Raw genomic sequence first — 123,991 nt, 5'->3', positions numbered from 1 at the left:
AGAGGGAGATTTATTTATTTAGAATCAGGGAAGGGGGAAGAGGGAGAGAGAGAGTTCTAAGCAAATTCCTTACTCAGCATGGAGCCTGCTATGGGGCTCGATACCAGGACCCTGGGATCATGACCTGAACTTTAAATCAAGAGTCAGACACTCAACCAACTGAGCCACCCAGGTGCCCCAAGAATTTTTAAAATATATTTTAACTTGGGTTTCCAGAAAACGATAGTAGGCTGGGAATATATATTTGTTTCTACTTCCTGTGTAAAGCCTCATTGAAATGAGAGGACAAATATATATATAATTGACCCTTGAACATCATGATTGAACTACAAGGGTCCACTTATATGTGGATTTTTTTAGTAAATCCAGTTTAGTACTGTAAGTGTATTTTCTCTTCCTTCCTTTTCTCAATAGCATTCCTTTGTGAAATAGCATTATTTTCTCTAGCTTATTTTATTGTTAAGAATACAGTATTTAATACATATAACATACAAAAATACACATTAATTGACTGTTTAAGCTATTAGTAGTTAAGTTTGGGGAAGTCAAAAGTTATACATGGATTTTTGACTGACTAGGGTTCAGTGCCCCTAACCCCTGCATTGTACAGGGGTCAACTCTGTATTAAAATTGTTTTTCTTTAATGTTTATTTATTTTTGAGAGAGAGAGAGAGAGAGACAGAGGATGAGTGGGGAAGGGCAGAGAGAGAGGGAGACACAGAATCAGAAGCAGGCTCCAGGCTCTGAGCTGTCCACATAGGGCCTGATGTGGGGCTCAAACCCACAAACCATGAGATCGCGACCTGAGCCAAAATCGGATGCTTGACCGACTGAGCCATCCAGGGGCCCCTGTATTTTTAAAGAATCAAACTTCATTCTACTGGAAAACATCAAAGACTGAGATTGGTACACTAGAGTTTTTGAGAAATTCCTGGAATGCTGAAAGCAGATACAACTGCAAATACACACACGGACACAGACTCACACACACTCACAGACACGCACATACACACAGAGACACAGACACAATCAGAGACACAGCAACAACAGCAAAAACCATACACAAACTTGGGATCAAAAAGCTTGAAGGGACTTAAACAAGTCATTAAGGCAATTAAATCACATTGATTAATTAATCTCAATTTATTTAATTATTTTAGCACTTTTGTTGCCCTTTCCCCAAATCTAGAGCAGCTGATAGCAGGGATCTTTGCTCCTAGAATAAAGCTTTTCCAGTTAGTCCCTAGAGACAGTGTGTGGGTTTGCTCAAGAGCAGCTCAGAAAGGAGCACTGGAGCTTGAGCAAGCAGAGCAGAGCTTCAGATCCTGTGGTGCTCCTCCACGAACACAAAGACAGAAGCACAGTGTTAGAACATGGGAAGACACCTACACTCAGAAATGGAGTAACAACAACCAAAACAAAAGTGGTCTTCCTTACAATAAGGCTGTTCTTGTGCAATTGAGGAAGTTGGGCTAACACCCTCCTGTCCCCATATCTCCACTTTACAAAGTAGGCTGCAAACGACATATCAGATAAAGGGTTAGTATCCAAGATCTATAAAGAACTTATCAAACTCAGCACCCAAAAAACAAATAATCCAGTGAAGAAATGGGCAAAAGACATGAATAGACACTTCTCCAAAGAACACATCCAGATGGCCAACTGACACATGAAAAAATGCTCAACATCACTCATCATCAGGGAAATACAAATCAAAACCACAATGAGATACCACCTCACACCTGTCAGAATGGCAACATTAACAACTCAGGCAACAACAGATTTTTGCAAGGACGCGGAGAAACAGGATCTCTTTTGCATTGTTGGTGGGAATGCAAGCTGGTGCAGCCACTCTGGAAAACAGGATGGAGGTTCCTCAAAAAACTAAAAATAGAACTACCCTATCACCCAGCAATTGCACTACTAGGCATTTATCCAAGGGATACAGGTGTGCTGTTTCGAAGGGACACATGCACCCCATGTTTATAGCAGCACTATCAACAATAGCCAAAGTGTATGGAAAGAGCCCACATGTCCATCAATGGATAAATGGATAAAGAAGATGTGATATATATATATGTATATATATATATATATGTATATATATATATATATATACATATATATATACACACACACACACACACACACAGTATTACTCGGCAATCAAAAAGAATGAAATCTTGCCATTTGCAGCTGTGTGGATGGAACTGGAGGGTATTATGCTAAGCAAAATTAGTCAGAGAAAGACAAATATCATATGACTTCACTCATATGAGGACTTTAAGAGATCAAACAGATGAACATAAGGGAAGAGAAACAAAAATAATATCAAAACAGGGAGGGGGACAAAACATAAGAGACTCTTTTTATTTATTTATTTTTTTAGTTTTTAAAATTTACATCCAAATTAGTTAGCATATAGTGCTACAATGATTTCAGGAGTAGATTCCTTAGTTCCCCTTACCCATTTAGCCCATCCCCTGTCACACAGCTCCTCCAGTAACCCTCTGTTTGTTCTCCATATTTGTGAGTCTCTTCTGTTTTGTCCCCCTCCCTGTAAATTAAAAAACAAACAAACAAAACAAAACAAAGTAGGCTGTTGAGCCACCACCCCTGCCCTTTTGTCGCAGAGGATAGTGCACGTTTCATGGAAGAGAAGTAAGTATTGGGCTATCAGACCTCACAACTGCCCCGGGGAGCCCGCGCCAGCTGCATGTACCAGTCTAAACAGTGGTGCTGAAACTTTATCTTGTATGAGAATTACCAGGAGCTTGTAAAAATGTAGATTTCCAAGTGCCATCCCTGGAGATAGGGGTTCAGCAGATCTGAGGTAAAGCTCAAGAATGTGCATTTTTAACAAGCACGCCAGCTAATTCTGACACAGGTCAGTATGTGACATAGGGGACCTACAAAAGACAACAATGAACAACTGCAAAAACAAACAAAACAAAACTGCCAGAAGTCAGATCATTTCCTTGGGGCTATGATTTGCTTGGGATTGAATCCCTTAATGATCAAGACCCTGTTTTTCATTTGTGGGATGATGAGAGCTGTCACTTATCTTTCATTGATTTTAAGGCTTGACAAGATATAATTTGCAAAGAGATTTGTTGGGTAAGTCACTCCATCAACTCAACATAAAGGTTTTTTTTGTTTTTTGTTTTTTTGTATTTTTTAAGTTATTGGTTTACAACTGAGCTTAACTAATTGTTCCTAGTTTACCCACAATATCAGCAATTATATATTTTCCGGCAAGGGTCACAAATATCCTGATGATCTCATAGCAGTTTGTGTTATTATTTTTTATTTTACCTAACTTTTTCATTTAGCATGATTTAATATCTTCAAAATTTTGAATAAATTTAGTCTAGAGCCTGGGGATTTTTACCTGTTTGTATGAATGAACCATTTAAATAGCATAAGTTTTACACAAATTGATTGTAAGTTCCAATGTATAGGCCTGTTTTATTTTATTGAACATCTAGTTAATTAACAGCTGACAGTTTTGGGTACCCTTTTTACTGTAATGCAGGGTTTCTCAACCTTGTCACTATTGACGTTTGGGGACAGGGATTTGTCTGTGACGAGAAGCTGTCCTGTGGATTGTGGGATGTGGGCCAGCATCCCTGGCCTCTGCCCACTGCATGCTAGTACTGTGTAGTGTGCCACACGAAACATGTGTCCAGACACTGCCAGGTGTCCCCTGGGGGACAAAATTATCCTTGGCTCAGAACCACTGCTGTAATGTGCGGTAAATCATCTTCAAGTTTAGGGAGGGCAAACAAAGAAAAATAAAATCTGGCTGGAAAAGTGTTTCTGGTTTTGTGAGGTCTAAGGAATATGGAAAAAAATCTGTAATAATACTTTTGCACAAATAGAGGGGCACATGATTAGTAGTGACACAACAATAGAATATCTGGACCTTGGGGCACTGGGGTGGCTCAGTCGGTTAAGCATCTGGCTCTTGATTTCGGCTCAGATCATGATTTTACAGTTCCTGAGATTGAGCACTGCGTTGGGCTCTGTGCTGATAGTGTGGAGCCTGCTTGGGATTCTCTCTCCCTCTCTCTCTGCCCCTCCCCTGCTTGCACTCATGCTCTCTCTCTCCCTCTCTCAAAATAAATAAATACACTTAAGAAAATAAGAATATTTGGACCTTGGGCAAATGACTTACTGTCTGTTTCCTTATCTGTAAATATGGCTAACAATAATGCCTATCTCTCACAGTTAATGGAAAGATTAGTTTTATGTAAAGTCCTTAGAAGAATAATGGGAATGGAATAAATGACTTAATGCTATCTATCAGTATTATTGCTATTGCCATTATTTCTTGCTAGAGTAGGATAACAGGTAATAATTCTAAATAATTTAATCAAACTGAAGATGTTAGATAATAATCACCACCAGAGAGTGAATAAATCTTTGATAGAATAAATAGGAAGTGAACTGTACTTGGTAATTTTACAGGTGTGTGCCTGTGTGTATGTTGTATAATTTAGATTTTGCTGCTTCCGAAGAGCACATGAGATTTTTCACATGTACATAATATAAACAGTGCTATTAAAATAGATAGGAGTAAACATTTTTAGACATGTAGAAACAGACATAAAAGTTATCCCTTTCTAGTGTTTTACAGTGGTCAACCATTAATAATCTACAAATTTTAAAAGCAAACCCAGTTTTCACTTTGGCACTCCTGTGAAAGCCAATTGTGACAAATCTCAGATCTTCATTGTCAAGAGGCGAGGGAATTATTTTGTTTCCTCTATAAGAATCATTCTTTCCCAACTGGGTCAGATCCTGGGAGACTGAATATTCCCGAACTCAATGTCTGTAAAGCAAGGTCTTTGACATCTTTTATGCCTGTAAGAAAAATAAGGAACAGGTTTTGTCCCAAATGAAGATGTTTACACACACACACAAAACTGTAAACGAATGTCAGTTGCGTTTCTTTAATGTCTGGACCCAAAACTCAAAATGATGCAAAGAAATTTTGACCCAGAGATTTCTGCTGGAGTAGAATCTCTCCCACACCCTCCCCCTCTCTTCCTCCTTTCCCCCTTCCTTCTCTCTTTCTATCTCTTTCTTTCTCTCTCCTCCTCCCCCTCTCTCCCTCCCTCCCTCCCTCCCTCCCTCTCCTTCCCTCCCCCTCCCGCCCCCCACAATTATTATAAACAGTGGTTAGGAGAAAGGCAATCAGAGAACTTGAGAGGGTTGTGGGCAGTCCTTAGCACACAGGTGCTTAGCAGCACACCACGCTAGCCAGGGTCTGCCTTGGCTGTGGCTCTTCTGGACAGCAGGGAACTTTGAGACCACTCCCCGAGGACCCAGGGCGCCCCAAGAGACAGCGGGTTGGAAGCGGGTACAGAGTGGACAGAAGTAGAGACGGCGGGAGCTGCGGGTGGTGGCAGCAGCGCCCAGGGTCCGTGGCCCTCGAGTCCTCTGGGCTGCGGGACGCAGTGACTTTCAGGAGGAGCGCGAGCGTCCCCCCGCCCCTCCTGCCTCCACGCGGGGCGCGCCGGGATCGGAGTGGGGGGGGTGGTGGTGGTCCGAGAGCGCCCCCCTCTCCCACGCGGGCCTCGCGGGGCGGTGAGTCAAGGCCGGGAGCCGAGCCGCTCTCCCCGGCAGACCCGACTGAGGCGCGGGCGGCGGCGCGCAGGACGGGGATCCGAGACGCGCTCCCGCCGCCCCAGCTGCGCCGCGCTCCCGGCCACAAGTTTGCCCCGCGTTGGCCAAGTTGCGAGTGGGGAGCCTCTCCGGGCTCCGGGGTGAGCGTCCGTCTTCTCGCTCGGGCTGGTCCGGGCATGGCCGGGCCGGGAGCGTCGCCCCACGTCTGGGGGTGGCTGCTGCTCGGAGGTTGCCTTCTCGTCGGAGCCCAGGTAAGAGTCCGTGCCCCGCGGCACCTGCTTCCCGGAGCCTCGGGACGCGGCGTTAGGGAGACGGAGACCGAGGCGCGCTGGGCTCACGCCGACACATCCGGGCGCGCGCGCGCGCACACACACACACACACACACACACACACACACACGCACGCACCCAGCAGGGTTTGACAGGCATTTAGTGGAGCTGCAAAGAATTACTTTAGGTGAGGGTCCTGGGGTGGGTACTATTCAGACCACCGTCTTGGCATATGCAAGGTGAAGGGATATTCACGGGTTCTGGATCAGGAAGCGAGGCTGGGAGGTGAATGAACTTTTCTTGCCTTTACACTCCTTGGTTCTCATTTAATTAGTCCAAATTATTTTTGTCTGCTGGCAATTTACTGTCACTTTTGAGAACTTGAACCTCTAGGATTGATAGTAACTACTACTGAAAGCCGGGATAACCGGCTTTCCCTGATAGAGAATCACGTATCATTAATGCGAAGATGTTAGATAGAAGAGAAATACAGTGTTAAATAAGGCTCAGTTTGCTAATGTTAAGAATCAGTGATAGTTGTCATTTTGTACCGATAATACTGTTTAGAGATTTTCTGGGTGAATTTTTTGAATGGAACCTCTATAATGTGCAAATTACAATTCAACGTCACATTTTTTTGAGTCAAATAAAATGTAGGGTTTACACTCAGCTTTTCAGATGAACTGTAAGGAGATGCGTGTAGTTGTGGATGTAATGCAGAAGAGCCCTGTGAATTTAAGCTGTATCAACATTATTTCTCTCTTCTTTTCAGCAGGGGGCGCACCTTGACCATCAAATGGAGCCCCAAGTGTTTCTGTGTTGTGTTTTGGTTTTTTTTTTTTTTGTTAGTTTTTTTGTTTTACATTCTTTAACCATGAGAAAATCAAGGCATTGATTTATGTACTGATACTGTCCAAACTTACTACTATGTTTTTGGCTTTCAGATGACCAGTTTATATGTCAATTATCCTAACAGCGCTAAGGTAAAGGGAATAGTGTTCTGCTAAATACTGGGCTTTACCTAGCATGACCAGGATGTCTAATGCAAACTACTTATGTTAAAAAATCAATCGAACAATATGTGTGTTTTATCTTGACTAATACTATTAGCAATTGTAGGGTATGCTCAAACCTGAAAATTTTCACTAACATAACAGAAGGAATATGAGCAAATGGGAAAAAAAGACACCCTAAGAATTTGGTGACAGTTATGGAACTCTGATGATCTCTAATATATTTCCTGTGTTTCTGTCTCATAAAATACGAATAATGTGCTTAAAAACATTGCTTCCTTGTATAAGGGAAAAATGAACTCTAACCATTTGTTTTATTCAGTGTTCTAGATTGCTTTTTCCAAGGGAATGGAGGATATTGATTAGCACAACCCCCCACCCCCACCCCCAATCACTATGGGATTGTGGGAAGAATTTTTCCTTTAATTTTAGCTTTCAATAAAACAATAAGGATATTTGGATGCTTTTTCTGTAATTTTAAACTATTTACATCTTGGGCCATATAATTCCTTGTTGTGGGGAGTGTCTTGTACATGTAGGGTATTTAGCAGCACCCCTGTCCTTCCCACTAGATGCCTGTAAGCATCCCCTGACACCTGCCCAGTTTTGACAACTAAAAATGTCTCTAGATGTTGCCACATGTCCCTTGGGAGGCAAAGTTAGCTCTGGTTAAGACACATTGCTTTAAACTGACTTCAATTTATACTTATAAATTAAGAATTGTATGAAATGACAGTTTGTGATAATATGTTACATTTTTGGCCCCTTAAGCAAAATCTGAAGGTTAAGCGAAATCTGGAAGTGAAAAGAAAGTGATTTAGGTCAACACACTGACACCTTCTCTGACATTCAGTTTCTTCGTCTTCATTCCCAGCTAATATGTATATTGAATTTAGAGAATATATTGAAGGGAATGCATCAAAGCAGAAAAGCTTGTGTAGAACAAATGTTTAACATTCAGTAAACATTGGATCACATCCCAAAATAGATAATATAGACTAGTATCTGTCAATTGGTTTTAAATATCTCTGTGATTTTTGGTTGGTGAAATTGCCGCCTTGGCCTGAATGCACAGTTCAAAACCCATGCATTCACGCCTCAGGTGTTATTACAGTGCCCAGTAATGCCTTTCCTAAAGGCAGGTGATCATGTGGCAATGGGGAGCACTGTATAAATATGTGTAGTATTTTGTTTACTCTGTCACTGGGTCCTTCTGGACCCAGGCTCTGAGATGGAACTAGTGTTACAATTAGATTTGTTTGGTGGGGGGATAATGCCTCTGAAAGAGAAGGGAGTGAGAAAGTATGATCGGACAGGGAGAGTTTCACATCAGGATGCAAATCTGCCAGAGTCTTGGCCAACCTCACGCAGACCTCAGGGGTAAAGGTTGCCCATCGGAGGAGTCCCACATGGCGATAAAGTGGCCAACTCCTAGTACTCCCATTGTTGCTTATTTACTAGCTCAGGGTTGTTTGTGTAATTGTGCACTTGGCCCCAGATCTGAGACTGGCATTTGAAAGTCCGGCAGCTGGAGGCTATCAGGCAACCATACTCCTTACAGACAAATGGTTGGTTCTTTCTTGAATGACTATCTCAGTGTCTGCCTTCCTTACAAAATTATCAAGGAACAACATTGGTTTTGCTGGGCTCGAGAGTCAGCTGACTCCACATGATTCAGTCACCTACACCAGGCTCCATGGCTGCAGATCAGTGTGGCTCTGACAGTATATGGGCAGGGAAGTGAATGCAAATCCATCACCACAACTGGAGAAAATTCCCAGAAGATCATGACATAGTGGATGGAAGTATATATGTTCTATAGAGTACTAGGTTTGAGCAGATACCAACGGGCAGGTTTTATTTTTCAGTAATCACTTCAGGGACATTCTGGTGTGGGGGAAGGAGCAGTAGCCTCGGAACCCAAAAACCATTTTCAAATTCCTCCTCTGATAACATGAAACCTCCTTGGGCATGAAACTTGATCTCTCTACTCTTATTTTGTTCACTAAGAAGGATAAGCTATACTGACCTTCTAGTGTAAAGATTCAGAGTCTTCTGGGGAATCAAATCTCTTACTTGTGGGGAGGGGATGAAAATCAGTGACAATGTTTATTTACCTACCAAGTACTAAATACTGTGCTAAACATTTTAATCTATTGTTATCTCATTTAATTCTCATAGTAACTTTATGAGATAGGCACTGTAATTATCCATTTCATGAGAAAATGGAGCTAAAATATGTTAGGTAATATTCTCAAGTCACACAGTTAACAAGTAGAGTAGTTATGATTTAGACCCTAGCTTCTACTCTGAAATTCTCCCTCTCACTCCCCCCAGATTGGTGCTCTCATTGTGGAGATCAGTGTGGCACTGCTTAGCTAAGTTATGTCTATTCATACCTTCTGTCCCAACAGTATTCACCCCTGTGTATATATCCCAAGGAATTTCTCACACAAGTCCATAGTGGTTATTGCAATAATTCTGTGGTGTTGGGGTCAACTGGGTGTTCATAATGGGATACTGTGAAACTTAAAAAGCAGTAGATTCAAGGTACACAAAATAGCATATATGAGATCCTTTCAAAGAGGATAAGATATGGCATATAAACAATGAGATATATGACATAATTCCACTTACATACATTTAAATACAAGCACATGAAGCAGCAATATATATTGTATAAACATCGAGATAAAAGATATATGTGTATATGTCTATTCACACAAGTGGTTGCATTTGGGAAGGTAGAGAAGTAGGAGTGGGGTATAGAGGTAAAAGGGGATAGATCGATAAATAAATAAAATGAGTAAGCCTACAGCCTGTATGTCAATCTCTGTGTCAGTTGGAGATTGTGGTGATAACAGATGTAACTACCAACAAGCCATCATTGGTAGATTTAAGAAGGAGGACAGAATGAGGACATAGGCAGCTTCTCCAAGATGGTAAGCTAAGGGACTGTTCTTAGCAAAATCAAGCTGAAACTTGCCTGGATTATGTCTGCATTGTACTTATTTCCATAAGCACTACTGTAGTTAAAGATCCGGTGGTTGGTTGGTTCTCCTTCTGACCTGTTGACAGCCAGGATGGTTTCATTGTCTTCTAGTCATAGGGGAAGCCTTGTAGCCCTAAGGCGGTGGACTTCTCTGTGGCTGCACTGTGGGTAGAATCTTCAGCCCTGGCAGCCCAGAAGCTCCAAGATGGAAGGGAGCTAGATATGGCCTTTTCCTGCCAATGCACAGAGAGGTTTCATGTCTTTGGAACTTCCTCAATTCTTTGTGAATAAAAATACTATCTTTCACTGATGTTCACACATTCCATTTATTTTCCCGTCTTGAGCTTCAGTTGGTTTTGTCATGTGCTAGAATCCATGTTCTTTCTTTCTTCTGGGGTTTTTGCCTTCTTCCTGAGTTACTCTTTAAATCTTTTAACAGCAATGTGACTTTAGGCAGCCCTTTGTACCTTTTGAGTCTTCGTTTCCTCCATTCTAAAGTGATGGGCAATAATGGTGTTTATCTCATGGGATGTGAGAATATTGAATTGAAAAGTATGCAAACCGGGGCGCCTGGGTGGCTTAGTTGGTTAAGCAACTGACTCTTGATTTTGGCTCAGGGCATGATCTTACGGTGTGAGATCGAGCCCCACGTCGTAGAGCCTGCTTGGGATTCTCTCTCTCCCTGTCTCTCTCTCTCTCTGCCACTCACCTGCGCATGCTCTCTCTGTCTCTCTGTCTCTCTGTCTCAAAAAAATAAACTTTTTTTTTGAAAAAAGAAAAAAAAGAAAAATATGCAAACATGCAAAAGCCTTAAGGCGTCTAATAATGAAAATGCCAGATCTTTTCTGTAAGTAGATTGGCTAAGGGCTTTTTATTGGATGATTATTAGATTGAGATTTTTAAAATTTATTTTATTTATTTTTTATTTTTGAGAGAGCGCAGGAGCACAAGTCAGGGAGGTACAGAGAGAGAATTCTAAGCATGCTCCACCCTGTCAGAGTGGAGCCAGACGTGGGGCTCAGTCCTACGAACCACGGTATCATGACCTGAGCAACCTACTGAGACATCCAGGCACCAGATTGAGATTATTTCTAAACATGACTGGGAGCCACTAAAGGCTTTGTGTGTGTGTGTGTGTGTGTGTGTGTGTGTGTGTGTGTGTGAATTTTTCAAGGTTTTTTTCTGCCTCCAACACTGTTCCTTCTATTCCTTACAGTTTCTCCTTCAGAACCCAATTACATTCGGACAGCAATTGGACATTTTATTCATAGTGTTTATTAATTTATTAACAAATTATCTTCTGAGTATTTATTAATGTGAGTACTTGATTAATATCTGTGTTCCCCTTTCAAGAAACCATTCTGAAGACAGAGCAGGTAATCGGAAGGCAGTTGCAGCCATTCTGAGAACACTGGTGTGTCTTTGTAGAATTGGAGATGCAAGTAGGCAGAGGGAATCAAGAGGTAGTTAGAAGGTACATTCAGGTGAAGGAAGAGTGGGTCGGGGCAGATATGATGAGTGAAATTTTTAGATAAGCTGTGTGTGAGGTACCTGAGTTATTTAGTAGATGGTTGGATATTATAAAGCTTAAGAAAAGCTCTGGATTAACATCAGCACTTCATAGGGGGTCCCTGAAACCACGTGTGTGAATGATATTCTCAACGAGACTACAATGGAATTAAAAGGGCTGGCTAATTTGTTTAAAAGAGGGTATGCAGATAGGTTTTTTTGTAAGATTACCCCTGGATTGTAAACTCACAGGGGACAAGGGACTAATAAACAATTTGGAACACCTTGTGACAATTAGCATGGTGCCTTTGGGTAGCATACATGTTTGAATGAGATCATTTGTATTTCTTTCATTTTAAGAAAACTCATCCTCTTTGATCCCACTTGGAACTGAAGTCTCTAAGCATTTACTCCAGTTTTAATTTTAAAAATTAATCACTCTCTTCTAAGGGACAGAAGTAACTGCCCTGGGTACAAAGGATGTCACAGAACCTGCATCTTTCTAGTCATGGAGATGGAGAGAAAAGTGCTGTTGGTCTCTAAGAGAGTTCAATGTTTCCAGAGCTCTCTTGTCCTAATAAGTGATAAACAAGCAGGCTCAGTGTTGAGCCTGACTGTTATTCCATTGGCTGATGGAATTTTATAGATGCTCAAAGAAAGTAAATCATAGCTTTTTGGAGGAGGCAAAAGTATATAAAATGGTTAAGATGATGGACTTTGATATAAGAACTGAATTTGTAATCTAAGAACTGAATTTGGAATCTATGTTTCCTACTCTCTAGCTATCACTTAACATCTCAAAAACTCAGTGTCTCCATTTGAAAAATGGGGATGACCTAAGACCAAATTCATTGAGTTGGTGTGTGGGTTACACATCATGAAAACCTCAGGAGAAGCATTTAATGTAGTACATGTCACAGAGTTTGCTCATTCTCCCTGCCATCATTGTCATCATCATCATCATTTTGATTATATTTTCTAATTAGCTACTGTTGGTATAGAGAAACTGTTATTTTTAGTTATTGATTCATACCTACCGAGTTTATTCTGGAGCAGTAACAATTTTCTCCAATAACTATATCTGTTACTTCTTTTTATCTTTTGTCTTATTGCATTAGTTAGAACTCCCAATGTAATATTGAATGGTAGTGATTATTATAGGCATTCTATCTTGTTTATTATTATTACTTCAACTGGGACTTCTTCTAAAGATTTATCAAGTATGATATTCGCTCATGTTCATCAGTGCTAATTTTATTGGTTTGTTAAATGTAAGGCTCATGTAGAAAGTTCTGAATTACATCATGTATGATTTTTGTTTTAAAATCATAAATGATATGCTATTTCTTTAAAAATATGTCTAAAAATAGCTGTTTTGATGTTCTGCCACAGATAGTGGACTACATGAGGGCAAGAACTGATTATTAATAACTTTCTACAGAATATGGTACCTAGTAGATACTAATTGAATATTGGTAAGTGTTTGCATGATCGTAGATAGAAGAAGTATTATATATTGCTGCTTGAATTCGTAAATAAGTCAAATACTCTTGTTAATGATAACATACGTATTGGGTGCCCCTGTGTGGCTCAGTTGGTTCAGCGTTTGACTCTTGATTTTGGCTCGGGTTATGATCTTACAATTCATGTGTTTGAGTCCTGCGTTGGGCTCTGCACTGACGGTACAGAACCTGCTTGCGATTCTCTTCTCTCTCTCTCTCTCTCTCTCTCTCTCCTTCTCTTTCGTCCCTCCCCTGCTGGTGCTCGCTCTCTCTCTCTCACTCTGTCAAAATACATAAATAAATAAAAAAAATAAAAAAATAAGATACGTAGCTATAATATATTTAAACATCTAGCAAACAAACAAAAGTGTTGCTTAACACTCTGGCCAAATATTCGTGTGACTAGATTGGAATGGACTTCTATGTGTCATTAAGGCAAACTTCTGTCTTTCCTTTATGAAACCATTTACATCAAATTGCAAACTGGTTGCAAATTCTTGAATAAGAATAATTTATATTACTTGTCACTTTCCTTACTTATATAATGAGGCTAGTGCTGTTTTCTAGGAGAAAAAAAATTCAGTTATTTTTTTAAAATGCACTTTCTGAGAGCAAAGATTATGTTTAACAATGCAGTTAAACCAATTTTGTGGGCATGAGATATGTCTAAGCTTGCATATCCTTCTGCCCACACTACAAGAGAATCTACCTTCAGAAAGGCACTCATGCATATAATGAGCCCAAGGTGGAACTTCTCCTCTGAGCATATATTCTGGCATCTTATTTCCTAGATGAATAAAATCAGTAAGACATGACATCCGGAAGCTTTTGGGTAGTCATGTAAGTGAAAGTTAAGCACAGTTTTCATGTGGATTAATTGAAGTTAGAGATATCTAAAAATTAGAAGAAACCATAGGTGGACACATGGGGCTTTCCCGCAGTCTTAAAAATGCCTTTTAAAAATCAATCCGCAAAATGCAATATACTTCTGTTTCTCACCAGATTGGTCATATATAAGTAATGGCATTTTGTCTTTGGGTCTATCACATTTTTTTTTTTTTTTTTACCACTCATGCTAATTGTGTAGTAAGTGCCCAAGAGCCACACTTTAGCTCCTGACCTACCGGAGGGCCAGATCCATGGCTAGGGTTTCTTTTATTTCTATCTTCTGCCACAGTGTCTATAAGTAGTGTTTTTTCCATGAAAGGTCTTGGTAGATACTTGTAGAATAAATATACTCAACAATCCTCGCTGCAAAACCAGCACAATGAGTGGTGTCGATGAGTAGAAAACTGGCTGACATCTTTTCTGTGAATAGGAGGTACCCTGCAAATAAAATTCTTTTTCCCTAGGTCTTCTTGTTTTCAATTTAGCAAAATTACAGTGGGCTACTAGGTATTACCTTTATGGTGCAGGCTCTCAAAGGGATTAAGACATGGCCTCGTTCTCCAAGGAGCTTCCACTCTAGAGGAGACCGAATGCCAACAATGCAAAGAGGAGTTCTGTGCCTTCTGTCTCCCATCCTGTGGCATCTGTCCATTCTCCTTCTCTCGTGTATTTTGTCTTTTACTTCAGTTGTTTTTGCAGTGTAGACAGAAGGTCCTCAACTAGAGATGGGAAAGGCCTGCCGATCTCTGCCAAAGGTTCTCATGTTCAGCACTTTTTTTTCTTTTTTGCTTCATTAAGTTTATGTTGGTCAAATATATGTAGAAAGTGATAAAAATATAGACTTGGTGGGGCACCTGGCTGGCTCAGTTGGTGGAGCGTGTGACTCGATCTCAGGGTTGTGAGTTCGAGCTCCATATTGGGTGTAGTGATTACTTAAAAAATAAAATCTTTAAAAAAAGTATAGGCTTCATAATACTAGTTAATATTTATGCAGTGTTCACCATATAAAGGCCTTTAACTAGATGCTTTATGTGGATTACTTTCTTTAATCCTCACAACAACTTTAAGAGGAAGGCAAGAAGCATTTAACAAATTATTTTTATTAAAACATTTTTTAAACATTTATTCATTTTTGAGAGACAGAGAGAGACAGAGTGTGAGTGGGGGTGGGGCAGAGAGAGAGGGTGACACAGAATCTGAAGCAGGCTCTAGGCTCTGAGCTGTCAGTGCAGAGCCTGATGTGGGGCTCGAACTCATGGACCTCAAGATCATGACCTGACCTGAAGCTGGACACTTAACTGACTGAGCCACCGAGGTGCCCCAAGAAGCACTTTTTGAAAGTGTTTATGTTTGAGGGACTGCAAGTTGGGGAGGGACAGAAAAAGGGAGGACAGAGGATTGGAAGCAGGCTCTGAGCTGACAGCAGCAAGCCCATTGTGGGGCTTGAACTCACAAACCACAAGATCGTGACCTGAGACACAGGTGGACGCTCAACAGACTGAGCCACCCAGGCGCCCTGGCAAGGAGCATTATTATTACCTTTCCAACATCCATTTAATTCCTCAGCAACTTTGTGGCAAACAAAGACAAGTGGTAGAGGAAGGATGCACAGTGAAAAAAAAAAAATCCAAACCTGAAAATCCCTACCCTTGTGAACTTTACATTCTGTCATTCTTTTGAAGCCTGCTCTACCTGTGGTTTCAGATATATGTGCCAAGAAATTTCCCTAGGTTATCTAGTCAGATGTATATTGGCACAATTTTACATTGAAAGCAAGATAAGATTTGTGCTTTCATTATACAGATACAGGAAAACAAAGAATACCTTATCCATTGAACAACATCTTTCTATTTAAGTTTCAGCTATGTGAGGTGAACAAGTTCTAGAGGTCTGCAGGACAATACAGTGCTTATAGTCAGCAACATGGTATTGTGCACTTCAAAGTTTAAGAGGGTAGATCTCATGTTAACTCTTTGTACCACAAAAAACAAAAACCAGACAAGAATCACAAGGACACTTTGGAAGATGTTGGCTACGTCTATTACCTTGATTTGGGTGATGGTATCATAAATGTTTGCATATGTCCAAACCCATTGAATTCTACCCATTAAATATATGCAGTTCTTTGTATTTTAATAGTGCTATTAAAAAAAAAAAACACCAAAATACCTTACCCAACAAACAAACAAAAAACCCCAAACAGGGCAAAATGGGTGAAGGTTGTCAAAATAACAAGTTTTAAAAGTTTTAAAATAAGTTTTAAAATAAGTAAGTCATGGGTTCCTTGGTTGCTCAGTCTGTTGAGTGTCCAGTTCTTGATCTTGGCTCAGGTCTTGATCTCAGGGTTGTGAGTTCAAACCTTGCCTTGGCCTCTGTGCTGGGCATGAAGCCTACTTAAAAAAAAGTCTTTTAAATAAGTAAGTCATGAGGATGTAATGTACAGAATGGTGACTATAGTTATAGTACTGTCTTGAATATTTGAAAGTTGCTAAGAGGATAGATTTTAAAATTTCTTATCACAAGAAAAAGAATTTTGTAAATGTATGGTAATGGATGTTAACTGGATGATTTGATATTTGCATATATTGTGGAATGACAAATCATTATGCTATATATCTGGAACTAATACAACATGTTCCACATGAGTGAAGTCAGATGATATTTGTCTCTCTGACTAATTTTGCTTAGCATGATACATTTTATTTCCATCCACGTTGTTGCAAATGGCAAGATTTCATTCTTTTTGATTGCTGAGTAATATTCCATTGTGTGTGTGTGTGTGTGTGTGTGTGTGTGTGTGTGTGTGTATACCATATCTTCTTTATCCATTCATCCATCAATGGACATTTGGGCTCTTTCCATACTTTGGCTATTGTTGATAGTGTTGCTATAAACAGTGGGGTACATGTGCCCCTTTGAATCTGTACTTTTGTATACTTTAGATAAATACCTATTAGTGCAATTGCTGGGTTGCAGGGCAGTTCTGTTTTTAATTTTTTGAGGAATCTCCATACTGTTTTTCAGAGTGGCTGCACCAGTTTGCATTTCCACCAGCAGTGCAAAAGGGTTCCTCTTTCTCCACATCCTCACCAACATCTGTCATTTCCTGAGTTGTTAATTGCAGCCATTCTAACAGGTGTGAGGTGGTATCTCATTGTGGTTTTGATTTATATTTCCCTGATGATGAGTGATGTTGAGCATTTTTTCATGTGTCTGTTAGTCATCTGGTTGTCTTCTTTGGAATGGACATGTCTATTGATGTCTTTCGTCCATGTCTTTACTGCATTATTTGTTTTTTGGGCATTGAGTTTGGTAAGTTCTTTATAGATTTTGGATACTAACCCTTTATCTGATATGTCATTTGTAAATATCTTCTCCCATTCCATCAGTTGCATTTTATTTTGTTGATTATTTTCTTCACTTTGCAGAAGGTTTTTATCTTGATGAGGTCCCAATACTTCATTTTTGCTTTTGTTTCCCTTGCCTCCAGAGACATGTTGAGTAAGAAGTTGCTGTGGCCAAGGTCAAAGAGGTTTTTGTCTGCTTTCTTCTCTAGGATTTCGATGGCTTCCTGTCTTATTTTTAGGTCTTTCATGCATTTTGAGTTTATTTTTGTGTATGGTGTAAGAAAGCGGTCCAGGTTCATTCTTCTGCTTGTCACTGTCAAGTTTTCCCCTTGCTAGTTTTTGTTTGTCTGAGAAACTCTTTATCCCTCCTTGTACTTTGAATAACAGCCTTGCTTGATAAAGAATTGTTGGCTGCGTATCTTTTTGATTCATCACATTGAATATATCCTGCCACTCCTTTCTGGCCTGCCAAGTTTCTGTGGATAGGTCTGCTGTGAAACTGATCTGTCTTCTCTTGTAGGTTAAGGATGTTTTTCCCCTTGCTGCTTTTATAATTCTTTCCTTGTCTGTGTATTTTGTGAATTTGACTATGATATGCCTTATTGATGGCCAGTTTTTGTTGAATCTACTGGGAGTTCTCTGTGCTTCGTGGATTTTGATGTCTGTGTCTTTCTCCAGACTAGGAAAGTTTTCTGCTGTGATTTGCTCACAAAAACCTTCTACCCCCTTTTTCTCTCTCTTCATTTTCTGGGACTCCTATGACTTAGATGTTATTCCTTTTTAATAAGTCACTGAGTTCTCTAATTCTTAAATCATGCTCTTTTGCCTTAGTTTCCCTCTTTTTTTCTGCTTCATTATTCTCCATAGTTTTGTCTTCTATATCACTAATTCATTGCTCTGTTTCATCCATCCTTGCCACTGTGACATCTATTTGAGATTGTATCTCGGTTATAGCATTTTTAATTTAGTCATGGTTAGATTTTACCTCTTTTATCTCTGCAGAAAGGGATTCTATGCTTTTTTTCTACCCCATCTAGTATTCTTATTATCATGGTTCTAAATTCTAGAATACATCTTGCTTATATCTGTATTGATTAAGCCCTGGCTTTCATTTCTTCCTGTTCTTTTTTTGGGGTGAATTCCTTTGTTTTATCATTTTGGAGATGAAAAAGAATTAATAAAATAAAAATGAAAGTTAAAAAATTAAAAACAACACAAAAAATCAAATAAAGGAAACTAAATCCTAGGTGTGTTTTCGTCTGCTTGTTAAAAGAAACTTGATAGAATAGAGAAAAAAGGGAAAGAAAAGGAAAAAAGTAAGAAAAAGTTTAAAAATTAAAAAAGTACATACAATAAAATGGAATAAAATGAAATGAAGAAAGTGACATAGAATTAAAAAATTACAAAAAACAAAAAACACAGTAAGTAGAATTTAAAAAATTATTAAAAAAAATGAAAATAATAAATTTTTTCTCTTTCTTTATCCAAGAAAAAGAAAAGTGAGGAGAACAAAGAAAAAAAAATAGACCAGCAAACAGGATGAAACCTGAATGAAGTTACATCTAGTTTCCCCTAAAATTCAAGCTATGAATCACTTTATAGTCCATATACTCAGCAGGCACAGAGACTTGTGATGGTCCTCTAGGGCATTTGCTGTGAGGGTGCAGTTGGGCGGGGCTTGGTGTAATGGCTCTGTTCTCCACTAGGTGGCCCTTCTTAGTTTACTGGGGTGGATCAGTGAGGTGTGCGTATGCATCTATGTGCACACACAGGAGAGATGAAAATGGATTCACCCAGCTTCCTAGTCTCTGGCACAGGAACTCTGAGCTCTGAAATTTCTGACTCTGTGCACCCCTGTTTATAGAGTCCTAATGGTATTGAAACCCTCTTCTTTCTCCCTGTCAATGGTTTTGGGGAACAGATTTCTTGTTCAGTCCCTTGTAAGTGTTTCCACTCTTTCTCTTTCCACTCTTTTGGAGGGAAAGCTTTTCCTGCACTCTTCTTCCCTTTCTCTGTTCTCTCTCTGCAAAACCAGCTCCCTACTTGGGGTGCCTGGGTGGCTCAGTCGGTTAAGCGTCCAACTTCGGCTCGGGTCATGATCTCATGGTTCATGGGTTCAAGCCCTGCATCGGGCTCTGTGCTGACAGGTTGGAGCCTGGAGCCTGCTTTAGATTCTGTCTCTGTTTCTCTGCCCCTCCCCTACTCTCTCTCTCTCTCAAATATAAAAAATAAAACATTAAAAAAACCCCACATGAAACAGCTCCCTACCCTCCGTGGCTTCTCTCTCCCCCAGTTCACCTCTCCTCACGGCATACTTGCCAAGTTCTGTGGCTCAAGTTATGCAGATTGTTGTGTTAATCCTCAGATCAATTTCCTAGGTGTGCAAAATGGTTTGGTGATGATCTAACTGCATTTCAGGATGAGAGAAGCCGAGAACTTCCATGCTGCTCTGCTTTCTTGGCCCTTCCGCCTGTCTCTCCATTTATCTGTCCAAATGTTTGTGTCCCAAACTACACTGATCTCACACTGTCTTGTCAAATATAGCTCTCTCCCACTCCCCTATCCCCCCACCCCCACCCCACTGGGTTAAATTTTACTTTACCTCCAATAAGACCATGTGGATTCACACTTCTTCCTGATTTAGAAACCTTTTATTATTCCCATATCTGCTGAGTAAATTCCTCATTACTTGTTATCTCTTCCTCCTCCTCCTCCTCCCCGCTATTACTCATTCAACTAAGAACAGTCACACCTTGCCTCCTCTCTTTCATCCATAAAGCCAGCTATTATGTGATCGGTGGTTACATCCTTGTATCAGAAATCAAGGAAACCAGAGTTTAGTTCCAACATTCATCCCCCCTGTTTTTTGGGGGGTCATAGATGGTTTAATTTACAAGCTCTCATAGTAATTTTCCTTTATTCTCTTAATGTACATGCACAATTGTTATAGCTAATGAGTGCACAGAGTTTCTACTATGTGAAACTTACCTTATAGTTTGTGGGCCTTATTATTGATGGTGATTTTTACCTCATTGCTTTTGCTGGAAATTAGCCTTCTCATTCTCATTGGATATCAACCATGTTATTTTTCCCAGTCACTACTTCCCAGGAATCCACAGCTATGCTGCATGACAGATGTGTTGCCTCGGGTGGTGACACCATAGATGCAAATGGATGGAATGTTGACCAATGCAATTTGGCCTGCAGCCTGATTTTCTGTATCTCAAATTTTTGTTGCCAACTGCTTGAAGGAAACAGTCATCTTCTTGATGATTTGTTATGTCCCCAAATAGGGCAACACTGTTTTTTTGGGTGAAGGTAGCTTATTTATTTTGTATTGTACTGTTTTTTTTAGGTTGTACAATGTGATTCTTTCAAAGGTGTACAACATGATGATTTCATGTATGTCTACATTGTGACATGATTATCATTATCAAGGTCATTAGCACATCAATCACTCACTTTTTCGTTCATTCTTTTTTTTATTTTTATTTTTTATGGTGAAACACTTAAGATCGACAGACTTACCTTGGAGATATTATGGGTTTGGTTCCAGACCATTGCAATAAAGTGAATATTGCAATAAAGTGGGTCAAAAGAATTATTGGGTTTCCCAGTGAATATAAAAGTTATATTTACACTATACTGTAGTATATGAAGTATATAATAGCATTATGTCTGAAAAAAACAATGTACATATCTTAATTACAAATACTTTATTAATAAAAAAATGCTAACCATAATCTGAGCTTTCAGTGAGTCATAATCACTGATCACAGATAACCATAACTAATATAATAATAAATGAAAGAGTTTGAAATATTGCAAGTATTACCAGAATGACACAGAGACATGAAGTGAGCAAATGCTGTTGGAAAAATGGTGCTGAAAGACTCACTCGATGCAGGGTCACCCCAAACGTTTAATTTGTAAAAAAAAAAAAAAGTGTCTGAGAAGTGCAATAAAGTGAAGTATGCCTGTATTTGAAATTATGTGTTTACCCCTAATTGCAGAGACCTCATTCAAAGGAAATGTTCAGCTTTTCTATGTTCATAGAAAACTTCTCAAATTCTTAGTGTGGAAAGATTTTGAAAGCCATTTCAGATGTAACTAACTAATTAGGTTTTTAAATAACTAAAAATCTTGAGCCAACTTTGCTGAGATTTGAAAAGGGAGCCTTTGCCTTAAGGATTGAATGTTGCACAAACCTGCTTGATCTTATGTGCATAGTTTTTAACTTGGCTACCTCTGACTTTATGTTTTGATGGCAACTTTGTGTAAAATAAGTAAATTACTTTTGAGGAAGATACACATAGTTACTTCATTTGATTGTCAAGGGAGTTATTTTAAATTAGTTGATGAGTAATAGTTGACAATTAGTTTCTTGCTTAGGAGATCTGGTAATGGGTGGGAATTTAAAAATTCTCAGTTCTAATTGGGTTTCATTGAGAATAATAGGGAACCTTTCATATTTATAGAAGTCTGTAAATTATGGGGAGCTACCTAATGCGTGGTTTCTTTTGCATTCACATTCTTTGCCAAGTAGTCTTATTATATTTGAACTTAATTTCCTCAAATTAATAGATTCTATTATGTTTTATTTAACATTTAGTTGATCTGTCATGGTTATAATCATTGATAAACTAAATACAATTCACTAAAAAATATTATATGAATTAAAAAGCTATTTTGAGAAAATTGTAGATTCACATGCAGTGTAAGAAATAATACAGGGATACTATAAACCTTTCACCCAATTTCTCCCAGTGGTGACATCTTTCATAACTATAGTACAATAACCCAAGCAGGAAATTGATATTGATGGAATCTGCCTCTTTAATTCAGATGTCACTGGTTTTATATATATTCATTGGGCATGTGTGTGTGGGGGGCAGTTTTATGTAGTTTTATCACACGTAAGCAGATACACGAGACTTACCACCACAGTTAAAATACAGAACAGTTTCAATACAGGAATCCCTCCTGCTCTCCTTCTATGGCCACAACCTCTTCCTTCTCTTCCCTTGTCCCTCCCTCCCCCAATACCTAGCAATGGCTGATCTGTTCTTTACCTCTATCATCATTAAATTACTTAAGAAATTAACATTGCTTTTTCTAAGTAGTAATTGGACTCTACAAATACCTAATAAATTCATGTGGTTAAAATGAAAGAGAAAGGGTGAATGACAGGTGTGAAAAATGACAGTTCTGTGTGATCACATTTCTAGTGCTGCCTTCTTAACTGATTTTGAGCCATGTCACAGATAGATACATTATATTCTTTTTTAATATTTATTTATTTTGAGAGAGAGAGCATGAGAGAGTAGGGGAGGGACAGAGAGAGAGAGAGAGAGAGAGAGAGAGAGAGAGAGAGAATCCTAAGCAGGCTCCTTGCTGTCAGTGCAAAGCCTGATGTGGGGCTCCATCCTATGAACTGTGAGATCATGACCACAGCCAAGACCTGTGAGACACGCAACTGACTGAGCCCCCAGGTGTCCCTGGATACATTATATTCTTAAACTGCTTTCAGTTTGTTTCCTGCATGAACAGAGTCATGGGAAGTTTTATGGTTTATTGCCTAATGTGAAAAATGGACTGGACTTTGGATTAGCTCTGAGTTAGAGGTCAGTTTGTGAAAGGATTAAAAATCTTGAAGGGTGACTGGGTGGCTCAGTCAACAAAGCGTCTGACTCTTGATCTTGGCTCAGGTCATGATCTCATGGTGTGAGATCCAGCCCGGTGTTGGGCTCTGTGCTGATGGTGTGGAGACTGCTTGGGATTCTCTCTCTCTCCCTCTCTGTCTCTGACCCTCCCCCACTTATGCTCACTCTCATTCTCTCTCTCTTGAAATAAATAAACAAACAAAAATCTTGAGAAGTCTGGATGCTTATGTTGTGTGTGTGTGTGTGTGTGTGTGTGTGTGTGTGTGTATTCTGTGTATTTTATCCATATAACTTGTTTTACTTTGAATTAACAAAGGACAAATGGGGAAACACTTTCATAGTTGGAGTTTTAATTAAAGGTGGATGGTTCAAAGCTATCATTTATTATAACAGGTTCCTTTTCTTTGTTAGAACCCAATATTACAGACAATAAATTATAAATAATTAAAACCATGTTTCATTCTCCATCTGACTTCACAAAATAAAAACTTTGCCTGCTCTCAGGGACGCACACTCCTGAGAGTGAAATCAGTATTTAAGAAAGTAAAATAAAATATTAATAGGTCTATATGAACTCTTTTGAGGCCTGTGTGAAAACATGGAGTAGAAAGTTAATAAAACTGATTTATTATTTGGCCCAGGAAACTAGACTATATGACAAGTCCTGAATTCCAAACAAATTTTTTTATTATAGACAAGCTCACCTTCCTTTTGGAGTATGGAAAGTAGAATGTCTAAAGAAATTCATTCTCTTTAAACATTCTTTCAATCCTTTCTGACTTAGAGTCAGATTTGGTATATAAATATTACAATAACTTCCTAAGAAGGCATTATATACATTAAGGAAACTTCATTTTATAAAGGAGATATTTTTGCAAAATTATAAAATCATCATATTTTAACAGGTCTTACTTACCTTTGTTTTTTGCAACCACCTTGTGGCAAATCTTCATTTACTAGAATGAGGTAATATTTTAAAATATTATATTGTGTTTTTTCAAGTTAGGTGGATTCTATTTTAAAATATTAACTTATTGAGATAATTGTAGATTCATATGCATTTATAAGAAATAATACAGAGAGAACCCTGTACCCTCTACTCAATTTCTCCCAGTGGTAACATCTTACAAAACTATAGTACAATATCACAACCAGCATATTGACATTGATCCAGTCAAGATACAGATATATTCCATCTCCAAAAGAATTGCCTTTGTTGCCGTTCTATAGCCTCCCTCACATCTCCTTCTCCTCAGCCCTGGGGCAACCACTAATCTTTTCTCCATTTCTATAATTCACTTTGTGTCCTCTCTCTTTTTTTCTTTGTCCGCTTGCTAGAAGTTTGTCAATTTTATCATCTTTTCAAAGACATAGCTCTTTGTTTCATTGACATTCTCTACTGTGTTTTTTTTTGTTTGTTTTAATTTTATTGATTTATGTTTTTATCTGTATTATGTCTTTTTTTCTACTTGTTTTATTGTTAGTTTGCTCTCCTTTTTCCAGATTCTTGAGATGGAACATTGTGTTATTGATATGAGACTTTTCTTCTTTTGCAATGTAGGTATTTAGTGCTGTAAATTTCTCTCAGCGTTGCTTTAGCTATGCCTTATGCATTTGGATATTTTGTGTTTTCATTTTCATTTAGTTCAGTGTATTGTTTTGATTTCCCTTGAGGCTTACTTTTTGACCCATGGATTATTTAGAAGTGTGTTGTTTAGTTTCCAAGTGTTTGGAGATTTTCCTGTTATTTTCTGTTTTTGATTTCTAGTTTGATCCCATTGTGGTCTGAGAACATACTCTGTATGATTTCAGTTCTTCTAAACTTGTTGAGATCTGTTTTATGGCCAGGGATGTGGTCTGCCTTGATATATATTCTGTGAACACTTGGAAAGAATGTGTATTCTGCCTTGTTGAGTGAAGTGTTCTATAAATGTCTATTAGATCTCTTGGTTGGTGGTCTTGTTGAGTTCTTTTATCTCTTTGTTGCTTTTCTGTCTAGTTGTTCTATCAATGGAGAAAGGAGTATTGAAATTTTAAACTGTAATTGTGGATTTGTCTATTTCCTCTTTCAATTCTATCAATTTTTGCTTCACTTTTTTTTTTTTTTTTGATGCATCCACTTTTATGATAGCTGTGTTTTCTTGGTGGAATGACACTTTTGTCTTCATACAATGTCCCTCTTGGTCTCTGGTAAGTTTGTTTTCTCTGAAGTATACTTTATCTGGTATTAATATAGTTGGGGAAATAAGGGTGTTAATAGAAGTTCAGGTTCCCCAGCCAGCTGCTGTTGGCACCTAAGATGGGGCTCCTTGTTACTGATGGGTGGGGATGGGAGTTGTAGGCCCCATGTGGTCTCCACTGACACCACAATGGGGTGGCCTCGTTGCAGGCTGACTTACTTGCTACTCGCTACTCAGTCTTTCCTGACAGCACCCCAGAGGGCAGATGGAGGGATACCTTGTTACTGCCAGCAGGGGGTGGAAGTCCAGGCTCCCCAGTAACACTGGAAAGGCGAGGGCACTTGTCACAGAGCAGTGTGGGTGAATGTCCTGGCTCTCTACTTTGCTCTGAAACTATCTCTGGAGAGAGTGTAGGGTCACCTCCTTACAGCCCGCCAAGGGTAGAAGACTAGGCGCTCCACTTGGCCTTTGAGGTGTCAGGATAAAACTGCAGCTTTTCTCCTGTGGTGTTTGCTTAGATTGGGCTATTATTGTGTGAGAGTATTCTGTCTAGTCAGGCTCCTCCTTTCCTTCTTTGCTATAGAGAGCAAGGTTTTCTGGAGGCTTTTTTTTTTTTTTTTGGTCAGTGTCTCTTGGTGTTTCTGAGTTACCAGCTTCTCACCTCCAAGTCCCAAATACATGAGGCAAAAAGAAAACCCAGAGAATTCACCACTGTGTTGTTCTTTGGGATCTGAGGTCCCTAGCTGGTCTGCTTTCTGCTCTTCACATTTCAGAATTTTATCTTATGTTCATTTTATGTATAATGTCTAGGGTTTTTAGTTGTACTTACTGAAAGAAATAGAGAAAAGTATATCTACCCCATCATGCCAGAAGTAGAAGTTCCAGAATGCTTCTTTTCAAAAACATCTAATTTATGGGTGCATGTTTACTTAAAAATGGAATAAATGTGAATATTGAAATTATGAAGATTTGCATATTCTGACTTTAACCAGTCAGTATCTGTAACAAGAACGTTAAGTACTTTCAGTAAAATACATCGTTTTCTTTCAAATTTTAAATGATCACTTGCCCAGGAAAAATTAGTAACATCTTGTTTTTACTAAATGTGCCATTTTGTTTTGGATGCAATTGTTGCTTTTGGAGTAATAGGCATTGAACATGAAAACTCCTCTTCTGTTTTAAGTACACTATGATTTTACTGTCTATGGTGAAGAACACTTGTAACTGTAACTAAGGAGGGAGAGAAAGTCATATAAAAGATGTTAAACATTTCCTTATCCTCAGTTGGAATGACTAAAGAGCAATTTAAAAGTTCATGAATTAGCACATTCTAATCAAACTTGCTCCTGGTTAAATTGGCCACATGTGTAGAGTAAAATATCTGTAGAAGCTAAAGTTTATATGATGCTTATGTTCCTGAAAAGATGATCCCAATAAAAAGGCTAAGTCTGCACAAAAGAAAACAAAAACTGTATTTGTTCAAATAAAAATTTACAAGGGGTGATTTGCAATGTTCATGTTTGATAACTGAAATCAAATTTCTCTGCATCAAATTTTTAGTTCTGAATGTTGGGCACAGCTTACCCAGTGTTTTCTAGGATTGAGGTACAAGAAAATAACTATAGAATTGGAAAAAAACAAACAACCCAGCCAAAAAATAAAGCAAAACAAAATGTGGATGGTGCCTGGCTGTTTCTGGGGAATGAATGGGAAGAAGTTAATTTTCCTACCATGCTCACTTAGATGACTCATTGGCTTCCATTTCATTCTCCCTTTTGGGTACGTGAGATTTTTATGGCTCACTTTTAGAGTAGCTACTTTTAACTCAGAATCTGTATTGTGTTTGCTTGATAACTAAATTATGGTATGTATTCCAATCCAAAAAAATCAGTTTTTGTTTGTTCTCTCATTTCATAAGTATTATTAAAATAAATGTGAGAATTGAACTATGAATATTATCCAGAAGTCTCTAAAACTATATTCCAGAATATTCACTGAGCAACTCTGTATTGTAAATATGTTAGGAAATAATAAACTCATAGTTTTCAGAAATAAGACTTATTTTTGATGCTGATATGAGTTCTAATGATAGATATTTTCTGTATCCCCCATTTCAAGTTAACCTGCCAGTGTATCATTTTATATGTTATTTAAAATCATAATTATCAGTAATCTCTAGGCGTTTTTATGCCTAATACAAATATCCTTCTGTTCCTAATGTTCAGTCCCTAATGTCTTATTGCAAAACATAAAAAGGTTTGTTTTCCTTATTTCCTTAAAGGAATGATTCTAGAGAATAAGTATTTACAACCAAAAATTAAATATTCGAGATTTACAAAGGATTGTGTTATTGGGAGTTTGTAACCTAGGTAAATTGATAGGTTTTTCATCTCATTTGATTTAAGATGAATGGATAAAGGAGATGTGGTATATATATATATATATATATATATATATATATATATACACATACACACACACACACACACACACGCACACACACACACACATGCACACACACAATGGAGTACTACTTGGAGATCCAAAAGAATGAAATCTTGCCATTGGCAACAATGTGAATGGAACTAGAGTGTATTATGCTAAGCGAAGTAAGTCAGTCAGACAAAGACAAAAAGCATATGATTTCACTCATATGTGGAATTTAAGAAATAAAACAGATGAACACAGGGGAAGAGAAGGAAAAATAAGGTAAAAACAGAGAGGGAGGCAAACCATAACAGACTCTTAAAGACAGAGAACAATCTGAGGGTTGCTTGAGGGGGAAGGTCGAGGGCGGGGGGAGATGGGCTAAATAGGTGATGGGCATTAAGGAGGACACTTGTCGGGATGAGCCCTGGGTGTCATATGTAAATGATGAATCACTTCTGGGTTCTACTCTGGAAGCCAATACTACACTGCATGTTAATTAACTTGAAATAAATAAATAAATAAATAAATAAACAAAAAGAATCTCTAAGCCCCTAGGAGAAAACAGAAATGCAAAGTTCTGGACCCTATTATTGTTAATAAATCTACAAAAACCACAATACTCAGTATTCTCATTCTGGAAACTAGATGAGCACCTGCAGAAAATTGCGGTTGACTACAGATACATTTATAAATTTTTTGACACCTCCCTTTAAAAGGTACAGATTAATTCCTCTCCTCCTGAGTGAGACTTGGTGGCTTGCTTTTTAGCTAATGGAATATGATGGGAATAACCATGAGTGACATCTGAGAGTAGATCATAAAAGGCATGGTGGCTTTCTCCTTGCTTTCTCTCTGGACTCACTCATCTGGTGGGAGCCAATTGTCATGTTGTAAAGACACTTAAGCACCCATAGAGAACCGTAGGGTGAGGAACTAATGTTTCCTCTCAGCCGTTGAGAAACTTAAGCCCTCTGCCAATACCTGTGTGAGTGGACCACCTTGGCAGTGGATCCTCTAGTCCCAATCAAGTCTAGGTAACCACATCTGTAGCTGGAGTCTTGGCTGAAACCTCATAAGAGACTGAGTCCAAAACCACCTAGCTAAGTTTATCCCAAGCTGTGAGATAATTAATGCTTGTTGTAAGCCACAGAGTTTTGGGTCAATTTGTTATACAGCTAGAGATGACAAATACAGATTTTTTTGCTCCTTAAATTCTGTTCTTTTGGAATCACTCTCAGTACCAAACGAACTGTATCATGTTAGATGGAGTGTGACTTTGTTTTCTGGAAATTAATTGTGGTTTAAAGAGATATGTGTGGGTGCCAAGTTGACAGGGGTAGATTTTGGTGGCTTTGTAATGTGTCAGCTTAGCTGTTTAAACCGCATTTCCCAGAATCCCCATTCCCTTTATGTTTCTGGTTAGGGTGACACACAAGACATGCTTTCATGAGTGTTGGAAGGCAGAAGTGAGGCAGCAGCCATTTTGTTTTTTACACTCAGATGGTCAAGGCAGGTGCTTTCGTATCTCACACGCATTGTTGGCTCCCTATTGGCTCATCTCATTGTGGGGGATAGCAGCCAGGCCTGCAGCAGATTCATATTTTCCTGGGTTCTTCTTTAACTTCTCTGATTCCTGGGCTAAGTGTGTTTAGGTCCATGATAAAGAATGCCAGTTTCTGTGGGACACCTACAACATGAAGGCTGGAGGCCCCGAGAACTCACATGCATTCTACTGTGTCCTCATGGTTTTAGCTCATGCTCATGGTTCCAAGTTCTTCCTACTCTCTCCCTCTCTTTATATTCATCTCTTTTTAACTGCCTGACCTGCAGATTTCCAGCTCCAGCATCAGACCAAAAAAAAAAAAAAAAAAAAAAGGCCTTCTAGAAACTATTTAGTCACCTCCCACAACTGTTTAGTCAAATCCTTGTAACAAGTACTTAATTATTCTATTCTATTTTTACTTTTATTTCTCTGTATATCCTAATCTCTTATAGTTCTGCTTCTCTGATTGAAACTTGACTAATAGAATGATCTTCACCATTATCTTGTACTTTCAAGTATGTTGGTTGTCAAACCCATTAAAGTTAGTGCAAGAACCACAAAGCGTCCCTGGGAAACACAAGGATTACCAGTCCACCACCTCCAGAAATAAATTCTGACTCACTGAGTCTGATGTGCAGCATAAAGATCTACATTTTATATATGCATCAGATTCAGGTGGTCCAAGCAACAGAATCTGAACAATTATGAATATTTGGTCATATTTAAAATATATTTCATTGAAATAAGGTTTTCCAATAGTAGAATTTCCTCTCCATTACTGGTAGTGCTAAAGCCAAATCTAGGTGAACTCATCCAAGAAGAATTTATTATTCACTTGCTGTAGGTTAGAAGCATGTTTCAGGGTGGGAATCAGTATCAATGTATCTGATGAAAGATATCTCGTAGAAAGTTTGACTCAGATAAAAGACTATTTCAGATAGCTGGCTATCAAAACTTTAATTTTCAACTGTATCAGTATATAATGAAAGGTTATATCATGGCTTAAAAAATGTAATGGAAATATTGTTCTGTTTGTATTTTGTTCATTTCTACAGCTGGATTCTGGTGGGACCATTACCATGGAGGAGCAGATTGTCCTTGTCCTGAAAGCTAAAGTACAATGTGAGCTCAACATCACAGCTCAGCCCCAGGGAGGAGGTAAAGGTGCTGAAAACATCGTGTCTCCTTGTGTCCTCCCGAAGACTTCAAATTCCCCTTTGGAGTTGGTAGTAGGGAGTTCCTCATCAGTCGTTGCATGTTTCTATGTGGAAGGGCGTGGTAGCAGAATCGTGTCCTTCTCATCTCCTTCACTACAAGCTCTTCCCTTCCAATGGATGGAGTGACTTGCCTGGTTTCTGAATTTCAGAATAGCCTCTGAGCATGTGCACATCGGTTTCTTTCTCAGGCCTCTCTTTGGGATCTGTTTGCTTGCAGAGAGCGTGCATGCTGGTCTGCCCTTAACCAGCTAGTAAGCTTGGAGGGGCAGGCTCTGTTCCGGTGGGTATTGCTTGCAGTTTTAGGTAGTACGTATAAAGATCAGAAGAACAAACAAGCAGGCCCTTTTATATGTACCTAGGCCCTGTTCTCAAAAAATATTTTCTCCTTAATAAGGTGATTATTTAATTTCCATCTGCCTGACTCTTTATGCAATTTCTCAATTAGTTCCAAATTCAAGTGGGAAACTGAAAAAACAGAACTACAACACTACAGGTGAGCTTGCGGTGGCTTTGATGCTCTTGGATTGCTCTATTGTTGGAGCTGTACAGGAACTATGGCTCGTGGTGGTCCTCACAGCCTGTTGGTCACTCATAGTTTGCACTGGGGCCATTGAGAAAAGCTGTTTATTGGAATATTTGGAGGAGTGGGAAAACTATAATGTTTTATATGGGAAAATGCCTTGCCTTAATAGTTGAATATATTTAAAGAGTCTTTTTTTTTTTTTTTTAATAAAGGGAGCTGCAGTTTACTGAGCTTCCCTAAATTCCCAACATTCTGAATGCAGCAGGTAATATCTTTAAAGCTATGCCCTATAGTGAAATATCTGGTTTGATCTACTTCATTCTAGTCTCCAAATATTTAAGAAAGTTTAAAGTTTATCAATACCTTCTCCTGCTTGAATAATATAAGCAATTTGAAATACTTTAATTGCTTCCAGATTGTATGCTATTGTCATATAATTTTTAAAACTTTTTTTTATGTTTTTATTTTATTTTTGAGAGAGAGACAGAGTGTGAATGGGGGAGGGGCAGAGAAAGAGGGAGACACAGAATCTGAAGCAGGCTCCAGGCTCTGAGCTGTCGGCACAAATCCTGATGCGGGACTCAGACTCACAGACTGTGAGATCATGACCTGAGCTGAAGTCGGCTGCTTAACTGACTGAGCCACCCAGGCGCCCCGTATTGTCATATTATCTTATGTTAATAAAGTCATATGATTTTATATTAATTGTATATTATAATTTTTGTTCAAGCTGAGATGTGTCTTGCAAAATTTCTTTATGTTAGAACTTGCTTGCAGCAAATGCTCTCAGTTTTTGTTTGTCTGAAAAGGTGTTTATTTCAGTCTCAATCTTCAAAGATACACTTTTTCTGGACATGTGACTCTTGGTTGAGAATTATTTACTTTTAGCACCTGAATACTATTTCATTTTCCCCCTAGCTTCCACTGTTATTGGTGACAAATCAGTTTTTGGTCTTTGATGATGGTTAGTTTTTCCTCTCCGGCTCCTTTTAAGAGCTTCTATTTGACTTTGATGTTCTACAGTTTTATTCTGTATCTACCTGTGGATTAATTTGATTTCTAGCGTCCGAGGGTCTGTGTCTTTATTCAGTGGTGGGAATATTTTGCTATTTTGTCTTTGAAACTTTGTTCTCCCCCCTTCTCCTATTGTGTCCATCTGGAACTTTATTTAGACAAACATAAGACCTTCTTATGCTACTCTTTGTGTCTTCATGTCTTATGTATTTACCTTTTCTTTGTTTCTCTACTGCTATTTTGGGAATTTCTTCAGATATATTTTCCAGTGTGCTAACTCTTTGTTCAACTTTGTCTAATGGCTGTTTAATCCATCTACTAAGTTAATTTTGATTATCCATTTTTCGCATTCTAGAATCTTCATATTTAATTTTGATAGTCTTTTTATCTTCAATATCTTTTCAACTTATTCTTTTTTTCTTAAACATATTTTATATTCTGCATTTGATAATTCTAATATCCAAGACTTTGCTTGTCAATGCGTATTATCATACATGGTGGCTTTATTTCCTGTGTGTCCAATGATTTATGATAAAGAACTCATGAGGTCCTCATTTAAAGCACATTTTTCCAGAGACAATTTCTGTCGGCTTCTGTGAGGTGCCTATTGACCTACCTACGTCTATTTTAAAATAAATTTAGGCTACACATGAGTGTGAGCTTGTGGTTAGAAATTTTCAAAGATTTTTTTTCTATAGTTTTCTATTTTTTTTTTTATTATTATAATAGTTTTCTATTCGAATTCTAAATGGAGCCAGGAGTGAAACAAGCCAATCTCTTTCTGAAGGAAAGCTTTGTTTCTTGTTCCTTTACTAAAGGGGTCATTTTTTGGGGGGGGGGATCCTGTTATACAGGGGTTTTCTGTTCAATATTTTGAATACATCAGGCTTCAGGCTCATCTTTTGTTACCTGAACACAATCATAATCCAAGCTGTAAGCCAGCAAATCAGTAGAGGCCTCCAGGGTAAAGCCCCAAATGCATTGCCTGCTGAGCCTATGGAATAATTTCTAGCCTCAGTGTTATTCCATTCATTTATAAATTTTTTTGACATTTATTTATTTTTGAGAGACAGAGAGAGGCAGACTGCAAGTTGGGGAGGGGCAGAGAAAGAGGGAGACACAGAATCCAAAGCAGGCTCTGAGCTGACAGCACAGACCCGGACGCAGGGCTTGAACCCACAAACCGTGAGATCATGACCTGAGCCGAAATTGGATGCTTAACCGACTGAGCCACCTAGGTGCACCTTATTCCATTCATTTATAGCTAGCAAAACTGTGTTTTAAGAAAGCAAGTTTTCCAGGGGAGTTCTACCAGACATTTAAAGCAGAGATAATACCTATCCTTCTCAAGCTATTCCAAGAAATAGAAAGGGAAGGAAAACTTCCAGACTCATTCTATGAAGCCAGTATTACTTTGATTCCTAAACCAGACAGAGACCCAGTAAAAAAAGAGAACTACAGGCCAATATCCCTGATGAATATGGATGCAAAAATTCTTAATAAGATACTAGCAAATCGAATTCAACAGCATATAAAAAGAATTATTCACCATGATCAAGTGGGATTCATTCCTGGGATGCAGGGCTGGTTCAACATTCGCAAATCGATCAACGTGATACATCACATTAACAAAAAAAAAGAGAAGAACCATATGATCCTGTCAATCGATGCAGAAAAGGCCTTTGACAAAATCCAGCACCCTTTCTTAATAAAAACCCTTGAGAAAGTCGGGATAGAAGGAACATACTTAAAGATCATAAAGGCCATTTATGAAAAGCCCACAGCTAACATCATCCTCAACGGGGAAAAACTGAGAGCTTTTTCCCTGAGATCAGGAACACGACAGGGATGCCCACTGTCACCGCTGTTGTTTAATATAGTGCTGGAAGTTCTAGCATCAGCAATCAGACAACAAAAGGAAATCAAAGGCATCAAAATTGGCAAAGACGAAGTCAAGCTTTCGCTTTTTGCAGATGACATGATATTATACATGGAAAATCCGATAGACTCCACCAAAAGTCTGCTAGAACTGATACATGAATTCAGCAAAGTTGCAGGATACAAAATCAATGTGCAGAAATCAGTTGCATTCTTATACACTAACAATGAAGCAACAGAAAGACAAATGAAGAAACTGATCCCATTCACAATTGCACCAAGAAGCATAAAATACCTAGGAATAAATCTAACCAAAGATGTAAAAGATCTGTATGCTGAAAACTATAGAAAGCTTATGCAGGTAATTGAAGAAGATATAAAGAAATGGAAAGACATTCCCTGCTCATGGATTGGAAGAATAAATATTGTCAAAATGTCAATACTACCCAAAGCTATCTACACATTCAATGCAATCCCAATCAAAATTGCACCAGCATTCTTCTCGAAACTAGAACAAGCAATCCTAAAATTCATATGGAACCACAAAAGGCCCCGAATAGCCAAAGTAATTTTGAAGAAGAAGAGCAAAGCAGGAGGCATCACAATCCCAGACTTTAGCCTCTACTACAAAGCTGTCATCATCAAGACAGCATGGTATTGGCATAAAAACAGACACATAGACCAATGGAATAAAATAGAAACCCCAGAACTAGACCCACAAACGTATGGCCAACTCATCTTTGACAAAGCAGGAAAGAACATCCAATGGAAAAAAGACAGTCTCTTTAACAAATGGTGCTGGGAGAACTGGACAGCAACATGCAGAAGGTTGAAACTAGACCACTTTCTCACACCATTCACAAAAATAAACTCAAAATGGATAAAGGACCTGAATGTGAGACAGGAAACCATCAAAACCTTAGAGGAGAAAGCAGGAAAAGACCTCTCTGACCTCAGCCGTAGCAATCTCTTACTCGGCACATCCCCAAAGGCAAGGGAATTAAAAGCAAAAGTGAATTACTGGGACCTTATGAAGATAAAAAGCTTCTGCACAGCAAAGGAAACAACCAACAAAACTAAAAGGCAACCAACGGAATGGGAAAAGATATTTGCAAATGACACATCGGACAAAGGGCTAGTATCCAAAATCTATAAAGAGCTCATCAAACTCCACACCCGTAAAACAAATAACCCAGTGAAGAAATGGGCAGAAAACATGAATAGACACTTCTCTAAAGAAGACATCCGGATGGCCAACAGGCACATGAAAAGATGTTCAACGTCGCTCCTTATCAGGGAAATACAAATCAAAACCACACTCAGATACCACCTCACGCCAGTCAGAGTGGCCAAAATGAAGAAATCAGGAGACTATAGATGCTGGAGAGGATGTGGAGAAACAGGAACCCTCTTGCACTGTTGGTGGGAATGCAAATTGGTGCAGCCGCTCTGGAAAGCAGTGTGGAGGTTCCTCAGAAAATTAAAAATAGACCTACCCTATGACCCAGCAATAGCACTGCTAGGAATTTATCCAAGGGATACAGGAGTACTGATGCATAGGGGCACCTGTACCCCAATGTTTATAGCGGCACTCTCAACAATAGCCAAATTATGGAAAGAGCCTAAATGTCCATCAACTGATGAATGGATAAAGAAATTGTGGTTTATATACACAATGGAATACTACGTGGCAATGAGAAAAAATGAAATATGGCCTTTTGTAGCAACATGGATGGAACTGGAGAGTGTGATGCTAAGTGAAATAGGCCATACAGAGAAAGACAGATACCATATGGTTTCACTCTTATGTGGATCCTGAGAAACATAACAGAAACCCATGGGGGAGGGGAAGGAAAAAAAAAAAAGCAAGTTTTTGTATTAATCCAGTCTTTGTAGTTGCTTTGTACTAGAAAGGAGCTCTCTGACACTAAAAGTGTCAGAAAAGAGATTTATTCATGCCACCTGTGAAGAACACTGATTCTGATATCTCAAACATGCGGGGCTACTAACAAGAAGTGACATCACCATAAAGGGATTTATAAAGATTATTATCTATCGAGGCTAAATGAGCTATTTTCTATGAAGTCTCATGAAAGTTTGAGCTGGAAGATGGAGACTAGCTAGTCCAACATTGTTATCTTCAGTGTCCCTTTAAGAGTTTGAGAAATATATTATGTGCTTACCGTGTATTGCTTCTGTAGTAAGCACTGGAAACAATGAATTGTTTCTGTCCTTGCCCCATGATGATGTCCTAGCCCCATGATGATGTCCTTGCCCCATGAGATGATGACCTAGTAAGGGAGGTAGACATCTTTCAGTATGGTGTGTGAGTTTAACAACAGAAGCATCCCAACTACAGAACCAGTGAAAAAGTATCTTAATTGATTGGGGATGAATACAGTAGGCTTCCTGGAGGAATAATCATCTCATTTTAAGAGTAAAGGAGCAGGAATTAGATGTGTAGAGGAGGAGAGTAAAAGGACATTCCTGGCAGAGGGAATAGGATGGGCAAAGGCAAGCAAGTATGAATTGGTGACATATCACGTGAGTGACACATAAAAAGAATAAATGATCTGGATATAAACTTATGTAACATCTAAAATTTCTGAAGGTGTGAATCATGTGAAACATGTAGATGAATAAATATCAGAAGAGAAAAGATCCTTTCTTTGAGACCTTTTCCCATACAAATAGGATAGAATTAAATCTGGTCAAACTTTGATTTACTTTTCAGTGAAAAATTATGTGTAATTATATGTAAATTGACTCAAAATTTCTTCAATTTGTGTGTAAAAAACTAGAATGACATTTTGAATTCACTGGCTAATTTAAGAAATTTCCATTTTTAAATTCTCTTAAAGTTGAGAGATGCATATCAAAATATTTAGGAGTGAGGTGTTATGCTGTCTGCAATTTACTTTAAATTTTTTTTTTAACGTTTATTTATTTTTGAGACAGAGAGAGACAGAGCATGAACGGGGGAGGGGCAGAGAGAGAGGGAGACACAGAATCGGAAGCAGGCTCCAGGCTCTGAGCCATCAGCCCAGAACCCGACGCGGGGCTCGAACTCACGGACTGTGAGATCGTGACCGGAGCTGAAGTCGGACCCTTAACCGACTGCGCCACCCAGGCGCCCCTGCAATTTACTTTAAAAGCCCACAGCAAAAAATAAATTCGATGAAATAAATATGGTAAAATATTAGCAGGTCAGTTCTAGGTAATGTATACATATATGCAATATTCCCTGTTTTATTTATGAAAAAAATTTTGTAATAAAAGGAAACATTTTCCCATGTCTATGAAAGAAAAGGAAAAGTAAATGCAAATACCTAGTTATAAAATGATTCAAGTAGTTAAAAACAAAACTCAAAATATTAATGGTCCTGGTTCGATTTCACAAATGTGGGATTATATTGTGTTATGGGTAACTGTAAAACTGAAAAGAGACAAAGTTGGAGTCTCCAAATTTTAGATTGTTCTGTGTAAATATCACGGTTTGAGGAGCTTCACTAATAAGTAGTTTGTCCTGGCATACAGAAAAGATTACGAGGAATGTAATTAATGGTGTAATTTGTAAAGTGAGTCATCAGGCAATTAATTAGTTTCTTGCTAACTAATGAAAGTATTTACTCACATGAAATGTGAAATGATGATCAAAGAGGAGATGTTAATTAAGATTTCTCTGTATTATCTTTGTGAGGTCATGGCTTCCCCAATCCTTTCAACCTTTGTGAATATTTATTATTATCTTTGTCAAAGGGCCACCAGAGAGATGAACACAATCTACAGAAACATTATATTTGGGGAATGTTGGTTTTCTGAATTTTGGGGGGTATGTGTGTGTGTTGGGTAGTATCTTGCAGGGAACTAGAAAAGTGTCCCCTTTAGAGCATGAAGAAAATGTCAGCAGATTTGGCTCCATAGCAGTTTAAAAACTACATAATTATAGAATAAACTGGTCATTGGATTTTAAACTTATAGTAAGACCTTATTCCATCATGTGGCTAACTCTTGCCAGAAAATATCAAATGACATTGCAGCATACATTTTATAGGGACAACTTGTTACCAGAACACAGGAACGCACAAGAAATGTTTGTCCACGTCCAATTTATGTAGATTGCACAATAGATACCCAGTAAAGAATCGGACAGTCCAGATAAATAAGGATGCATGACTCGTTAAAGACAAAGTGAATGGATGGGAAGCCATGTGGAATGTTATCAAAATACAGAAGAGTGCTTAGGGTAAAGTTGATGAAACAGACTGATTCATTGCACTCTGCTTAAACAAGAAAGGAAAACAAAATGCAGGTAATGGTGGAAAGAAGCCGGTGAAGCTGTGCACCAGAAGCAGGAGCCAGTGTGATGGGTTCCTGGGTTGCTTGTGACATGTAAAGGCCAGGCTTTTATTGTGTGAGCAAAGTGAGGCTGTTTCCAAGAAAACGTTCTCTTTTATAGGAACAGTGTGGGCGAGGGAAGACATTTTCTTTTTCTTCTTGCTTCAGCGGTCCCCAAAGCAAATCAAGTCATTTGTTTCCATGTGATATGGAGGACACTAAGAAGATAATTTCAGGTTTATGCTGGATTCTTTTCTGTACAGATCAGTGTTTGCATGACTATTCAAAACTGAACAAACAAGTTGATATCATGAACATTAGCTAGAACAAAATTCCTCAGCTACAGTTAGTGCAACTGGTAACTGAAAAATTGAGAGAGTTATAATGGATAGTACCTGTAGTAGCAGAATAAGGGTGCCCAAAGATGTCCATACCCTAATATCTGGTGTTATGCCTGTGTGTGCTATATTACATGGCACAGGGGCATTGCAGGTGGGATTATGGTTACGGGCCTTAAAAATAGGGAGATTATCCTGGATTATCTGGATGGGCTCAATGTAATCTCATGACTTCTTCAAAGTGGCAGGAGAAGTTGGGCAAATAAGTAAGGGAAAAGGAGAGTGGAGGAGACACTTGAAATGTGAGAAGAGTTTGACCTGCCTCCTGACTTTGAAGATGGAGGAAGGGGTCATGACCAAGGAATGCAAGTGGCTGCTAGAAGCTGATAGCCAGCAAGGAAAGGGGGAGCTCAGTCCTAGTTGAACTCACTGGACTTCTGACTTCAAGAAATAGTGAGATAGTAAGTTTGGGTTATTTGAAGCCATTACGCTTGTGGTAATTTATTTTGGTAGCAATAGAAAAATGAATACAGCACTCATTAAAAGTACTCTTATTTTGAAATGGAGGATATGTTCTCTTCTTGGAAGTTCCCACACAGGTAATGGAGAGGAGCCCTGAAGAACACAGTGTTGGCACTGACTGACTTTATCAAGTCCATGTCAAGTGCTGGGTGGCTAATGCGTGGAATAAAACAGAATTCCCCACCTTCAGGGTCCCTGTGGTTTCAGAAACCAATACTAAAATAACACTTAATATTGGAAAGCAATGACAGCTCAGGTAAAAATATAGCAGGAAAGAGGATAAGGAATGTTTTGAATGTAATTCTAAATGGGGAAAGTTTATTCAGAAGTAACAATGTGAGTAAAAGTCTGTAGGATGGAGGGTGATAAGTGTTGAGGCCATGGGGGAATTGAACTGAGAGGAGAGCAGGAGGACTTTAGCTGAGATAAATAAATAGTGGGATCTTGAGGGGCTTTCAAACATTTATAATGTCTTTATAAGTCTTTAATGTCTTTATAAGACTTGGCTTCTGCTGGGAGTGAGATGGGAAGCCTTTTGGAAGATTTTGGCCTGTTTTGTGAATAACTGAAAGGAGAGGAAGAACGAATCTGGAAGCCAGATTTATGTTTCAATGAAAAATTTCTTCAATTTATGTGTAAAAAACTAGAATGGCATTTTGAATTCACTAGCTAATTTAAGAAATTTCAATTTTTAAATTCTCTTAAAGTTTGAGATGCATATTAAAATATTTAGTAGTCAGCTGTTATGCTGTCTGCAATTTACATTAAAATACCATAGCAAAAAATAAATTAGATGAAATAAATACGGTAAACTATTAGCAAGTGTCAATTCTAGGTGATGTATATATGTATGTGTATATATACACACACACACACACACACACACACTCACATATATACACTATTGTCTGCTTTACTTATGAAAAAAATTGTAATAGAAAGAGAACAAGTATTTTCCTCATGTGTATGAAAGAAAAGAAAATGGAAATGCAAAAACCTAGTTATAAAATGATTCAAATAGTTAAAAGCAAAACTCCAAATATTGATCCCAGTTTGACTTCACTAACGTGCGGTTATATTGTGTTGTGGGTAACTATAGAACTGAAAAGAGAAAGTTGGAGTCTCCAAATTTCATTTCATTTTTTTAAAGTTTATTTATTTATTTTGAGAGAGAGAGAAAGAGAGGCAGAGAAAGAGGGAGAGAGAGAATCCCAAGCAGGCTCCACACTGTTAGCACAAACTGACATAGGACTTGATCTCACCAACTGTAAGATCATGACGTGAACCAAAATCTGGAGTTGGACGCTTGACTGACTGAATCATGCAGATGCCCCAGGAGTTTCCAAGTTTTAGGTTGTTCTGTGTAAATATCATGGCTTGACAAGTTTAGACCATGGGTGTGACAATGGAGATTGTGAGAAGTGATTGGGTTCTGGATGCATTTTGTCCATTCAATCCCCCCCCCCCCCCCCCCCTCCCCAACCGCCCCACTCTGTATCTTTATACTTGATTCTTGAAGAAAGTAGATTTTGTGAGAATTTTGTTTAAGATGAGTGTTAGACTTAAACAAATGTCTAGAATTATTGGTAAAAAAAAAAAAAGGATCACTGGTAAAAAGGCAAATCCAAATCTTGGAGCTTATCTGTGAAGCTCAATCTGTTTCATATATCATATTTTTTAACATCAATTTTTTAAAATCTAGGGTAAAAAAATGTAGCTACAACTATAGAAGCTGTTCACAATGAATTCCAATGTTTCTTATATATAGTAATTGCTATAACTCATATATACTGGAATCACTAAAATATTTTTAATTTATGCAAACCAAATGTTCTTATTAGTGGACCTTTAAGGAGGCTGTGTGGATGAATCTTAGGACATTTGCACCTAGTTTCACAACTACTAATTTGTTTTACATTTTGCTGCAGGTATTTTGAGTGCATTTAGTGTCTGGTTCCAATTGCATTTTTGTTTATTTGCTTTTTAATTTTTTCCTTTATTAGAGGGAAATTGTTTCCCAGAATGGGATGGACTCATTTGTTGGCCCAGAGGAACAGTGGGGAAAATATTGGCTGTCCCATGCCCTCCTTATATTTATGACTTCAATCATAAAGGTATTGAATTTTTCTGCAATGATTAATTTGGAATAGAAATGTACTTTTCCCCCTAATGGATGCCAAGGGAACTGAGCAATCTCAATGTTTTTCTTTGTGTCTTTACAGGAGTTGCTTTCCGACACTGTAACCCCAATGGGACGTGGGATTTTATGTACAGTTTAAATAAAACATGGGCTAATTATTCAGAGTGCCTTCGCTTTCTGCAGCCAGATATCAGCATAGGAAAGGTAATGATATTGGGGTGCCTGGGTGGCTGGGTGCCTGGGTGCCTGGGTGGGTTAGGGATCTGATGATTTCGGCTCAGGTCATGATCTCACGGTTTTTAAGTTTGAGCCCTGTGTCTGGCTCCACACTGTCAGTGTGCTTGGGATCCTCTCTGTCTGTTCCTCCCCATACTATCAAAATAAATAAACTTAGAAAAAAAAGGGAAAGGTAATCATATTTTTGTATTTGCAAACCCCTAAGGGAAAACAGAATAATATTTTTATGCAGTTCTTGGTTGTCAACTACTATATGTAAAAACCTTTTTATTCTGGGACAAAAAGATTATAAAAGATAAAAATAAGTTTGGAATGTTTTTAGATATCTAGTTAAGGAAAGGTGTAGGACCTAAAACATTCTGTATTTTCTTTAGGCTAGAGTTATCTGGCTGAGATACAGGCATATATATTAATAAATATGTGTCGGTGTCTATTATGTTATAGCACATTATGTTTATATTATATTGTATTATGCTATATTACATTATATTATGTGTAAAAATTGAGATAGGTAGTCAGCAGCAGGATTCATGACTTGTTTTGTTACCTATGAATGGTTCCATCTCATTTCACTCTATATTCCTGAAGGAGATTTGTATTTTTAAGATGTTTTTTTCATTTCATAAGATTAGCCAGTAGGTGATTTCATTAGTATATGAAAGATTAGAGTTGTAGAATTACGGAGCAGCAAGGGCATCCTATAGGTCTGCCAGACGACACCTTAATTTTACACGTGAGTCAACTCAGAAGCAGAGACTTTGGGTGTTAGATTGACCCAGCTCGCTGATGACAGGATCTAAAGTGGAATCCTGTTCTCCAGATTTCTCATCAGTGCTGTTTACAGTATAGCAATCATATGTAAACTTTGGAAACTTCTAGATAATCAATTTTAAGTGATATATATGCTTTAAAATTCATGCTTAATTTCCTATCACTCAGCCCTCGTAAGTAAAATTCTTGATGTATATGCATATGATGTTAGGAGTGAATATGATAAATGGATGTATAAATTATTTCTATGGTGGACCTGAGAACAGTCTATAATACATAAACTGCCAGCATTAGACATTTTTCTTTATGCTTCATTTTTTTTTTTTTAGTCGGGGTGGTGAGTAGGGAGAGCAGTAAGGGAAGCGGTGAGTTGAAGATGTCTTTGATTTTGCACTACTAGGATTTCCTTTCTTAACTTTCTTCTTTTCTGACACATAGTGCTATCACCTTAATGAACTCTAGTAAGTTCCTGAAAGAACTTCAGCTTTATATTTCATTGTTGACAAGCTTCTTGCATAAAATTAGTCAATGTGAGGAGATGATGTATTCCACTATGGAGCTAAAACTAACAATGAGTTAATATTAAATGCTTCAAAATAATTTTAATTTCATTGACACAAGTAAACAGTGTTTACTGTGATGAATTTGTTTGTGCATTAAATGATGATGCAAATCTTCCACAGCTTTTAAATGGCCATTCAGTTAAATCATGGTTTTATTTACACTGAACTCTACTCTTACAACCACTCTTTGTGATTACTATATATTCCAACAATCAAAGTATCCAAAGATGGTAATACACCCAACTATGTACTAGTTCATGTGAAAATGATCTAAAAATTAACTGAGGAGCACTTGGGTGGCTCGGTCAGGTAAGCATCCAACTCTTGATTTTGGCTTAGGGAGTGATCTCCATGGTTTGTGAGTTCGAGCCTCATGTTGTGCTCTGCACTGACAGTGGGGAGCCTGCTTGGGATTCTGTCTCCCTGTCTCTCTGTTCCACCCTGATTGCTATCTCTCTCAAAATAAATAAAAAATAAGCTTAAAAATTAACTAAAAATTTTGATGAATTTTGTTAGCATAAATAATTTTATCTCAATTAAAAAGATAAAGAGTGTTTTCTATTGTTTACAACCTTTAAGCAATAATTTGAGAAAACTTAAGAAAACTAAATATCCCCTACTAAGAAAACTGGATATCTCCTGAAGTTTTGATATACTCTAGGGTAAAGTGATATTACTTATTTATGAGGTATTAATTCTTAATGGTTGTAAGGAGAGCTTTTGTATAAGGAATAAGAAGTAAAAACCAAAAGAGTGTGCATTAAGAATAAACATCTTTATTGGGGAAAATAAGATGAAGATATTTTACACATCTGTTGTTTTGTTCCTTAAATAATTTCCTTATTGTTGGCTTGACAAAATGAGACAGTTACTATTAGTAAAAAGATGGGAAGGAACTCTTATGATAAGCCATAAGGTTATTAAATTTTTGAGAGTATTATACTTAAAATAGTAGTATACTCTAAAAATTACCATATAATACATCTCATTTCTAAAGGCTAAATGAACTTCTGGAAAGCAATTTAGCAATATATATGAAAAACACTTCAAAGTGGTCATAACCTTTCATCTTATAATGTTATGTCTAAGGTTCGAGTATAAAGATTTGGACTGGGGGGAATTGAATGGACAAAATGTTCATTGAACCACTAATTATTATAGTGAATATTCTGAGGAATATAAGTTTTCAGTGAAGCACCTTCCAGAGAAGGTTAAATAAGCTTATATAAATGTTTTTTGTAAAGACTTTGTGGCCTTAGGAAGTGCCTTTGTTATACAGTTCACAGAAAAAAAAAAAACAGGTAATAAAGTTGTATGTATATTAAGAATGTAGATGTTCAAAACAATAGAAAATGCTTCATGGAGATAGAATGAAAAGAAATACACAAAATACAATGCTTCTTTTTGGTTGGTAGGAATTCAGGAGATTTTTCCTCCCCTCTCTTTTATATTTTACACATTATCCAAATATTTTCTATAGAAGGTTTTAATATTTTATTAATTGATAATAAAATGTAGTAAACATTTTTAAAAAGGAACAAGAGGCAAAATCTTTTGTTTCCAGTTAGGATGTAGGAAGCTGTAGGATGTAAGAATAGATTGAATAAGATGCAAAATTGTTAATTTGTAATAACTCATGATGAGCTACGGATGCCAAGAACTCTAAATGATCCTAATTCTGCAAGTGGGAAAGCCCTTCCTATAAGAGACCTGTGACTGCTGTTTATCGCTGGGTTTGTAGCAGAAGAGGAACAACCACACCATCGAAGGGAACAGAAAGAAAATAGCCAGGCTTTTAAACCAACTTTTAACAGACAAGGGTTGGCACGAGGGCTTAGATTTCCAAGAAGTGAGCCACATTCACAGTGAGCTTTCACCCACCAACCAGTTGTTTCCCATGGGGCTTCACTGAGTGTGTGGAGGCCGTGTGCCAAAGGCTGGGGGTAGCACAAGTGGGCTAAAAGAAATCCCCCAAGAGTGTATAGGGCTCTCAGAATGAGAGGCAGCAGTTAGCCAAAGGCATAGGACAGAACAGAGGCCCCGTGGGGCCTTCACTAGATGCATAATTGTACAGCCCATATGCCAGGGAAGGGCAGGAGAGCAAAGCAAGATCGCTAGCAACTCAAAATGCTGACGGATGGTTCAAATAGCTGCACAAGTTCTGTGGCTTGGAAAATGTCAAGTGTGCTAAAATCCATATAATGGCCACTAGAGGCTGCTGGTGCTAAGATCTCCAGGTCTGCTGAAGGAGTCTTGATTCTGCTCTCGAAACCTAAAACCAGGATAAAAGGAATCACAAAAAACATAAAACAAAAAACTACAACAGAGCTCAACTCAGCTTAGCAACAGAGTAACTCAGCCTCCCTAAAGAACCCTGACAGAGGAAGAGGCCTGCTTTTCAGGCTGTTACCATCATATACTTTAGTCCCTGTTATTCAGTTGCTTATGGGGCCTGGAATGTAACACAAATTATAAGGCAGGAACCCAAAATCTCTAGTAAAAATAACAGCTGAAAAAAACCCCAGATGATCCAGGTGTTGGAATTTGCAGATGAGTACTTAATAATAACTATTAGAAATATGTTAGATGATTTAGTGAAAAAGGTACATAACAATGGAAAAATCAGATAAATAAAAACTTAAAAAAATAACAAATTCTAAAATTGAAGTATTCAGTTCAAAAATGAATTCATTTGATATTCAACAACATACTGGATACAGCATGGTAAAGGATCAATGCACTTAGGGGCACCTGGGTGGCTCAATAGGTTAAGCGTCAGGCTCTTGATTTTGGCTCAGATCATGATCTCAGGGGATCATTACTTTGAGCTTCGAGTCGAGCTCTGTGCTGACAGTGTGGAGCCTGCTTGGGATTCTCTCTCTCTCCCTCTTTCTACTCCTCCTCCACTTGCACTCTCTCTCTCTCTCTCTCAAAATAAATAAGTAAACTTAAAAAAAAAAGAAAATCTTAAAAGCAGAAAAAGAAAAATGGCACATTATATCCAAGGGAATAGCAATAAAAAAGATGCCTGCCTTTTAGTCAGAAACAATGGAGGCCAGAATACAATGGGATAACATCTTTAAAGTGATCATATGCATTAAGATAAAAGTAAGAAAATGATACGTTGCAGACAAAAAATATGAGAGAATCTTTCTCATACCTTCAGTATAGGAAATAATCAAGAAAGTTCTCTAGGGTAAAGAGAACTTTACCAGATGGGAGCATAGATAGGTAGGAAGGAATGAGAGGTACTGGAATGGGTATAATGTGGATAAAAATGACAGACCAGGGGTACCTGGGTAGCTCAGTTGGTTAGGCGTCTGACTTTGGCTCAGGTCATGATCTCACAGCTCATGAGTTTGAGCCTCATGTCGGGCTCTGTGCTGACAGCTCAGAGCCTGGAGCCTGCTTCAGATTCTGTGTCTCCCTCTCTCTGCCCCTCCCCAACTTGCTCTCTCTCTCTCTCTCAAAAATAAATAAACATTAAAAATTTTTTTTTAAAAATCACAGACTAAATCAATAAACAAAACTATTCTTATCATTATTTATTGCTGTTTTATATCTAATCTTTATATCTGTATCTATAATTTAATTCATTTAAAAGTCTATTGACTGCTTAAGGCAAACATAATAGTCTCTTATTAGGGTTTATAAATTATGTAGACAAAATCTAAAAGGGACATAGTCTGGGAAGCAAAATTGAGTGTACAATTGGAAACTTTAGTTTGTGAGATAGTTCAATATTATGTAATGTAGGCTCTGATGAGTTCCGGATGCATAATTGCTAAAAAATAACACAAGTGCAGTTTTAAGAAATAATTGGACCCCCGCTCCCCAAATGGAAGGTAAGGAAGTAGGTATAGAGGAACGAAGAAAAGGTAAGACATCCAGAATGCAAATACCAATGTGTTATATTTAAACCCAACCTTAGCAATGATTGTATTCAATGTAAATGAAGTAAACAGTCACTTAAAAGGCAGAATGGGTAATAAAAGTATGGCTTAATTATATACAGTCTTAAAGAAATGTACTCTAAATAGAAAGATACAGATGAATGTGAAGATAATAGATTTGTTGATATCAAAAGGGGGGATAAGTTATATGCAGAGCATACCTTAAGCATAAGAGAGTTGGTGTGACTAACTAGACTTTTTTTTTTTTAACCAAACAAAATTTTATTTTATTTATTTATTTTTTTTAATGTTTATTTATTTTTGAGACAGAGAGAGACAGAGCATGAACGGGGGAGGGTCAGAGAGAGGGAGACACAGACTCTGAAACAGGCTCCAGGCTCTGAGCTGTCAGCACAGAGCCTGACGCGGGGCTCGAACTCACAGACCGCGAGATCATGACCTGAGCTGAAGTCGGCCGCTTAACCGACTGAGCCACCCAGGCGCCCCAAAATTTTATTTGTTTTTAAAGGTTCTTTTCTCCTCACTCTGCATTTGACCTTGTAGCCTCCCAAATGGTTGACACATATCTGTGGGTAAAGACCCAGCACAAATTCATGCTGAATGTGTTTATAGTCAGGGTTTTTTCAGGCACATTTTTTTTATTTATTTTATTTTATTTTTTAAATTTATATCCAAATTAGTTAGCATATAGTGCAACAAGGATTTCAGGGGTAGGTCCCTTAATGCCCCTTACCCATTTAGCCCATCCCCCCTCCCCAAATCCCTCCAGTAACCCTCTGTTTATTCTCCATATTTAAGAGTGTGTCTAAGTAGACTTTAAGACAGTATTATCTATGTGGAAGGACATATAAGAATGATAAAATAATCCATTTGCCAGGAGGAAATAACAATCCTAAATATGCATGCATCTAAGGGCTTCATAAAACAAAAATTGTCAAAGCTAAAGGGAGACATCATCAAATCCTATCATATTGGAATTTATAAAAATGCCATTCTGTCAGTAATTGGTAAAACAATTAGGTAAAAACTTCCATAGAATATCTTTCAAATAATTTGATTAAAATGACATTTATAGAATACAATAGCCAAACACTACAAAATTCACATTCTTTTAAATTATACACCAAAGGTTCAAGTGTCAATAAATCTCAAGATTAAAATCATACAGAGTCTATTTTCTCAACACAAAAGAACTAATTGAATTCAATTAAAATAAAATATGTAGACAGTTGACAATATGTGTTGGAAATATGTGACCCATGGCAAAAGTTTAAACTGAATAATTATCAAAGCTGAATATATAAAAAATTGGGGGAAACAGTAAAAACAGAGCTTTTTTATAGCTTTCAATGCTTAATTAGAAAAGAAGAAAGGTAACCATTCAATAATCAAAAGTTCCACATTAAACTGTACACAGTAATACCTACAACAAAAGGAGACATCAAAATGGAATTCTACAAAATTTTCAAGTAACCCCACAGCGTGGCAGGAAAAATAAAACAGAGAAATGAAAAATAGAACAACAGAAAACAAAAAAATAAAATAATGGACTTAGCCTTAACATATCAATATTATATTTGAAAAATGGTTTAAATATACCAATTAACAGAGATTGAAGAAATCTATTAAAAAACATGATCCAAATGTATGCTGTTTACAAAGTTTGGAACATTTCAAATATAATGCTATACACAGGTTACATACGTACCATAAAATACTATTTGGCATAAGAAAGAACAAACTTGATATATGCAACAGCTTGAATGGATCTTGAGGTCATTACTCTGAGTGAAAAAAACAATCTCAAAAGGTCTCACACTGTATGATTCTATTTCTATAACATTCGTGGAATTACAAAATTTTTTAAACTTAAAATTTTTTAAATATTTATTTTTGAGAGAGAGAGACAGAGCACGAGTTGGGGAGGGGCAGAGAGAGAGGGAGACACAGAATCTGAAGCAGGCTCTAGGCTCTAAGCTGTCAGCACAGAGCCTGAACTGGGGCTTGAACTCACAGACCGTGAGATCATGACCCGAGCCGAAGTCGGAGGCTTAACCGACTGAGCCACCCAGACGCCCCTGAAATGACAAAATTATAAAGGTAGAAAACAGATTAATGGTTGCTAGGTGTCAGGGATGCTAGGGAAGAGGGGGATAAATGTGACTTTAAGGGACCCCACTCTGTGGTGGTAGAATAGTTCTGTATCTTGATTGCATTGCTGGTTACAAAAATTTACATATGTGGTAAAATGATGTAGAATTATAAACCCACACATTGCACCATATCAAATTTCTGCCTTTGATATTTTAGTATAATTATGTTAAGATGTAACCACTGGGGGATACTGAGTGAAGGATACATTGGACGTTTTTTACTATCTTTTCCAGTTTTTGTGAATTTATAATCATTTAAAAAAATTAAAAAGGAATGGATCATTGATTCATGTAACAATATTGGTGAATATAAAAAACAGTATGTTGACAAAAACAGTATATACTATTTAATTCTTAGTCTAAGAATGGTCAAAAAATACATGAAGTACATGAACAGATGATGCCAATTTGCAATGACAGAAGTTGGAACAGTAGTTACAAGGGGATGAATGGTGGGTGGGTTTCTGGACTCTCAAGGGGCACAGCACAGCTGGTTTGTCAAACCCATCAAACAGTTCATTTGAGATCTGTATTTTATGTAAATGACAGCTCAATAAAAACTTAAAGAAAGCTAGAAATAGTATTCCAAAAATGACATCATTTTTACCAGTTTCCTCTTAAAATAGCCATGTAATATGTGTTTTGTTTACTTCAAATATCACATTAGATATACAGCTCCACTAATTAAAGTGGACAGCACAAAAATTCATGAAATATTGCAACATTTAATTTTGCCTCAATTAAGCAAGAAATGTCAAAGATTATTTTATCTTTAACTCTGACTTAAATTTAGGAAGTAAAAGAAAGACCAGATGAATAATCAATGTTCTGTAAATGGGATAACACATTGCCTGTCTGTAAACAGGGGAAGACATGATTCTTAAGTTTATGCACATCTACTTATTTGTTGAAGCCTGTTTTTCTAATTAAATCTCTTCCCCTTCAGCAAGAATTCTTCGAACGCCTCTATGTCATGTACACAATTGGATATTCTGTCTCCTTCAGTTCCTTGGCTGTGGCTATTCTCATCATTGGTTACTTCAGGTGAGTGATCCCTTACCCCTTTTTCCATGAAGGGACAGGTTCTGTTTCCTATGTATAGAAGATGTAAAGGTGTCAAAATTTCTGCCCCCAAATATTTTTCTCAGTGCAAGTTTTTGAATTCAGCCTAGTGTTATGATATCATTTGGCTTTGAAGATTTATTTTTATGAGGAAATTCAGGGTTTTCGTTTTTGTTATTGTTTAAAAACTAAAAAAATCTTTAAAAGCATCAAAGCAGTATGGAACCAGTAAGCCAATAGATCTGCAGGACAGTGTATTGTTTGCAAAGTGATGCATGCAAAGTGGAGCAGAATGAGTTACAAAAATTTTCATTCCTGGTGCAAAGACTTCATTTTTCCCAAATGATTTTGGTGCCATTGGACAGAAATTCATTTAAAATGATTTCCCAAATTATCTGATGAGATATATAAAATAATCATATTTATTGCTTCTGTTGTGGTTTATTTTTTATCCACTGAGACTTTTGCCTGATTCAATTAAACTTAATCTAAATCAATACAAAATTTTGAGCACCAGGATGGAGATTAAACAGTGCACAGCATGTATGAGAAAGGTATACTCATGATGTTTGCAGCTAGTTTGTGACTCAAGTAGCTGAGAAAACAACTAGTGTACAGTGTGAGAAGTGCTATGATTCAGGTGGTGGATGGTAATTTGGGAGGGCAGAGTAAGAAGAGGAGGAAAGACCTCCCAAATGAAGTGAAATCTCAAAAGACACAGGAGTATAAATAAGATTTAACCAAAAAGGACCATTGGGGAACAGAGTTTATATCAAGAAAAGATTATATCAAGAAAAGCATGGAATATTTGAGAATTCAGAGTTGTGGTGTAGGTAAGTGATGGGCAGTGAGTGAGACAGGAGAGGTAAGCATGGTTAAGGATGTTTTGAGTCCTGAAGGTTATATGAAGAAATTTGAACTTTATCCAAAGACCAATGAGGAGCCATTGAAGAATTTTAAGCCGAAGAGTGACATGAAAGGTCACGTGTAAGGTGGAGGGTGAGTTGGTGGGAAACAAGATAGGAAGCTCATTTGGAAGAGGCTGTCAGAATAACTCCGGACAAGAAGATTGTGGCCTGGCCAACAGCAGTGGCTTTGAGGATTGGCTAGAAATGGAAGGTTTTGAGGTACATTCATTAAGACAATACGATTTTAAGAATTTAGTGCTAAGTTGTGTGTGGGAAAAGAGATGAGGGTACATGACATATTTAAAAAACAAAATGTTTTACTTTTTGTTTCTGAACATCTTACAATCCCCCTTCCTTGAAACTTCTCATATGTATTTCCTGTTTTGTCTTTCTCTTTTGATTTATCATTATCTAATGTACTATCTGATGTTTTACTTATCTTTTTATTTATCTCTTCCTCTAGAATGTAAAGCTACATAAGAGCATTAATTTTTTTTTTTGTTTGCTCATTGTAGCATTCTTAGTAGCTGCAATGTACTTGATATGTAGTGGTGCTTAGTAAATATTTGTTGAATTAATAAATAAATGACTAGTTTAATATTCCAACTACTTCTAAAATGATTACTCCTATTATGGTAGTATAGTTTACATTTTCAAAACTTTTTCTTTATTGATTCACTAGTCCATCTACTCAACAAGCATTTTTCTCTACCATACGATAGACTCTTTTTATTACTGATGGAGGACAAGTTAAGATATGTTGCAGACTGGAAAAGGAGTATATACACCATTGAGAGAGACTGACTCATTAAATGATTATCAAATCAAATAATGTTACTACTATAATACAATACTCAACAAGCATTTTTCTGTACCATATGATAGACTCTTTTTAGTACTGATGGAGGACAAGTTAAGATATGTTGCAGACTGGAAAAGGAGTATATACACCATTGAGAGAGACTGACTCATTAAATGATTATCAAATCAAATAATGTTAATACTATAATACAAGTTTTTATAAAGGGTATTGGGAACACCAAGAAGCTAGTCCAAAACTGACTAGATGACAGAGAGAGACTTCCCAGAACAACTGACATGTGAACTGATATTGCAATGATGAGAAGGAATTCAGAACATTCCAGAAGATGGGAACAGAATGTGCAAAACTCAGAGACAGGAAGGAGCAGAGTAGATGCTGGGAACATAAAAGAGTCCAATGTGAAGGCAGCATTTGATTCATAGGGAGAAGTGGCCAGGTAGCAATGGCCAGGAAGAAACCAGATTTAGTGGCACTGGGTTTTGCAGGCCCTTGTCAAAGGCTTTGAGTTTTGTCTTGTAAGGGGAGAGAATAGGGAGCTAATGAAAATTTTAAAGTAGAAAGGGAACACAATCAGATCTGTAAAAGTATGAAGGGGTTCTCAAAACAGTCTTGTGAAATTGGCTTGGCGGTATTATCCCATTTTAGAGACCAAGTAACTGAAGCTCAGTGTCCAAGGTCACAAGGTCACAGGTGGTCCAGTTGGAAACAGAACCTTCATCTTCCAACTCCTATCCAGAGTCTATTCCATTATACTAAGTGTAGCTCTGGTTGTTTAGAATAATAGGTGAATATTTATGAGAAAAAAAAGCTACATAGAATTTCGGGAGGATACAAATCACTAAGTAGTAATTCTTCAATTTACATGGTAATTTATCACTCTATTTAACAAATTCTTTCTAGATAGTACTTTTTATACAGTTACTGTACTGTATAGCAGAATGGTATACAAAAATTTGAGAAACTCTGTCTCACAAAACAAAGTACTTTTTTATAGGATAGTAAATCATGTTGAGTCTTCTAAAAGTCAATACCTATTTATACACTCTGATGGCACTATTCTCAGTCAGTGGTTTCTACAGACACCTGAAAACCTATCTGGTCAAATCCCACTTGCTTGTGAACAAACTCCCCCAAAAGAATCAGTGAGGAGGACTATCTGGGCAGAATGGACATGCATACATGTCCCTAACATACTAATAAAACACTTCCAAAATGTCTAAATTTAGCTCATTCTTATTTGGCCTACCCCCTCCTATGTTATGAAATATAACAATATGTTATTGGATTAAAAATTTCTTGCTACCTTACCTTTGTGTACTTTGTCCTTTCTGTAAGAGAAGTAGGATTGTGTCCATTGTACAGGGAGATTATACTGTCTCACAGTCAAGCAACGGTAGAGCTGAGCCAGATTATACATCCCTTCCTAAGTGTTGGTTTTTTTTTTTCCATCAAACTTAAAATAAAAAGGTCTCTTTTGGAGTTAGTTAGCTTTTTGCAAAGGAAATTAGTAGTACTGTACCTACTTCTAAGTATGTTATGACTTGTGTCTAAGATTCTTTTATGAACTCAAAGCTTTTTCTATTAAAGTAAGCTTGTTTACTCTTTAACATTACTTGGAAATAAAGTTGTGTAATGCTAGCAAAATATTTTACTTTTTCTTACAGAGAATGTATTGAAAATGTGAAAGTTCCACTGTTAATATTTATCCCTTTTCAAAATGGTTCTTCATTAACCATTTATTACTTTAATATATAGTTTAGTATAAGGCTACAGTATAATATAGTATAATAATTAACTGCCAGATCAGAAGAAACATGGTAGCCGATCAGGATAAATTTGAAATTATTATCTCAAAAAGTTACATTTTAGTTTTTGATCCCAGTTGTTTCTATTGGGAATATATAGTAATGGGTTTCTGTCTTTGTTCACGCGTACTATATTTTATCCTTTTGTGGAGGAGTGTGGGCTCATTTATGTATTTTCTTTCCCCATTTCTAATTTCATCCAAATCGAAGTACTGAATATTTTTTTTTCCATAGACGATTACATTGCACTAGGAACTATATCCACATGCACCTGTTTGTGTCTTTCATGCTGAGAGCCGTAAGCATCTTTGTCAAGGACAAAGTGGTCCATACTCACATAGGAGTAAAGGAGCTGCAGTCTCTGGTAATGCAGGGTGACCTGCAGAGTTCCATGGAAGTGCCTTCTGTGGACAAGTCACAGTATGTAAGTGTTTTCACCATTTTCTCTCATTACTGATTCATGTAACGTTATAGATACGTTACATTTTACAGTCCACTAAATATTGACTTGTTTGGGCTTATCTCATCTCTGAGTTAACAAAAATAGATGACCAATTTGTATAATGTTTACTACCTCAGTTCTGTCCTCAAGCTTCACACCTAGTTACTCATCATCTTAGACTATTAAAAGTGTTTGGGCTCTTTCCTCCAGAACATTCTGGCATGGAAACGTCAAAAATCACATCACTGGAGTGCATTTGGTGTATGGCTTCTAGCCGCTGTCGTGGCTTTCAAAAGTAAAAAGCCCACTTGCAAAACCAGAAGTGTGGGATTTAAAAGCCCACAACATTTAGTTTCTTTATTGTAGACTCAAAGACTTGTTCAAATATAAGGCGACAGAGTACTTGATTCTGTTCTCAAATGTCCTGGGATTATTTAGTGACCAGAATCACACAATATATCACACAATAATTCAGTTAATTAGATCACGGATGCAATATATCTGGAAATCAAGGATACTAGTTTATATGCCTTGATGGTATGAATTGATACCTTTTCTGTATCTTTGGCCTTTGCCCTGTAACTTTGTAGGTCCTCCTGATTCTGATTCTGGGCTGGCTTTGTGACTTGTTTTATCCAATAGGATGAAGTAGACATGGTAGTGTGACAGTTGAGGGTAGAGCTCTGTGAGTGAGCCCAGCCAAGATTAGCTGAACCTGGCCCAGATCAGCAGAATCACGTAGTCAGTCCATAGAATCATAAGATGTATTAAATGTTTATTGTTTTAGCCATTGACTTCTGGGGCATAAAAAAGACAAGAATAAAATAAACTTATGGTAGAATAATGGCTAATATTTCTTCTTTATGCTCTTCTGTACTTTCCTAATTTTTTCTGATGATTAAGTCTTATTTTGATAAACAGGAGAAATTAAAGAAAAGTGATTTTTTGGTAACTTCTAATCTTATTTTAAAAAAATAGAATCAAGCCCATAGTCTTAGAGATGCGGTCTTAAAATAACTTTGTTCTCTCTTCCAGCAGTCTTGGCTTTCCTAGACACAGGAAATAGATTATAAAAAAGAAATGGAGAACTGCTTTTTGGTGGTCTGATATTGCATCTAGCACAGTTTAGGGTTCTAATATGATACAATTCTGGTTTATTTGTAACAGATTGGGTGCAAGATTGCTGTTGTGATGTTTATTTACTTCTTGGCTACAAATTACTATTGGATCTTGGTGGAAGGTCTCTACCTGCATAGTCTAATCTTTGTGGCATTCTTTTCGGACACCAAATACCTGTGGGGCTTCACCTTGATAGGCTGGGGTAAGGTATTTATGTCTCCTTTCCCTTTAAACTGGATTGTAGATTTGAGGACTTTCTGTTAAGCCTATCCTTAGCATACTTTCAGCCATTTTCCTGAAATCTCTCCCCATTTTATCTTTATCCCTCCTTTTTTCTCTTCCATTGTTCATTGGGGAGAGTTATTAAGATCAAGTCTGTAAGCCCCTCAGTGGTAAGAAACTTTTCGTGTTTAACTTATGGTTGGTGTTCTTAGGCCAGATTCTTGAGAGAATTCTTTGGCAGGAATATAAAAGACCACATTGTTAGCCATAGACATTTAGAACTGCTATGCTAATGTCTTATGTCAATGTCCTGATTTAGCAATGATTTCATTCTAAATATTTTGATTTTTAAAGTTCAAAGCTGTACTGATACATCATTGGTAAGTTGGTGAGAATTCCAGGAAGGAATTTATGAGATTGCATCTCCATTGCATTTAATGATACGAATTACAAGCTAATTATGTGGACTTATCATGTCTTTTGGAAAAAAATATTCAAATTACTTTATGCATATGTAATTAAAAAAAAGGATAATCAGCTCACATTCCAAAAATGCCTTATAAGTACTAGACTGGACTAGGCACTAACTCAACATAACATGGGGAAAAGGATGTTGCTTTTTTGTCCAAATTTAAGAGAACTTAAAACTCTTATGTGGCTGCAATTAAGAAACCTCATGATCAACAATTGCAGATCTCAATTGTTATTTTATTTTATTTTTTTAAAGCTTATTTATTTTGAGAGAGAGAACACACACACACACACACACACACACACACACACACAAAGAGAGTGGGGGAGGGGCATAGATAGAGGGAGAGAGAATCCCAAGCAGGCTCCTCACTGTTAGTGCAGAGCCCTATGTGGGGCTTGAACTCACAAACCGTGAGATCATGACCGGAGCCGAAATCAAGAGTTGGACGCTTAATCGACTGAACCACCCAGGCATCCTTCAATTGCTGTTTTAATATTCAGATTATGAGGTGCTTGGCATTGGAAAAAAATTAACTAGGTGGTTCAAGATTAATTTGAAGGGCTTTTTTTTTTCCTCCTGCAAAATAAGAATATTTCTTTGCTTGTTTTGCCTTAATATTGTTTTAACATTTGAAAATGTGAAGTAAGGAATATTGAATTTCCTGCTAGTTAAGGAATAAGATTTAAGAAAGCAAAGGGTCTATTTACTATAAAATTTCATTTATTATGAAATGATTGTTGTGAATAGTTTTATTTCTGAAGGCAGCTTGTCTGTTTTAAAGCTCTCCCTTTGACTAGCAGTTACTAAAAAAAAAAAAAAAGATGCATTTTATTTTTTTAGAGTACTTTGGAAATTTCCTCAATAGTGTTTGGCAGTTTGCCTTCAAATCAAAATTACATCTGTGTACGTACATAATTACTAGAAGTTGGTAAAGGTGTTGATAGAAAACATTTGTCTGAGTTATATTTTATATTTTGGATTTCAACACCACTGGTCACACATAATAAATTCTTTTTTCTCTGTTTACTTATTGGTTTGATGGTTAACTCCCCCGTTAACTCTTATTTGGTCAGGGGCACCTAGGTGGCTCAGTTGCTTAAGCCTCCAACTATGGCTCAGATCAAGATCTTCCAGTTTGTAAATTTGAGCCCCGTGTTGGGCTCTGTGCTGACAGCTCAGAGCCTGGAGCCTGCTTGGGATTCTGTGTCTTCCTCTGTGCCCCTCTCCCTCTCACTCATGCTCTGTCTTTGTCTCTGTCTCTCTCCAAAATAAATAAACATTAAAAAAATTTTAAAAAACAGAATTTTAAAAAACAGTCCAGTGAGCTTCCATGCAAGTATGAATTTCATACCTTCCTTTACAACTCTTATTCAATTGTCCACAAGAACTTTGACATTGGAATTATAACTACAGTAGAGAAGCATCATTACTTGAAAACTTTTTATCAAATGGTTTAAGAACAAACATGAAATCAAGTAGGCTTCACATGGAAACTTTCTTTGAAAAGCATTTTACATGGATATGTCATGTGCACTTAACCACAGTCTGAGACACTAACAACCAATCGTTATAGAATTACAGTTCTCCACTTAGTCTACCTTCTGACTCTCTTTGCAACTCCATTTAAAAAAATGCTCTAACCCTCAAAATGCTCTCCTCATTGTCACTCGTCTTGCTTATTCAATAATATATAATAAAAAATGCTCTAGTCTAGGGCATATATAATTATAGGTGTATATTTTTAAGAATCTCTCTCCAATACTTAAATGCAGTTACCATTTAATGAAGTAAATGACTAAGACCATTTAAGTAATAGACTATTTTTCCCTTAGCCCTGACAGTCTGATTGGAAAATATCATTTTTATTTCTGACTCATTTTTCTAAATTCCTATAAGAAAAACAATGATCAACAACATTATAGCTGCTTTGCAGGATCCTTGGCTGGAAATAGTTTAGAGTGAATCCAATTTTGTGCTTTCTTCCAATGATGTGACTTATGAGCTTCATTAGAGAAGAGAACTTGCTTGGATTCCTATGTTACTCATTGGACCCAGTCATTATAACTTTAAGCTCTCTTCGGCTAAATAAATACTCAGAACACTATTGCTCACATTATGGTGATGTGTGCAGCTTTATCATTTACATTGATTTTGCTGATTCTTAAGAATAAATTGGAAAGGAAGGAAATTACAGTCTAAAGAAGAAGAGATGCCATATCTGACCTTTAGTAAATTGAAGGCAAATGTTTAAAATAACTGTGTTTTACATCTTCATCACAAAACAAGATGTATACCAAGGAGTAAAGGCAAATTCTGATGATGACTATATTTCTTTTCTTTCAACCAACCACATTTGTAATTTTTCCTATTCCTGCTTCAGTTTTCTCAAAAACTGGGTGCTTTATTCTTGGTTCCATTTTGTTCTTTCATGCATGCATTATTTTTCTATATATTTAATTCTATATTGAAAAGGTATCAGTCTTATTCATTCATCCTTATTGAATGTAGTCATTTACTTCTATAGTAGCAACCATTCTTTTTTTAAAATTTTTTTAATGTTTATTTATTTTTGAGAGAAAGAGACAGAGCATGAGGGGGAGAGGGACCGAGAGAGAGGGAGACACAGAATTGGAAGCAGGCTCCAGGTTCTGAGCTGTCAGCACAGAGCCCGATGTGGGGCTCGAACTCACGAACCGTGAGATCATGACCTGAGCTGAAGTCAGACACTAAACTGACTGAGCCACCCAGGTGCCCCTAGTAGCAACCATTCTTAATTTTCAACTGTTAGATAAGGTGCCAGGATGTACATATTATCATATAAGATCACCTATCCTGGTTCTACCAATTAGTCATGTCTCTTTTGCCAAGCTTTTGTGTAGAATATTTTCATATTCTGTATTCTCTGAAAATAATCAGGAGAATAGTCTGTATAAGCTGATGTCAATTCAGCAAATATTTTTTGATTATCCAGTTGGCAGTAAATATAATTGAAATACAGAGATATGTTGTAAAGACTACACAAGAAACATGCAGTCTGACCAGTAGGTCATTTTGTTTTGTGTTTGCCGGTTCTGATCAGATGTATTATATTCAAAATATTTGATCTATAAGACCTGTTCTCCACAAAAATTATTTTTGATAGTCAAATGATACCTTTACACAATTAAAAATCTAGAAAAGCCATTTCTCCCATCCTTCATGATTTTTAATTCCCTTATTATTTCTACTGAAGATTGTCTTAAAATTACATTTAACAGAGTCAATAAAAGATCTATATTTTAGCCTTACCTTATGTAAGATACAGAACAAGGTTTTCAGATGTAATTTGAAGTTTTACTACTAACCATTTAAAATTACAGGGGCGCCTGGGTGGCTCAGTTGGTTAAGCTTCCGACTTCAGCTCAGTTCACAATCTCATGGTTTGTGAGTTCAAGCCCCACGTCGGGCTCTGTACTGGCAGCTTAGAGTCTGGAGCCTGCTTCGGATTCTATGTCTCCCTCTCTCTGTCTCTGCTCCTCCCTGGCGCTCTCTCTCTCTCTCTCTCTCTCTCTCTCAGAAATGAGTAAACATTAAAAAAATTAAAATTATGTGGATGATTACCTCTTTAAAAGAAAACAAATTATAGTCAAGTTTAGATTTCCGTATGTAGCGATTATGTAGGTTTATCTCAGTGGGTTCATCTGGTTTTAAGATTTCACCTCATCTCCACCAGTTCGATCTACAGTTTCTGCCCACTGGCAATATTTAATTCAGTAAGCATATTTTCTTTTTTATTGTAACTCTTTTATTTCAGACTGTCCTTTCCTGCAGTACATTACTGCATTTTTTGGATTATAATAAAATATATTTTTATATATATTTAGTAATAATATATATATTTTTTAATTTTGTTTAAATGTTTTTATTTATTTTTGAGAGAGAGAGAGAGATAGAGCATGAGCAGGGGAAGGGCAGAGAGAGAGGGAGACACAGAATCTGAAGCAGGCTCCAGGCTCTGAGCTGTCACCACAGAGCCTGACATGGGGCTCGAACTCACGATCTGTGAGATCATGACCTTAGGTGAAGTTGGACGCTTCACCGACTGAGCCACCCAGGCGCCCCAATAATAAAATATACTTAAAAAAAATTCTTCTGTTTCCTGTAGCAATTCCATCTCAGGAGGAGGTAGCTCTTCTAAAGTTTCAGAAGTAGACACTCTTCCTTGTAACAATGGAAGACTTTCAAAGGTTTTGCAATTTTCCTGACAAAAAGATGTGCTCGTTCAGTATTGGCTTCAAATCTCCTCAGAGTTGAGAACGATTCTGCAAAAATCATAATGGAGCCACTTCTAAGTTCCTTAAAGAGATAGATAGGCAATGGAAATGGAATTCCAGCATTCTGTGGTGGGTAGAGTGGGAACTGGAGGTATAGCCTGGAACTTCATGTCTGAGCAGTCAATATGTTGACTAGATTCCCTGGGGAATCAAGATTTCTGGTAATTAAGATATTGTGTGTCTGTAGCTAATCCAGGAATCCCATGTCACGATGGGTCTCTAATTTTCAGAACTAACTTTACACTTCATGATCAACCTATTTTACTATTGTAAAATAGTACTGGCACCACAGGAGGAGAATAAGGATGAGGCAGGGCTTTATGAAGCCTGTGAAGTATCCAAAACGAGATGAAACTCTGTAGACCAAGACGAGAAGATCCTATTTACTGCCTTTGGCTTCAAAGCCTCCCTGTTTTATGTGTGGACTGCTGCCCAAGTTTTTATTTGAAGAAAGGTTTTAATTGCCTAAGCATTTTTGACTACTGTTAATTAGTCCCAAACTTCATTTTAGTTTTTTAATTTTTTATTTTTCTTATTATTAAATTTTTTTTAATGTTTATTTGTTTTTAAGGGACAGAGACAGAATGTGAGTGGGGGAGAGACAGAGAGAGAGGGAGACACAGAATCCAAAGCAGGCCCCAGGCTCTGATCTGTCAGCACAGAGCCTGATGCAGGGCTCGAACTCATGATCTGTGAGATCATGACCTGAGTGTAGTCTGTTGCCCAACTGACTGAGCTACCCAGGCGCCCCCAAAACTTCATTTTAAAGGGGAATAGTAATGGAGCCACATGAGAACCCATGTCTATTTTTTTTTTTAATTTTTTTATGTTTATTTATTTATTTTGAGACAGAGAGCATGAGTGGGGCAGGGGCAGAGAGAAAGGGAGGGAGAGAGAATCATAAGCAGGCTCTGCACTGTTAGCATAGAGCCCAATGCAGGGCTTGAACTCAAGAACTGTAAGCTGAACTCAGGAACCTTGAACTTGAACTCAAGAACCTGAGCTGAAATCAAGAGTCAGATACTCAACCTACTGAACCACCCAGGCACCCTCCACCCCTGTGTTTACTTATTTTTAGACCAGAGATTGCTTCCCTCTCAGAGTCACTTATTTATACTGACATTTTATGAAGATTACTCAGCTCTCAAGGTAAATGTATATATTGAGTAACATTTGAATTTACAGTAAATTTACTTAAATTGGCATTCAGACTCAAAATAACATCTAAATTTCAAGCATTTTCCTCTATACTTATGTGTTCCCAATTATGTAATGATGTGATACCAAGATTGGTAATCAAAAATCCTTAAATCCCAAAAATGGTTTCAATTCTTTTTTCCTCCATGGTTGCCTCTGTGCTAGCTTTGTGAGTGAGAGTCTTCCAAGAGGATGAGAAAAGTAATTTCATGAAGACATAGTGTCTGACAGAAGATATTTGTTATAATGATCATCTAAAGCAGATTTCCAGCTCAATTGCCCTTGATCGATGTGTATAGAACTTTATTCAGGAAATTGCTTGATTGGGAGATTGTAAAGGAAGCAAAAGATAAAGACCTGTAAATGAGAAAATGTGAAAATTCTGATCAAAGGCAGACACTTTTTTAAAATAGCCAAGGCAGCAGAACAGTAAAGAGAGCTATGTCAGGGCTCTTTGAACCACCCTAGCAGAAGGGGCCAGGCTGTCTTCATTACACAGCATCATTCTTGTTTCCTCCTCAGGGTGCTGACTGATAACTGAAGTTATGTTATTGATTTTGCATCTCCCTACAGAATATGCTTCAGAAAAATGGGAATATTGTTGATCTGTTTATTGTTTTATTTTCTGAAAGTAGAATAATCCTTGACACATACATGGGCACTTAATAAATGCTTACTGGGTGGATGGTTGGAAGGATGGTTGGATGGATGGATGGATGGATGGATGGATGGATAGGTAGATGAGTAGATAGATGGATGGAGAGATAGATAAAATATGTGAACTGAACCTAAGAAATAATCAGAATTGGGTAGATCTATTTTTTTTGTTTGTTTATTTTTGAGAAAGAGATAGAGAGACAGAGCGTGAGCAGGGGAGGGACAGAGAGAGAGAGACGGAGACATAGAATCCCAAGCAGGCTCCAGGCTCTGAACTGTCAGCACAGAGCCTGACACAGAACTCGAACTTGCCAACCGTGAGATCATGAGCTGAGCTGAAGTTGGAAGCTTAACCGACTGAGCCACCCAGGTGGCCCCCTGGGTAGATCTATTTTGATAAAAACAATTTTCTGGAACATAGAATTTGAAATTTAGATGTTGTGTGCAAGCAATAAATAAAACTGGAATACGGAGTTATAAAATTAAATAACCACACAGTCAGGCTGCGGTGCTGAGGTTAAATTCAATGAGATGATCACCAAGGAGGCCAAAACTTTCTCTATTACAGGGCACCATCTTATTTTCACTTTTAATGGCATTTTTCTTCATCTGAACCTATTCTTTTTCACTTTTTTGCTAAAAAGGAAAACTCAAAAAATTACAAATGTGTTTTTAAAAGTAAAGAAATTAATATTGTGTTTAATAAAAATGTCCTAAGTTAGATTAAAACTTTTTTTCTCCCTTTGTAAAGTGCTTCCTAACTTCTGTAATGTTTTCATTATGCTCTGTCTTTCCTTTCTTCAAACCACTTTCATAAATTCCACAGAATGAGAAGCTGTCCATCCAACCCTTTGGTCCTGTTTTGTCATGTTCCATAAAAGTTATGGTTTGCGATTTTTTTTGTGATGTCAGAGTCTAATCAACTATAACATGGACTGAACAGTCAGCCTTTACTGTGGGCACACTTTATACACTTGTGGAAAGTCAGTGTAATAGATTTGACATTGTAAGCTCACGAGGTGTTTATCATTTATGAAGGACACATATTTCAGTGCTCAAAGCCTCAAAGTAACATAGGGTTCACCCTTCGCTATGGTCTTAATGCATGCATATGCTTGTCTTGAGCCAACATGAACCCCCCTCAAAAGAAGAGGCTACACAGATTAAAACTTCCTAGTATAGCTTCTCTAATGGCTTGCACATTTAGAATGGCAAAGCTCTAATTTTTTTACAATAATAGCCTCCCTGTAGCATCTCATGAAGTCTGTGGCTTCATTCCTCCATGAAGGCTTGTAGCTATCAGTTTGGCAAGAATCAAAATCCAAAGCTCCAACTGCTACCTGCTTCTGACTCCAGGAACTTCTGTCCCCTCCCCATATGGCTTGATCCTACATCCCTCAAGGGGACATTGGGCCAACCTTCAAATCTTCACACTTTCAGGGGCAAATGACAGCAATGTACCTGGCTCATTTCTCAGGGGGGTCAAGAGGAAAACTAAGAAGAATTTTGTGTTGATATACCCATATTTTTCATGTCTATTTTCCTCTCTCAACTTTTAGTAGTATATTTTTATGTGTGCTGAGTATGAGATTAAAAATTCCTTTAATCTTAAAGTAAGTATGGTCCCTGAATCCCTTTTTGATTACAGGGTTCCCGGCAGCATTTGTTGCAGCCTGGGCTCTGGCGCGAGCGACTCTGGCTGACGCAAGGTGAGTGAAAAAGAAGAGGTAAAGAGAGAGCCTAAAATTTCCTAAGACTCAGTCTTCCTGCCTGGAATTTACACTGGCTGCTGTTGTGGACCACATTTCCTTTTATGGACATCATGTAGGAAATTACCTTGGTGAAATTATAGCCTTTGATACATTACCAGCAAGCTATCCATCCCAGAGGTCTTGGGACAGAAAGACTCACAGACCAGATTAGGATGCTTGACCTCTCTGGTTTGTAATATCATTTTAAAACATATTGTAAGAATTCAAGGGGAAGGAGATAGGTAAGTTAACATGCTTAAGATAATGGTGCAAGCATGTGGAAGGATCGCACCACCTGAGTCATGGGATAGGCAATATTCAGATCTCCTCTCTCAATCTGTCCATGTCAGCCATCCCCACTTGATGGTGTGGTTTTGAAGACCAGAGATGTGGTTGCAGCAAGGAGACCCACAGACAGAAGGTGCCCTGGGCCAATGACACACAATTGCTTTCTCGTATTGATGAGAAGAAAGTATACTTGGTCATAGTTATAGCTGGCCAGTTAGCCTGCTAAACAGCTTTGGGTTTTATTTGTGTTCCTTGGGCAAAAAATACATGGGCACGGGTTTCACCAATCAGTGGTGGAATTAAGATGTCAAGGATATTGAGCACTTCCTGTCTATCAGGGGTATTTTGTGTCTCATATATATGGTGTATCGTGAATATATAGTGCCCAGTTATACTTATGCTTAACATGCATGGGCTCCACTTATTACAAACTTATCTCTATTTGATGCAAACTATGGGTTTCATCCAACCCGTTTGGGTTTTTTTGGTCTTTTATAGCATAATTAAATGTTTTCAAAAAATAAATGCACATTGGAAGTGATTCACTAGGATTACCAAGTAGCCTGGGGCTAATTTGAAGTAGCATTTTATTATTATTATTAATTATTATTATTATTATTATTTAATGTTTATTTGAGAGAGAGAGAGAGAGTGTGTGCGAGTGCATGAGGGAGGGGCAGAGAGAGAGGAAGACAGAGGATCTGAAGCAGGCTATGTGCTGACAGCAGTGAACTTGAACTCATGAACTATGAACTCATGAACTATGTGGAACTTGAACTCATGAACTATGAGATCGTGAGTTGAGCTGAATGAAGTCCAATGCTTAATCAACTGAGCCATGCAGGTGCCCCTGAAGTAGCATTTTAAAGTACAATGCAGTGATGGTGAATGATGGTAAAAGACCTTATTTTTAGACTTACACAGACCTGAGTTCAAATCTTGGTTTAGCTGCTGTTAGCTTCAAGACCATGGGAAACACATATGACCTCTTTGTACATCCGTTTCTTGATATAAAACAGAGATAATAATGTATACAGGACATTAATACAGACAAAACGCTTAGCACAGCCTGGTAGCTGACAGGCACTAAATGCAGACATAATGAGGAAGGGTTCAGGTGCAGGTAACTCACAGGCCTGTTCTACTACTTGTTGGTCTGTGACAACAGATGTACTACCTGGCCTCTCTCATCAGTGAAGTGCAGGTAAAATGAATATTACTCTTCACGGCATTGTTGTAAGATTGAATGGGAATGTATGTAAAATACCTACGGTTTTGGAATAGAGTTTGGAATAGTAAGTAGGAAATACTTATTAGCAAGTATTATTCCCTTATTTCATTAATTTATACCTATATGTAATGTCTGACCAAAAATAATGTTTTTGTTATGTTATTCCATTAGAAAGCAGGACTTATGTTTTCATTAATCCTAACTGATGGTACTTATCCTATCGAGCCAGCGGAGCCTTGATTCTGCTAAAGTTAGAGCTTAAAAATGAGGCTGGAGAAGAGATGGGGGCCACATCTTCCAGATCTTTATAGGTTACATTAGGATGGTTGTTTTCTTTTTTTTTTCCTTTCAGTGACAATGACAACAGTTTTGCGTTTTATAAAGATCATTACCAGCATGAAAGGAAAAATGGGAGAAAAGTAATAATAAAGATGACAGCTAGCATTTTTTAAAAAAAATATTTACTTATTTTGAGGGGAGTGGGGAGAGGGGCAGAGAGAGAGAGGGAGAGAGAGAATCCTAAGCAGTTTCCATGTTGTTAGGGCGAGCCCAACGCAGGGCTCAATCTCACAAATCATGACATCATGACATGAGCTGAAATCAGCAGTCAGATGCTTAACTGACTGAGCCACCTAGGCACTCCAGTAGCTAGCATTTTTGAATGATACCCACATTCCAGGCACTTTCTAAGGGTTCTGTAACTATTAGTTTAATTGAATTTCATAACAACCCTGTGAGACTGAGACCAGAATCGTTGTACCCAACATTGCACAGCCACAAGTGGTAGAGAAGGAATTTGTCTAGACAGTTGGGCTCCAGAGGCTCTCAATAAATACCATGAGCAGAGTAGATGTTTCTTTTAAGACTAGTGGTATTTTTATTTTCTGTGGGGGAGGAGTGTTGTAGAGGGATTCCTTTTACTTTATCACTGACAGCTGCTCACCCTTCAGTTGCTTCAACACCTCTGGTAATGAGGGATGCAGAGGGGACAATGCCTATTGTACCCTGGACAGGTTTTCATGCCTTCATTATATCTGCATTTTGTCCTTCTACCACTTGTAGTTCTATTCTCTAAATCAGAAATACTTCATCGCCTATGATGGACTTTTTAATAGTTCACATTTTTTGCAAGGTGTGAGCTCATGCTGGGGCATCGGTGTTGTATGTAAACATACAGAGCTATTTACTAGCACGTTTCTCTCATTCACATGATACGATTAAATCTACATTTCATGGTGTTCAGAAAGGAAAACCATAACTACAAGTAGTCTGCAACTTCAGTATGTTTGAACTCACTATTCCACCATGTAAAATCTTCCTTAACAAATTCCTGTAGCATTTTGTATGTATATTCTGTTATTTTCCCTTTCTTACATACTATCTTATTTCTCTTGATGTGCATGTATAACTGTCAGATTTGAAAAAAAAAACCTATGAATTACAAACGGGTAGGAGTGAATTTCTCTGTTTTATAATAGAGAACTCTTCAATCCTTGCTGATCAGTTGTTATGGATCTATTTGGCCACTTTCCTCCATTTGCTAAGTGTCTCTTGAGCAAGATAAAGTCTGACTCGATGCAAACTGTGAGTTACCAGGAGATGCATTTTCTCATCCGTTTGTTAATTGTGGCCATTTCCCTTAGCCTCAGACTTCCCATTTGTAAAATGAAAATATTCTTGGTGATGAGTAAGGTTGTGAGTCTGCAGGGGGTAGATTTGAAAATCAGATGAGAGCCCGTTTATGAAAGGGCTTTGTAAACTCCAACTTATATGCAAACATTAAATTTGCTAATAATTGAGGGTTAATGTTATCAACATTATCATTATTGCTATATGTATACGATGATACTGGAAATGTCAAAGAAAACTTACAGTGTCTGCTATTTGATTTCTTGCGGGGTGGGTTGAGTCAGTAAAGAGGTACTAAATCATGATAAATAATTTTACCCTGAGATGTGTAACCATATAACTTAGATTTGGAATTTTAGAGAAAATACATCCTAAGGTATTTTTTTTTGTTCAATCCTCTCATTTGAGAGATGAATAAAATGACTCCCAGAGACATCAGGTTACATCTCCAAAACCTACGGTCAGCCTGTAGCAATTTTGACTCATTCATCCGTTCAACAGATATTCCAAGCCTTGAGCATAGAAAGCAAGCAAAAATATTCACAATGCATTTTATATTGAATTAGATAATTAGTTTTCTTAGCGATCTTTTATTCTTCCTTGAAAATCATAAACTGAATCATACACCATTAACAGTCATATGTATTTTTTTTAAGAAAAAAATTATACGTCTATTGTTTTTGAGGCAAAACATTCTTTAGGTACACAATATTTCAAAAAGTACAACTGATGCTGAATATTGCTCTGAAACAGTTGAACTAATGCCAAAAAATTAAATATAAGTTAGATCATATGACTCCTCTGTGCAAAACATTTATTCCTGCCTTACTCAGAATAAAATTTTGAATTTTATAGTGTCCTGATCTGAACGTGATAATTGGGTTAAGGGGTCATTTTATATTTATTTTGCATATAAAATAAAACTATATTATCACATACATAGCATGATTTCAAAGTTGCCTAACTTGATTTTTCATGAAATTCAGCTTGTCTCTGGATAGAAAGTTTTTGTGGGTTTTCTTGAGGGTAATCTGACCTACAGAGAGTGCTCTGCCACAAAGTTCAGCTTTGGAGCCAGCTTGGGGCATCCTCAAAGGATGAATGGGATCTCTGCTCCTGTCTCAAATATTTGAGATTCTTCTTTTTTCTAATCTGGCCTTCCAAAGCTAGAACTCTGATTTTCTCTGTAGCCTTGCCTATTAGAGGTAAGCCGACCAGACTCAGTTTTGGAAGATCCTCTAAATGCTACTGAATACACAAAGGAAGTCTTACAGTTCTAAAATTCTATCAAAAGTTATTTGGCTAAGCTAGGGTAAGAAAATTGAGTAGTTTTGATTGGACAAATGAGCTTAAAAAGTGACTATATTTGTTTCTCTTTCTTTTTACTTAATGAAAGCAACCCCCCCCCCCCCCCATTAGCTACCTTATTACCTTCTCCCTGCTCATTCAAAGGAGATGAGATGCCAACAGGAAAGGTGGGACCCAGTTGTGCAAAGGACCAAGAAAGATAGCTTCTATCATTTCGAGGAAATCTGCATGGTTCCCAGGGCTTCTGCACTTCCCCTGCTCTTGTCACATTGTGAGTTGTGGGTACGATGTGGTGTTCGGTCAGCACAACTCCCTGGATCTGTTCTGGCAGAACAGTGCCTCTCCTATTCCCGGTTCTGGCTCCAGGAAGTCCTAGTTCCTAGTTTCTAGTCAGACCCTTGTGCCTCATGCTCACTACTCAGAACTGCATTTTTAGTTACGTTCATTTCCGCATTTTTGAGAGTGTTAAAAGTTAATTTGTGAAGTCTGAACAGAGGGTAGTTTCTGAGCCATGTTAACAAACACAGCATGAGCTGGGACATTGAGGAATGAATGAATGAAAAGCAAGGATTAATAGTGTTTTCTTAAAAAAAAAATCTGACATCTCAGTTGCCTTTCATATCAAAGGGTGAATTTGAAACATTGACATTGAAAATTATCAAAGCCAAGTTTTTCCTGTTTCTAGAGGTAGCTGGTTTTGACCTAGTTCCAAATAGAAGTATTTTATAGAGCTGCAATTGTACAACTGAACTGAAGTGTGTTAGGAGACACCGTGATGAAATGTTATTGAGGCAAAGAAAGAAGATTGTGGAGATATTACCAAAAGTCAAAGCAAAAAGAAAATTTAAAGAATTCAAGAGCCTTGCAGCTAGTGAATCGGTGTTCAATTTATATTCATACAATATATGCCACTTTCCATTTAGTAGGAAGCATTTTTCGGGTAGCGTGATAGACATTCTGCACAACTCAGTCACACTTATCTTTCCTGTATGGTTGAATAACGTGAAAAATACATGCATGCAAATAATGCTAGGAAAGGCTTAATAATGTGCGAGTGCAAAATCTCCCTGTCTTTGATTTCCATGTTATTCAAACTTCAAGTCCATTGATTCTGCAGATTGCAGTGTATCAGGGTCAGGATTATACTTTCGTCTTGGGGTCTAGTTGATTCTACTGTGGTACATCTTTCTAATGGAATGCTGTGCTACTGAGCTGTCTTGGTACCGATAGGAAAAGAAATAAAAAATGTACTGTTAAAAGGAAAGAGCCAGTTGCAGAACAGAGTATACGTTGCACTTCTCGTAGGGTAGGGGAAAATAAGATATAATATTTGGATTTGTATATGCATAAGAAAACACTGGAAACATATACAATAAAGTAATAAAAGATGTGATGTATACAGAGAGAGACAGGGGCAGAGGAAAATAGGAAGATGGGAAGAACTGAGATGTCTCAATGGCTGTCTTTTCATATAGTTTGATTTTTCAAATGGGAATGTATCACCTGTATGAAAATGTTAAAATTTAAAACTATATGGTCATTACATATATACTGAAAATGTTTTACCTTCAAGGGGATAGTTGAAATTGCTTTGTATTATCCCTAACTTATTCATTAATTTAAAAGTAACTTTTTGATAAGTTTATCATCTAGAATTAAAAAATTATCCTTATATCCCTAATATTTTTTATATAATTTCATTTATTGTCCCTACAATTGATGCTAGGTTTTGTCTAAGGAGAAAGAACCCAAGAAAGAAGCTTTTAGTCATGTATCTTTAATGTATAAAAACTGTTTAAAGTGCTACATTAAAGTTTCAAGCAGAACTAGTTTTTCTCAACACTGTTCCATTTATTCCAATTTCACCCAATCGCAAACCAGCCTGGGTGAGACTGAGTCAACTTACTTTCAATTCAATTCAATCCAAAAAATATTTGTCAACTACCTACATGCTCCATATTATTATAGGCACTTATACTACATCAGAAAATAAGAAAAACTTTCCCTGTTCATGTAGAAACTAAATTCTAGTTGGGATGGCAGTTGAGAAGATAAACATAACAAATAGGTAAATCATATAGTGTTTTTATTAAGTACTGCTAAAAACAAGCTTTTTACAGTCAAAGATAAAATCATGGATTTTATGCTAATGTAAAATGAGCATTGTCAAAGATCTTTTAACTCAGTAATTAATGAGGGAACGAGTAAGATGTTATAACTGGTTCAAAGAAGAAATATAGGAATCACATGCTTATATTTAGCAAAATGAACACTGAAATAAATTTATAAATACATGCAAAAATTCAGTCTTCATAAGGCAATAATCAATCATATTCCACCAAACACAACTAGTTTTCATTTCTATGTATATTTTCACTTGCTTCTAGTTTTCTAATGCATATCTTTTTTTTTTTTTTAATTTTTTTTTTTTGACGTTCATTTATTTTTGAGACAGAGAGAGACAGAGCATGAACAGGGGAGGAGCAGAGAGAGAGGGAGACACAGAATTTGAAACAGGCTCCAGGCTCTGAGCTGTCAGCACAGAGCCTGACGCGGGGCTTGAACTCATGGACCATGAGATCATGACCTGAGCCGAAGTCGGACGCTTAACCGACCAAGCCACCCAGGCGCCCCTCTAATGCATATCTGTCAACAAGGATCATTTGCATTACTGTCAATTTTTTTTCAATGTTTATTTTTGAGACAGAAAGAGCATGAGCAGGGGAGAGACAGAGAGAGAGGGAGACACAGAATTCAAAGCAGGCTCCAGTCTCTGAGCTGTCAGCACAGAGCCCAACTTGGGACTCGGACTCACGAACTGCGAGAGCCGGTAACGTGAGCCGAAGTTGCATGCTTAACTGATTGAGCCACCTACTGTCAGCTTTTTATTGCATTTCGATGGATAAGAATGATTCACATTATTGTCAGTATTCTATAGCATGTGGAGTTATAACATAGAATTGTTGGAACTTTTGGAAGCGAGAAGACTTTCTCATTCCAGTGATAAGAAAATGAAGTATCAGGTGCACCACATTTATAAGACAATAATTTTTTGTGGCTCTGGAACTGTGGTTTTGACTCTTGTTGATATAAAATTAAACAGTATTTATAATGCTCCACAGTTCATCGTATGGAAACCAAGACCCATTACACATTTTTTCACTAGTTTGGGTATTTAATGAGGGGTGTGTGTGTGTGTGTGTGTGTGTGTGTGTGTGTATGTATGTGTGTCTACTTATCTTTCAATCAAAAGCTTGGGACCGGGTGGGGGGGGGGTGCCTGGGTGGCTCAGTTGGTTAAACATCCAACTTTGGCTCAGGTCATGATCTCACAGTTGGTGAGTTCAAGCCCCACATCAGGCTCTATGCTGATAGCTCAGAGCCTGGAGCCTGCTTCATATCTGTGTCTCCCTCTCTCTCTGCCCCTCCCCTGCTTGCATTCTGTCTCTCCCTCTCAAAAATAAATAAACATTAAAAAAAAAAAGCTTGGGACAGGAATGTTTGGTAAAACTTAAAATGCTACTTGGTTCTCACTGCCTATTTGCTTGTCAATTTATTCATGAAAATTCTTTTTCATATCTCAGATGCTGGGAACTTAGTGCTGGAAACATCAAGTGGATTTATCAAGCTCCAATCTTAGCAGCTATCGGGGTGAGTGTAAAAAGCCTGTGTAGTAGAAAGAAAGGAATAGGATGCATAATTAAGTTGCTGCTAAAACTGAGAGAGAGTTTGTCTCTTTCTTCTACAAAGAGTGTATCTGTCTCTTTCTTCTACAAAGGTTTAGGAGACTCGCACATTACAGCAATAGCTGTTGGGAGGGTCTGGGCTAGGATCATACCAGTACTTGTGGCTGATGCTGAGATCCATGCAGAAAGCACAGACCTTGCTTTAATCAGCTAGCACATGGTTAAATTCCAGGGCTTCAAGATATCTGTGACCATTTACATGTTCAAGGAATTGGAAGGTCCTAAAACTCTTCTCTCTCTACATCTGTTATATTATAGCTCCACTTTACTGTTCTGATCACCTGGTAGTAAGTGGGTCAGGAGGAGAGGACAAATAGTGGGAGAACAGAGGAATTACTGGGAGAAAGAAAACTCATAGGATGCTTCATTATAAAGCATTGACTAAACCTCTTCCTTGGCATAATGTCTTCCAGTAGTTAAGAGGATGCTATGTGGAGACATATTCCACAGAATCCTGTCTGATATGTATTAGAAAAAGACTTGAGTAGGCAATGTGTATTGCATGGACCTTATCTGCCTATAATATTTCACGGGTGTGTTATATCTGTGTTGTGAAAGAAAACAAAGTTATACTTCTTTGTGTCTGACAAAACTCACCAAAATGTTTACTCTTGACTTCCCTTGAAGGCTTTATCGCTTCTCTGTGGTTTGATGAAGAAATTATACCATCTCATGTTTTCTTGTGTTAATTCAAGATTATAAACATCTTAATACAATGACTTATGTTCCCATATTAACTGTTAAATCATTTGAAAGTAATGTAGGAGTCTAATTCTTAATGATTTTCTTTTTTTTTTTGTCTTTCTTTGTTCTCCAGTTTCTTACTTTTCTCATTTTGTTTTCTGTAGCACAATGCATCACCCAGTTTGTCATTATGTTGCCACACTGGATACAGAGGGACAGCTATTAATGGGACTGAGGTTTTGTAGTATTTATCCAGAGTCAGAGAAAAGCTTGTTTATCTCATAGGAAAAATGCAGAAAGAAAAATAGAAAAGATTGAAAAGGACTCTTCATTTCAAAAGCCCATTGGTGTAAGTGCTTATGGGGGAAATAAAATGTAGAACACTTTTAGAGAAGCCGGTTTGTATCCTTGCGAAAACAGCATGTTAGCAAAGTAGAACAGATTCTATGTCATAGGAGAAGCTATAAACAGACTGTGGGTAAATGAACGAATGACTTACATTTATAAACTCTTATCATTTAATTTTAATTTTAATGAAGGGCTGCTTTCTTAGTCTGGGGATAAACCACCCCATCAAACCATTTGGTGGTAAACTATATCCCTGGGGGAACATGAATGAAGTTAAAGATACAAATTAACTTTATGAAGTAGGGTCTGGTGTTTACCACTCTGATTTCCCTTTTATCTGCTAATACTCTATCCTCATCTGTGCTTCCCCACCTTTCATTTTCTTTCCTCCTAGTTCCTCCTCTACGGGGTTCGCTCATCCATCACTTACCGTCCTCTTTTTAAGGGGTCTTTTTACTTTTAGTGTCTTCAGTGCTTTGTACTAGAATTGTGAAATAAGAGATAATTAAACATTATATGAAAATGTAGGTGAGTTTAAGAACATCAAGTTTGAGTTTTCATTTGCTGGAAAGAAAAGACCTGTGAAAAGTCTAAGAGATTCTCGCAAAATTAATAACTGAAGCAGAGGACAGTGGAGAAAAGTAAATCATAGGACGTCTTCCATTGAAACCGTTGATTTAAAATTTTTTTAATGTTTATTTATATTTTAGAGAGAAAGAGAGAGAGAGCGCACAAGCAGGGGAGGGGCAGAGACAGAGGGAGATGCAGAATCCAAAGCAGGCTCCAGGCTGTCAGCACAGAGCCTGACCAGGGGCTCCAACTCACAAACTGTGAGATCATGACCTGATCTGGGACGCTTAACTGACTGGGACAAAGTGGGACACTTAACCAACTGAGCCACCCAGGCACCCCCAAAACCATTGATTTTTTAGCCAAAGCTTTGTGTTTTTGTGTTTGTTTGTTTTCAGATCTTAGTTACAACGTCAACATGGATGAGAAGTTTATTTGCTGAGGTTTCTAAACTGAAAAGTAAAACAGTAAAGTTAGGTGATTATGGAGGTTCTTAGAAGATTCCCCATTGGGGAAAGAGAGCTAGAAATGATGGTACACTCAATGCATTTTGAAGAAAACTTAGGGGGAAGCCACTTTCATATTCTCGAACTAAAATTATGACAGCTCCAAAGCAAGAATTCTTAAATGTTTTTCCAATGTCACAACACCCATTTATTCTCATGAATCAGAGAAGATTCAAGAGAAGCTTTCTGTTCTTTGAGCGACCATTTTGTTTTAGTATTACAATTCAGTTATCACAGTTCCCTTTAAGATCCTCTCATTTCACTGTAGAACCAGTCTGTAAGGAAAGAGGTGTGCCTGAACCTCGTCCTCGTGTTCTGAGTGACAAGGCTCCCTCCTCTCAGCTCCTCAGCGTCCTGAAGCTGGGAAGCATGGCAAATAACAGCAAACACTGCACAGTGCTTACCTTGCAGTGGGCACTGTTTTAAGTGCTTTATTTACATAGATTTATCTAATCTTCTAGAAGAGGAAACTGCCCGAGGTCACACAGCTAGTAAGTGATGGAGTAAGTGGCTGGTAAGTGGGGATTCTAACTTCAGGCCCACTGTCTCTACCCAATGAACTCCTTGCACCTATAATAAAATCTAACGTTCCTGATAGTCTAGAGAAGTCCCCGGTCACTCGTGCCTGCACCATTTACATGCAGTACCTCAGCCACATTGTTTTCCTTTCAGATCCTTGAACTTGTCCACCTCTGCCTCCTCAGGGCTCTCCCACATTCTGCTCTGTACCCCTGGAAGGTGGGGATGTGCTTTCTTCCATTCCTCACTTTAAATGCCACTTCTTCATTGTGGCCTCCTTGATGCCTCCAGTCTAAATTAGGTCACACCTGTCATAACCCACAGAGCAAGGTGAGGTTTTTTTCCTTCTGAAGATCATCACAATGTGTGAAGCTCCTAATTGTTGAGCGTCCATCTTGCCCTCTAAGCTACAAGGATTATGTGATCAAGAACCATATTTTCCCTAAACTTCTATATTTCTAGTGCCTAGCAGGTTTCCTGGTGCAGAGTGGCCACTCAATAAATATTTGTTGAAAAAATAAAACCGGTGTGCGAAGTAGATGCCCTGAGGAACTGGTAAGAGGCAAGAAGTGAAATGAGAGCACCAAGCAAAGTGCTGTGTAATTTACAGAACCTCTGCATTTCCTGTAACCTTTTCATTTCCAGAGAAGGTAACTAGAGTCCACGCAGATAAAGGTCACAGATAGTGTGACAAAATAAGACTAAGCACGGTTTTGACCATGTTCTTGTCACTTGCACTCCAAAACGTGTCAAGATTGTTTCTTGAATTTATGGGAAAAAGGTCTTACAATTTTTAAGGCAATATTTACAGTTTTTATATATTAACTTTGGATAAAATATTTGTTTTTCAAACTTGCATTGCATGTGGCAGGGTTTTATGTAATTAGATATGCTCCATATACACTATCAGAAATTATTTGCCAAGAATTTTAAATATAGGTTGGATCCCTCACTTAATTCTGGCTTTGGATACTGGAATAGCAGAGATTCTATTAATTGGAATTTTGTGTATCTGGGAGTAAAATCTGGGAGTAAATGTGATCAGAAGTTCTAAGCTATATATAAAGCAAACTGAATTTAAGAGAAGATAGGAGTTTATAGAGAATAAGCATTTATAGGTTCTAACTTGAAGAAGTCATACCGAGAGAATCGAATTTTAGAGATCATCAGACTTTAGTATAAATTTAGGATGAACCACTGTATTTTGGAATCACACAATCTAAAATTATAGCACTGTTGTTGGCTTTGTTTTGTTCACAAGTGTTAAAACCATGTTTAAGAGAACATCAGAAAACATTAGAAAACATTCATTTTTTTGTTCTGATAATAAACATTTGCCAATATAACAATTTTTTATTCACCTGCAACACGCTGTTGATTTGAGGATGATTAAGAAAAAATTCTTCTGTATAACATCAAACTCTGAGAGGAATACTTCCTGGTCGACAGCAGAGACGGAGCATTGTTTTGGTGCTGGGCCTTCCAGAACATCGATAGAAGGAAGAAGAGGGCACGCAGGGCAGCATGGTCTGGAAGAAGTGGTAAAGGTGAAGTTGGCGGATGTAATCCATCCTGACCAAGGGGGCCACCGCCCCCGGAGACAGGAGGACCCTACATTCACACAGGAGGCTAAGGGGCAGACTCCTAACCCTGGAGATGCTGCGGGGCAAGTGTGCTCGTGGCAAGCTCCCAAGGCAAAGAAGGATGGGCCAGGTCAAACAAAGTCCATATTCTTCCCACATTTGCTCATTAAATACTTCGGTTTGGCTCCTTCAGGGCTGGAGAGAGAGAAGGGGGGAACGGAAGTGCACGTCAGTTGAGCAGCGCCCCCTGGCAGGGACAATCGGGACCAGGAGAAAGCACCCCTCCCCCCGCGTGTGTCCAAAGGCAGAGCTGAAAATTGCAGGGGCCCAGAGATGGGTTTATAGAGGTTTTACAACAGTGGGCTTTCCTATACATAAATTCTGACTTCTTTCTCTGAGGATGTCTTTTATGATAGACACGTAGAAGTGAACACTCTACATGAAAGGGGGATATGCTGATTTCCCAGAATATAACTAGGGCTTGGAGAGGGCATATCTCACGCAGTCTATTCATTCACTCATTTAACAAGTCCCGATTAAACACCGAGAACATTGCGGGCGCTGGGTGAGGCAATGGCCGTGATACGGTGGGGCGACAGACACCAGTTCCTCCTGAAGCTTAAGCAGAGTGGGTGAGGCAAACATTTAAACGTGACAAGTGCTGGGGTGAGGTTGGAACAGCTTCTGAGGAAAGCTGACATTGAGCCTGAAGCCTCAGAAAATGAGCTACCCTCGCGAGGGAGGGGGAGCAGAGGGAGTGAGAGAAGGATCCCCGCCAAGAGGGCTCTGGGAACAAAGTCTCGGAGATAGCCTGCGGGGCCAGAGGTTTCCAGGCTGAAGTTTTGAGTTCTTTGTTTCAATTCAACTGTGCGTCACTTTGAATCCATCTTTAAATTTTTAATTGAGAGAGAATCTAATGTGTACATTTGCATTATTTAAAAACCACATTTGCATAAAATTGATTCTATATGTGACTGGTTTTAATGCTGATGAGGGGGTCATTTTATTCACCTTCTCGGTTTTGGTTTTTTCTTTGTTTTATCTGTGCTTTGCCTGAAGTAGACCTTTAAGCAAAATTTTACAAGAGGTTCACATGAGAGATGCGAGGACTCTCTAATTTTCTCTTAGAATCGTGTCTTCATCCTCTAGAATAAAATTGAAGAATGTCACCAGGACGCTTCTTCTTGGTCTCGTTCTTTTATCATTCCATTTGCCCCGCGTATAACGTCATTTTTCCGTCTACAGGCTCAGACCTTCCTTTGGCGCAGGGACTTCTCCCTCTTATATTTTTATTGGTTTGTTCAATTTATCATTATCTTTTCTGCAGAAAGAGAAATAAATCTGCATGATAACTTGCAATTCCCTGTTGTCCACACAAGCACCTCTCCCCTTATCGTGTGGGTGGGTCTCTTTGTTCTTTACCTTCCATGTGGGAAGCGTCTTCAGTGGTCTTCCACATTGCTGGATGTGTTCTCCTGCTTTGTTAGATCTGCTGTTTGCTGTTTCTAATACTGATTTTAAGACTTGATTATATCTTATTTTATTTAATTCATTTATTTAAAAATTTTTTTAATGTTTATTTTTTGAGACACACACACACACACACACACACAGTCAGGGATGAGTGGGGGAGGGACTGAGAGAGAGAGAGAGAGAGAGAGAGAGACACACACACACACACACACACACACAGAATCCAAAACAGGCTCCAGGCTCTGAGTCGTCAGCACAGAGGCTGACGTGGGGCTCGAGCTCATGAACCGTAAGATCATGACCTGAGCCGAAGTCAGATGCTTAACCGACGGAGCCATCCAGGCTCCCCAAACTTGATTATAGTTTAGATTCTTTACAATCTTTTCTTAATCCATCCTGCTCTTTAAGTTTCTGTCTCCATCTCAATCTGCGGTAACTCTACTTTATGGACAGTACGGTGCAGTGGTTGAGTGCATGCTATTGCGTCCAGGCGGCAAGGGCCTCAGGAGGCCTCTGCCACGTGCTGGCTGTGTGACTGGGAATAATTTGTGTAAACTGTTACTCAGATTCCTCATCTGTAAAATAGGGCAATAATATGCCTATCTCCTGTGAAGACTGAGTCACTTCGCGTAATACACTTAAGTGGTCAATAACTTAGTTTCTAATTACCCTTTATTCTATACTTTCCTAAATTATTCAGAGTAATTATTTGGAATTTCACCCAACTATTGTTGCAGTATCGGCATATTTCGTTAGCTGATCTTTTAAGGCAGCACGTTTTACTCAATCTTAGTTTTTCTTAATTCTTTCCATAATCCACTTCCTTGTCCTTAAATGCATCATCTTAGTTATTAAACTGATGTTTTGGATGTGTGTATTTTCTGTAGTCAAATTCTTCGGAGTTTTCAGTATTTATTTAGTGTGGTCCGCTGGCCAATTCCTGGTCGTGAGCTTTTTAATATGGATGGAGTTTAAGGTTGGCCTGCCTGAAGCCATCTACAATTTTTCCTTTTCCAGGAAGAGGAAATGACAAGTGATAGTCCCCAGTTGGCATTGCTTCCATAGCTCTGCCAGCTTTAGTTCCTACCACTTCGTCCTTTAAGGGTAATTACACAGCATCGCTTCTCACCAGTTTGACTCCCAGCTGCACTGTATCGCCCGGGGCTGTAGTCATAGGGAGAGTAGAATTAATGGGGCCTGACATGAGTGGCTGTTCACAAAGTAGCACTCATGTGACATCTGTGAGCAGCTCTCACCCTCTTATTGAAAAAGATTTTGTGTCTTAGGCACCGGCGTGGCTCAGTCGGTTGAGCATCTGACTTTGGCTCAGGTCATGATCTCACTATTCTGGAGTTGGAGCCCCTCATCAGGCTTGCTGCTGTCAGCACAGAGCCTGCTTGGGAGTCTCTGTCCCCCTCTCTCTACCGCTCCCCTGCTCATGCGTGCTCTCTCTGTCTCAAAAATAAACAAACATTAAAAAAAAAAAAAGAAAATGATTTTACGTCTGGAGCCAGGTGTTGAGGTGGGTGAGGATGAATGGAGGTCCTCAGCTCTCATGTTTTGCATTTTTTTTTTATCCTCCTGAAGAGAAGGTATAAGATAGTGGTTAAGAATTCACAGTACAGACTCACACAGACCTGGGTCAGATTCCCCTGATAGCTGGGTAGCTTAGGTCAAATCAATTGATCTCTTTGGGCTGGAGTTTCTTCATCCATAATAAAGGGACCTATGCTTGTCCCATATTCCTGTGAGCATTTAAACTCAGGTGTTCAATAAATGGCAGCTCTTACTGGCCTGAAAAATCCTTATTCTTCCGCCATCTCACAGTGCACCTGTGTCCTTCCTCCAGGGTATGGGGCTCAAGTCTCAGCCCCTAGTTCTTATAAGAAGTGTGAAATCAGTGAGAGGTGAGAGCATAGTCAGTAGGTACGATGGCAAAGAAGGTGGCAGGGGGCTGAGGGCTGATGGAGACGATCAGCTGGACCCAGGAGAGGGGCACATGAATCACCCCACAACCCAAATTCTTCGAATTCCAGAAATGGTTGAAAACTCGGCAAGACAAGTTTTATTTTCCAAGATCCAGAACTTGATCGGTCCTCTCTTCCTGCTGTTCATCTGCCGCTAACACAAGCCCACTCTTGGCAACCCACATTACCGTTATTCCTAAGGAGTGACACTTTCTGGACTGCAGGCATCTCCAGGGCCTCAGGCTTCTACTTCCCTATGACCCTAGACCTGGAGATCTTTACTTTTTCTTCATTTTGGATCTCTTCTCTGATTCTTGTGGCCCTCAGACATAAAAGGGCTTATCTTACCAACACCTCCCCAACATTTTTAAAATGTTGATTGTCTCTGGGGTTCTCAGAACTTGATTGTCTCTGGGGTTCTCACACCTGTAATATTTCAAATTCAATCTAACTGCCTCCAGTGGGGGCCTATTCTTAGACAGCATCTTGTTTTGTGTGTGCCTGAGAAGTGTTTTTAAAATATTGTTTTAATTGAAGTGTACATAACATACAGTGTTAGTTTTAGGCGTACAACTTAATAGTTTAACAATTATGTACATTACTCATTGCTCATCAAGATAAGTGTGCTCTTAATCCCTTTTATCTATTTCATCCATGCCCCACATCATTTGCTTTTTTTTTTTAAACCTACATACTTCACTCAATACTTTTCATATGTCATAAGAAGGACAGCATCCCCCAAACAACTCTATTATTCCTCTCCCTAAGATCTATACAGAAGCTGGGAACTCATTTCAAAAAGGGCAGGTAGTTACATTTGTATAACTATTATCCTTTATTCTGCCAGTCTGCCACAGGACTTCATCTGAACTTGGGTTTGGAAATTCCCTATGGATTCTGGCAGATCATCCTTTGGCATTTTTAGTTTCCAGTGCTGTTGAAACTTTTTATCTCTGTGTTTTCATGAGGGCAACTCAAGAATCACTAGCTGTCCAGTATCTTATCTCAGAGTCCCTCTTTCACATACATGGAATGGGTAATTTATGGTTTTTGAATACAAAGAAGTTCAATTTGTATAACTTTTTATAAACATCTTGATGGCTAAGTTAATAATTCTTTGTAATATTACCTTCTCTTTCAGCTCAATTTTATTCTGTTTCTGAATACGGTTAGAGTTCTGGCTACCAAAATCTGGGAGACCAATGCAGTTGGGCATGACACAAAAAAGCAATACAGGTAATTCCAGGACAGGCATCTACCAGAGGAAATATTTTGGTTACTATTTAGAGTAAAGAACAGGTATTGATTGATCTGAAATGTCTCTGAGAGATAAATTTGTGAATATGAATTTTCATTTGGTTTAGTTATGCCATTTATCAGAAATGCATATATATATTTTAGGAAAATCTAAGTAATCCAGAACCTTCCTAATGTGCTTACATTTTAAGTATTAAGTATAATTTTTTATCTGTTCTTAGCAGATTGGGATTTTCCCATAAACAATGTGACTACCCAGAAAATCTCTTGTTGATGATCTTAGCAGACAATTTTATCTGTGTTCTTTTTTTTCAATGTTTATTTATTTTTGAGAGAGAGAGAAAGAGAGCAAGTGGGGGAAGGGCAGAGAGAGAAGGAGACAGAATCTGAAGCAGGCTCCAGGCTCTGAGCTGTCAGCACAAAGCCCAACACAGGGCTCGAACCCACCAGCCGTGAGATCATGACCTGAGCTGAAGTTGGATACCTAACCGGCTGAGCCACCCAGGGGCCCCTCTGTGTTCTTAAAATAATATGTCATAACTGAAAATATCAAGAAGGTGGGTTTGCTGTATTGTTTCCAATCTGTCCATCAAACTGGCCCCTACCAAATATAAATTTTTAAGAACGTTCAAATACACTGAGCAAGACACATTATTCAGTCTTTCATGAAGAAAAGGGCAAATCGAGTGTTTATGATCATTATCAAGCTATCTTAAGGGTATTCCCACTTTTCCCAATGACAATTTTGGGAGTCCTGAATAATAACAGCCTCTATCCAACTGTACACACATCCAGTGGTCAGGTGGATGTGGATTGATCTTTATAATCCCAAAGTAATAACCACTTCTTTCTGTCTTGGACTGTTAGGAAATGCTGTCTGAGACACAGAAAGGAAGAAACCATAGTCAGTATTTTGGTTCAGTGTCACAACTGTTCTCGAAGCCCTTTGTTGAATTATTTCCCTCTACTGTGTAGGCAACTTTCACTGTCAGGCAGAAAAGATGACGGGTATAGACTGGAGTCTGGGATAAGACACACACTGAACAAACCAGTAGCTGCAGGCTCCAATTATTTTTAATGTGCTGCAAGCGGTATTATTATAATATAAATTGTGCCTAAGAGTTTACAGTGAAGGACCTTTGCCATACTAATATAGCCTGTCTCCTGTCACATCCCACTGATGAAGACAAAGGCCAGGGGATGACAGAACAGTGGAAAATGTAAATAGCTCTTCAATTTTCTCCATAAAGTGGAAAAGTACAAAGGTTTTTGAAAGCTGCTTATTTCTCTAGTTCTGAATAAAAGCTCCTTATTTTTATAGTTCTAAATGATGTGAACTTGAACTCTCAGTTAAAAGTTACCAAAGAGACTTGAGAAAAAATTCTGGAGAGAACAAAGGGTGAATTATCTTAAAACATAGTTTGAATAGGCAATATTTTGAGTTCATGCATGGGGGAGTATTTCTCAAAACAATGGAAGAGAAAAATTCATCAAGGATTAAAATAATCTATTCAGAATTCAGAACATATTTTTAAATAATCTGGGGCCCAGAAGTGTTTTAAGTTTGAAGTGATTAATTTGAACAGAGTCTAGACTAATGTCAGGTAGTCAGGGAAAGTATTTTCCAGCCACATACATTTTTTTTTTAATAACTGAAACACCCTTCGTATTCTTACTAGTGTCCAAAGTTCAAAATGTGGTGAGGAAAGGCTCTTTCTTTTTATTTACCACATCAGTTATTTTAAAACAAGACTGGTGTATAGAAAATTAAATAATATATCAGATTTAACAGCAAGGCTGATGCATTTTTTGTTTTTAAAAAAAAATTTTTAATTGTTTATTTAATTTCGAGAGAGAGGGAGGGAGAGAGAGAGAGAGAGAGAGAGAGAGAAAGAGAGAGCATGAGCAGGGGAGGGGCAGAGAGAGAGGGAGACACAGAATCTGAAGCGGGGTCCAGGCTCTGAGCTGTCAGCGCAGAGCCTGAAGCAGGGCTCAAACTCACAAACTGTGAGATCATGACCTGAGTTGAAGTCAGATGCTTAACTGACTGAGCAACCCAGGCACCCCTGCATTTTTTGTTTTAAATTACAACTCAATCCCCTTGCAAAGTAAGAAAAGATTGCCAGAAGTGGAAGAACATGAGCTATGAGAAATGCAAGATTGAATGGACAAGAACATTGGAATGTTTTGGCTAATTTGACTTTCCATTCAATGTTAGACACAGATCGTATTTATTGTTTATTATTTTTGGAATAAATTCAACCAATGTCTATTATGCAGTATGATAGTAAAGAGGGCAGATTTTAAGGCTGAATCTTGTACTCATTGTCTGACTTTAGGCGAATACTTTGTTTTTCCGAGCCTCTGTCCTCATCAGGCTATGGGATGATAACAGCTCTTACATGGTTGGCAGAATAAAAGGAGGCAGCCAGTATAGTATGTGACAGGGGCGTCACAGGCAACAGCTTCATTGACTGAGTGCCCTTTTTGTGCCACACAAGAATTCAAAGTATAAGAAGACATGGTTTCTGTGTGCAAAAAAATCTGTGTGAGTGGTGAGAGAAAGAGAGAGAGAGAGAGAGAGAGATTAATTTAATTAAACAAAGTGAGGACAGTACCAGTAGAGATGCACTTACAAAGTGTTAGGTGTATAGATAAAAGGAGAAGATTAATTCAAGCTCAAGAGGGATCGAAAAAGGCTTAAGGGAAATAGTAGTTTTTTTCAAAAAGCTAAGTTGACTCTGACAAGGAAAGTAGAGATCTTCCAACACTTTTCACCTGGGGAGAGAGCTGTTGCAAGAAGTGAGTATCTATTTTCTAAATAGGACACTGAGTCCCACGGACCCTTCGATTCCTTTACATTCCTCTCATGGCTTTGCCCGTGGAGGCAGAGCCGCCACCGTGTTTTCAGCAAGCCAGAAGGCCACGTTCAGTTGGTGCGTCCCTGATCATCTCACTAGGCAGCTGTGCCTTTTCAGAGAGCCGGGCTGCGAAGACGTACAGTGTGCGTGAGTGACCAGATGGACGCCGAACAAATCAGTGCCCAGGATTGCTGAATGATTTGATGTGAGTGCGAAAATCCATCTTTATAAGCGAACAAATGACCCATGTATCCATCGGCCTGGTACATGCCCCTGCTTCAACTTACCCCTGGCACTGGAGGATAAATTTTCAAAGAGGATGTAATCATAACTTTTATACAAATATAAATGAACACACTTCAAAGATTTTATTGAAGTCATTAATGAAGGAACTGGTAAGACATTACACACGCTTAAAAGGGAATCATGAAGGCTGAAATGAATTTACAAATGGATGCAAATTAGTAAAACTTGTTAATATCCACAGGGCTAAAATTAGTGACATTCCACTGGGCACAATTTACATTTCTGTGGACAGGAATTATTTGCACTACTACGGTAGGCCAATTTCTAAGATGCATACTCCACCTTCCCCACCCCCTCCCCCGCCCCGCCAAGATTACCTTCCCCCTGGTGTACATGCCTCTGTAATCATCCTCCATACCCCTTCTTGAGCAAGACCTGCGATAGGACAGTTTCTCCCTTGCTTAGGTTACATTACAAGGCAAAAGTGATGGGGTAGTGACTCCTGTGAGTGACAGCCTGGAGAGAGATCCTCCTGCTGGCTTTGAAGAAGTAATCCCACATGTTGTGAAGGCATATGGCTAGGACCTGAGGACAGTCTGAGGGCAGCTTGTAGGAACTGAATGATCCCTGGCCAATAGCCAGCTCCCAGTCCTACAACCTCAAGGAGCTGAGATCTGCTAGCTGTATGCATGAACTTGGAGAAGAGCCCTGAGGTCCAGATGAAAACACAATCCTGGTGGCTGACACCTTGATTTTGGCCTTGTGACACCCTGAGCAGAAGACCTATGTACATCATGCCTGGACGTGGGGCATATAGAAACTGAGAGTGAATAAATGGATATTGTTTATGTCGCTAAATTTGTGATAATATGTTACATAGCAATAGAAAATAAATTCACTTATCATGTTTGCTGCAAATTAACTTTTACCTCTACAGAATTGTAAAAGAGCCTAGTCATAGAAAAAGAGAAAAAACAGATGGCTGAGCTAGCAGGATTCCCACTAAATTGCAGTCTTTGACAACTGTTTCTTGCTCTGCTTTGAACCAAACTGTCCCTAAAATTTTATATTTGTGCTCATTTCACAATGTGTTGCACTTCTTTCTTCCCCCTTCCCTTCCCTTCCTCTCCCTTCCCCTCCCTTCCCTTCCCTTCTCCTCTCCTCTCCTTTCTTTCCTCTCTCCTCTCCTCTCCTCTCCTCTCCTCTCCTCTCCTCTCCTTTCTCTTTTTCTTTCTTTCTTTCTTTCTTTCTTTCTTTCTTTCTTTCTTTCTTTTTCTTTCTTCTTTTTCTTTCCCGTTTTAACCTAGTTTATGGCTCCTAGTCACACACAGTAGGAACATAGGAACAATCAAAGTTAGCTTGAGTTTGAGAATATCTCCAGGGGGATTTATCCATTCATTTTAAAAATATTTTTTTAATTTAATGTTTATTTATTTTGAGAGAGAGAGAGAGAGTGAGCAGGAGAGGGGCAGAGAGAGAGACACACACAGAATCTGAAGCAGGCTCCAGGCTTTGAGCTGTCAGCACAGAGCCCCACGCAGGGCTCAAACTCACGAGCTGTGAGATCATGACCTGAGCCGAAGCTGGACACTCAATGGACTCAGCCACCCAGGTGCCCCTATTCAATCATCTTAAAAGAGGAAATGCAATTTCCTTTTCAGGGTCATGTTAAACAAGACTTGTAAAGTTCTGCAAATGTAGTTAGTGCTGTCCCCCTTTATCTGATTAGACTGAATTCCAATGTCATGAAGTTACTCACAGTGTCTTGCTCATTTATGCAGTGATGGAAAAGGATAGTCACTTGTCAGGATTCAGGAGGACAGGCATATCCCAAGGAGCCTCTGAAAGTTGAAAGGTTTAGTTAGGTCAGAGAAATCCATGGTCTTACCATGGATGCTGCCTTGGATGAAACAGACTTCAGGTAGAATTTTCAAACTAAGTAGACTGTAGATGAGTCAAAGTATAAAGTGTGGGGCTAGAACAGCACAGGGGAAAGCCCATAGGCCACTGCAGAAACTGTGAGCCTGAGGCAGAGCAGATGGCTCTGAGACAAGAGGAGCAGATGGTCTAGACACTACTGAGAGATACAAGAGGCAGAGGAGAATGAGATGGGACACATATGCAACTCTAAATGTCTAAGTTAGGCTTTTGAATATGATTTTGTGGGACACCCAGGTCCTGCAGGAACGGATAAGATGGTTATGATAGGAAAGTGGATGTGTCTGGAAGATGATCCCTATGAAAGCCTTAGACTATTATAGCTCTTATAAACTTCTGGGCTCTGTTACCTCATTTTAGAGGAAAGAAAACCGAATCCCAGTCACTTAGGAAGTTAATGGCAAATCTGGAACCCGAATCCAGTTCTGTTTAGTTTCAGTCCATTGTGATCTCTGCTTATCCACACTGTTTATTTCTAAGAAGGAAACTAGGTAAGTATATACATAAGTAAACAAATAAAGAAGGAAGGAAGGAATGAAGGAAGGAAAGAAAGAAGGAAGGAAGGGAGGGAGGGAGAAAGAAAAGTAGCTGGAGGAAAGACCAGGAAGAAAGGGAGAAGGTTACAATTGTTTGAGATTACTGGGGCATAAATGATTTCCAAAGAAGGGAATATTTGAGGAATAAGAAAGAAGAAGCCAGGGGCGCCTGGGTGGCTCAGTCGGTTAAGCATCTGACTTCGGCTCAGGTCATGATCTCGCGGTCTGTGAGTTCGAGCCCCGCGTCAGGCTCTGTGCTGACAGCTCAGAGTCTGGAGCCTGTTTCAGATTCTGTGTCTCCCTCTCTCTCCGACCCTCCCCCGTTCATGCTGTCTCTCCCTGTCTCAAAAATAAATAAACGTTAAAAAAAAATTTAAAAAAAAAAGAAAGAAGAAGCCAGATTTGGCAGATTCTTGGATAAAAGTACAAAAGAACCCCCTCCCCCCCAAAACCCCAAAGCCAAACACCAGAAAATGATGTGCTGGGGTGTACTAGTTATCTACTGTGCAAATGAATTACCACAAACATAAGTGGCTTAAAACAAAACAAAAAAAAAACTTGCTATTTTAACATTTCTGTAGGTCAGAAATCTGAGCATGGTTTACATGGACCTCCTCCCTCAGGATCTCTTATAAGGGTCAACTGAGATGTCAATCAGGGCTACAGGCTTATCTTAAGGTTGGATTGGGGAAGAATCCGCTTCCAAGTTTATGAGATTATTGACAGAATTCAGTTTTTTCTTGGTTGATGCCACCCCACCCTGCCACATGGGCCACTCAGTAGACTAGCTCACAACATGGTTGCTTGCTTCATTGGACCAAACAAGGGAGAGGCTTTGCTATTAAGATGAAAGTTACAATCTTATGAAATGTAATCACAGAAGTGACATCCCATCATTTTGCTTGTAGTCTGTCAATTAGAAACAAGTCCTAGGTTTCTGTCTACACTCAAAGGAAGGGGATTAACAAGAATGTAAATATTAGGTGGGGAATCACTGGGGGCCATTTTAGAGTCAACCAACATACTGGAAACCTGGGGTTCCTCCAGATACACAAGAAAATATATATGAAAAAGTAGTTAAGGGAAATAAAGTCAAATTGCTTAGCTTGCAAAATAAAGGTACAAAACCTAGAACTGTAGATAATTTGTAGAATATTTACAGACAGCAAAAAACATTGACCATATGCAGCTTATAAGAAAATATGAAATGATTAATGGAGATCCAACTGATGAAGAAACTAGGGAGTAGTTAATTTTATTTTAATTAATTAATTAAAAAATTTTAGTGTTTATTTATATTTGAGAGAGAGAGAGAGAGAGAGACTGAGCACAAGCAGGAGAGGGGTGGAGAAGGAGATAGAATCTGAAGCAGGCTCCAGGCTCTGAGCTGTCAGCACAGAGCCCAGAGCCTGAGGCAGGGAGTGAGCTCTTGAGCTGAGCTGTGAGGTCATGACCTAAACGGAAATTAAGAGTTGGACACTTAACTGATTGAGCTACCCATGTGCCCTGGGAGTAGTTAATTTTAAAATGAACAAAACAAATCAAAATGTGGTCTGTGGAAAGTGAAGATAATTAACATGAATGGAAGTAATACTTGTTTAAGTCTCAAACATAGAAGTTAAAGTAAATTTAGGGCAGCAACAAAGGGCATTTCATAGCTTTATGAAAACAATATCTGTTAATCCAGGAGAGTAGAAATGAGATTAGAGAGAATTAAGGGATAATAATCATGGGAAGTGAGAATAAACAATTTGATTTAGTATAAAAAATTTAGCTTTTAAAAAAAGTACTATTTCCCTTAAGCCTTTCTCAGTCCCTCTCGAGCTTGAATTAATCGTTCCCTTTTTTCTATTTAGTATAAATGTGACAGGAAGAGGAGGGAGGGGGAAAAATATCTAGCAGAAGCCATGGGATCTAAAGAGACAGGGAAAAAGTCAGCCTCTCCTAAGCTTGATTTTTTCCTGCAAGCCATCTCCACGGACTGGCACTCTAAGTTGGTTAATAAAAAGGCTTCTTTCAGGAAACTGGCCAAATCGACTCTGGTCCTGGTGCTGGTCTTTGGAGTGCACTACATCGTGTTCCTGTGCCTGCCCCACTCCTTCGCCGGGCTGGGCTGGGAGGTCCGGATGCACTGTGAGCTCTTCTTCAATTCCTTTCAGGTAGACAGCTCCGGCTCTTGCATTGTGGTACCCCCCCACCCCCCCTGCAACTTTTTTCTCTGCTCCTCTCTCCCGCTTTCATGCACCTGTCTCCTGGGGGGCCACGGAAGGGTGTTATTCTCTGGAGCCTATGCTTTTAACCTCTGCCCACAGCAGGAGCTGCTTCTCACCAAGTCTGGGCAGTGAGACAAGAAAGCATATTGCTGTAAAATATGGAACACGTACAGAGCGGGGACTTCTGCGTGTGTGTATGGAAAATAAACGAAAGTCAAAGAAAAAGAAGGCAGGGAGGAGGCACAAAAGGGAAAGGGAGACAAAAAAGAAGTAGCTGCTACCCGTCTTATCTCATTTGAAAATAATATTACTGTCATCGCTTACATGGCTTACTGCGGACACCACCCTCCTCCGGGGCACTCGCTCGCTGCCACCTCCAGTCGCCTTAAATCTAGTCCCTGTATATAGTCTGGAGGATCTTAAAAATAAATTTGATCATGTCACCCATCTACCCGAAGTACCCAGAGTTTTCCCATTGCACTCAGAATAACATCCAAATGCCATTTGCTGGTGTGCCCAGCCCTATGTGGCAGGGATCCTGCCCGACTGTGACCTCGCGTCACACTGTGCTCCCTGTCACCCACTGAGTTTGAGTCACGCTCCTGCTTCCACACTCTCTGTTCCTCAAACTCATTCCTATCTCAGGGGCTCATACTTGCCGTTGTCTTTGTCTGGAGGGCTCTCCCCACAGCATCCCCAATATTCACAAGGCCTGGCTTCTTCTTGTCACTCAAACCAGCTTAAATGCTATCTCTTCAAAGCGCTCTTCATTGAGTTACCCATTCAATGTACCTTCTCCATTCCTCTCTTTCACATTTTGTCTGCATAGCCCTTTTGATCTTACAATTTTCCAGCGTGGCTAGGTGTTTATGTTTTATCCATCTGTATTTCCTTCTAGAATGTAAGCTCTAAGGGAACAGGGACCCCATCTGTCTTGATTAAATTGTTCACCCCTGGCATGCTGAGCAGTTTGCACTGTAGAGGCTCAATAAATACTTTTGAATGAGTGACACAAAAGTTTCTTTGTCTTTTTGCCATATGATAGCCTATGTGTGTAGTTTCCAGCATTCACAATGTATAAATACCTCGTACTCACCAGGTGCTATTCTGTGATCCTTGAGTGACAACATACATGAAGCTAATAAAATGGGAATCAATTCTTTATGGATCTTACAGTGTTTTATTCAGTTACTTGTTTGGTTCAGCTGACACCAAGGAAGGATCTCAGACAAATATAACATAAACTTAAAGATTTGGAAACGTCAGGAGAGAGTAGTTCATAAAATTTTCTGAAGGAATCATACCACCACCCACTTTTTCAACTCACATATTTTGACACAAGGCACGTCAGCGCTGTGATCTTCATGAATTGTCAGCATGCTAACGTTCTGTTTTGTTCCCCAGGGTTTCTTTGTGTCTATCATCTACTGCTACTGCAACGGGGAGGTAGGTTTGAAGAGCCCCGGACACCCCACACCCCACAGGTGTAGGTCCGAGTCAGCTTGTAAATGGCCATCACGGGGTGGCCTGGATCTCTTCAGGATCCCCAGGAGTGGCAGGAAAAAATGAGCAGGGAGAAAGGGGATATTTCGATCATAAACTATTTTGAGAAAGCAAGAATGAATGGAAATAAGCTAAAGTCTTCCTCTTCTAGCACTTTTCAATGTTAATTCAGTTGCAAACCCTGATATCAGAAACAAAAACAAACCCAAACACCATGTAACTCGTTGGAATGTAAACTGATACTTGAAAGGATGGTTAATTTCATATTCCAGTTAATACATAAACTTACATTCAATTTCAAGTCCTATGAGAAGCTAAAAAATAAGTTTTCTTGGGACAAGTCCACGAGAATATTTTGGTATTTTAAAAACCACACGATGGTGACGGGACACTTTTAGTTCATTGAAGGGTTGGCTGGAGAGCATTAGCCATGCTGTTATCAGCTTACCAGGTTTCCACTGCTTTCCATGGAAATTCCAACTAAGCTCTCTTCTGGTAAATGGTAATAGCAGGGGAACTGAAACCTCAACCACAAGATTGGGAGCAAGAGCCCCACCCTATTAAGAAGTCATTTGCAGTGCCTGTTTTTCGTGGTACGGGCTTCTTTCCCATTTTTTCCTCCCTCAGTATGCCTGTGCAAAGTCACAGTATTACATTTCAAGTTGAGTACCTTCCATGCCATTCCTCGGGCACAGCTGGCACTATTTACCCCCCCCCTCCTCTTCCACCCAGAATCCTCTGTTCCCTCTCCCACAAGTCAGATGTTTCTATGGGCTGCATTTCAGCTTATATTAAAATACTGTTCTTGGACAAGACCCTTTACCTCTCTCGGAGCCAGTAATAACATGTAGAGGTTTTCTGAGGTGGAGGGAGAATATGTACATCATTCCCTGGCACACAGTGGAAACTCGGCGATTACTATCGCTGAAGGGCAAATATCCGTCTAACAAGGCTTCAGGCTCCCTGATGGTTTCTGACGCACAGTATTTCCTGTGACTTAGGTTCAGTCCGAGGTGAAGAAGTTGTGGGGCCGGTGGAATCTCTCCATCGACTGGAAAAGGACGCCCCCATGCGGCGGCCACCGATACGGCTCCGTGCTCACCACCTTGACCCACAGCACCAGCAGCCAGTCGCAGGTGGCTGCCAGCGCTCGCATGGTGCTCATCTCTGGCAAAGCCACCAAGACAGCCGGCCACCAGCCCGACAGCCACGTGACATTACCCGGCTATGTCTGGAGTAACTCGGAGCAGGACTGCCTGCCACACTTGATCCACGAGGAGACCAAGGAAGGTAACGCCAGGCGAGGAGATGAGATTCCAATGGCGGAGTCTCCCAGGCCTTTGGAATTCAACCCAGACCCTGAAGGAAGCAGAGGAGAAACGGAGGATGTTCTCTGAGTCAACATCTGTGACTTTAAAGAGCTGGTTCCTCTGGTTGTGTGAGAGAAGCTTGGCTGGCATTCCTCTGCTTGTGCCCCAGAACTGAAAATTCAGGGTTCAAAGTATTATTTCACAAAAATTTTCAGGTTGCATGAATTTGATCCTATAAATCCTAAAGACACAAAAGAACAAGTGTCAGTGGAGTAGTTTATTCTCTTATGTTGGCATCAAGTTCTCTTCCAAATTGTTGTGCGACAAATTGCTCTGTGATTGTTCATTTTTCTGTTGCTCTTGGGTGGAAAACGTTTCACTCCCTTGGCTCTGGTTTTCTCTCATAAATATCACCCTAAGTATGATAGAGATCATTCAGTATGTGTCGTTTCCCTTTTCAGATATGAGCATTCTGTTTTTCTCTTTCTCATTTTAAGGTACTTCTACCGTTGCATTTCTTTGGGGGATGCAGGGGAGCAATTAGGGTCTGAAGATGTATGTTGAAACGTGAGCTAAGAACACACACACACACTGGAAAATAAGGGGCTGGGCTTTGATAAGATAATACATTTGTGACATATTTGTTTCTTTCTAGGAACAAGGAGAATTACTCAAAAAAGTATTGCACATATTCCTTCTTTTGAATGTCTCCTTTGTGACCAGCCAAATCTCAGGTCTTCTTCACTCCTCTGTAAAGCTTGACATGTCACACGGTTTTCCGCGTTAGCTTGTGTCTGCAGGCTGATTGTGTTTGTAATCGTTTGTATCGCTGGTAAGGCACACAGCATCCGTGCCTTTTGTTCTTTGTTCTGTTGCTACATTCCAAATGGCATGTGGGATAAATTAAAAGTTTGTTTTAAAAATACATTTTGGGTGAATTGTAAAAATTTTCCCTCGGCATCTAACTTTGTTTTTGAGAACCAACCCAACGTTCCTTCTTCAAATCGATGGAGACTGGCATGTACCTCCAGCACATCCCTGAACTTGAAACCTCAGTGTATTGCAGCAGTGAAACATTGATTGAGTGTATGTTAGGTACCCAGCATCCCGTTGGTTTTTATTTACAAGCATTAACTTAATCCTCACTACAAACTTACGGTTAAGTTGTATCACTGTCACCCTTATTACAGATGGCAACATGACTCACCGAGGTGGAGTAACTTGCCCACAAGTGGCACAGCTAGTCATGACAGAACGTGGCTTCAGATACAGATCTACGCACTTGAACCCCGGTTCATGACCATTATGCTCCACTGTAACCAATACATACGTTGCCCATTAACCAATCAAAACATTCAATTAATTTCTTTTGGGTAGAGAGTGCTTAAGAACCCTTATTATGTCTTAGCCTCTGAACTTCATGAAGTTTCCACTCTAGTGGGGGAGACAAAGGTATGTAGGACATGAAAATATTACAGAGCAATGTGTTTCTAAGTGAAACAACACAGGTCAAGCTGATCTATCTCATTTTGCTGAATGATTTACCCAACATGCCACTAGTGTCATGATGAATAAGGTACGCTGAGGTCCACACACATTTTTCAAAAATATACTTTCCTGCTATGTGCATTCTTGCCTTCCTCTTCTGTGCCACACAGAGGTAATTTCCTTCTCATCCTGTTTATGGAGGTGCCATTTGCAGATTTAATTTATTTGAGTCTGTGCTTTAATGTCACACGCCATGCTGTCTCCTTGTCAGGAGAGAACCATCATGGGCTGAGAGATTCAGTTCTATAGCTAGTTTTCTGTAAGTCTTTATAACGTCATTTAACTTCATTTGTTCAAGTTTTCTATCTTTACAATGAAGGTGGGGCACCTGGGTGGCTCAGTTGATTAAGCGTTGGACTCTTCATTTCAGCTCAGGTCATGATCTTACAGTTTGTGAGATTGAGCCCTAGGTTGGGCTCTGGGCTGAAAGCATGGAGCCTACTTTGGATTCTCTCTCTTCCGCTCTCTCTGCCCCTCCCCTGCCCATGTGCTCTCTTTCTCTCTCTCAAAAGAAATAAATAAAAAAACTCTTTAAAAAATTAAATGAAGATAATACCTGTCTACCTTACAGAAATGTTCTGATGATAAGAGAAATCATATATTGAAAGCACTTTGTAACATAAAAATATCATACAAATACATGGTTTGGGTTGTTGTTATATTATACTTTCAAGTTAAAATCTGGCTTTGCCCCATTATAAAAGACCTCCTTGGTCAGTGCGACATAATAAATTTTAGAATACATATATTTTGATAATATGGAAAATATTAAGGGTTCTTACTTTCTAAGCCAACCCCACATTCTAAAGCTATATCACTTGGGGTACCTGGGGGCTCAGTCGGTTAAGCATCCAACTTTGGCTCAGGTCACGATATCATGGTTCATGAGTTCAAGCCCTGCACCGGGCTCTGTGCTGACAGCTCAGAGCCTGGAGCCTTCTTTGGATTCTGTGTCTCCCTCTCTCTCTGCCCTTTCCCTGCTCATTCTCTCTCTCTCTCTCTCTCTCTCTCTCAAAATTAAACATTAAAAAAATTCTAAAGCTATGTCACTACTTCTTTATGGTAACAAGTGTGAGTGTAATTCTTTATGTTAACAAGTGTGAGAGTAACCTAAGTTTTCTGTATTTAAAAATTTTTTATTTTATTTTAATTTTTTAATTTTTTTAATTTTTAAAATTTACATCCAAATTAGTTAGCATATAGTGCAACAATGATTTCAGGAGTAGATTCCTTAGTGCCCCTTCCCCATTTAGCCCATCCCTCTCCCACAACCCCTCCAGTAACCCTCACTTTGTTCTCTGTATTTATGAGTCTCTTCTGTTTTGTCCCCCTCCCTGTTTTTATTTTTGTTTCCCTTCCCTTAGGTTCATCTGTTTGTCTCTTAAAGTCCTCATATGAGTGAAGTCATATGATATTTGTCTTTCTCTGACTGACTAATTTCACTTAGCATAATACCCTCTAGTTCCATCCACATAGCTGCAAATGGCAAGATTTCATTCTTTTTGATTGCCAAGTAATACTCCATTGTGTGTGTGTGTATATATATATATATATATATATATATATATATATATCACATCTTCTTTATCCATTCATCCATTGATGGAAATGTGGGCTCTTTCCATACTTTGGCTATTGTTGATAGTGCTGCTATGAACATGGGGGTGCATGTGTCTCTTCAAAACAGCACACCTGTATCCCGTGGATAAATGCCTAGTAGTGCAGTTGCTGGGTTGTAGGGTAGTTCTAGTTTTAGTTTTTTTTGAGGAACCTCCATACTGTTTTCCAGAGTGGCTGCATCAGTTTGCATTCCCACCAACAGTGCAAAAGAGATCCTCTTTCTCCGCATCCTCGCCAACATCTGTTGTTGCCTGAGTTGTTAACGTTAGCCATTCTGACAGGTGTAAGGTGGTATCTCATTGTGGTTTTGATTTGTATTTCCCTGATGATGTGTGATGCTGAGCATTTTTTCATGTGTCAGTTGGCCATCTGGATGTCTTCTTTGGAGAAGTGTCTATTCATGTCTTTTGCCCGTTTCTTCACTGGATTATTTGTTTTTTGGGTGCTGAGTTTGATAAGTTCTTTATAGATTTTGGATACTCACCCTTTATCTGATATGTCATTTGCAAATATCTTCTCCCATTCTGCTTGTTTTAGTTTTGCTGATTCTCTCCTTCACTGTGCAGAAGCTTTTTATTTTGATGAGGTCCCAGTAGTTCATTTTTGTTTTTGTTTCCCTTGCCTCTGGAGATGAGTAAGAAGTTGCTGCGGCCAAGATCAAAGAGGTCTTTGCCTGCTTTCTACTCGAGGATTTTGATGGCTTCCTGTCTTACATTGAGGTCTTTCAACCATTTTGAGTTTATTTTTGTGTATGGTGTAAGAAAGTGGTCCAGGTTCATTCTTCTGCATGTCGCTGTCCAGTTTTCCCAGCACCACTTGCTGAAGAGACTGCCTTTATTCCATTAAATATTCTTTCCTGATTTGTCAAAGATTAGTTGGCCATACGTTTGTGGGTCCATTTCTGGGTTCTCTATTCTGTTCCATTGATCTGAGTGTCTGTTCTTGTGCCAGTACCATACTGTCTTGATGGTTACAGCTTTGTAGTATAGCTTGAAGTCTGGGATTGTGATGCCTCCTGCTTTGGTTTTCTTTTTCAAGATTGCTTTGGCTATTCGGGGTCTTTTCTGGTTCCATACAAATTTTAGGATTATTTGTTCTAGCTCTGTGAAGAATGCTGGTGTTATTTTGATAGGGAGTGCACTGGATATGCAGATTGCTTTGGTAGTATCAACATTTTAATAATATTTGTTCTTCCTACACAGGAGCGTGGAATCTTTTCCATTTTTTTTTTTTTTTGTATCTTCTTCAATTTCTTTCATAAGCTTTCTATAGTTTTCAGTGTATAGATTTTTCACCTCTTTGGTTAGATTTCTTCCTAGGTATTTTATGGTTTTTTGTGCAACTGTAAATGGGATCAATTCCTTGATTTCTCTTTCTGTCACTTCACTGTTGATGTATAGGAATGCAACTGATTTCTGTGCATTGATTTTATATCCTGCAACTTTGCTGAATTCATGAATCAATTCTAGCAGTTTTTTGGTGGCATATTTGGGTTTTCCATATAGAGTATCATGTGTTCTGCAAAAAGTGAGAGTTTGACCTCCCCCTGGCCAATTTGGATGCCTTTTATTTCTTTGTGTTGTCTGATTGCAGAGGCTAAGACTTCCAATACTATGTTGAATAACAGTGACGAGAGTGGACATCCCTGTCTTGTACCTGACCTTAGGGGGAAAGCTCTCAGTTTTTGCCCATTGAGGATTATATTAGCACTGGGTCATTCATATATGGCTCCTATGATCTTGAGGTATGCTCCTTCTATCCCTACTTTCTTGAAGGTTTTTATCAAGAAAGGATGCTGTACTTTGTCAAATGCTTTCTCTGCATCTATTGAGAGGATCATAAGGTTCTTGTCCTGTCTCTTATTGATGTGATGAATCACATTAATTGTTTTGCAGATATTGAACCAGCCCTGCATCTCAGGTATAACTCCCACTTGGTCGTGGTGAATAATTTTTTTAATGTATTGTTGGAACCAGTTGGCTAATATCTTGTTGAGGATTTTTGCATCCATGTTCATCAGGGAAATTGGTCTATAGTTCTCCATTTTAGTGGGGTCTCTGTATGGTTTTGAAATCAAGGTAATGCAGGCTTCATAGGAAAAGTTTGGAAGTTTTCCTTCCATTTCTATTTTTTGGAATAGCTTCAAGAGAAGAGGTGTTAACTCTTCCTTAAATGTTTGGTAGAATTCCCCTGGAAAGCCATCTGGCCCTGGACTCTTGTTTTTTGGCAGATTTTTGATTACTAATTTGATTCTTTACTGCTTATGGGTCTGTTCAAATTTTCTTTTTCTTCCTGTTTCAGTTTTGGTAGGGTATATGTTTCTAGGAATTTGTCTATTTCTTCCAGATTGGCCATTTTATTGGCATATAATTGCTCATAATATTCTCTTCTTATTTTTATTTCTGCTGTGTTGGTTGTGATCTCTCCTCTTTCACTCTTGATTTTATTTATTTGGGTCCTTTCTTTTTTCTTTTCGGTCAAACTGGCTAGGGGTTTATCAATTTTGTTAATTCTTTCAAAGAACCAGCTTCTGGTTTCTTTGATCTGTTCTACTGTTTTTTGTTTGTTTGTTTTGTTTTGTTTCAATAGGATTAATTTCTGCTCTAATCTTTACTATTTCCTGTCTTCTGCTGGTTTTGGGTTTTATTTGCTGTTCTTTTTCCAGCTCCTTAAGGCGTAAGTTTAGGTTGTGTATCTGAGATCTTTCTTCCTTCTTTAGGAAGGCCTGGATTGCTATATACTTTCCTCTTATGACCACCTTTGCTGTGTCCCACAGGTTTTGGATGTGGTGTTATCATTTTCATTGACTTCCATATACTTTTTAATTTCCTTTTTAACTGCTGGTTGGCCCATTAATTCTTTAGTAGGATGTTCTTCAGTCTCCAAGTATTTGTTAACTTTCCAAAGTTTTTCTTGTGGTTCATTTCGAGTTTCATAGCATTGTGGTCTGAAAATATGCATGGTATGATCTTGGTCTTTTTGTACCTACTTAGGGCAGATTTGTGTCCCGGTATATGGTCTATTCTGGAGAACGTTCCATGTACACTGGAGAAGAATGTATATTCTGCTGGTTTAGGATGAAATGTTTTGAATATATCTGTTAAGTCCATCTGGTCCAGTGTGTCATTCAAAGCCATTGTTTCCTTGTTGATTTTTTGCTTAGATGATCTGTCCATTGCTGTGAGTGGAGTGTTGAAGTCTCCTACTACTATGGTATTACTATCAATGAGTTTCTTTATGTTTGTGATTGATTTATATATTTGGGTGCTGCCACATTTGGTGCATAAATGTTTACAATTGTTAGATCTTCTTGGTGGATAGATTCCTTGGTTATGATAAAATGTCCTTCTGCATCTCTTGATACAGCCTTTATTTTAAAGTCTAGATTGTCTGATAGAAGTATGGCTATTCCGGCTTTCTTTTGTTGACCATTAGCATGATAGATGGTTCTCCATTAGCTTATTTTTGATCTGAAGGTGTCTTTAGGTCTAAAGTGGGTCTCTTGTAAACAGCATATAGATGGATCTTGTTTTCTTATCTATTCTGTTACCCTGTGTCTTTTGATTGGAGCATTGAGTCCATTGACATTTAGAGTGAATACTGAAAGATATGAATTTATTGCCATTATGATGCTTGTAGAGTTGGAGTTTCTGGTGGCGTTCTCTGGTCGTTTCTAATCTTTGTTGCTTCATATATATATATACGTATATATATATATATATATATACGTATATATATATACGTATATATATATATTTTTTCATCTTTTCTCCCCTCAGAGAGTCCCCCTTAAAATTTCTTGCAGGGCTGGTTTAGTGGTCACAAACTCCTTTAATTTTTATTTGTCTGGGAAACTTTTTATCTCTCTTTCTATTTTGAATGACAGCCTTGCTGGATAAAGAATCCTTGGCTGCATATTTTCCTGATTCAGCACATTGAATATATCCTGCCACTCCTTTCTGGCCTGCCAACTTTCTGTGGATAGGTCTGCTGCAAACCTGGTCTGTCTTCCTTGTAGGTTAGGGAACTGTTTTTCCCTTGCTGCTTTCATGATTCTCTCCTTGCCTGAGTATTTTGTGAATTTGACTATGATATGCCTTGTTGATGGTCGGTTTTTGTTGAATCTAATGGGGGTCCTCTGTGCTTGCTGGATTTTGATGTCTGTGTGTTTCCCCAGGTTAGGAAAGTTTTCTGCTATGATTTGATCACATAACCTTTCTACCCCTATTTGTCTCTCTTCCTCTTCTGGGACCCCTATGATTCTGATGTTGTTCCTTGTTAATGAGTCACTGAGTTCTCTAATTCTTAAATCGTGCTCTTTTGCCTTAATCTCCCTCTTTTTTCCTGCTTTATTATTCTCTGTAAGTTTGTCCTCTATATTGCAGATTCTCTGTTCTGCCTCATCAATCCTTGCCGCCGTGGCATCCATCCGTGATTGCAGCTTAGTCATAGCATTTTTAGTTTCATTCTGGCTACTTTTTACTTCTTTTATCTCTGCAGAAGGGGATTCTAATCTATTTTTGACTCCAGCTAGTATTCTTATTATCGTGATTCTAAATTCTGGTTCAGACATCTTGCTTATATCTGGGTCGGTTACATCCCAGGCTATCATTTCTCTGTGCTCTTTCTTTTGAGGTGAATTCCTTCGTTCTGTCATTTTGAAGGGAGAAAAGGAATTAATGAGGTAGAAAAATTAAAATTAAAAAATATTAAAATTTAAAAATTAAACACACACACACACACACAAATTGAATAAATGATGCTAGATCCTAGGTGTGTTTTGGTCTGGGTGTTGAACGTGGTTTGACAGAAAAAAAAAAGGTTGGGGGAAGAAAAAAAACAAAATAAGGAAATCGTTTGAGAATTTGAAAAAAATGAATACACTGAGGTAGACTAAAATGATGGGAGTAAAATAGAATTTGAAAAAATATACACAAAAGTAAAGAATATAGTAGAAAAAATTAAAGAAAAATATTTTTAATAAAAATTAAAAATAAAAATGAATTATTCTTTTTCTGTATTCAAGAAAAAGAAAAGAAATGAAAAAGAGAAAAAATATTAAAAAAAGAAAAAAGGAAATCGTTTGAAAATTTGAAAGGTGAACACACTGTAGTAGACTAAAATAATGATGGAAGGGAAAGAGAATTGGAAAAAATTTACATAAAAGCAGAAAATATAATAAAAAATTAAAAAAAATATTTTTAACAGAAATTGAAGGTAAAAACGAAGTTTTTCTCTTTCTGCATTCAAAAAAAAGAAAAGAAAATAAAAAGAGAAAAAAAAGTAAATCGTTTGAAAATTTGAAAAGGTGAATACACTGAAGTAGACTATAATAAAATGATGGAAGTGAAATAGAATTTGAAAAAATTTACACAAAAGTAAAAAATATAGTAATAAAAATTAAAGAAAAATATTTTTAATAGAAATTGAAAGTAAAAAAAAAAAAGAAATTGAAAGTAAAAATGAAGTTTTTCTCTTTCTGCATTCAAGAAAAGAAACAAAAAAAAGAGAAAAAAAGAAAAAAAAGGAAATCGTTTGAAAATTTGAAAAAGTGAATATACTGAAGTAGACTAAAATAAACTGATGGAAGTAAAATAGAATTTGAAAAAAAATTACCCAAAAGTAAAAAATATAGTAATAAAAATTAAAGAAAAATATTTTTAATAGAAATTGAAGGTAAAAATGAAGTTTTTCTCTTTCTGCATTCAAGAAAAAGAAAAGAAACGAAAAAGAGGAAAAAAGAAAAAAAGGAAATCGTTTGAAAATTTGAAAAGGTGAATAGACTGAAGTAGACTAAAATAAACTGATGGAAGTAGAATAGAATTTGAAAAAAATTACACAAACGTAAAAAATATAGTAATAAAAATTAAAGAAAAATATTTTTAATAAAAATTGAAAATGAAAATGAATTTTTTCTCTTTTTGTATTCAAGGAAAAGAAAAGAAGTGTAAAAGAGAAAAAAAAAGAAATTTGAATAGATGGACCTGCTAACAGATTGATGTAGGACTGAAATTACTTCATTTTTCCCTAGAAGTCAGACTTGTAGCTCTTTATAGTCCATAAACTAAGGAGGCGGGGAGACTTGTGTTCTTGAAGAGTGAAGTTGGCCCAGTTGGGCGGGGCTCAGTGTAATGGCTCCGCTCTCCACTAGATGGCGCTGCTAGCCTACTGGGGCGGAGTATTGCAGTGCTTGTAGGTGCGTGTGGGTATGCGCATGCGCGGGAGGGTGAAAATGGCGTCACCCAGCCACCCACTCTGTTCTCCCGGATCAGCAGTTGTGCACCTGTCCTCTGTCTTCAGCTCTCGTCCACTCCCTGCTTTTTCACTCTCCGTGACCAGGCCCCAGACAGTACCTCTCTCCCGAGTTTTGTCTCAGCTGCGGCTGTTTTCCCTGGCCCCTTACTTCTGAAGGACTGTGGCTTTGACCCGTTCCGCCCCTCTGTGCGAGGGTCTCACTGAGCAATGGCCGAGTGAGCAATGGCTGAATGTCAGCTGCACCCCGGAATGCCCACTGGACCCTGCTGTTGCCAGTGCCCTGAGACTGCGGCCAGGTGCCAGCCCGCCCCAGAAAAAGTTCGTGAGACAGTGTAGCAGCAGCTTTTCAGGGATTACGGAAAATCACAACACACATCTTGCACCAGGCTTCACCCTTAAGTACCTTGTTCCAGCACCAGCGAATGTGGCCGTTTTCTGGGGTCTGCTGGGACCAGGTGGCTTCAGCAGTCTTTACCAAATGTCCTTCCGGCAGTGGAACCACTTTTGCCCGTGTGGCCTGAGAACCTCCCGGAGCGCACTCTGTTCCTGGGGATTTGCCCTTCCCACCAGAGCACCGCCAGGTATGGAGCTACGGAGTTGCAGCCTTTGCGCTCCCCTTGTTTACAGTCTTAATGGAATTTAAACCCTCTCCTTTCTCCCTTTTTAGTTTAGTCCCTGTGGCTGTTTCCGATTTCCCACTTTCTCTCCAGCTGCGTTTGGGGAGGGGTGCTTTTCCTGTATTCTCCCCCCGCACCCCATCTCTGTCCTCTCTCCTCGCCCAAAGCACCTCCCTTCCTGTGCCTTCTTGCTCCCCAAGTTCACTTCTCCGCGCCACGTACCGGCTGAATTCTGTGGTTCAGGTTGTGTAGATTGTAGTGTTAATCCTCTAATCAGTTTTCTAGGTGTGCAGGATGGTTTAGTGTTCGTCTGGCTGTATTTCATGGACGCGAGACACACAAAAAACTTCCATGCTGTTCTGCCATCTTGTCTCCTCCCTCTAAAATTTTTATTTTTTAAAAAATGTTTACTTATTTATTTTTGAGAGACTTATTTTATTTTGTGAGAGAATGCATAAGCAGGGCAAGGACAGAGAGAGAGAGAGAGAGAGAGGGAGACACAGAATCTGAAGGAGGCCTCAGGCTCTGAGCTGTCAGCACAGAGCCTGATGCAGGGTTCGAACTCATGAACTGTGAGATCATAATCTGAGCAGAAGTCAAACACTTAACCGACTGAGCCACCCAGGTGTCCCACCAATGTTTTCTTTAAAGTTCAGGTACTCATTAATTAAATAAGCCTTCACTTAAATCCTATTATGTGACAGATACTATGCTATGTGCTGGGGCCATGACAGAACATAAGGCACAATGTATTCCCTGGAAGGAACAAAGAACCCCTCAGGTACCTGCTAAGGCTCTTTGCCTCATCTGTGTACACACATGTTTCTTCTAGGTTTTGATGTTTGCATCCACTTAGACAGAAAGTTATACCACTCTTGATTTTATCAACTAAAATATCAGGTAGTTATTAAGGATTGTCTTATCTACGTTCAGAGGCCCATTATTAAGTTGCCGACCTTGAAAATATGAATGATTCCACATAAAAATTATGTTTGCTGAATTATGAAAATATCAAACATATGAGCCAACAGCTGCTAGAGCTGGGTGGTGGCTGGCCTCTACAGACGGGACAGCAATGGAGCGAGTGCACCAGACGCCCACCTGGCTTTATCCATTATTTCTGTGACCTGCCTGGGCTCCAGACCCCTTTAATCTACATCTCCTGATGTAGGCAGTGCCTTACATCAGACTTTAACAACAGTTTTCTAAAATGTTCTTGTGGGGTGGGAATGCAAGCTGGTGCAGCCACTCTGGAAAACAGTATGAAGGTTCCTCAAAAAAACTAAAAATAGAACTCCCCTACGACCCAGCAATTGCCCTACTAGGTATTTATCCAAGGGATACAGGTGTGTTTTGAAGGGACACCTGCACCCCCATGTTTATAGCAGCACTAGCAACAATAGCCAAAGTATGGAAGGAGCCCAAATCTCCATCAGTGGAAGAATGGATAAAGTAGATGTGGTAGGTGTGTGTGTGTGTGTGTGTGTGTGTGTGTGTGTGTCTATACACACACACACACACACACACACACACACACAATGGAGTATTACTCAGCAATCAAAAAGAATGAAGTCTTGCCATTTGCAGCTATGTGGATGGAACTGGAGGATATTATGCTAAGCAAAATTACTTAAAGAAAGACAAATATATGACTTCACTCATATGAGGACTTTAAGAGACGAAACAGATGAACATAAGGGAAGGGAAACAAAAATAATATAAAACAGGGAGGGGACAAAGTGTAAGAGACTTATAAATATGGAGAACAAACAGAGGGCTACTGGAGGGGTTGTGGGAGGGGGAATGGGCTAAATGGGTAAGGGGCATTAAGGAATCTGCTCCTAAAATCATTGTTGCATTATATGCTAACTAATTTGGATGTAAATTAAAAAAATAAAATAAATGTGCTTGTGGGGGTGTCTGAGTGGTTCAGTTGGTTAAACATCCGAATTCGGCTCAGGTCATGATCTCATGGTTCATAAATTTGAGCCCTTCATTGGGCTCTGTGCTGACAGCTCAGAGCCTGGAGCCTGTTTTGGATTCTGTGTCTTCCTCTCTCTGCCCCTTTCCTGCTTGCGCTCTGTCTCTCTCTCTCTCTCAAAAATAAATAAACATTAAAAAAATTTTTAAGTGTTCTTGGGGAGTGAAATTCTATATTATTTTAATTTTTCTAATACAGTTAAGCAACCAAGTGTGTTTTTGTTTGTTTGTTTGTTTTGCAACCAAGTATTTTTATGTGTAGTGGTATTTAGGCTTGAAACCACAGTTGTGTTTAGATAAGTCTATTAAAAGAAAAATTCATCCCACGATTTCTGTGCTTTCATACCCCAACCACACTATTTATAGCTTCACTTTCTAAGTCATCTCTCTGACTTGTTGCTAATGTAACAGATATTTTTCTCTTTGGAAATACAGTAAGTTCTAGAGGCAAAAAGGACTAAATTGTATGGTAGGTTACAGGGGTGGCTCGTTGACATGGATATTATATTTTGAAACCCTGTTTTCCCTGTAGCTGAAGGAAGCTGATATCAGAGATAAAAAAATTCCATTGCCTAGTGTAAACAAGAATGATTCTGGTCACATAACTCTTACTGTCGTGGCATCGTCTCTTTCTGCTCTTGTTAAATACAATGGAAATACCTTTGCTAAAGTTGCTGAAAAGTTCCACGGTTTTTAAATCGTTGGAAGAAAATGCATGAGGTATGTTTGAGTTGGGGTCTATTATTTACAGCTAGAGATTAATAGTATATAATTCAGAGGTGATCTTCCTTGGAGATTATGGCAGGTAGAATAACCCCTCTCCCCAAGATATTTGCCCACTAATTCCCAGAATCTGTGACTAAGTGGGGCTCCTTGGCAAAGAAGAATTAGGTTGTATAAGGATTGCTAATCAGTTAACCTTAAAATAAATGGATTACCTGGGGGTCCTTAAAAGTAGAAGAGGGAGGCAGAAGAGGAAGTCAGTGATGTAACATGAGGACTGCCTCTTGTTGCCAGCTTTGAAGATGGCAGAAGGGGCCATAGGCAATCTCTAGAAACTGGAAAAGGCAAAGAAACAAATTCCCCCCTAGAACCTGCAGGAATGCAGCCGTATTGACACCTTGAGTTTAGCTCAGTGAGACCCTTGTTGGACTTCTAACTTACAGAACTGTAAAATAATCAATTCACATTGTGTTAAGCCACTGAGTTTGTGGTGATATGTTATGGCACCCATAGAAGCCTATTACAGAGCTTTATATAGATGACCTGCCTGGGAAGAATTATAATGGTTGGTCAGAATTATGCTGAATAACTGCTATTTGTCTGCTTGCTTCATGAAGATCACTTATTTTGCTAGTGTTTATGGTGTTTTATGTGCTGCACTTACAGGGAAGAAAGTCGTCTCTTTGCCATTTAGCTATAACTCTTTTTTTTTTTTTTTTTACCAGTGATTTTCATTTTAGAAACACAATTTTTTTTTTTAATCTATAAAGGGCATTCTCATCTTTTCTAAAGAGTTGCCAAGTGTCTTGTTTTATGAGTTGGATTTCATTCGTTGTCTGTCTTTGGACCTGCTCTGCATATGTCCTCCACCTTCAGTCCCCCTCCATGAGACATACAGGGACTCAGTTGCTCAGTAAAGCTCTCACCTGCTCATTTAGGGATGTTTAAAGCTGAAAAGATGGCCCACCCTGTGGGTAGTTTAGAAATAGCATAGGAACTGAGCTCAGCCTTTTCTGTATTTTGTATTGTATAAGCATAACATGCTGTGAAGTTACCACCATTTCAAAAACGTACAGAAGTTACATGATTTGCTCCAGATCAAAGGGGCTGAATCTGGATTTGAACCCAGTTCAGTTTGACTCCAAGGGCTTTGATTCTTCTCTCATGCATATGGACCTTTTTACTTTCTTTATCAACAAACTAGTAGCATGCCAAGTAACCAAGGAATAAATAAGAATTCGTTTTAACTATTGTGATAGCAAATTACTAATAGTTATGGAAATGTGAAAAATAATAGCATGATTATAGTTTTGGGTAAGAACATTTTAATTTCCCAGTATCTTATGGCTATCAGAATAAAAAATAACTTTTTAGTCTCAACTCTTTTTTTAATTCTAGCCAGAATCTCTAAGTACAGATATGGAAATCTCAATCCTGTTCTTAAGCTGCCTCATGAGACCATGGAAAACTTGCCCACGTATTGTTGCAAAGATGACTTTGAACAATTTATCTTCAGATTACTCATCTTTATGGCATTTAAAGATAGCTTTTATGTGGGTTTCCACTTATTCACTATTATACAAACCACTCAGAGCAATGGAACTATCTATAAATGGTGCAGAAGCCAGGCACAATGGCAAACGTCCTCTTTCACTGACTCTTAGTTTGATGTTGTTAGCATTTCAATTTTGCTCCAACTTAGATCCCTAATCTCTTCCAATGCCACATTTCATTTTGGGAGCTTACGGGCTCATTTGATTAATGATTTAAATGGCTGAATAGGAAAACGAATTTAGTGTATGAAGCCATGAGTTTGTGTAACCTTTTTTTCCACCTCTCTAGGACCAGTGGATTCAGCAGGTTCGTGCTGACCAAAGACATTTCTTAAGTCTGCCCACCTTAACCTCCCCAGAGCATGTCAACAGAGATCTCTGTCTCAGAAAAATGTCAGTCTGAGAAGGCAAAAAGAGTCGGTACCCCTGAGTTGGCTTAACTTATGCAGCACTGGACGCTTTCCCTTCCATTCCAGTTGGCTATCATAGCATCTAACATTTTCAAAATTACTGTAAGTTGTAAGAATGCCTCAGTAAATCATAAGAACTCTTTAAAATTTGTGCATCAAAATATAACAATGTGTAATTTAATCTTGTTGGATTTCGTTTTGGGGGGGTCTCATTATGGGCAGAATAAACCAGAAACCAAGACGATTTTCACAGTCTTTTTTTTTTTTTTTTTTGCACACAAAGAAAATGGTTTCTTAAAATAGGACTACTTAAGCAAGTAATATTTCCCTTAAAAATCTCATATTGCCTCAGTTCAGTCATGAGAAAAACAATAGGCAAACCTAGTTTGGGGACATTTTACAGCATATGTGGCCAAGTACGTCTCAAGGTTGTCAAGGTCATGAAAAGAGAGGATAGACTGAGAAACCATCTTGGTCAGAGGAGACTGGAGAAACATGACAAGTAAATGCAATGTGTCACCCTTACTGGGATCCTGGGACAGAAAGAGAACAATAATGTAAAAATTGGTAAAATCCAAAGTCTAGAGGTTAGTTAATAGTAAATGTGCCAATGTTAGTTTCTGAGTTTTGACAATTCTGTAATGGTGATTAATATAAAATGTTAACAAAGGGGAAACCCATTGTCAGGTGAGGGCTATACATGAACTCTCTGTACTATCTTTGTGAATTTTTCTCTAAATATAAAGCTATTCCAAAATCAAATTCTCAAAAAATCTCATTTTAATAAATTAGGAATCAATTTAGGAAATTAGTATGGATATTATCTAATTCCACTTGAAATTTTCCATGTCAAATATCTAATATGATTGCATTGAAATATAACAAAAAGCACACACCAGCATCTTTGGTTTACAAATATATCTAATATTAATCCCACTTATGAGAATAATAATTACTGAATGCCTTTACCTGAAAATGTTAAATATTTGTTTTTAGCTCTTCCCATAGCAAACCTTCTACCTCTTTCACATTCACTAATTATAATGCAAATTTTCTAGTTATAATTCAGTCTTAGGATTTTGAAACCCTTGGGGAAAAATAGCAAATGCTGAAAGTGTGGTCTGGAAACCTTAATTTTTGGAGTAGTCATTCATTTTGTTACTATTTCCTTTCTGGTAAAGCTCCCCTCCCCCAACCTTTTGAATGCTATCTTTATTCTAGTTGAATTTCTGTCACATTGAAGAGACTTGGAAAGGAACTCAACTCCTGTAGTTTTATTGTGTCAGTTGGAACATCATCAAGCATACAACACGCATTCTTCTGTGTGTCTCCTATTCGACAAGTCCCCTTTTGTGAAGGTATCCGTTTCTATATTGTAATCTAGATCACATATTCCCCTTTGGAGTAAAGTGGTCAAAAGAATTCCATTGTTTTCCTCTTGCTATAATTCTCATAGATAGATAATACTTAGGAAAGCATTTATACATACATTTATACATTCTGTTATTAAAGTTACATTTATACATTCAGTGACGACAGTTGGAGTTAAGTAATGTGTAGAAGTTCTTTGTAGAGTTTTAGGCTGTGCCCTTGCAATCTTGGAAATTTCCACCTGAGCGACAGTGATATACGTCAGCTCTTTGGTTTAATCAACATCCATTGAACTCTGATTGAAAGCCATACATTTAAGATAGGGAAATAACAGACTATCCCTACTCTCAAGAAGCTCACAATCAAATGTAAAGACTGTCATGAGAGAAGATAGTTATGGGGCCACAAAGGGGAAGTAGTTGGTTCAGACATGGAATAAGAAGCAGGCCTCCTTGGGGAAGTAAAGCAGAGTCTAAAGAAGAGTGAAAGTGCTAGGAACTTCTCTCAGGAGGAAGGTGTTCCAGGCAGTTGAACTTGCAGGTGGAAAGCTACAAAGGTGTGGGAGAATGTGGCACGTTTGGGGAACTTTCATGAAGTATAAGCTGGGAAGACAGAGATATCAGAGATGTGGCTGCAGAGGGAGGCAGGGAAAATACTGGTAAGGACTTCTGTTCCTTCTATCTATAATCTAAAAGGAATCCCTAACAGAGGTAAGCAGGAAAGGAGCAGGTATATATTTCTAAGATAACTCTCTGTATGAGATGAACTAGAAAAGTTTAAATAAGTGTGAGGAAAAGCAGTTAGGAGGTGAGATACAGGAGTCTGAGGGGTATGAGAGATACAGGGGTATGAGGAGATCGGTGGAAATGGGGGGAGAAGGTATTTAAGAGGTAGAAGGCAGGTGGAGGAACTAAAGAGGAAAACTGGTAATTCCAGAGTTGGATGTGCTGAGTTCGAGAGCTCTGTAAGTCAAAGGAGCCTGCGGATGGAAGCAGAAGAGAAGACAAAGTCCTCTAAGGTGGAGCCATGGCTCTCTGTCGTGGCTTCAGCAATCCTCAGCAGTAAAAGTCTACCTCCCAGCCTGCTGAGCAAGCATTTTCCAGAGTTCTGGCTATGCCACTGAGGCTTTCCTAAGTATTATCTATCAGGTCCCAGCTCAAAGAAAAGAGCCATAGTCTAATAATTCAAGGCTGCCAGAGGAGGGAACGAGCCTCCATGGGAGTGATGATCTGCCTCCCTTTGGAGGCTTGGGCAGAGTAGCAACTAGCTGTTAGGAGCTGTATGAATATTCATGAGCAACCAAAGGAATATTAAATAACATAGCCTCTGCACTCCTTTCTGTCTTCCTCATTCTGATCAGAGGTAGCAGATCTGTGTCAGCCTAAATAATATTCACATAAAAAGGAGAGGTTTGTATCAAGCTATGATTGGTTCCAGTTAATGGATCAGAAAAAAGATACTGTAGAGGGCATCTTGTGGTTGACGCCCATCACCTGTTCTCTTTCCTTCTGGTAATAATACCCCCCAGGTTCCTTTGGGAAACCACCCCCTCCCGCATCCTTAGTCATGTGATTTGGGTGGAATTGACTCTACTTACAAGTCCCAGATGGGACCTGTTAGGCTACAATCAAACAACTTATTTCTTCCCCCTGGCCAGTTATTGGGTTATTGGCCATCCCATCTGGCCAGATGAGGGTATAACCAGGGAGAAATTGGTTGGGCTCCCAGGAAAAAGAAGCTGTCTCCCTTACTGGACTGATTGTTAAGACATGTGCCGGGAGCATAGTTTGACAGTAAAGCCAGCCCCGAAGAGGCAAAGCTGACGCATGTATCCTGGTGGCTTTGTTTCAGGTAGAAATTCCTTTACCTCACATATAATCTCTTAAATCCTGAAACCAATCAGTGCCTGATTTTATTTACTTATTTGCCAGTTGAAGGCTGTCTGCCATTTTCAGCCCAAAGTTATGTTGATATGAAAAGTCACACTTTATTTAGAAGGTTATTTTATTCATTCAGCAAATATTTATCATGTGCCAGGTTGTGTCCCAGGACTTGGGATTAAGGCACTGGATGAGACAGACAGGCTCTTCATTCTCAAGAAAATTGTATTCTTTGGGAAAAGATAGCACAGACTGCAAATAAATGAAGTCTTGCACAGACGAGATAACCCCAGATTGAGTTAGCTGTTATGAAGAACATTAACAGGGTGATGTGATAGAGAATAATGTTGGGGGAAATGCTTAAGATACAGTAGGTCAGACAAGGCCTTTTACTGAGGATGTAGTTTCTGGGTTGAGACAAAAAAGCAAGCTATGGAAATATGTTTGAGGGAGATGGCATATAGCAAGAGCAAAATTCTTTATCAGGAAAGAGCTTTCAGTATTCTAAAAATGTAATGAAAATCAGTATTAATTGAAGATAATGAGCAAGCAAGAGAGAAGGCGTGACTGGAGAGGTGGGCTTGGTATACTCCTCTCGTGAATAAAAATGACCCTCTATTTTTAACCCTGATGGATTTCCATTTCATTCATAAGTCATTCATTTGACTAATACTTATGCCTTTTATGTACCAGGTTCTAGGATAGATACAACAAATAAAGGAATTAATAACTCAGAATTCCTGTTTCAGAGGATCTCATCGTCTCTGAAATCTCTTTTCACCCAGAGCCTCTAGAATCTCATGCACTTCGCTGTTCAGTGTTAACAGCCCAGGGTTTGTAACTTGAGGTCTGTCTCCTCACATTCATCACCAGCTCTGCCAAGCACTGTGGTTCCTGCTTCACATCCTATTACATCTTCTGTGTGACCTTCTCATACCTAAACCTCTTTCCTTACAGTTGAGCTCCCCATTTTCCCCACTTGTAAGCAGTTTTCTAATGCAAAGGCTGATGTGCTCTCAGCACAAATGCAACCAAATATGGCGTATCATTTGTTGTCATAGTGGTCGGTGATCTTAGCATACACATGCTTCACAATGTAATATATATTATGCGTATCTTTTTAAGGTTGTCTCACGTTTTTAACAACAAATTCAGGAATTCCATACAGAATCTAAAACTATTCTAATGGTGTTAATGGAGATTATATGTTTATGAGATTTTCTATAGATTTTCTTTTTTATTTTATTTTATTTTTAACGTTTTTTTATTTTTATTTTTGAGACAGAGAGAGATAGAGCATGAACGGGGTGGGTCAGAGAGAGAGGGAGACACAGAATCCGAAACAGGCTCCAGGTTCTGAGCTGTCAGCACAGAGCCCGACGCGGAGCTCGAACTCACTGGCCGCGAGATCGTGACCTGAGCTGAAGTCGGACACTTAGCCGACTGAGCCACCCAGGCACCCCCTATAGATTTTCTAAGGCAACTAAAAGCCAGACTGACAGATTATGAAAAATAACTAAAAAAACTTGCATATGCACATAAATCTGCCATCGAAATGGGGAGGCCCAGAAAAAGTAGCCTTCATGTTTTTAGCACTGCTAGAAGCAGCTTTATATATTAATATCAGAGAGAATATCAGAAAAGTGACGATTAAGACAAACAAGATAATCTTCATTGGCAAACAATTATCAGTTGTTACTTTATGCAAAGTTCTTGAGCAAGATTAAGTGATATATGCCTTTCAATGGACATATTTTATAATAATGAAAATAATATTTAGAAGACAAAATGTTGAAGAATCATGAGGCAAATCCAAATGCTGAAAAAGTTTGAAAGCTCTGGAATACCAAATTTGATTTCATGTAGTCATTCAGAATGCTGAGACAAGTGGTTCACCCCAATGTAGCCATTGTCCAAGTGTAAAAATGAATATGAATTTAATTAGCTTCACCTGACTTTCCCTCATTTATTAACTGTCTTTAGGTTTCTAAAAAATGTCATAAAGTAGTAGTATGCATTTAGCTCTGTAACTATAAATTTTATATTCATGTAGATAGATGGATTTAATGAATAGGCCCTTTATCTAACTGCCACCTCTGTTATTCTTTTTTTTTTCTTGAGAGTGACCTGTATATTTATTAATGTTTTTTTTAAATATATGAAATTTATTGTCAAATTGGTTTCCATACAACACCCAGTGCTCATCTCAAAAGATGCCCTCGTCAATACCCATCACCCACCCTCCCCTCCCTCCCATCCCCCATCAGCCCTCAGTTTGTTCTCAGTTTTTAAGAGTCTATCTTATGCTTTGGCTCTCTCCCACTCTAACCTCTCTCTCTCTTTTTTTTTTCCTTCCCCTCCCCCAGGTTCCTGTTAAGTTTCTCAGGATCCACATAAGAGTGAAAACATATGGTATCTGTCTTTCTCTGTATGGCTTATTTCACTTAGTATAACACTCTCCAGTTCCATCCACATTGCTACAAAGGGCCAGATTTCATTCTTTCTCATTGCCATGTAGTACTCCATTGTGTATATAAACCACAACTTCTTTATCCATTCATCAGTTGATGGACATTTAGGCTCTTTCCATAATTTGGCTATTGTTGAGAGTGCTGCTATAAACATTGGGGTACAAGTGCCCCTATGCATCAGTACTCCTGTATCCCTTGGGTAAATTCCTAGCAGTGCTACTGCTGGGTCATAGGGTAGGTCTATTTTCAATTTTTTGAGGAATCTCCACACTGTTTTCCAGAGTGGCTGCACCAGTTTGCATTCCCACCAACAGTGTAAGAGGGTTCCTGTTTCTCCACATCCTTTCCAGCATCTATAAGTCTCCTGATTTGTTCATTTTGGCCACTCTGACTGGTGTGAGGTGATATCTGAGTGTGGTTTTGATTTGTATTTCCCTGATGAGGAGCGACGTAGAGCATCTTTTCATGTGCCTGCTGGCCATCCGGATGTCTTCTTTAAAGAAGTGTCTATTCATGTTTTCTGCCCATTTCTTCACTGGATTATTTGTTTTTTGGGTGTGGAGTTTGGTGAGCTCTTTATAGATTTTGGATACTAGCCCTTTGTCTGATATGTCATTTGCAAATATCTTTTCCCATTCTGTTGGTTGTCTTTTAGTTTTGTTGATTGTTTCCTTTGCTGTACAGAAGCTTTTTATCTTCATGAGGTTCCAATAGGTCATTTTTGCTTTTAATTCCCTTGCCTTTGGGGATGTGTCAAGTAAGAAATTGCTATGGCTGAGGTCAGAGAAATCTTTTCCTGCTTTCTCCTCTAGGATTTTGATGGTTTCCTGTCTCACATTCAGGTCCTTTATCCATTTTGAGTTTATTTTTGTGAATGGTATGAGAAAGTGGTCTAATTTCAACCTTCTTCATGTTGCTGTCCAGTTCTCCCAGCACCATTTGTTAAAGAGACTGTCTTTTTTTCCATTGGATATTCTTTCCTGCTTTATCAAAGATTAGTTGGCCATACTTTTGTGGGCCTAGTTCTGGGGTTTCTATTCTATTCCATTGGTCTATGTGTCTGTTTTTGTGCCAATACCATGCTGTCTTGATGATTACAGCTTTGTAGTAGAGGCTAAAGTCTGGGATTGTGATGCCTCCTGCTTTGGTCTTCTTCTTCAAAATTACTTTGGCTATTCGGGGCCTTTTGTGGTTCCATATGAATTTTAGGATTGCTTGTTCTAGCTTCAAGAAGAATGCTGGTGCAATTTTGATTGGGATTGCATTGAATTTGTAGATAGCTTTGGGTAGTGTTGACATTTTGACAATATTTATTCTTCCAACCCATGAGCACGGAATGTTTTTCCATTTCTTTGTATATTCTTCAATTTCCTTCATAAGCTTTCTATAGTTTTCAGCATACAGATCTTTTACATCTTTGGTTAGATTTATCCCTAGGTATTTTATCCTTCTTGGTGCAATTGTGCATGGGATCAGTTTCTTTATTTGTCTTTCTGTTGCTTCATTATTAGTGTATAAGAATGCAACTGACTTCTGTACATTGATTTTGTATCCTGCAACTTTGCTGAATTCATGTATCCGTTCTAGCAGACTTTTGGTGGAGTTTATCGGATTTTCCATGTATAATATCATGTCATCTGCAAAAAGTGAAAGCTTGACTTCATCTTTGCCAATTTTGATGCCTTTGATTTCCTTTTGTTGTCTGATTGCTGACGCTAGAACTTCCAACACTATGTTAAATAACAGCGGTGAGAGTGGACATCCCTGTCGTGTTCCTGATCTCAGGGAAAAAGCTCTCAGTTTTTCCCCATTGAGGATAATGTTTGCTGTGGGCTTTTCAGAAATGGCTTTTATGATGTTTAAGTTTGTTCCTTCTATCCCAACTTTCTGGAGGGTTTTTATTAAGAAAGGATGCTGAATTTTGTCAAATACTTTTTCTTCATCGATTGACAGGATCATATGGTTCTTATCTTTTCTTTTATTAATGTGATGTATCACGTTGATTGATATGCGAATGTTGAAGCAGCCCTGCAGCCCAGGAATGAATCCCACTTGATCATGGTGAATAATTCTTTTTATATGCTGTTGAATTCGATTTGCTAGTATCTTATTGAGAATTTTTGCATCCATAGTCATCGGGGATATTGGCCTGTAGTTCTCTTTTTTTACTGGGTCTCTGTGTGATTTAGGAATCAAAGTAATACTGGCTTCATAGAATGAGTCTGGAAGTTTTCCTTCCCTTTCTATTTTTTTGAGTAGCTTGAGAAAGATAGGTATTATCTCTGCTTTAAATGTCTGGTAGAACTCCCCTGGGAAGCCATCTGATCCCGGACCCTTATTTGTTGGGAGATTTTTGATAACTGATTCAATTTCTTTGCTGGTTATAGGTCTGTTCAGGCTTTCTATTTCCTCCTGATTGAGTTTTGGAAGTGTGTGGGTGTTTAGGAATTTGTCCATTTTTTCCAGGTTGTCCAGTTTGTTGGCATATAGTTTTTCATAGTATTCCATGATAATTGCTTGTATTTCTGAGGGATTGGTTGTAGTAATTCCATTTTCATTCATCATCTTATCTATTTTGGTCATCTCCCTTTTCTTTTTGAGAAGCCTGGCTAGAGGTTTGTCAATTTTGTTTATTTTTTCAAAAAAACAACTTTTGGTTTCATTGATCTGCTCTACAGATTTTTAAGTTCTATATTGTTTATTTCTGTTCTTATCTTTATTATTTCTCTTCTTCTGCTGGGTTTAGGGTATCTTTGCTGTTCTGCTTCTATTTCCTTTAGGTGTGCTGTTAAATTTTGTATTTGAGATTTTTCTTGTTTCTTGAGATAGGCCTGGATTGCAGTGTATTTTCCTCTGAGGACTGCCTTCCCTGCCTCCCAAAGCGTTTGGATTGTTGTATTTTCATTTTCATTTGTTTCCATATATTTTTTAATTTCCTCTCTAATTGCCTGGTTGACCCATTCATTCTTTAGTAGGGTGTTCTTTAACCCCCATGCTTTTGGAGGTTTTCCAGACTTTTTCCTGTGGTTGATTTCAAGCTTCATAGCATTGTGGTCTGAAAGTATGCATGGTATGATCTCAATTCTTGTGTACTTATGAAGGGCTGTTTTGTGACCCAGTATGTGATCTATCTTGCCACCTCCGTTATTCTTGATTCTACTCGAATCTAGTAGGGGCACATCATAACATTACAGTGAAAATTTGTGATGTTCAAAAGAAATAAATAACAATGTAACTTTCTAAACAACGATTAAGCATGAAATATAACATATAAATTCAACCATGTAAACTGTGAGACACAAGCTGCAGTTTGATAGGGAGTTTGTGTAAACATCAACACTGCATGTCAAGATGGAGAGAAAAAACAAAGATTAACAAAGATATGCCCTCTCTTAGCATGACCTAGCAACAGTGTGCCAGGCATGTGGACTGTGCAGCTATAATCAGCCTCTGCTTGTGACTTGACTAGGGTGCAGGTGGGGACATGTGTAACAGGGTGAGGGAACATGGTGGTGATCAGAACCCCCTCCTGCACTCATAATGAGCTACTACAACCTATTTTGTTTGTGGTCAAATTGTTACTCTCGCCAAATGATATCGTTGTGATTGTAGCAACATTTATTTTTATTTTTATTTTTTTAAAGGTTTCATTTTTAAGTAATTCCCCCCACCCCCAACGTGGGGCTCCAACTCACAGCCCCTAGATTAAGAGTCACACATTCCACAGACTGAGCCAGCCAGTCGCCCTGTAACATTTTATTTAAAAGTCTCTGACTCCATATTACTGTAACAAAAAGCAGAATTTTTGAAAATTCACATTTTTTAGGCTGTTTTCCAGTGACTTCATTTCCTTAAAAAGGACTTTTTTGTGTTAACATAAAATGAAATTCACCTATTTTCATTATGCCACAAAGTGAGTTTTGACAAAAGCTCAGCCCTGTCCACTACCACTGCACTCAGCAATATTTTCTTCACCTGGAAGAGTTTAATTTGTGCCCCCCCCACCCTCGGTCACTGCCCTGCTGCTCATTGAACTAGACAACCACTAATCTCCTTTTAGTCACTACAGACTACATTTGCCTTTCCAGTGTTCCATACAGAAGTCATCACACATCACGCTGAATTCTCCTGCTCAGCACAATGCTTTTTTACATTCCACCATGTTGCTGAGGCACCAGTAGCTCGTTCCATTTATTGCCAAGTACTATTCCATCACATGGATGTATAATAAATTTTTTTTTATTCAGCTGTTGATGGAATGATGCCCATCTCCAGTTGTGGCTGTTCCAAAAATAAAGCTGCTATTCATATATGTATGAAGTCTTTGTGTGAATATGTGTTATTTCTCTTAGGTAAGTATGGAGGAGGGGAATTCTAGTCCTGTGTGAGGTGTATGTTTAACTTCATAAGTAACTATTAAGCTGTGTTCCAAGTTTGGTTGTATTATTTTGTACTCACACTAGCCACATACGAAAGACTTTAACTTGGGCCATTCTGCTGGGCACAGAGTAAAATCTTACTTTAGTTTTCATCAGAAGTTCCATGAAGACGAGTGATGTTGAATATGTTTTCTCATATTAACTGTATGTTCATGTATCATTTTTTATGAAGTAACTATTCATATATTATTTTTCATTTTTATTAGGCTGTCTTTTTTTAAATTTAAAAAAATTTTAAATTTTAGAGAGAGCACAAGTGGGACAGGGGCAGAGGGGGGGGGAGAGAGAGAGAGAGAGAGAGAGAGAGAGAGAGAATCTTAAACAGGCTCCACACTCAGCACAGAGCATGATGGAGAGCTCAGTCCCATGGCCCTGGGATCATGACCTGAGCTGAAATCAAGAGTTGGGCGTTCAACTGACTGAGCCACTGAGGTACCCCAAGAATTCTTAATATATTCTGTATACAACTCATTTTTAGATAAAAGATTTGTGGTTTTGTGAATATTTTCTGTCGGTGCTTACCTTTGTATTTCCTAAATGATGTCTTTTGAAGAGTAGAAGATTTCAATTTTGATGAAATGCAATTTGTCAAAATGTTTTTTTTAATGATTTATGGGTCTTGTGGCCTGAAGAAATCTATGCCTACTCGAAGGTCACAGGAATTTTCTCCTATGCTTTCTTCTAGACGTGTTAGGGTTTATTTTTTTTAAGTTTATTTATTTTGAGAGAGAGAGAAAGAGAACATGTATGTTCGCAAGCAGGGGAGGGAGAGAGAGAATCCCAAGCAGACTCTGTGCTGTCAGTGCAGAGACTGACATGGGGCTTGATCTCATGAACTGTGAGATCATGACCTGAGCAGAAATCCAGAGTCCCATGCTTAACAGAATGAATCCCTTGCTGCAAGTTTTTATTGCAAAAGGTTTTTAAATTTTGTCAAATATTTTTTCTATTTCCAATGAGATGTATATCATCTTTGTTTTTCAATATGATGAATTACATTAATCGATTCCCTAATGGTAAACCAGTACTGCATTCCTGAAAAAAGCCTTTTTGGTCATGGTATATTATTATTTTTATAGCTTGCTCTTAAAGATGTTTGCAACTGAATTCATGAGGACTATGTTTGCTAGTTTTGGTATCAGGTCACTCAATATTGGCCTCATAAAATGAGCCAAGGTCTTCCTTCTTTCTCTGTTTTTTGAAATAAGTTGTATAGTCTTGGTATTATTTCTTCCTTAAATGTCTGATATAATTTACTAATTAAGTCTCTGCATGTGAAATTTACTAACGAAAATGTTTTACATTATGAATTCAATTATTTTAATATTCAATATGGGACAATTTGGCTTCTCTACTTCCTTTTGACTCAGTTTGATCATTTGTGTTAAGGTATTAATAAATATGTGTTAATATATGTTAATAAATATTAAGGTATTTATTACTTTATCTAAGATGTCAAATTTATCAGCATAATTTTATTCGTAATTCCTTAATTACCCTCTTAATGTCTGTAGTTATGTAGTTATGTTCCCTCTTTCATTCCTTGTTTTGCTAATTTGTATTTTCTTTCTTTATTCTTGGTACAGCTAGATGTTTACAAAACATTTCAAGGCTTTCAAAGAACCAGTTTTTAATTTCCTCGACTTTTCTCTATCTTTTGACCACTTTTTATTTCATTGAATTATGCTCTTGTCTTCATTATTTTCTTTCTATTTTGGGATCAATTTATTCCTATTTTTGTAGGTTCATAAAGTAGAGACATTCATTTTAGAACTTTCTTTTCTAAATAAGCACTTAAGGTCACAAATTTCTTTTCAGGCATTGCTTATTAGCACTGCATGTATTTTAATATGTTGTATTTTATTTATTTTTATTCTTTAAAAAAAGAGCTTAATTTGTAGAGTAACTTTAGGTTCAGCAAAATTGAGAGGATGATTCAGAGCTATCCTATATTTCCTCTGCCCCAACACATACATAGCCTACTTCATTATCAACATCTCCCACCAGAGTGGTACATTTGTCACAACTGATGAATCTATAATGACATAGTGTCACCTAAAGTTCATAGTTTACACTAGGGTTTGGTCTTGGTGTTTATACATTTGTCCAAACCCATAGAATATATGGGACATGTTTCTACCCTCACAGTATAACACCAAGTAGTTTCACTACCCTAAAAATCCTCTGTGTGATGCCTGTGCATGCCAGCCTCCGCTGCCTAAACTCTGGCAACCACTGATCCTTTTACTGTCTCCTTATTTTGCCTTTTTCAGAATGTCATATAGCTGGAGTCATACAGTATATAGCCTTTTTGTGTTGGCTTCTTTTACCTCTTATTGTGCATTTAAAACCTTCCGTGTCTTTTCATGGTTTGACAACTCATTACCTTTTAGCTCTGAATAATATTTCATTGTCTGGATGCAGCAGTTTACTTATCAATTTACCTACTGAAAGATGTTTTGGTTGCTTCCAAGATTTGGCAATTATGAATAAAGCTGCTATAAACATCTGTGTGTAGGTTTTGTGTGGACTTAAGTTTTCAACTCCTTTGGGCAAATATCAAGGAGCACGATGTTTTGTACTGTATGGCAAGAGTATGTTTAGTTTTGTAAGGAATCACCAAATTCTTTTTTGAAGTGGCTATACTATTTTGCATTCCCACTAGCATCCTCATCAGCATTTAATATTGTCCCTGTTCTGGATTTTGGTCATTCTAATAGATGTATAGTGTTATTTTATTGTTGTTATTTTATTTTATTTATATATTTTTTAATTGTTTTAATTTGCATTTTTCTGATGGCATATGATGTGGAGCATCTTTAAAGATTTTTTTGCTATCTGTATGCTTTGGTGAAGTGTCTGTTAAGGTCTTTGACTCATTTTTAAAATTGGATTGCTTTCATATTGTTGAGTTTTAAGAATTCTTTGTATATTTTGGGTAACAGTTCTTTCTCAGATATGCCTTTTGCAAATATTTACTCCTTGCCTATGGCTTGTCTTCTAAGTCTCTTGACAGTATCTTTCATTGACAGAAAATTTTAATTTTTTTTTTTAATTTTTTTTTAATGTTTATTTACTTTTGAGACAGAGAGAGACAGAGCATGAACGGGGGAGGGTCAGAGAGAGAGGGAGACACAGAATCTGAAGCAGGCTCCAGGCTCTGAGCTGTCAGCACAGAGCCCGACGCGGGGCTTGAATTCACTGACCATGAGATCATGACCTGAGCCGAAGTCAGACGCTTAACCGACTGAGCCACCCAGGCGCCCCAGAAAATTTTAATTTTAATTAAGTCCAGCTTACTAATTACTTCTTTCACAGATTATGCCTTTAGTGGTGTATCTAAAAAGTTATTGTCAAATCCAAGGTCATGTATATTTTCTCTTATGCTGTATTTCAGGGTTTTTATAGTTTTGCATTTACATTTAGGTCTGTGATTCATTTTAAGTTACTTTTTATGAAGGGTATAAGATGTGTGTTTGAATGTATTTTTTGCATGTAGATGTCTAGTTTTTCCAGTGCCATTTGTTGAAAAGACTATCTTTTCTCCACTGTATTGTCTTTTCTCCTTTGTCAAAGATCAGTTGGCTGTAGTGTGTGAGTCTATTTCCAGGCTCTCTATTCTGTTCCATTGATCTATTAGTCTATTCTTCTGCCCATACCACACTGTCTTGATTACTGTCACTTTATAATAAGCCCTAAAGTCAGGTAGCATCTGTCCTCCAACTCTTTTCTTCTCCTCCAATATTGTATTGGCTATTCTGGGTCTTTTGTTTCTCCATATAAACTTTAGAATCATTTTGGCAATATCTACAAAATCATTTTCTGGGATTTTGATTGAGAGTGCATTGAATCTGTAGATCAAATTGGGAGAATTGACAACTTGACATTAATGAGTCTTTCTATCCATAAACATAGAACCTGTCTCCATTTATTTAGTTTTTTGATTTCTCTTACCAGTTTTATAGTTTTCCTTGTAGAGACCTTGTATATTTTTATTAGATTTATGTCCAAGTATTTCATTTTTGGGAGTGCTAATGCAAATGACAATGTGTTTTCAATTTGAAATTTTACTTGTTCATTGATGGATGTGGGAAAGTGACTTTTGTAGATTTACCTTATATTCTATAACCTTGCTATAATTGCTTATTATTTCAAAGAGTGCTTTTTGTGGCTTCCCTCAGATTTTCTACAAAGATAGCCATGTTATCTGTGAACAAAGGCAGTTTTATGTTTTCTGTCCCATTCAGTTGTCTTACGGCATTAGCTAGGACTTCCAATATGATATTGACATGGAGTGATGACATCCTTGCCTTGTTCCTCATCTCAGCGGGAAAGTTTCTAATTTCTCACCATTAAGTATGATGTTAGTAGGTTTTTTTGTTATTATTCACAAGTTGAGGAAGTTCCTCTCTATTCATGGTTTACTGAGAATTTTTATCATAGATGAGTTTTGGATTTTGTCAAATGCTTTTCATGCATCTATTGATATGATTGTGTGATTTTTTTTTTTAGCCTGTTGATATGATAGATTACATTAATCAATTTTCCAATGTTGAACCAGCTGTGAATATTTGAGATTAACTTCATTTGGCTTTCGTATATAATTCTTTTTACACATTGTTGGATTCAGTTTGCTAATATTTGGTTGAGTATCTTTGCATCTGCTTTCATGAGATATATTGCTCTGTGTTCTTTTCCCATAATGTCTTTGTCTGGTTTGGTATTAGGGTGTTGCTGGCCTTTTAGAATGAGTTTCTTCTTTAAAAACATTTTCTAAACTGGACAGTTATATGCAAAAGAATGAAACTGGACCATCTTCTTACACCATACACAAAAATAAACTCTAGATGGCTTAAAGACCTAAATGTGAGTCCTGAAACCATACAAATCCTTGAAGAGAGCACAGGCAGTAATTTCTCTGACATCGGCTGTAGCAACATTTTTCTAGATATGTTTCCTGAGGCAAGGGAAACAAAGACACAAACTTTTGGGACTACATAAAAATAAAAATTTTCTGCACAGTAAAGAAACAGCCAAGAAAACTAAAAGGCAACCGATGGAATGGGAGAATATATTTGCAGATGACATATCCAATAAAGGATTATTATCCAAAATATATAAAGAACTGATACAATGCAATACCCTAAAACCAAATAATCCAATTTAAAAATGAGCAGAAGACATGAACAGACATTTCTTCAAAGAGACGTACAGATGTCCAACACATGAAAAGATGCTCAGCATCACTCATCATCAGGGAAATATAAATCAAAACTACAATAAAGTATCACCTCACAGCTGTCAGAATGGCTAAAATTAACAAAAGAAACAACAGGTGTTGGCAGGGATGTGGAGAAAAAGGAACACTCTTGCACTGTTGGTGGGAATGCAAACTGGTACAGCCACTGTGGAAAACAGGATGGAGGTTCCTCAAAAAATTAAAAATAGAACTAACTACCCTATGATCCAGTAATTGGACTACTGAATAATTATGCCCCAAATACAAAAACAGTCATTCAAAGGGATACATGCACCCCTATGTTTATTGCACTATTATTTACAATAGCCAAACTGTGGAAGCAGCCTAAGTGTCCATCAATAGGTGAATGGATAAAGAAACTGTCTGCATGTATGTGTACACACACACACACACACACACACACACACACACACACACACTGGAATATTATTCAGCCATAAAAAAGAATGAAATCTTGCAATTTGCAACTACATGGATGGAGCTAGAATATAATACTAAGCAAAATAAGTCAGTAAATGAAAGAGGAATACCATATGATCTCACTTATATGTGGAATTCAAGAAACAAAACAAAGGAGAGAGAGAGAGAGAGAGAGAGACAGACAAACCAAAAAATAGACTTTTAACCATAGAGAACAAAGTGATGGTTACTAGAGGGGAGATGGGTGGGGAAATAGCTGAAATGGGTGACGGGGATTAAAGAGTACACTTATTATATAAAAAAAAGAATGAATAAAAATATTTTCTAATTTCTCTTGCAATTTCTTTAAAAAATTAAAAATAATGTTTATTTATTTTTGAAAGACAGACGGAATATGAGTGGGGGAGGGGCAGAGAGAGAGGGAGACACAGAATCTGAAGCAGGCTCCAGGCTCTGAGCCATCAGCACAGAGCCCAGTGTGGGGCTTGAACTCATGTGCCATGAGATCATGACCTGAGCCTAAATTGGACGCTTAGCCAACTGAGCCACCCAGGTGCCCCTCTCTTGCAATTTCTTGTTTGACCAGTGGATTACTTAAAAATGTGCTGTTTAACTTCCAAGTATTTGGAAGACTTTTCAGATATATTTCTAATTTCTAATTTACTTTCATTGTAATCAGTGAACATATGTGTTCTGCTTCCTTTCTTTTAAATTTATTGACTTATTTTATGAAACATCATGTGGCTTATCTTTGCTAATATCCCACATCCACTTGGAAACAATGTAAATTCTGCCATTGTTAAAGAATTAATTGTAGTGAATATGGAGTTAAATCAACATTGTATGGTTAGGCATAGAATATTGTAATATTAGTCACTGAGGCACTCATTATTAACATTTTTTGATGGGACTTTTGGGGCTCTCATAGGAGATGCTTTTAATTTTAAGGTGCACCCATGGATTAATTAATAATCCATGTGATTTTCATCTGGAAATGATTAAGGAAGCAGGTGTCTTTGAATATTTGAAGAGCAGTGTAGTCACACTCAATTTGCACCCAAATCCACCACAGCTGCTAAAAATGGTTTTGTCCTTAATTAAATTCTTATTTTGAGTGGAAACAGTTTTTCCTACAAGCTAGGGCCATATGCTTGGAAACTGTGACAGTGGCCTTTATGTCATGCCTCAATAAGAGACGTAATCTCACATGGCATAGGCATTAATATAAACCACATAAAATAATATTTTTACAAAACCAGAACCAGAGCAGTGCTCTGGGGAGGGGAGATTGACAGGAAATGAATATGAGAGAATTTTCTAGAGACATGGAAATATTTTAGTTCATGATAAGGTATATACAGGTGTATATATTTGTTAAAATTGTACATATAAGATTTCTTAAAACGTATTTGTTTAAAGCAAAAAAAAAAAAACACCCCAGTATATTGTAAGATTTACAACATGTAGAATTTTACTTCATAAAATAAGTATAAAATGATAAAAAAATTTAAAACCTTACTGCGCGCATTAATTTTCTGGGAGTCTGATTGATTAGGCCTATCATAAAACCTAGGAATTGGCATGCTTAGCAATCATTCTGGGTGCTTCTTTTGAAGATAGTTCAGTGGCTCACATTTTGAGAGATAATGGACAGAAAAAATTCCAAAGAGGGAGGACGCTTTCTGAAAGAAGTAGGATTTTAGGTAGGTATTGTAGAATAGGAATAGTTAGATAAGCAGCAAGCAGTTACATCCATTTTGAAGAGAAACACTCATTGCCTGAAAATTCTAACATGTAAGGACCCATCCACTTCGTAAATTTCAGTCCTATTGTTATTTGGTTTGTAGCAAATTAAGAAAAACACAATAAGCTGGCTACTGACCCGTGTGTAACCATGGTAACCTTTTTAAAAGCATAATTTTCCTGAAAAGAAAGTAGCAAAAATGGCTATGTAACCAACAAAATATCTCTTTGAGACATCCAAATGAAAATTAGAGAGGAATTGGATGTAGTGAAGCATGGAATTGCAACTCAAAGAAATATAACATGGTTTGTCTACTAATCTTTCCACAACTCTCACTTAGGGATAACAGGCAAGATAAGACGTTTTCTTCTTTTCTTCAAATATAATGTCATCATGATTAATAGTGAGTTGGAGTTGTCCTGAGCTGCATTACAGTGAAGGACTGAACTTTGTACTGGTGCATTTAGAACTTGAGGATGAACATGGGTATATAATTCATCTACAAAGGATGTGTAATTCATATTACAGTAGGTACATCATGTATTAAAACTGAATGGTGACTTCCATATCAGGATAGGTGATTAAGAGGTTTGAGGAAATGTCAGGGAGCATCATGTTACTCTCTAAATCTAGTG

At 38.2% G+C, this 123,991-nt stretch overlaps 1 protein-coding gene across 2 annotated transcripts; it reads left to right on the top strand.

The window, feature by feature from the left end:
* Window positions 1-5,571: 5,571 nt before the first annotated feature.
* PTH2R (parathyroid hormone 2 receptor) lies at window positions 5,572-91,986 on the top strand. Of its 2 annotated transcripts, XM_049615020.1 has the most exons (13): window positions 5,572-5,882; window positions 30,024-30,126; window positions 40,802-40,912; window positions 41,021-41,142; window positions 49,523-49,620; window positions 53,409-53,598; window positions 54,784-54,937; window positions 63,248-63,308; window positions 71,390-71,456; window positions 80,343-80,437; window positions 88,060-88,198; window positions 89,657-89,698; window positions 90,757-91,986. In XM_049615020.1, the coding sequence occupies exons 1-13, from the start codon at window positions 5,808-5,810 to the stop codon at window positions 91,150-91,152; spliced, it is 1,653 nt and encodes a 550-aa protein (XP_049470977.1). In that variant the 5' UTR covers window positions 5,572-5,807; the 3' UTR covers window positions 91,153-91,986. The 2 variants fall into 2 exon arrangements, with proteins under 2 accessions (XP_049470977.1, XP_049470978.1); XM_049615021.1 differs by lacking the exons at window positions 5,572-5,882; window positions 30,024-30,126; window positions 40,802-40,912; ... (1 more) ...; window positions 88,060-88,198; window positions 89,657-89,698 and having other exon boundaries at window positions 41,065-41,142.
* Window positions 91,987-123,991: the final 32,005 nt, after the last annotated feature.

This window comes from Panthera uncia (genome assembly GCF_023721935.1).
Source record: "Panthera uncia isolate 11264 chromosome C1 unlocalized genomic scaffold, Puncia_PCG_1.0 HiC_scaffold_3, whole genome shotgun sequence".
Lineage (NCBI taxonomy): Eukaryota > Metazoa > Chordata > Mammalia > Carnivora > Felidae > Panthera > Panthera uncia.
This window is presented reverse-complemented; position numbering and strand designations above follow the sequence as displayed.

Bases quoted from the DNA above. Each gene is read 5' to 3' on its own strand.
- PTH2R (XM_049615020.1), top strand. From the start codon at position 5,808: ATGGCCGGGCCGGGAGCGTCGCCCCACGTCTGGGGGTGGCTGCTGCTC. The intron at 63,309-71,389 runs GTGAGTGAAAAA...TTCATATCTCAG, and splicing joins GCGACTCTGGCTGACGCAAG to ATGCTGGGAACTTAGTGCTG. The intron at 80,438-88,059 runs GTAATTCCAGGA...GGCTTCTTTCAG, and splicing joins GACACAAAAAAGCAATACAG to GAAACTGGCCAAATCGACTC.